General features: G+C 43.9%; 2 protein-coding genes across 5 annotated transcripts; both read right to left on the bottom strand.

Annotated features, from left to right (window-relative positions):
- Positions 1-28,449: 28,449 nt before the first annotated feature.
- On the bottom strand, positions 28,450-84,506 carry LOC135511867 (F-box only protein 11-like). 3 transcript variants are annotated; one of them, XM_064933368.1, is made up of 21 exons: positions 84,200-84,506; positions 66,810-66,940; positions 66,015-66,096; positions 65,579-65,723; positions 62,819-62,948; positions 62,390-62,473; positions 58,711-58,843; positions 54,159-54,265; positions 46,979-47,090; positions 45,148-45,254; positions 44,908-45,045; positions 40,468-40,685; positions 40,094-40,274; positions 39,744-39,866; positions 37,435-37,520; positions 36,813-36,889; positions 36,287-36,541; positions 32,740-32,847; positions 32,483-32,591; positions 30,536-30,634; positions 28,450-30,258 (listed from the first exon to the last, which is right to left on the bottom strand). In XM_064933368.1, exons 1-21 carry the CDS (start codon positions 84,285-84,287, stop codon positions 30,129-30,131), a joined length of 2,643 nt encoding a protein of 880 aa, XP_064789440.1. In that variant the 5' UTR covers positions 84,288-84,506; the 3' UTR covers positions 28,450-30,128. The 3 variants fall into 3 exon arrangements, 2 of the variants coding, with proteins under 2 accessions (XP_064789440.1, XP_064789441.1); XM_064933369.1 differs by having other exon boundaries at positions 65,579-65,720; positions 84,200-84,505; XR_010451329.1 differs by having other exon boundaries at positions 30,136-30,258; positions 32,541-32,591.
- A 7,316-nt stretch (positions 84,507-91,822) lies between these two features.
- LOC135511870 (forkhead box protein N2-like) lies at positions 91,823-133,328 on the bottom strand. Of its 2 annotated transcripts, none has more exons than XM_064933370.1 (5): positions 133,220-133,328; positions 104,581-105,161; positions 101,371-101,560; positions 99,344-99,415; positions 91,823-97,181 (listed from the first exon to the last, which is right to left on the bottom strand). In XM_064933370.1, the coding sequence occupies exons 2-5, from the start codon at positions 105,145-105,147 to the stop codon at positions 96,721-96,723; spliced, it is 1,290 nt and encodes a 429-aa protein (XP_064789442.1). In that variant the 5' UTR covers positions 105,148-105,161; positions 133,220-133,328; the 3' UTR covers positions 91,823-96,720. The 2 variants fall into 2 exon arrangements, with proteins under 2 accessions (XP_064789442.1, XP_064789443.1); XM_064933371.1 differs by lacking the exon at positions 133,220-133,328 and adding an exon at positions 131,807-133,172.
- Positions 133,329-144,179: the final 10,851 nt, after the last annotated feature.

Below are 144,179 nucleotides of genomic sequence, written 5' to 3'. Positions count from 1 at the left end.
GATCAGGAATTTTACCTCTGCGTATTGAAACAGGTAAGATCAGGGATTTTGCCTCTGCGTATTGAAACAGGTAAGATCAGGGATTTTGCCTCTGCGTATTGAAACAGGTAAGATCAGAGATATTGCCTCTGCGTATTGAAACAGGTAAGATCAGGGATATTGCCTCTGCGTATTGAAACAAGTAAGATCAGGAATTTTGCCTCTGCGTATTGAAACAGGTAAGATCAGGAATTTTACCTCTGCGTATTGAAACAGGTATGATCAGAGATATTGCCTCTGCGTATTGAAATTGGTAAGATCAGGGATATTGCCTCTGCGTATTGAAACAGGTAAGATCAGGGATTTTGCCTCTGCATATTGAAACAGGTAAGATCAGGGATATTGCCTCTGCGTATTGAAACAGGTAAGATCAGGAATTTTACCTCTGCGTATTGAAACAGGTAAGATCAGGAATTTTGCCTCTGCGTATTGAAACAGGTAAGATCAGGGATTTTGCCTCTGCGTATCGAAACAGGTAAGATCAGAGATATTGCCTCTGCGTATTGAAACAGGTAAGATCAGGGATTTTGCCTCTGCATATTGAAACAGGTAAAATCAGGGATATTGCCTCTGCGTATTGAAACAGGTAAGATCAGGAATTTTACCTCTGCGTATTGAAACAGGTAAGATCAGGGATTTTGCCTCTGCGTATTGAAACAGGTAAGATCAGGGATTTTGCCTCTGCGTATTGAAACAGGTAAGATCAGAGATATTGCCTCTGCATATTGAAACAGGTAAGATCAGGGATATTGCCTCTGCGTATTGAAACAAGTAAGATCAGGAATTTTGCCTCTGCGTATTGAAACAGGTAAGATCAGGAATTTTACCTCTGCGTATTGAAACAGGTAAGATCAGGGATTTTGCCTCTGCGTATTGAAACAGGTAAGATCAGGGATTTTGCCTCTGCGTATTGAAACAGGTAAGATCAGAGATATTGCCTCTGCATATTGAAACAGGTAAGATCAGGGATATTGCCTCTGCGTATTGAAACAAGTAAGATCAGGAATTTTGCCTCTGCGTATTGAAACAGGTAAGATCAGAGATATTGCCTCTGCGTATTGAAACAGGTAAGATCAGGGATTTTGCCTCTGCATATTGAAACAGGTAAGATCAGGGATATTGCCTCTGCGTATTGAAACAGGTAAGATCAGGAATTTTACCTCTGCGTATTGAAACAGGTAAGATCAGGGATTTTGTCTCTGCGTATTGAAACAGGTAAGATCAGAGATATTGCCTCTGCATATTGAAACAGGTAAGATCAGGGAGTTTGCCTCTGCGTATTGAAACAGGTAAGATCAGAGATATTGCCTCTGCGCATTGAAACAGGTAAGATCAGGGATTTTGCCTCTGCGTATTGAAACAGGTAAGATCAGGGATTTTGCCTCTGCGTATTGAAACAGGTAAGATCAGGGATTTTGCCTCTGCGTATTGAAACAGGTAAGATCAGGGATTTTGCCTCTGCGTATTGAAACAGGTAAGATCAGAGATATTGCCTCTGCGTATTGAAACAGGTAAGATCAGGGATATTGCCTCTGCGTATTGAAACAAGTAAGATCAGGAATTTTGCCTCTGCGTATTGAAACAGGTAAGATCAGGAATTTTACCTCTGCGTATTGAAACAGGTATGATCAGAGATATTGCCTCTGCGTATTGAAATTGGTAAGATCAGGGATATTGCCTCTGCGTATTGAAACAGGTAAGATCAGGGATTTTGCCTCTGCATATTGAAACAGGTAAGATCAGGGATATTGCCTCTGCGTATTGAAACAGGTAAGATCAGGAATTTTACCTCTGCGTATTGAAACAGGTAAGATCAGGAATTTTGCCTCTGCGTATTGAAACAGGTAAGATCAGGGATTTTGCCTCTGCGTATCGAAACAGGTAAGATCAGAGATATTGCCTCTGCGTATTGAAACAGGTAAGATCAGGGATTTTGCCTCTGCATATTGAAACAGGTAAAATCAGGGATATTGCCTCTGCGTATTGAAACAGGTAAGATCAGGAATTTTACCTCTGCGTATTGAAACAGGTAAGATCAGGGATTTTGCCTCTGCGTATTGAAACAGGTAAGATCAGGGATTTTGCCTCTGCGTATTGAAACAGGTAAGATCAGAGATATTGCCTCTGCATATTGAAACAGGTAAGATCAGGGATATTGCCTCTGCGTATTGAAACAAGTAAGATCAGGAATTTTGCCTCTGCGTATTGAAACAGGTAAGATCAGGAATTTTACCTCTGCGTATTGAAACAGGTAAGATCAGGGATTTTGCCTCTGCGTATTGAAACAGGTAAGATCAGGGATTTTGCCTCTGCGTATTGAAACAGGTAAGATCAGAGATATTGCCTCTGCATATTGAAACAGGTAAGATCAGGGATATTGCCTCTGCGTATTGAAACAGGTAAGATCAGGAATTTTGCCTCTGCGTATTGAAACAGGTAAGATCAGAGATATTGCCTCTGCGTATTGAAACAGGTAAGATCAGGGATTTTGCCTCTGCATATTGAAACAGGTAAGATCAGGGATATTGCCTCTGCGTATTGAAACAGGTAAGATCAGGAATTTTACCTCTGCGTATTGAAACAGGTAAGATCAGGGATTTTGCCTCTGCGTATTGAAACAGGTAAGATCAGAGATATTGCCTCTGCATATTGAAACAGGTAAGATCAGGGAGTTTGCCTCTGCGTATTGAAACAGGTAAGATCAGAGATATTGCCTCTGCGTATTGAAACAGGTAAGATCAGGGATTTTGCCTCTGCGTATTGAAACAGGTAAGATCAGGGATTTTGCCTCTGCGTATTGAAACAGGTAAGATCAGGGATTTTGCCTCTGCGTATTGAAACAGGTCAGTATTGTGGTGAAATGGAAGAGGAAATACTATTCCACTATTGTGACCTTGAAGTAATAGAGAATGAAACTCATTTTATCCTCATTTTATCCTCTATTGCCCATTCTACCACGATATACGCTCGCTCTTATTCCAGACAGCACACTAGATATACCCTGGCATTATGTGGCTGAGCGATGAGGAGAAACTGAAATGTTTTTTGTCCACTGTGCATATCCGTTTGCAGAATATTTAGATAAAGCCTGGAATAAAAGAAAAAGGGCTAGCTATAATTGAATTATACAAATATTTAGCTTCTATGTGGTAAATGGCACGTGTGTATATATAGATTGTGTATAGGCTTGTCTCCTTCATGAATCTTCTCTTTGTGCCAGACTGGGTTCAATGCCTTCTGTTTCTTTTATCTGTATTTATTTATCTGTATATGTATGTATGTGTATTTGTACAGTGTGTATGTATGTATGTATGTATGTATGTATGTATGTATGTATGTACAGTATCAGTCAAAAGTTTGGACACACCTACTCACCTGCTGCGCTCCAGCAGGTATATCTCACTGATCATCCCTAAAGCCAACACCTCATTTGGCCGCCTTTCGTTCCAGTTCTCTGCTGCCTGTGACTGGAACGAATTGCAAAAATCGCTGAAGTTGGAGACTTTTATCTCCCTCGCCAACTTCAAACATCTGCTATCTGAGCAGCTAACCGATCGCTGCAGCTGTACATAGTCTATCAGTAAATCAAATCTTATTTGTCACTTACACATGGTTAGCAGATGTTAATGCGAGTGGAGCGAAATGCTTGTGCTTCTAGTTCTGACAATGCAGTAATAACCAACAAGTAATCTAACTAACAATTCCAAAACTACTGTCTTATACACACAAGTGTAAGGGGCTATCAGTAAATAGCCCACCCAATTTACCTACATCATCCCCATACTGTTTTTATTTATTTACTTTTCTGCTCTTTTGCACACCAGTATCTCTACCTGTACATGACTATCTGATCATTTATCACTCCAGTGTTCATCTGCAAAATTGTAATTATTCGTCTACCTCCTCATGCCTGTTGCACACAATGGATATAGACTCTCTTTTTTTTCTACTGTGTTGTTGACTTGTTAATTGTTTACTCCATGTGTAACTCTGTGTTGTCTGTTCACAATGCTATGCTTTATCTTGGCCAGGTCGCAGTTGTAAATGAGAACTTGTTCTCAACTAGCCTACCTGGTTTAATAAAGGTAAAATTAAAATAAAAAAATTCAAGGGTTTTTCTTTATTTTTACTATTCTCTACGTTCTAGAATAATAGTGAAGACTTCAAAACTATGAAATAACACATGGAATCATGTAGTAACCAAAAAAGTATATATATATTTTAGATTCTTCAAAGTAGCCACTCTTTGCCGTAATGACAGCTTTGCACACTCTTGGCATTCTCTCAACCAGCTTTATGAGGAATGCTTTTCCAAACAGCCTTGAAGGAGTTCCCACATATGCTGAGCACTTGTTGGATGCTTTTCCTTCACTCTGCGGTCCAACTAATCCCAAACCATCTTAATTTAGTTGAGGTCGGGTGATTGTGGAGGCCAGGTAATCTGATGTAGCAATCCATTGCTCTCCTTCTTGGTCAAGTAACCCTTCCACAGCCTGGAGGTGTGTTTTGGGTCATTGGGATGGCAGGTAGCCTAGTGGTTAGAGCGTTGGACTGGTAAACGAAAGGTTGCAAGATTGAATCCCTGAGCAGACAAGGTAAAATCTGTAATTTTGTCCCTTAACAAGGCAGTTAACCCACTGTTCCTAGGCCATCATTGAAAATAAGAATTTGTTCTGAATTGACTTGCCTAGTTAAATAAATGTACTTTAAAAAAAAATTTTTTTTAAATTGTCCTGTTTAAAAAAAAATTATAGTCCCACTAAGCACAAGCCAGATGGGATGGTGTATTGCTGCAGAACGCTATGGTAGCCATGCTGGTTAAATCAAATCAAATCAAATTTTTATATATTTATATAGCCCTTCGTACATCAGCTGATATCTCAAAGTGCTGTACAGAAACCCAGCCTAAAACCCCAACAGCAAGCAATGCAGGTGTAGAAGCACGGTGGCTTGGAAAAACTCCTTAGAAAGGCCAAAACCTAGGAAGAAACCTAGAGAGGAACCAGGCAATGAGGGGTGGCCAGTCCTCTTCTGGCTGTGCCGGGTGGAGATTATAACAGAACATGGCCAAGATGTTCAAATGTTCATGAATGACCAGCATGGTCAAATAATAATAATCACAGGCAGAACAGTTGAAACTGGAGCAGCAGCACGGCCAGTTGGACTGGGGATAGCAACGAGTCATCATGCCAGGTAGTCCTGAGGCATGGTCCTAGGGAACAGGTACTCCGAGAGAGAGAAAGAAAGAGAGAATTAGAGAGAGCATTCTTAAATTCACACAGGACGCCGGATAAGACAGGAGAAGTACTCCAGATATAACAAACTGACCCTAGCCCCCCAACACATAAACTACTGCAGCATAAATACTGGAGGCTGAGACAGGAGGGGTCAGGAGACACTGTGGCCCCATCCGATGATACCCCCGGACAGGGCCAAACAGGAAGGATATAACCCCACCCACTTTGCCAAAGCACAGCCCCCACACCACAAGAGGGATATCGTCAACCACCAACTTACCATCCTGAGACAAGACCGAGTATAACCCACAAAGATCTCCGCCACGGCACAACCCAAGGGGGGACACCAACCAAGACAGGAAAATCACATCAGTGACTCAACCCACTCAAGTGACGCACCCCTCCTAGTGACAGCATGAAAGAGCACCAGTAAGCCAGTGACTCAGCCCCAGTAATAGAGTTCGAGGCAGAGAATCCCAGTGGAAAGAGGGGAACCGGCCAGGCAGAGACAGCAAAGGGCGGTTCGTTGCTCCAGAGCCTTTCTGTTCACCTTCACACTCCTGGGCCAGACTACACTCAATCATATGACCCACTGAAGAGATGAGTCTTCAGTAAAGACTTAAATGTTGAGGCCGAGTTTGCGCCTCTCACATGGGTAGGCAGACCATTCCATAAAAATGGAGCTCTATAGGAGAAAGCCCTGCCCCCAGCTGTTTGCTTAGAAATGCTATGGTCAATTGGGAGGCCTGCGTCTTGTGACCGTAGCGTGGTATGTACAGCAGGACCAAATCAGAGAGATAGGTATGAGCAAGCCCGTGTAATGCTTTGTAGGTTAGCAGTAAAACCTTGAAATCAGCCCTTGCCTTGACAGAAAGCCAGTGTAGGGAGGCTAGCACTGGAGTAATATGATAAAAAAATTTGGTTCTCGTCAGGATTCTAGCAGCCGTATTTAGCACTAACTGAAGTTTATTTAGTGCTTTATCCGGGTAGCCGGAAAGTAGAGCATTGCAGTAGTCTAACCTAGAAGTAACAAAAGCATGAATTATTTTGTCTGTATCATTTTTGGACAGAAAGTGTCAGATTTTTGCAATGTTACGTAGATCAAAAAAAATGTCCTTGAAACAGTCTTGATATGTTCGTCAAAAGAGAGATCAGGGTCCAGATTAACGCAGAGGTCCTTAACAGTTTAATTTGAGACGACTGTACAAACATTAAGATTAATTGTCAGATTCAACAAAAGATCTCTTTGTTTCTTGGGACCTAGAACAAGCATCTCTGTTTTGTCTGAGTTTAAAAGTAGAAAGTTTGCAGCCATCCACTTCCTTATGTCTGAAACACAGGCTTCTAGCAAGGGCAATTTTGGGGATTCACCATGTTTCATTGATATATACAGCTGTGTGTCATCCGCATAGCAGTGAAAGTTAACATTATGTTTTCGAATGACATCCCCAAGAGGTAAAATATATAGTGAAAACAATAGTGGTCCTAAAACGGAACCTTGAGGAACACCGAAATTTACAGTTGATTTGTCAGAGGACAAACCATTCACAGAGACAAACTGATATCTTTCCGACAGATAAACACTTCCCACACTGCCCCTACTCGGATGGTATCGCGCCGTCCCAACCTTCGCTCTCTCTCCCCCGCTACTCTTTCCTCTTCCATCCTTTCATCTCTTCCCTCTGCTCATACCTTCTCCAACCTTTCTCCTGACTCTGCCTCCTCAACCCTCCTCTCTTCCCTTTCTGCATCCTTTGACTCTCTATGTCCCCTATCCTCCAGGCCGGCTCGGTCCTCCCCTCCCGCTCCGTGGCTCGATGACTCATTGCGAGCTCACAGAACAGAGCTCCGGGCAGCCGAGCGGAAATGGAGGAAAACTCGCCTCCCTGCGGACCTGGCATCCTTTCACTCCCTCCTCTCTACATTTTCCTCCTCTGTCTCTGCTGCTAAAGCCACTTTCTACCACTCTAAATTCCAAGCATCTGCCTCTAACCCTAGGAAGCTCTTTGCCACCTTCTCCTCCCTCCTGAATCCTCCTCTCCCTCCCCCCTCCTCCCTCTCTGCAGATGACTTCGTCAACCATTTTGAAAAGAAGGTCGACGACATCCGATCCTCGTTTGCTAAGTCAAACGACACCGCTGGTTCTGCTCACACTGCCCTACCCTGTGCTCTGACCTCTTTCTCCCTCTCTCTCCAGATGAAATCTCGCTTCTTGTGACGGCCGGCCGCCCAACAACCTGCCCGCTCGACCCTATCCCCTCCTCTCTCCTCCAGACCATTTCCGGGGACCTTCTCCCTTACCTCACCTCGCTCATCAACTCATCCCTGACCGCTGGCTACGTCCCTTCCGTCTTCAAGAGAGCGAGAGTTGCACCCCTTCTGAAGAAACCTACACTCGATCCCTCCGATGTCAACAACTACAGACCAGTATCCCTTCTTTCTTTTCTCTCCAAAACTCTTGAACGTGCCGTCCTTGGCCAGCTCTCCCGCTATCTCTCTCAGAATGACCTTCTTGATCCAAATCAGTCAGGTTTCAAGACTAGTCATTCAACTGAGACTGCTCTTCTCTGCATCACGGAGGCGCTCCGCACTGCTAAAGCTAACTCTCTCTCCTCTGCTCTCATCCTTCTAGACCTATCGGCTGCCTTCGATACTGTGAACCATCAGATCCTCCTCTCCACCCTCTCCGAGTTGGGCATCTCCGGCGCGGCCCACGCTTGGATTGCGTCCTACCTGACAGGTCGCTCCTACCAGGTGGCGTGGCGAGAATCTGTCTCCTCGCCACGCGCTCTCACCACTGGTGTCCCCCAGGGCTCTGTTCTAGGCCCTCTCCTATTCTCGCTATACACCAAGTCACTTGGCTCTGTCATAACCTCACATGGTCTCTCCTATCATTGCTATGCAGACGACACACAATTAATCTTCTCCTTTCCCCCTTCTGATGACCAGGTGGCGAATCGCATCTCTGCATGTCTGGCAGACATATCAGTGTGGATGACGGATCACCACCTCAAGCTGAACCTCGGCAAGACGGAGCTGCTCTTCCTCCCGGGGAAGGACTGCCCGTTCCATGATCTCGCCATCACGGTTGACAACTCCATTGTGTCCTCCTCCCAGAGCGCTAAGAACCTTGGCGTGATCCTGGACAACACCCTGTCGTTCTCAACCAACATCATGGCGGTGGCCCGTTCCTGTAGGTTCATGCTCTACAACATCCGCAGAGTACGACCCTGCCTCACACAGGAAGCGGCGCAGGTCCTAATCCAGGCACTTGTCATCTCCCGTCTGGATTACTGCAACTCGCTGTTGGCTGGGCTCCCTGCCTGTGCCATTAAACCCCTACAACTCATCCAGAACGCCGCAGCCCGTCTGGTGTTCAACCTTCCCAAGTTCTCTCACGTCACCCCGCTCCTCCGCTCTCTCCACTGGCTTCCAGTTGAAGCTCGCATCCGCTACAAGACCATGGTGCTTGCCTACGGAGCTGTGAGGGGAACGGCACCGCAGTACCTCCAGGCTCTGATCAGGCCCTACACCCAAACAAGGGCACTGCGTTCATCCACCTCTGGCCTGCTCGCCTCCCTACCACTGAGGAAGTACAGTTCCCGCTCAGCCCAGTCAAAACTGTTCGCTGCTCTGGCCCCCAATGGTGGAACAAACTCCCTCACGACGCCAGGACAGCGGAGTCAATCACCACCTTCCGGAGACACCTGAAACCCCACCTCTTCAAGGAATACCTAGGATAGGATAAGTAATCCTTCTCACCCCCCCCTTAATGATTTAGATGCACTATTGTAAAGTGGCTGTTCCACTGGATGTCAGAAGGTGAATTCACCAATTTGTAAGTCGCTCTGGATAAGAGCGTCTGCTAAATGACTTAAATGTAATGTAAATGTATAAACCAGGCCAGAATTTGTACGTGTAGACCAATTGGGGTTTCCAATCTTTCCAAAAGATTGTGGTGATCGATGGTATCAAAAGCAGCACTAAGGTCTGGGAGCACCGGGATAGATGCAAAGCCTCGGTCTGATGCCATTAAAAGGTCATTTACCACCTTCACAAGTGCAGTCTCAGTGCTATGTTAAGTGTGCTTTGAATTCTAAACAAATCACTGACAGTTTCATCAGTGAAGCACACCTACACCATCACACCTCCTCCTCCGTGTGTAACAGGGTTGGTTATTTTTCCACTTGCCTCTAAAGAAATGTGTATTTAATGTTCAAGCATTCTTATTAGTTAGTTCAACTCTGATGACAATAAGGTGTGTTGCGATTGGCCCCGCTTGCAGATTGCGAACGTCAGGTCTTCTCAGTATGAAAATGTGATGCAAGGGGTAGGTCACGTTCTGAATACTGTTTTCTATTTTACAATGTGTACAAGTTTGCTGTACGTTACTGATTTATACATGTGTGGGTATATGGTACCTGTTAGGGATTGAGGGGCTTTCTGGGATGTGCTTTGGCATATGATTGCTGTAAATAAGTGTGTTAGCTAGCATACACCGATTTAATGGTCACATAAGCCACTGAGAACACAGTTGTCTTCATGCTACAGATTTTGCCATCGACAGCCATCAATACCGTTAAGCCCTGCACAACTAACGTGCTGTTTCCCATTTAACAATACCGTTAAGCCCTGCACAACTAACGTGCTGTTTCCCATTTAACAACACCGTTCAGCCCTGCACAACTAACGTGCTGTTTCCCATTTAACAATACCGTTAAGCCCGGCACAACTAACGTGCTGTTTCCTATTTAACAATACCGTTCAACCCTGCACAACTAACGTGCTGTTTCCTATTTAACAATACCGTTCAGCCCTGCACAACTAACGTGCTGTTTCCCATTTAACAACACCGTTAAGCCCTGCACAACTAACGTGCTGTTTCCTATTTAACAATATCGTTAAGCCCTGCACAACTAACGTGCTGTTTCCTATTTAACAATACCGTTCAGCCCTGCACAACTAACGTGCTGTTTCCTATTTAACAACACCGTTAAGCCCTGCACAACTAACCTGCTGTTTCCCATTTAACAACACCGTTAAGCCCTGCACAACTAACCTGCTGTTTCCCATTTAACAATACCGTTAAGCCCTGCACAACTAACGTGCTGTTTCCTATTTAACAACAGGTATTTACATGTGTTATATTTTATAAGGTAGAGAGATATATTGTATTCATGAGTCATTGTTCAATTGAGGTGATGAGGGTGACTCATTACAAAGTTGGCGTAGTTAGTTTCATGCAGATCTGGGTTACAATCACAGGAGGCTTATTAGGGAAGGATGGCTCATAATAATGTCTTGAACGGAGAGAATGGAATTGCAAACGCGTTTGATCTATTTTATACCATTCCACTCCAGTCATTACCATGAGAAGGTCCTCCCCAATTAAGGTGCTACTAACCTACTGTGATTCAAACAATATTTGAAATCTTTAAAATACTTTGATGATTTGGTTTAGCCTACTTGAAGAGACAGGTTGGTTGGTTTTGCTCTTTTAGGGCTTTTCTATTGGTTTCATTGCAACAGGCAAGCTCAATTAAGCACACCTAAAGTATTTCAAAGTATTTCAAATAGGTATTTGAACCCAGGTCTGGTTTTATGCACTGTACTCCAGGGACAAGGGAGCTGCTATCCATGCATTCAGGCTTTGGTTGGATCTAATTAGGTGTAATTATCAAAGAGAAATATACATTCAGAGCGCTATGAGCCCCTTCTGGCAGAAATGTTAATTGTGAGAATTAGTTTGGTTTGAAGTTGAGTCCCAAATCGCACCCAATTCTCAAATCAAATCAATCATATCAAATCTTATTAGTTGCATGTGCCGAATATGTTCATGTATATTCATGCTTGCTTACAAGCTCTTCCCAACGATGCAGAGATAAAAGATAATAATAAAAAAGAAAAGATAGTAAAATAAAATACACAAGAATGGAGCAATATATAGCAGGTTTTCATTAAGGATTTTTCTGTACTTTGCGCCGTTAATCTTTCCCTCAACCCGGACTCATCTCCCAGCCCTCACAGCATGATGCTGCCACCACCATCTTTCACCGTAGGGATGGTGCCAGGTTTCCTCCAGACATAATGCTTGGCATTTAGGCCAAAGAGTTCAATCCTGGTTTCATCAGACCAGAGAATCTTGATTATTATGGTCTACGAGTCATTTAGTTGCTTTCTGGCAAACTCCAAGTGGGCTGTCATGTGCCTTTTCCTAAGGAGTGGCTTCCATCTGGCCACACTACCACAAAGGCCTGGTTGATGGAGTGCCACAGAGATAATTGTCCTTCTGGAAGGTTCTCTCAACTCCACAGAGGAACTCCAGAGCTCTGTCAGAGTGACCTCCCTGACCAAGGCCCTTCTCCCACGATTGCTCAGTTTGGCCGGGCGGACAGCTCTCGGAAGAGTCTTGGTGGTTCCAAACTTCTTCCATTTAAGAATGATGGAGGCCACTGTGTTCTTGGAGATCTTCAATGCTGCAGAATGTTTTTGCCACCATTCCCCAAATCTGTTCCTCAACACAATCCTGTCTCGGAGAGCTATGGTCAATTCCTTTGACCTCATGGCTTTGTTTTTGCTATGACATGGACTGTTAATTGTGGGACATTATATAGACAGGTGTGTGCCTTTCCAAATCATGCCCAATCAATTTGTAGAAACATATTAAGAATAATCAATGGAAACAGGGTGCACCCAAGTTCATTTTTGAGTCTCATAGGAAAGGGTCTGAATACTTATGAAAATAAGCTATTTCTGCTTTTTTAAACCTGTTTTCATTTTGTCATTATGGGTTATTGTGTGTAGATTGATGAGGGAAACATTTTTTAAATTCATTTTATAATAATCAATCAATCAAATGTATTTATAAAGCCATTCTTACATCAGCTGATGTCACAAAGTGCTGTACAGAAACCAGCTTAAATCCCCAAACAGCAAGCAAAGCAGATGTAGAGGCACGGTGGCTAAGAAAAACTCCCTAGAAAGGCCAGAAACTTGGAAGAAACCTGGAGAGGAACCGGGCTATGAGGGGTGACCAGGTCTTCTTCTGCCTGTGCTGGGTGGAGAATATAAGAGAACATGGCCAAGATGTTCAAATGTTCATAGATGACCAGCATGGTCAAATAATAACAATCATAGTGGTTGTAAGAGGGTGCAACAAGTCAACACCTCAGGAGTAAATGTCAGTTGACTTTTCATAGCCGATCATTCAGAGTATCTCTACCGCGCCTGCTGTCTCTAGAGAGTTGAAAACAGCAGATCTGGGACAGGTAGCACGTCCGGTGAACAGGTAAATGTTCCATAGCCGCAGGCAGAACAGTTGAAACTGGAGCAGCAGCACGACCAGGTGGACTGGGGACAGCAAGGAGTCATCAGGTCAGGTAATCCTGAGGCATGGTCCTTGGGCTCAGGTCCTCCGAGAGAGAAAGAAAGAGAGAATTAGAGAGAGCATATGTGGGGTGGCCAGTCCTCTTCTGGCTGTACCGGGTGGAGATTATAACAGAACATGGCCAAGATGTTCAAATGTTCATAAATGACCAGCATGGTCGAATAATAATAAGGCAGAACAGTTGAAAAGAAGAAGTGTCGGCATTGAGTTATTGTCTCTGGCCCCCTCCCAGTTAGGGGGAGTGATGAGATCTACAGCAGAGTCTCACAACTCAATCGCTGGTTGAAAACTGTTTTCTGCCACTCCCAAAAGATAGAATTTGTAGATAATTGGCCCTCTTTCTGGGACTCACCCACAAACAGGACCAAGCCTGGCCTGCTGAGGAGTGACGAACTCCATCCTAGCTGGAGGGGTGCTCTCATCCTATCTACGAACATAGACAGGGCTCTATCTCCCCTAGCTCCACAATGAAATAGGGTGCAGGCCAGGCAGCAGGTTGTTAGCCAGCATGCCAGCTTAGTGGAGTCTGCCACTAGCACAGTCAGTGTAGTCAGCTCAGCTATCCCCATTGAGACCGTGTCTGTGCCTCGATCTAGGTTGGGAAAACTAAACATGGCGGTGTTGGCCTTAGCAATCTCACTAGGATAAAGACCTCCTCCATTCCTGTCATTATTGAAAGAGATCGTGATACCACACATCTCAAAATATGGCTACTTAATGCTAGATCCCTTACTTCAAAGGCAATTATAGTCAATGAACTAATCACTGATCATAATCTTGATGTGCTTGGCCTGACTGAAACATGGCTGAAGCCTGATGAATTTACTGTGTTAAATGAGGCCTCACCTTGTGGTTACACTAGTGACCATATTCCCCATGCATCCCACAAAGCCGGAGGTGTTGCTAACATTTACGATAGCAAATTTCAATTTACAAAAAAAAAGACGTCTTTTGAGCTTCGAGTCATGAAATCTATGCAGCCTACTAAATCACTTTTTATTGCTACTGATTACAGGCCTCCTGGGGCATATACAGCATTCCTCATTGATTTCTCTGAATTCCTATCGGACCTTGAAGTCATAGCAGATAATATTCAAATTTTTGATGACTTTAATATTCACATGGAAAAGTCCACAGACCCACTCCAAAAGGCTTTCGGAGCCATCATCGACTCATCATCGGTTTTGTCCAACATGTCTCTGGACCTTTTGTCCCATGGAATAAATGTTGTGGATCTTAATGTTTTCCTCATAATCCTGGACTATCAGACACCCATTTTATTATGTTTGCAATCGCAACAAATAATCTGCTCAGACACCAACCAAGGGGCATCAAAAGTCGTGCTATAAAGTCACAGACAACACAAAGATTCCTTGATGCCCTTCCAGACTCCCTCTGACTACCCAAGGACGTCAGAGGACAAAAATCAGTTAACCACCTAACTGAGGAACTCAATTTAACCTTGCGCTATAGCCTAGACGCAGTTGCACCCCTAAAAACTAAAAACATTTCTCATAAGAAACTAGCTCCCTGGTATACAGAAAATACCCGAGCTCTGAAGCAAGCTTCCAGAAAATTGGAACGGAAATGGCACCACACCAAACTGAAAGTCTTCCGAATAGCTTGGAAAGACAGTACCGTGCAGTATCAAAGAGCCCTCACTGCTGCTCAATCATCCTATTTTTCCAACTTAATTTAGGAAAATAAGAACAATCTGAAATTTATTTTTGATACTGTCGCAAAGCTAACTAAAAAGCAGCATTCCCCAAGTGAGGATGGCTTTCACTCAGGCAGTAATAAATTCATGAACTTCTTTGAAGAATATATCATGATTATTAGAAAGCAAATTACGGACTCCTCTTTAAATCTGTGTATTCCTTCAAAGCTCAGTTGTCCTGAGTCTGCACAACTCTGCCAGGACCTAGAATCAAGAGAGACACTAAAGTGTTTTAGTACTATATCCCTTGACACAATGATGAAAATAATCATGACCTCTAAACCTTCAAGCTGCATACTGGACCGTATTCCAACAAAACTACTGAAAGAGCTGTTTCCTGTGCTTGGCCCTCCTATGTTGAACATAATAAACGGATCTCTATTCACCGAATGTGTACCAAACTCACTAAAAGTGGCAGTGATAAAGGTTCTCTTGAAAAAAACAAACCTTGACCGAGAAAATATAAAAAACATATTGGCCTATATCGAATCTTCCATTCCTCTCAAAAATGTTAGAAAAGGCTGTTGTGCAGCAACTCACTGCCTTCCTGAAGACAAACAATGTATACGAAATGCTTCAGTCTGGTTTTAGACTCCATCATAGCACTGAGACTGCACTTGTGAAGGTGGAAAATGACCTTTTAACGGCATCAGACCGAGGCTCTGCATCTTTCCTCGTGCTCCCAGACCTTAGTGCTGCTTTTGATACCATCGATCACCACATTCTTTTGGAGAGATTGGAAACCAAAATTGGTCTACACGGACAAGTTCTGGCCTGGTTTAGATCTTATCTGTCGGAAAGATATCAGTTTGTCTCTGTGAATGGTTTGTCCTCTGACAAATCAACTGTAAATTTTGGTGTTCCTCAAGGTTCCGTTTTAGGACCACTATTGTTTTCACTATATATTTTACCTCTTGGGAATGTCATTCAAAAACATAATGTTATCTTTCACCGCTATGCGGATGACACACAGCTGTACATTTCAATAAAACATGGTGAAGCCCCAAAATTTCCCTCGCTAGAAGCCTGTGTTTCAGACATAAGGAAGTGGATGGCTGCAAACTTTCTACTTTTAAACTCGGACAAAACAGAGATGCTTGTTCTAGGTCCCAAGAAACAAAATAGATCTTTTGTTGAATCTGACAATTAATCTTAATGGTTGTACAGTCATCTCAAATAAAACTGTGAAGGAACTCGGCGTTACTCTGGACCCTGATCTCTCTTTGGACAAACATATCAAGACTGTTTCAAGGACAGCTTTTTTCCATCTACGTAACATTGCAAAAATCAGAAACTTTCTGTCCAAAAATGATGCAGAAAAATGAATCCATGCTTTTGTCACTTCTAGGTTAGACTACTGCAATGCTCTACTTTCCGGCTACCCGGATAAAGCACTAAATAAACTTAGTGCTAAATACGGCTGCAAGAATCCTGACGAGAACCAAAAAATGTGATCATATTACTCCAGTGCTAGCCTCTCTACACTGGCTTTCTGTCAAGGCAAGGGCTGAGGTCAAGGTTTTACCTCTAACCTACAAAGCATTACACGGGCTTGCTCCTACCTATCTCTCTGATTTGGTCCTGCTGTACATACCACGCTACGGTCACAAGACGCAGGCCTCACAATTGACCATAGCATTTCTAAGCAAACAGCTGGGGGCAGGGCTTTCTCCTATAGAGCTCCATTTTCATGGAATGGTCTGCCTACCCATGTGAGAGGCGCAAACTCGGCCTCAACCTTTAAGTCTTTACTGAAGACTCATTTCTTCAGTGGGTCATATGATTCAGTGTAGTCTGGCCCAGGAGTGTGAAGGTGAACGGAAAGGCTCTGGAGCAACGAACCGCCCTTGCTGTCTCTGCCTGGCCGGTTCCCCTCTATCCACTGGGATTCTCTGCCTCGAACTCTATTACTGGTGCTCTTTCATGCCGTCACGAGGAGGGGTGCGTCACTTGAGTGGGTTGAGTCACTGATGTGATTTTCCTGTATTGGTTGGTGCCCCCCCTTGGGTTCTGCCGAGGTGGAGATCTTTGTGGGCTATACTCGGTCTTGTCTCAGGATGGTAAGTTGGTGGTTGACGATATCCCTCTAGTGGTGTGGGGGCTGTGCTTTGGCAAAGTGGGTGGGGTTATATCCTTCCTGTTTGGCCCTGTCCGGGGGTATCATCGGATGGGGCCACAGTGTCTCCTGACCCCTCCTGTCTCAGCCTCCAGTATTTATGCTGCAGTAGTTTATGTGTTGGGGGGCTAGGGTCAGTTTGTTATATCTGGAGTACTTCTCCTGTCTTATCCGGTGTCCTGTGTGAATTCAAGTATGCCCTCTTTAATTCCCTCTTTCTTTCTCTCGGAGGACCTGTGCCCTAGGACCATGCCTCAGGACTACCTGGCATGATGACTCCTTGCTGTCCCCAGTCCACCTGGCCGTGCTGCTGCTCCAGTTTCAACTGTTCTGCCTGCAGCTATGGAATCCTGACCTGTTCACCGGAGGTGCTACCTGTCCCAGACCTATTATTTTACCCCAGACCTATTATTTGACCATGCTGGTCATTTATGAACATTTGAACATCTTGGCCATGTTCTGTTATAATCTCCACCCGGCACAGCCAGAAGAGGACTGGCCACCCCTCATTGCCTGGTTCCTCTCTTGGTTTCTTCCTAGGTTTTGGCCTTTCTAAGGAGTTTTTCCTAGCCAACGTGCTTCAACACCTGCATTGCTTGCTGTTTGGGGTTTTAGGCTGGGTTTCTGTACAGCACTTTGAGATATCAGCTGATTTACAAAGGGCAATATAAATACATTTGATTTGTCTACAATTTTTTTCGAGGTCTTGGCTGAATTCTTTTGATTTTCCTATGATGTCAAGCAAAGAGGCACTGAGTTTGAAGGGAGGTACACCTCCAATAGGCTAATTGACATAAATTGAGTCAATCAGAAGCTTTTAAAGCCATGACATCATTTTCTGGAATTTTCCAAACTGTTTAAAGACACAGTGAACTTAGTGTATGTAAACCTCTGACCCACTGGTATTGTGATACAGTGAATTATAAGTTAAATAATGTCTGCAAACAATTGTTGGAAAAATTACTTGTGTCATGCACAAAGTAACTGACTTGCCAAAACTACAGTTTGTTAACAATGAACTTGTCAAGTGGTTGAAAAACAAATTTTTATGACTCCAACCTAAAGTTTATGTAAACTTCCGACTTCAATTGTATCTTGCATTACTCATCTCATATGTATATAGTGTTAGTCCGTTCTGCTCTGACATTGATCTTCCGTGTGTTCATAGTCTTAATTCATTAATACTTAGATTTGTGTGTATATGTTGTGTAATTTGTTAGATATGATTTGTTCAGATTTTACTGCACTGTCGGCACCCGCAATAACATCTGCTAATCACGTGTATGTGACCAATAAAATGACATTTGAGCGCAGTTGCTTCACAAATGTACCCTGTCATAATACAGCCATAAATGGTGATGCATTTTCACAAGATGCAGGTGTAAAATGCAGTTTATTTCTGTATTTTGAGCTGAAAGTATTTCATCTTCGCAGCCAATATCGACACGGGATATCATGTTTTCTCGAGTCCAGAGAAAACAGCATCATATGGCCTACCTGCATGGCCGAACTACCGCATTAGTGGCACCGACCTCAGGGGCTGTTAGTAACCCGATCCTAAAGGTACAAACATAAAATACAACTGGTATAGGCCTATGTTGTGACCTGTTAAAATATGTATCAAGGTATTTTTCCCATTCAGGTTATTCAGTATCGTAAAGTACTTAAGTAAAAATACTTAAAAAGGTTTCCCAAACTCAGTCCTGCCTCCTCCCATGGTTCTTCCCATAGCACTATACAGCTGGTTAAAATAACCAACTCATCATCATGCTTTGATTATTTGAATCAGCTGTGTCGTGCTAGGGCTAAAAACAAAACGTGCACCCAGGTGGGGCCCCAGGAACTAGTTTCGAAAAGCCTGCTTTAAAGTACTACATAAGTAGTTTTGGGGGGGGGGGGGTGTTATCTGTACTTTACCATTTATATTTTTGACAACTTTTACTTTACTAAGAAAATCATGTACTTTTTACTCTGTACATTTTCCCTGGCCCTCAAAAGTAGTGATTACATTTTAAATGCTTAGCAGGACAGGTCATCCTTACTGCCTCTGATCTTGCTGACTCACAAAAAACTAAATTATGTCTGAGTGTTGGTGTGTGCCCCTGGCAATCCATACATTGAAAAAACAAGAAAATGCTGCCTTCTGATTTGCTTAATATAAGTAATTTAAAAAGATGTATACTTTTACATTGGGATACAAAAGTATATTTAAAACCAAATACTTTGACTTACTCAAGTAGTATTTTACTGGGTGACTTTCACCCAAGTTGGAGAACCATTGCGGTCGCTGACGGCCGTCTACTGGAGTGGTGCACAGAACATAATGCCCAGGGGGATTGAAATAGAGGACAGGCACTTTAAATAAGATTTTATTTATAGGGAGAAAGAAGAGGAGAGAGAACTTTCAGCAAGAGAAAGAGGAGAGGAGTGATGTTAGACGTCTATGTGAGTAAGATGTGAGATGTTTTACAAAACAGTGCTGATGTTGAAAAGTGCTGATGAAACATATTAGACATTTTGCTGTGTGGTTGGTTAGTTTACACTAGGGGTCTCCAACAGGTAGATCGGGAAAGGAGGGTCCCAACCTGGGGACCACGCAGCTGTCATACCACTCAGGAAGGAGATGGGTTCGATCTGGGGACCACGCAGCCGTCATACCTCTCAGGAAGGAGATGCGTACGATCTGGGGACCACACAGCTGTCATACCACTCAGGAAGGAGATGCGTTCAATCTGGGGGAGGAGTTTGAGGGTGCAGATTCTCCCGTGGGGGAGTTTGGGCAGGATGAGAGTAAAATTCTAGTGATAAATCTGGTTGTGACTGTGGTCATGTTAGAATGGTAATTACAAATATTGGGTAAACTCACAGTTTGTGAAATGGCATTAACAACTCGCAGGGTGAATTCCAAAGGTATCTATGACGATTGCACCGTACTTGCAGCGTTTCCCAAACTTGGTCTTCGGTCCCCAAGGGGTGGACATTTTGGTTTTGCCCCAACACTACACAGCTGATTCAAATGATCAAAGCTTGATGATTTGTTCATTATTTGAATCAGCTTTGTAGAGCTAGGGCAAAAACCAAAACATGCACCCCTTGGTGTCCCAAGAGTATTTACACATGTTCTCAGTCTCAACTACATAAGTAAAACACTACTGCTCTCTGCTGGTAATATTTGGCTATCACATAACATAGAAGGCCTGTATCATGATGAAATGTGACTCCAAACAGTGGCGGCTCTAGATCATTTCAACTGGTGGGCCAATTATCAAATTATTTTGACTTTAATTATTTTCATACCTACAGAGGTCCTAAAATTCCCAAACAAATAGCTAAATGATACATTTCATGAACATTTTAAAACCATTCCATATGTTATCTTAGTAGATATTGTGATCTAAGGGCTTAGACCTACAGGGGGTTTAAATCTAACCAAGTTGAATGTTTCCAGGCAGAAGAAAAGGCGGGGCTGCAGGAACCTGACCTACTGGGGAACGGGATGGAACAACTTCCAGATGGAAGTACTAGACAGCGTCTCAGAGGAACATTCCTGAGGAGTACACGGTAAGGGTGGCAACGCTAAGGTCAGCGGTTCGATTCCTGCTGCAACCAACACAAAAATAAAGGCTATGCAGTCAGTTGTAAGTTGCTTTGGATAAAAGCATCTGAATTTCAAGTTGTATTAGTCGTATGTCGGGGATACGCATGGAATACATCGTCCAACTAAATTATTACTTGCAGTTCCTTCGACAATGCAACAACAAAATATAAGAATTACAATAGTGAGTGTTCCACAATGTGGTTTTCAATCTGTTGTACATCTTGTTCAATATGGTGGAATGACAGTTAAATAACGTTTTTTGAACTCTCAGGTGAAGTCCACAAAGATGTGCTACTGGACGAGGGAGATGGAGCATCTGTTCTCAGAGCTCCAGAGTCTTGAGGGGAAGAGAGACACAGCTCTGAAGGACTGCATGAGAAGACTCTTCTTCAACTTTGATAAGAACTACAGGGACTGGCAGACTGGGGTGGAGTGCATGGCTGTGCTAGGTAAGCATGGTGAATTCAAATTACTTTCTTTATCCCATACAATTGTGGGGAGCTTGTGCAGTCAGCACTATTACCCAATAAGCAATAGTTATTCAAAACCCATCATCATATCAATTGGGCCGACCAACCAGTGCTCCCGCGCATTGGCTAACCAGGCTATCTGCATTGTGTCCTGCCACCCACAAACCCCTCTTTTACGCTACTGCTACTCTCTGTTCATCATATATGCATAGGCACTTTAACTATATCTACATGTACATACTACCTCAATCAGCCTAACTAACCGGTGTCTGTATGTAGCCTCGCTACTGTATATAGCACATCTTTTTACAGTTGTTTTATTTCTTTACTTACCTACTGTTCACCAAATACCTTTTCTGCACTATTGGTTAGAGCCTGTAAATAAGCATTTCACCCTAAGGTCTACACCTGTTGTATTCAGCGCACGTGACAAATAAACTTTGATTTGATATGAATTAATGAATTCCACAAACTGACATTGCACAAACTTCCCTATTGCACTCATAGTTGCATTGAGCTGAATTGTGTTAGATAAATATTGTTGTAGCCAGGTGCTGGTTGCCTTGAATACAGTTCCTGCACCTGTTATGTCAACTGTTCTGCGCCATACCCTGCCATCCACACACACACACACACACACACAGTTGAAGTCAGAAGTTTACTTACACTTAGGTTGGAGTCATTAAAACTTGTTTTTCAACCACTCCACAAATTTCTTGTAAACAAACTACAGTTTTGGCAAGTCGGTTAGGACATCTACTTTGTGCATGACAAGTAATTTTTCCAACAATTGCTTACAGACAGATCAATTCATTGTATCACAATTCCAGTGGGTCAGAAGTTCAAACACTAAGTTGACTGTGCCTTTAAACAGCTTGGAAAATTCCAGAAGCTTCTGTTAGGCTAATTGACATAATTTGAGTGGATGTATTTCAAGGTCTACCTTCAAACTTGGTGCCTCTTTGCTTGACATCATGGGAAAATCAAGAGAAATCAGCAAAGACCTCAGAAAAAAATTGTAGACCTCCACAAGTCTGGTTCATCCTTGGCCTTCATGGTTGAGTTGCTGCAAAGAAACCACTACTAAAAAGGACACCAATAAGAACAAGAGACCTGCTTGGGTCAAGAAACATGAGCAATGGAAACTAGACTGGTGGAAATCTGTCCTTTTAGTCTGATGAGTCCAAATGTAATGATTTTTGGTTCCAACCACTGTGAGACACAGTAGGTGAACTGATGATCTCCGGATGTGTGGTTCCCACCGTGAACCATGGAGTGATGGTGTAGGGGTGCCTTAACTTATTTACTACATAATGTTGCTGCTACCGTCTCTTATGACAAATAACTTCTGGACATCAGAACAGCGATGACTCACCACAAACTGGAAGAAGCTTTTTTCTTTAATGAGTCTGACGTGAATGTTATACTACTTTCCCGGGAACAAATCCGTCATTTGCGTGAAGACGGAGAAAAAGGGGTCTGCGTTCTGAGAATTCATAGGCGAGCGAGTAAACCCCCACTGCCATCTGTTCATTTGGCCAACATGCACCCATTGGAAAATGAAATCTATGACCTACGAGCAAGATTAAACTACCAACGGGACATTTTAACTGTAATATCTTATGTTTGTGTCGTGGCTGAACGGCGGGTTATGCACTGTATCGACAGGATAGAACAGCAGCCTCTGGTAAGACGAGGGGTGGCGGTCTTCATTTGGAAACAACAGCTGGTGCACGATATCTAAGGAAAACTAAAGGTGTTGCTCACCTGAGGTAGAGTACCTGAAGATAAACTCTAGGTAGATAGTGCTTTTCTGTATTTTTTGTAGCTGTCTACATACCACCACAGACCGATACTGGCACTAAGACTGCACTCAATGGGCTGTATACCGCCATAACAAACAGTTAAACGCTCATCCAGAGGCGGCGCTCCTAGTGGCCGTGGACTTCAATGCAGGGATACTCATTCATTTTACCTAATTTCGACCAGCATGTTAAGTGTGCAACCAGAGGGGGAAAAACTCTACTCCACACATAGACATGCATACAAAGCTCTCATTCACCTTCCATTTTACAAATCTGACCGTAATTCTATCCTCCTGATTCCTGCTTACAAGCAAAGATTTAACTCGGTCAATAAACAAGTGGTCAGATGAAGAAGATGCTAAGCTACAGGACTATTTTGCTAGCACAGACTGGAATATGTTCTGGGATTCTTCCGATGGCATTGAGGAGTATACCACATCAGTCACTGGCTTTATCAATGACGTCGTCCCCACAGTGGCCGTACGCACATACCCCAACCAGAAGCCATGGATTAGAGGCAACATCCGCATTGAGCTAAAGGATAGAGCTGCCGCTTTCAAGGAGCGGGACTCTAACCCGGCAGCTTAAGAAATCCAGCTATGCTCTCCAACGAACCATCAAACAGGCAAAGCGTCAATACAGGACTAAGATCAAATCGTGCTCCGATGCTCATTGGATGTGGCAGGGCTTGCAAACTACTACAGACAAAGGGAAGCACAGCCGAGAGCTGCCCAGTGACTCGAGCCTGCAAGACGAGCTAAATTACTTCTATGCTCGCATCGAGGCAAGTAACACTGAAACACGCATGAGAGCACCAGCTGTTCCAGATGACTGATCACGCTCTCCGCAGCCAACGTGAGTAAGACCTTTTAAACAGGTCAACATTCACAAGGCCAGACAGAAGGCCAAGGACTCCAGCCACCCTAGTCATAGACTGTTCTCTCTGCTACGGCATGGCAAGCAGTACAGGAGCGCCAAGTCTAGGTCCAAGAGGCTTCCAACAGCTTCCACCCCCAAGCCATAAGACTCCTGAACATCTAATCAAATGGCTACCCAGACTATTTACATTACTTTGATTTGGCCGGTGACACTGTCATTGATTTATTTAGAATTCTAGGGGAAAAAATAACCCAGCATGGCTTCCACAGAATTCTGCAGCAATATCCCATCTGGTTTGCGCTTTGTGGGACTATCATTTGTTTTTCAGCTGGACAATGACCTAACACACATCCAGGCTGTGTAAGGGCTATTTGACCAAGGAGAATGATGGAATGCTGCATCAGATCACCTGGCCTCCACAATCACCCGACCTCAACCCAATTGAGAAGGTTTGGCCCGCAAATTGAAGGAAAAGCAGTCAAGTGCTCAGCATATGTGGGAACTCCTTCAAGACTGTTGGAAAAGCATTCCAGGTGAAGCTGTTTGAGAATGCCCAAAGCTGTCAATGCAAAGGGTGGCTACTTCGAAGAATATAAAATATATTTTGATCACTACATGATTCCATAATGTAGAAAATAGTACAAATAAAGAAACCCTGGAATGAGTAAGTGGCAACTTTTGAGTGCTACTGTAAGTTAGCAAACCAAAGCATTTGACACATTTGAGACAGTTAACTTAATAGTTAATATAGCTGGCAAACAGTTGTGAAATCCATGATGTAACTAGGTCACCTGGCGCGTGCTGCACAACAGTGAGTGACTCACAAGGCATCTCGTTGTGTGCTTGTAAACAAATGTGACTGGCGACTACCGGTAAGCTTCATAATGTGTCAGGTGAAATGAACGCAATCTGCTTCATATCCTAACATATTACACAAGTTGACTGCAGGCATTTACTTAAAGTAGCTACAAATATTCCAAATAAATAGTTTCAATGGTATTGAGAAAAACATCCGTATACTGCCCAAGCCTACCAGTTTTATTTTACTAGTTCAACCGTTGAGCCTGTGTTTTTGTACTGATTTCTAGTTCTCCTGTCTACTTTGTCCTTACATCCAATTCACTCTGTACTTGTTCTGGCCTCCTGCAGTGTGGTCAGGTGGTGATTCTGGCCCAGTTGGGTTGCTATGTTCCTGCTGAGAGCCTGTTCTTCACTCCGGTGGATAGAAACCTCACCAGACTGGGTGCATCAGACCGTACCACGGCTGGTAAGGATTTACACCCCAATCCCCATCAAGTCAATGGGTGCGTCCCAATGCTCCTGAAGTGTGCACTCCTTCCCATGCATTTAAAAGTATTTGGTTGGTGTAAGCATGGGCTAGTGGGAGTTTCTACCATATTTCTTTCACCATTTCTTTGCTATTACATCAAAAGTGATAAGGTGAATACTTAGCGCCCAATTCAGACTCGAGATAAGTGGGCTTAAGTGAATAAAACGGAATTAAGTCAGTAATGTTTGCCTTCAGTAAACCTATTTCAAGTCTGAATCAGGTCCATAGGGGATAAGGGAATTGGGATACAGAAGTGTTTTCCCTTAACCCCCAAGAGTCGATGCTGCATGGATCTAATTAACATAATAAAATCTGTCAGTTTAAGCTAGAGACATGTTTTAGAACGGTGTTTGTCAGACCACAAGTTATCCCGAAAATCAGTCTTCTCACAATCGTCTGTAGCATCCAAAACAGTTTGGCCTACAAACTCTATGGAAAGATGACTCACAAACATGATGGTGTTCTCCGTTTTGCTCTACGACCCCCACAAGCGTCTTGGGACTCATCTGAAGTCTGTACAAAAGTTGGCAGCTCGGCTGTTTGTAGCATTCGTACAGTTTGGGCTTATATGGTCCCTCTGGAAAGGTGAGACTCACGAACACGTACATGTCGGCTGTTTTGCTCTAGCCTCACAATACTTGTCTGATGGTCCCCTGTACCAGTTGAAAAAAATGAATGGAAGTACGTTATACAGCCTTATTATAAAGTGGATTAAATGGCTTTTCCCCCCTCAATCTACACACCAAATCCCATAATGACAAAGCAAAACCTGGGTTTGACATTTGTACAAATTTATAAAGAATAAACTGAAGTCACATTTTACTTAAGTATTCGGACCCTTTAGTCAGTACTTTGTCAACACTCTAATCTCTGCCAAAGTTGCTTCGAGTCTTCTTGGGTATGATTACACAAGCTTGGGACACCAGTACTTGGAGTTTCTCCCATTCTTTTGTCAGGTGTGATGCGGAGTGTCGCTGCACAGAATTTCTCAGGTCTCTTAGGGTTTCAAAATTCTGGGAACTTTAAATAAATTCCCTGGTTTTCCAGAAGTCCCAGTTGGAGATTTCCAAGAATAAGCAGGAAATCCGGAATTCTCCAACCAGGATTTGTGGAAAAACAGGAAATTTATTGAAAATTTCCGAAATCATTAATGCTCTTGGCTGAATGGAAGCAAGCCCCCTCTGCAATGTTGTGTAGATTATTTTTTCTTCAATCAATTTGAATCCCACTTTGCAACAATGAAATCAAGGGGTCTGAATACTTTGAAGGCACTGTTAGCTGTATGTCTACAGTAGGCTGCTAATGATAAGTCAGTTCACCAATGACAAGGCATGGTGAATGGATGAGGTCATAGGCCTAATTTACTTGTTTCATATTCCATAGCCTATTGTATGCAGGGCTGCAGGTAGCCTAGTGATTAGAGCGTTGGGCTAGTAACCTAAAGGTTGCTGGATCGAATCCCCGAGCTAACAAGGTAATAATCTGTTCTGCTCCTGAAAAAAGCAGTTAACCCACTGTTCCCCAGTAGGCTGTCATTGTAAGATAAGATGACTACTACATTGCATCCAGGATTGAGTTATTCTGAATTTTCTCCCCAATCAAAATGAAGCCAGTTTATATTTTCACTTGACTATCAAATAAAGACACCAAATAATCATTACTCCTAAATTTAACATAGAAGCACCTCAATTTAATTTAGGATCCAACACCAGAATGCTGTGTTGGCTACATTGTTTGATATCATTTCTGGAAATGAGTCACATGTTTTTCAAAAATGCTCCAACTTCCTGGAGGGGGAAGTTGACTACATCAGCACCACCTTGTCAGAAAATACGGGCTGTATCACAGCCTGGTACGGCAACTGCTCCGCCCTCAACCGTAAGGCTCTCCAGAGGGTATTGAGGTCTGCACAATGCATCACCGGGGGCAAACTACCTGCCCTCCAGGACACCTACACCACCCGATGTTACAGGAAGGCCATAAAGATCATCAAGGACATCAACCACCCGAGCCACTGCCTGTTCACCCCGCTATCATCCAGAAGGCGGGGTCAGTACAGGTGCATCAAAGCTGGGACCGAGAGACTGAAAAACAGCTTCTATCTCAAGGCCATCAGACTGTTAAACAGCCACCACTAACATTGAGTGGCTGCTGCCAACACACTGACACTGACTCAACTCCAGCCACTTTAATAATGGGAATTGATGGGAAATGATGTAAATATATCACTAGCCACTTTAAACAATGCTACCTTATATAATGTTACTTACCCTACATTATTCATCTCATATGCATACGTATATACTGTACTCTATATCATCGACTGCATCCTTATGTAATACATGTATCACTAGCCACTTTAACTATGCCACTTTGTTTACATACTCATCTCATATGTATATACTGTACTCGATACCATCTACTGTATCTTGCCTATGCTGCTCTGTACCATCACTCATTCATATATCCTTATGTACATATTCTTTATCCCCTTACACTGTGTATGAGACAGTAGTTTAGGAATTGTTAGTTAGATTACTTGTTGGTTATTACTGCATTGTCGGAACTAGAAGCACAAGCATTTCGCTACACTCGCATTAACATCTGCTAACCATGTGTATGTGACAAATAAAATTTGATTTGAAGGGAGAGCCCTGGTAGTACATTTAAACTTGTTTCTAGTTAGCTACTGAAGAGCAGCCAATTATTACTAAGTATCCATAAGTCTATAGCCTTCCATTCCTGCAGAGGCAGTCTTCTGCAAACGTCAGGCAAATGCAACATGTTTAGCCAATGGTTTGAGCAGTGTCGCGATCGCATGCGCGCTGTCACGCTGAAGTGGTACTCAAAAATTATTCACGTTTAGCAGGTCTACGTTAGGTGTTCAACATAATGCTTGCAGAGCCGTCTCTTTTACTCCCGTTACGGCGGGTATATGCTTTAAAAAAGTCCAACTAGAATTTTACAAGCAACCGAAAAGCAAGCAACCAATGTAAATCGCTGCCACAGGTCAAGTCTACGACTGCACAATACATCCGAGGTGCCAAAAATGATTTTTTTAGTTGCTTGTAAAAAAAAAAATTGTAAGCACACACCAGACGTGATGACGATAGTTGCTCAGCTAAACTCCATATTTGATGTAACCAACGTACAGAGAAAGCCGAACATTAAGAACACATTCCTAATATTGAGTTACGCAACCCCCCCTCCTCCTGAACATGGGGATGCTGCCCCATGTTGTCTCCAAAGCTACTCACAGTTGTCAAGTTGGCTGGATGTCCTTTGGGTGGTGTACCATTCTTGATACACACAGGAAACTGTTGAGCATGAAACTCGGCAGCGTTGTGGTTGACACAATCCGTCTCGAGGCTTAAAAATCCTTGAACCTGTCTCCTCCACATCATCTACACTGATTGAAGTGGATTTAACAGGTGACATCAATAAATTAACATAGCTTTAATCTGGATTCACCTGGTCAGTCTGTCCTTAATGTTTTGTACACTTGAAGAAGCAAATATTAAGGTAGTCCCCCACACCTATCTGACTGCAGAGTAAATGCATTTTTCTAAAAAAAATTGTTCCACAGGAAGCTGTGTTTGTATGCTGAAGACCCCAAAGCAGCTGGCATACAGTTTGCCTTGCTCTCCAGATGATCAGCAACCTGTGAAAATGCACCCTTTTGTTGTTGGGGCCTGTTTAGGACATAACTTTACAAAGTTCTACACGATACATTTGTCAAAGTATTCATTCTATCTGCAACATTAAACCTTTCCCATCCCTGAACACACCCCTTTCCTGCTCTTTTCCACAAGTCACTAATGTATTATCATCTAATAAAGTTCATTTAAAAAAATGACCAGTTTTCTCTATCTAGGAAAGTAAACCCTTTTAATTCACTAGCATCTACATAATGGTTATTGAATACTCCACAATATATTAAGTCTGGGTGTTATGGTACATGCATACAATTCAAGCTGTTTGAGAGCCCACAGTCACCAATACACATAGATGGGGTGGAGGGGAACGTAATAAACCATTTACCGCTGTGTGGATACTTAGTCTCATTCAGTAGAGCTCTTGTGTTACAAAAAAAAAGCTCCAGCAATGTTTTAATCTCCTAGTCAGTCCCAGATCTGTTCGTGTGGCATTGACAACTCCTGTGGTCATTATGGGGAACGGCACAAACAGATCTGGGACCAGACTAGGAAAGCACTACAGTACACCCTGGACCTTGGAGCCTAAATGAAGACAGCTGTGATTTCACAAGACTGAGGGCTGGATTCAATCCATATTACAAAAGATCTGCGTTATAAAATGCCTTTAAATCAATGTTCCTGCTTTCGGAGACTGCATTCACAGTGAAACTTGCATGTGTCGGCTCAATCGAAATTACCCTAAATTTAGGTCAGATTTCCCACAATACGAATTGAATCCAGCGCTTATACTTTGACAATTATACTGAGGTTACCTGCAGTATGGTCCAAATAGGAAATATGTAGAGAAGCATTCATGGCTCCTTGAACTCCATATTGCAGACAAAAAGAAAAGGTGTCCAGGCTCGAAACAGCCACGATCAATTCTAAAAGTCTCACATTTGAAAGTCAACATTGCTGGGGGAAAATGTTTTTTTTTTTTGTTCTCTTTCACAGAAAGAACGTAGATACTGCGACATGAGTACACTTACAGCAAGTCTATGGTTGAATAACCAAAAAAAACTATTATATTTAATAAAATAAGACATTCAAGTACAGTAACATTTTTGCATGAAAATACAAAGCTACAGGGGAAAAAAACATTTAAAATCAAAAACTTTGTTTTCACCCAAAAAATTAAAAGCGGAAGTGCTAGGTCATTAATATTTAATTTGTTGTATCCATACCAACGCCACAGGGGTTTGCTGCCCGGAGACATAGGCAGTGTGTGGCGAGGAACTGGTTCCTTTTATGGCTCTGAGCGTTGCTGTGCCGTCCTGCCATCATTCATGGCTCTGTACAATAACTGCAGTCTGACTTGACCACTTCGCAAAGGCGGCGGGGGGCATGAAGATGGCTAGCGCCCATCCACCTCTCCCCGGCTCCGTTATAAAACTGCAATGCTTCCCATTAATTCTCCTTCAACCTGAGTCAATATCTCTGAGTCCGAAATGGCATCCTATTCCGTTCATAGGGCACTACATTCGACCAGGTCCTCTCCTCTCCGCCAATACATTGCTGGGAAGGAAAACAAGGGGGGAGCGGTGCATCCACAGCAGAACATTTTTCAGTATATAAATGTATGTCTCCTTTCAGCTTGTCTTTATCCACCACAACATCCATTTTTACATATTTTCATGTGTGAAACAATTGAAATATTTATAACAGTTTGTATTGTATTTTTCCTCCTTCCCATGCATTAGTGGACAAGTTAGCTGAACAAAGAGGAGTTTCTGTGTCGGTCCAAAATGGCACCCTATTCCCCACATAGTGGACCACTTTTGACCTGGCCAGCATAGGGTCCTAGTCAAAAGTAGTGCACTATATAGGGAATAGGTCCAGAGGTGGGAGGTCCAGCTCAGTTGTGTTGCAGCGTATTGGACTCTATAGGAGGGGCGGAGTCGTACAGTGTGTCCGTGTCATGCGTAGGCTCTCCGGCTAGCGTGCAGGGGTTTGACAAGGTTCCGGCTCCACAGTCACAGAAGAATCTACAGAGAAGGTACGGATTATAATATTGAAAATGACTGAAGTGGAAGACCGGGAGGAAATATCAACTGATCAAGTAGCCACTGAAATACTAGCACATCTCCAGTCAGCTCTTCAGATTTACTGTACATAAACAGATTTGAATGTGAACTATCATTTGGCACAGGAGGGAGAGGTTCTGCACACGATTGTGCAATATAAAACCAGATATAATTAAAAGTAACTTAAGAGTGAAATATCACTGTCATTAAAAAGGCATTAAACAGAACAGTAACGTACCTATCATGCCTAATGAACTCAACGTCGTGCCCCTGGTGGCACTTCTTGATGCAGTTCACACAGATGGCGTTGCGGTCTGTTGTGTTACAGGTGTGACACCTGACCACACGGAGGGACAGAACAAAGAAACAGGTGACGAGCCAAATGAGTTTCATCCATTAAAGTGGACAGATGGATCAATGAATCCACCATTGCTTAAAATAACTTCATCTTTTTGAGAAATACAGACTTAACATTTACAAAAGTAGCATTCTCAATAAATCAGAAAATCAAGAGTTGTATGTGGCTGTTTATCAAAGTTTGCCGACTAACTTCATAATCCTGCTTTCTGGAATACCCCACTGGATGACGCGCTCCATCTATATATCCAGATATGTGTAGAGATCTCTCCATCTATATATCCAGATATGTGTGGGGATCTCTCCATCTATATATCCAGATATGTGTGGGGATCTCTCTCTCTATATATCCAGATATGTGTGGGGATCTCTCCATCTATATATCCAGATATGTGTGGGGATCTCTCCATCTACATATCCAGATATGTGTGGGGATCTCTCTCTATATATCCAGATATGTGTGGGGATCTCTCCATCTACATATCCAGATATGTGTGGGGATCTCTCCATCTATATATCCAGATATGTGTGGGGATCTCTCCATCTATATATCCAGATGTGTGGGGATCTCTCCATCTACATATCCAGATATGTGTGGGGATCTCTCCATCTACATATCCAGATATGTGTGGGGATCTCTCCATCTACATATCCAGATATGTGTGGGGATCTCTCCATCTATATATCCAGATATGTGTGGGGATCTCTCCATCTATATATCCAGATATGTGTGGAGATCTCTCCATCTACATATCCAGATATGTGTGGGGATCTCTCCATCTATATATCCAGATATGTGTGGGGATCTCTCCATCTACATATCCAGATATGTGTGGAGATCTCTCCATCTACATATCCAGATATGTGTGGGGATCTCTCCATCTACATATCCAGATATGTGTGGGGATCTCTCCATCTATATATCCAGATATGTGTGGGGATCTCTCCATCTATATATCCAGATATGTGTGGGGATCTCTCCATCTACATATCCAGATATGTGTGGGGATCTCTCCATCTACATATCCAGATATGTGTGGGGATCTCTCCATCTATATATCCAGATATGTGTGGGGATCTCTCCATCTATATATCCAGATATGTGTAGGGATCTCTCCATCTATATATCCAGATATGTGTGGGGATCTCTCCATCTATATATCCAGATATGTGTGGGGATCTCTCCATCTATATATCCAGATATGTGTGGGGATCTCTCCATCTATATATCCAGATATGTGTGGGGATCTCTCCATCTATATATCCAGATATGTGTAGGGATCTCTCCATCTATATATCCAGATATGTGTGGGGATCTCTCCATCTATATATCCAGATATGTGTGGGGATCTCTCCATCTATATATCCAGATGTGTAGAGATCTCTCGCTCGCTCTATATATATATATATATATATATATATATCCAGATGTGTAAAGATATCTCTAACGCTCTCTCTCTATATATCCAGATATGTGTGGGGATCTCTCCATCTATATATCCAGATATGTGTGGGGATCTCTCCATCTATATATCCAGATGTGTGGAGATCTCTCCATCTATATATCCAGATGTGTGGAGATCTCTCCATCTATATATCCAGATGTGTGGAGATCTCTCCATCTATATATCCAGATGTGTGGAGATCTCTCCATCTATATATCCAGATGTGTGGAGATCTCTCCATCTATATATCCAGATGTGTGGAGATCTCTCGCTCGCTCTATATATATATATATCCAGATGTGTAAAGATATCTCTAACGCTCTCTCTCTATATATCCAGATATGTGTAGAGATATCTATACACACAGGGTAAGAAATTATTACCTGTAAAAATCGTGCATTGGATAGCTGGTGTAACTGGAAATCTTGTACAGGCACTGACCTCTGCTCACAGCTTTTTCAATGGCATCTTGATTGTTCATTATTTTGTTATCTGGGGGGGTTGGATCAGACCAGGTACAGATAAGAAAAAGTAATTTAGAGGCGATTTCAGAGAATTCAAAACCACCATTTTGCCAAAGAGACTGACCATAAGTAGTTCCTATAATGTTAGATTCTAGTAACAATACGTTCTCTTTTACCTTTCATTGTAACGTTGACACCCGATGCGAGAAACAACCCTCCAAAGCGGTTGTTGAAGATCTGATTGCCCTCCAGGGTTGCCGTGGCATGATTGGTGATCTCAATACCTGGTGGACATAGAAACAGAGACAGGTCAGGATCAGCATGGGGGAAGTGGAGATTCAGGACCCCCTAAGCACCTGTGGAGATCTGAGAGAATTTCATTAGTTTAATATAGTTACACTTCCACCCAAACAAACTATCAGACGACAAGGTGGAGACACACTATAGTGTCTTGAAAAAGTATTCAGACCCCTTGACCTTTTCCATGTTAGGTTAAAGACTTTTACAAAATAGTATATGTAAAAAAACAAAATCTACGCACAATACACCATAATGACGAAGCAAAAACAGGTTTCTAGAAAGACCATTTACTTTGTTGAAGCACCTTTGGCAGCAAATACAGCCTCGAGTCTTCTTGGGTATGATGCTACAAGCTTGGCACACCTGTATCTGGGAAGTTTCTCCCATTCTCTGAAGATCCTCTCAAGCTCTGTCAGGTTGGATGGGAAGTGTTGCTGCACAGTTATTTTCAGGTCTCCCCGGAGATGTTCGATCGGGGTAAGTCCGAGCCACTCCAGGACATTTAGAGACTTGACCTGAAGCCACTCCTGCGTTGTCTTGGCTGTGTGCTTGGGGTCGTGGTCCTGTTGGAAGGTGAACCTTCACCCCAGTATGAGGTCCTGAGCACTCTGGAGCAGGTTTTCATCAAGGACCTCTCTGTATATGCCTCGATCCTGACTAGACCCTGCAGCTGAGAAACACCCCCACAGCATGATGCTGCGACGACCATGCTTCACCGTAGGGATGGTGCCATGTTTCTTCCAGATGTGATGCTTGGCATTCAGACCAAAGAGTTCAATCTTGGTTTCATCAGCACAGCTAATCTTGTTTCTGAAGGTGCCTTCTGGCAAACTCTCCCATCTCCAGAGAGGAATTCTGGAGCTCTGTCAGAATGGCCATGGGGTTCTTGGTCACCTCCCTGACCAAAGCCCTTCTCCCCCGATTGCTCAGTTTGGCCGGGCATCCAGCTCTATAAAGAGTCTTGGTGGTTTCAAACTTCTTCCATTTAAGAATGGAGGCCACTGTGTTCTTGGGGACATTCCATTTTTTGGTACCTACAGACAATTCCTTCGACCTCATGGCTTGGTTTTTGCTCTGACATGCACCTTATATAGACAGGTGTGTCTTTTTGTCCCTGAAGAAGGCAGTTAATCCACTGTTCCCCGGTAGGCCGTAATTGTAAATAAGAATTTGTTCTTAACTGACTTAAAAGGTCAAATAATAAAATAAATGTAGTTCCAGTGAAAGAAAATCTTAATGCTACAACACACATTCTAGACGATTCCGCTTGCAACTTTGTGGTAACAGTTTGGGGAAGGCCCTTTCCTGCATGACAATGCACCCGTGCACAAAGCGAGGTTCATACAGAAATGGATTGTCGAGATCGGTGTGGTAGAACTTGACTAGTCTGCACAGAGTCCTGACTTCAACCCCCTTTGGGATGAATTTGAACGCCGACTGAGCCAGGCCTAATCATCAGTGCCCAACCTCACTAATATGGAAGCAAGTCCCAGCAGCAATGTCCCACCATCTAGTGGAAAGCCTTCCCAGAAGAGTGGAGGCTGTTATTGCAGCAAAGGGGGGGAGCAACTCGATATTAATGCCTATGATTTTGGACTGAGATGTTCGACGAGCAGATGCCCATTTATGTGTCCATTTGGGATTGGGTCCCACCTCTTCAATTAACCCAATGAGTCCCACCCACTGCAACGCTGGCGCAATTTGGAATTCTACCCCCATTTAAACATTGTGTTTGAGCTGTTTTGTGAGACAAGGGTTGACCCTGGGTCTTTTTACGTCTGTAGAGTCAATGGTTTGAGCTACAAGTTTATCTATGAAAAGCTGGGACTCTCACGAAAAACTCACGTGACATGTTTTGCTCTGTCGCTAACAAGCTACACAAGAACCGTTAAAAGGTAAGAGTTTCTTCTACATAGTGTCTATAATACTGTGATACGCTCACATAGTTGCTGTCACAAACTCCACACAATTGTTACTGACTAGTTGGATATTCATTTCCCAGGGAGGAAACAATTTCTGTATTACAGCATTCATACGAATTCATTTTGATCCAGATTTTGCTTGAGGACATTTATTTTCACAGTCTATTAAACTCATGAATGCAACTGTTTATGTGAAATTGTTTTGTGTTCAGCCCCGCCCTGAAAATAAAATGGTAAAAAAAGGCTAAATATAAGGGCTGGACATGCAGAAAAATTTAAGTCAGATAAACAAAAAGCCGATTTTAGCTGGAGTCTCAGGACTGATAGGGTTATTTCATTTTTGGATAAAAAGACGTGCCCGTTTTAAGCGCAATATTTTGTCACAAAAAGATGCTCGACTATGCATATAATTGATAGCTTTGGAAAGAAAACACTGACGTTTCCAGAACTGCAAAGATATTCTCTGTGCGTGCCCTAGAACGTGAGCTACAGGCAAAACCAAGATGAAACGGCATCCAGGAAACCAGCAGGATTTTTGAGGCTCCGTTTTCCATTGTCTCCTTATATGGCTGTGAATGCGAGAGGAATGAGCCTGCCCTTTCTGTCGTTTCCCCAAGGTGTCTGCAGCATTGTGACGTATTTGTAGGCATATCATTGGAAGATTGACCATAAGAGACTACATTTTCCAGGTGTCCGCCCGGTGTCCTCCGTCGAAATTGGTGCGTCTTTTTCAGCTGCTGGTATTTTTCCATGCGATTCTGAGGGGGAAGCAGGCTTCCACGAACTGCATATCAATGAAGAGATATGTGAAAAAACACCTTGAGGATTGATTCCAAACAACGTTTGCCATGTTTCGGTCGATATTATGGAGTTAATTTGGAAAAAGTTTGACGTTGTTGGTGACTGAATTTTCGGTTCGTTTCGGTAGCCAAATGTGATGTACAAAACGGAGCGATTTCTCCTACACAAAGATTCTTTCAGGAAAAACTGAACATTTGCTATGTAACAGAGTCTCCTCATTGAAAACATCCGAAGCTCTTCAAAGGTAAATGATTTTATTTATTTGGTTATCTGGTTTTTGTGAAAATGTTGCGTGCTAAATGCTACTCAAAATGCTAAGCTAGCTTTGCATACTCTTACACAAATTAGTGAATTGCTATGGTTCAAAAGCATATTTTGAAAATCTGAGATGACAGTGTTGTTAAGAAAAGGCTATGCTTGAGAGCAGGTGCATTATTTTCATTTTATTTGCGATTTTCAGAAATCGTTAACGTTGCGTTATGCTAATGAGCCTGAGGCTTTATTCACGATCCCGGATCCGGGATGGGGAGTATCAAGACATGGAGTCAAAGCTAAATACTGCCTGGTCATGCTTAATACACACACAGTCAAATACATTTTTTGCGGCATTTGTTATTGGACCAATCCAAGTAGTCCCTCCCCCTTTCAGTCTGCTTTCCTTCATATGGTTCCTAATGAACACAACACTTGCGTCGCCCACCTGCAGCGAAGCCGTCAAATATCCTGTTCTTCCTCAGGATGGGGTGGCTGTTGGTGCTGATGAGGACCCCTGCCTGGGCGTTCCTGAAGATATCGTTCTCCTCCAGTAAACCCCGTCCTCCGTTGAATATACAGATCCCTCCGTCTCGCCCGTCGTGGATCTTATTCCTCCTGAGGGTGGGGTTGCTGTCCGTCTTTATCCACACCCCCGCCATGGCGTTGTCAAAGATCTCATTGTCCTCGATGAAGCCCAAACCTGAAACAGAGTCAGCATATCAGCCAAGAGGTCCCCCTTTCATGTATCATGGTTATAGAGTTCATGAGGGAGCATCTGAGGGACACAGGAATGTGATGGAGCCACTCCACTCAGAACCTGTGAATCCAGGGTGTCTTAACTGTTCTGCATCATGAATTTCACGTGGAAAAGGTACACTTTCTGAAGAAAATATGTGCTCGCTTCACCCCTCTGCCGACAAAATCAAGCTGAGACTGAGAGGATGGATAGCGACTAACAGTTGGTTTCTCACCCGAGTTGTAAACCAGAATGCCTCCATTTTGACCTCCCCAGATCTTGTTCCGTCTGATTTTGGGATTGCTTCCAGTTCTGTTACAGTGGGAAACATTAACCAACAAAATCAATCAATGCATATAATTAAAATCAATAGTATGACAAAAAGTGCATAGCAATGTGATAAATCACCTGTTAAATGCCTTTATGAAAACAGAAACACGCACTACATTATTTACACAGGTTGTCAGTGGGTCCCACCACGTGGTTGTCAGTGGGTCCCACCGCGTGGTTGTCAGTGGGTCCCACCGCGTGGTTGTCAGTGGGTCCCACCGCGTGGTTGTCAGTGGGTCCCACCGCGTGGTTGTCAGTGGGTCCCACCGCGTGGTTGTCAGTGGGTCCCACCGCGTGGTTGTCAGTGGGTCCCACCGCGTGGTTGTCAGTGGGTCCCACCGCGTGGTTGTCAGTGGGTCCCACCGCGTGGTTGTCAGTGGGTCCCACCGCGTGGTTGTCAGTGGGTCCCACCGCGTGGTTGTCAGTGGGTCTCACCGCGTGGTTGTCAGTGGGTCTCACCGCGTGGTTGTCAGTGGGTCTCACCGCGTGGTTGTCTATTAATTTTGAGTTCCGGCCCTTTCACTGACCTGATTTGAACTCCAGAGTACATGTGGTTGTAGATATCATTGTCCTCCAACACTCCATGGCCGTTGTCGTAGAAGTAGACACCAACCTGTATGACCCACAAGACAAGAGGGGAGGTGGGAGTGTTTAGTTTGCATTCATCCATCCATCGTTGGAGATGAGTGGCCCATGGAGCCACTGAACTGACAGTGTGCCTCCCCCCCATCTCCCTCCAGACAAACAAAGGTGAATGCATACACACACATTGTGATATTGTTGTATGGTGGTATTGAACATGTTGTGGATATGTGGTGGTGTAGGGATGTTATTATGATGTACTGTTATCTTTAGCTCATTCAGTACAAACTTACCTCCTTCACTGCAGCCGAGGTGAGTAAAACATTTAAACGTGTTAACCCTCGCAAGGCTGCAGGCCCAGACGGCATCCCCAGCCGCGCCCTCAGAGCATGCGCAGACCAGCTGGCTGGTGTGTTTACGGACATATTCAATCAATCCCTATACCAGTCTGCTGTTCCCACATGCTTCAAGAGGGCCACCATTGTTCCTGTTCCCAAGAAAGCGAAGGTAACTGAGCTAAGGTAACGACTACCGCCCCGTAGCACTCACTTCCGTCATCATGAAGTGCTTTGAGAGACTAGTCAAGGACCATATCACCTCCACCCTACCTGACACCCTAGACCCACTCCAATTTGCTTACCGCTCAAATAGGTCCACAGACGATGCAATCTCAACCACACTGCACACTGCCCTAACCCATCTGGACAAGAGGAATACCTATGTGAGAATGCTGTTCATCGACTACAGCTCGGCATTCAACACCATAGTACCCTCCAAGCTCGTCATCAAACTCGAGACCCTGGGTCTCGACCCCGCCCTGTGCAACTGGGTACTGGACTTCCTGACGGGCCGCCCCCAGGTGGTGAGGGTAGGTAACAACATCTCCTCCCCGCTGATCCTCAACACTGGGGCCCCACAAGGGTGCGTTCTGAGCCCTCTCCTGTACTCCCTGTTCACCCACGACTGCGTGGCCACGCACGCCTCCAACTGAATCATCAAGTTTGCGGACGACACAACAGTGGAAGGCTTGATTACCAACAACGACGAGACGGCCTACAGGGAGGAGGTGAGGGCCCTCGGAGTGTGGTGTCAGGAAAATAACCTCACACTCAACGTCAACAAAACTAAAGAGATGATTGTGGACTTCAGGAAAGAGCAGAGGGAACACCCCCCTATCCACATCGATGGAACAGTAGTGGAGAGAGTAGCAAGTTACGTTCCTCGGCATACACATCACAGACAAACTGAATTGGTCCACTCACACAGACAGCATCGTGAAGAAGGCGCAGCAGCGCCTCTTCAACCTCAGGAGGCTGAAAAAATTTGGCTTGTCACCAAAAGCACTCACAAACTTCTACAGATGCACAATCGAGAGCATCCTGGCGGGCTGTATCACCGCCTGGTATGGCAACTGCTCCGCCCTCAACCGTAAGGCTCTCCAGAGGGTAGTGAGGTCTGCACAACGCATCACCGGGGGGCAAACTACCTGCCCTCCAGGACACCTACACCACCCGATGTTACAGGAAGGCCATAAAGATCATCAAGGACATCAACCACCCGAGCCACTGCCTGTTCACCCCGCTATCATCCAGAAGGCGAGGTCAGTACAGGTGCATCAAAGCTGGGACCGAGAGACTGAAAAACAGCTTCTATATCAAGGCCATCAGACTGTTAAACAGCCACCACTAACATTGAGTGGCTGCTGCCAACACACTGACACTGACTCAACCCCAGCCACTTTAATAATGGGAATTGATGGGAAATGATGTAAATTTATCACTAGCCACTTTAAACAATGCATACGTATATACTGTACTCTATATCATCGACTGCATCCTTATGTAATACATGTATCACTAGCCACTTTAACTATGCCACTTTGTTTACATACCCATCTCATATGTATATACTGTACTCGATACCATCTACTGTATCTTGCCTATGCTGCTCTGTACCATCACTCATTCATATATCCTTATGTACATATTCTTTATCCCCTTACACTGTGTATGAGACAGTAGTTTAGGAATTGTTAGTTAGATTACTTGTTGGTTATTACTGCATTGTCGGAACTAGAAGCACAAGCATTTCGCTACACTCGCATTAACATCTGCTAACCATGTGTATGTGACAAATAAATTTGATTTGATTTTGATTTAGTTCACTGTTTTATATGTAATGTGGATGCTTTGGTGTGTTTGGGCCCCAGGAAGAGGGATCCCTAATAAATGCAACTCTCCCTCTTTGTCCATACCTGTTTCCCACTGTGTATCCTGTTCCTCCTGAGGACAGGTGTGCTTCCTGTGGTCACCCAGACTCCTGCCAGCGTGTTGCTGTAGACCTCATTCTCCTCAATCACCCCCTGTCCCTTTTCATGCTACAGGGGAGACACACGTGAATTACATTACTAACATCCTTATCCTCTGTCAGTCTGCTGCCTACTGTATGAAGGTTTATTTAACACTAATATGGCAGGCTAATAGTTGTTAAATATGCTAAAGTGTTGCAGATAAACCACAGCTATGAGCTTCATAAGTACTAAACATGTGATTATGTGCTTTCTTTAAATACACATTTAAAAAGGTTCTAGAAAGTTCTACTTACCACATAGATGCCCCCGTGCTGTCCGTCGTGGATCTTGTTGTGTCGTACGATTGGGCAGCTGTTCGTCCTGATCTGGATCCCTGCCAAGGCGTTACCGTAGATATCATTCCCCTCAATGAGGCCTCGGCCGTCACCGAATATGTAAACGCCACCCTGGTTACCGTTGAAGATGGCGTTGCCCCTGTGATTGACACACCGTGGAAAAATGGCACCATTGACTATCCATTTACACATCAGCATCAATACAATGTAATATAGATTGCATAATGGACAAAGGGAGAGACGAGACAGCGAAAGAGAGCGAGCACGAAATAGCATTTTTTTTTGAAAAGAGAGAGAAAGAGAGAATGTATTTGACCCAAAACCCTACTGACCTTATTGTAGGATCGCTATTGGAGGTGACCCACACTCCAGCAAAGTTGTTTGCATAGATCTTGTTCTCGATGAACTGTCCTCGGCCCTTCTCGTGCACGTAGATCCCTCCCGTCTGTCCGTGGTGGATCTCACAGCGCACCACCGTGGGGTTGGCGTACGCCTTCACCTCAAAGCCAGCTATGCGGTTCCTGTGGATGTTGCAGCTCTCAAAGTAGCCCTGCAGGAGGAGACCGTCACGTCAGTAATAAATCAGAATACCATGGCTATTTCTCAATTCATCTTTTCTCGATTCATCAGATCATCACTCCTCCTTTTCAGAAGCATTGGATAAGAACTTCACAGGAAAGAAACCTTATACTTTCTCCAAAATACAGTTGAGAAGAGCAAGGTGTTAAAAAAACACTTATTTCCTATTTAGAAAATGACCTCAATCCGATGTCTTGTGTAACCAAAATTAGGAATAGATTTCCATGTTTTTAGTGGATTAAGGTTTATGTAACTAAAACCAGTGGTGAGTCTTCAAAACCTACAGTCGGATGAAACCGGGAGGCAACACTTCTCTTTAAGAACAAGAACGGCTACAGACTGAGTATTTACAGCAGAAATACACTATTTCGCCAGCTACGGTAGAAACCAAGGTTCTTCCTCAATTCATTCCTCAATACCTTGCATATACACCTCAAAACGCATTGAAGAAAGTCAGATGAGAGGGACCTTAGAGATTCTCCTACAATACGATAGAGAAGGAAGCGAGAGGATGCAAGGGATGGAGGAAGAATGAGAAAGGGCCTCTAGTCACAACTGTAGTCCAGATCAAAATGGAGCGTCATCTCTCAGGGGCAGCCAGACCAGACCAATATGGAGCATCATCTCTCATGGGCAGCCAGACCAATATGGAGTGTCATCTCTCAGGGGCAGCCAGGCCAGACCAATATGGAGTGTCATCTCTCAGGGGCACCCAGACCAGACCAATATTGAGCGTCATCTCTCAGGGGTAGCCAGACCAGACCAATATGGAGCTTCATCTCTCAGGGGCACCCAGACCAGACCAATATGGAGCGTCATCTCTCAGGGGCACCCAGACCAGACCAATATGGAGCGTCATCTCTCAGGGGCACCCAGACCAGACCAATATGGAGCGTCATCTCTCAGGGGTAGCCAGACCAAACCAATATGGAGCGTCATCTCTCAGGGGCACCCAGACCAGACCAATATGGAGCGTCATCTCTCAGGGGTAGCCAGACCAGACCAATATGGAGCATCATCTCAGGCGTAGCCAGACCAGACCAATATGGAGCGTCATCTCTCAGGGACAGCCAGACCAGACCAATATGGAGCATCATCTCAGGCGTAGCCAGACCAGACCAATATGGAGCGTCATCTCTCAGGGGAACCCAGACCAAACCAATATGGAGCGTCATCTCTCAGGGGCAGCCAGGCCAGACCAATATGGAGCGTCATCTCTCAGGGGTAGCCAGACCAGACCAATATGGAGCGTCATCTCTCAGGGGTAGCCAGACCAGACCAATATGGAGCGTCATCTCTCAGGGGTAGCCAGACCAGACCAATATGGAGCGTCATCTCTCAGGGGTAGCCAGACCAGACCAATATGGAGCGTCATCTCTCAGGGGTAGCCAGACCAGACCAATATGGAGCATCATCTCAGGCGTAGCCAGACCAGACCAATATGGAGCGTCATCTCTCAGGGACAGCCAGACCAGACCAATATGGAGCATCATCTCAGGCGTAGCCAGACCAGACCAATATGGAGCGTCATCTCTCAGGGGCAGCCAGACCAATATGGAGCGTCATCTCTCAGGAGCACCCAGACCAGACCAATATGGAGCGTCATCTCTCAGGGGTAGCCAGACCAGACCAATATGGAGCGTCATCTCTCAGGGGCAGCCAGGCCAGACCAATATGGAGCGTCATCTCTCAGGGGTAGCCAGACCAGACCAATATGGAGCGTCATCTCTCAGGGGTAGCCAGACCAGACCAATATGGAGCGTCATCTCTCAGGGGTAGCCAGACCAGACCAATATGGAGCGTCATCTCTCAGGGGTAGCCAGACCAGACCAATATGGAGCGTCATCTCTCAGGGGTAGCCAGACCAGACCAATATGGAGCGTCATCTCTCAGGGGCAGCCCGACCAGACCAATATGGAGCGTCATCTCTCAGGGGCACCCAGACCAGACCAATATGGAGCGTCATCTCTCAGGGGTAGCCAGACCAGACCAATATGGAGCTTCATCTCTCAGGGGTAGCCAGACCAGACCAATATGGAGCATAGGGTAGCACATTTTGGGGAATATTCAGTGGTGGAAACCTTCCGTGGGAATTGAAGGGAATATATGCAAATTAATATTAATACCATTTAAATGTAGATGTTTTTTGCATTGGATATATTTACCATATATGGAAACAGAAACAAGTAGACATAATTGCAAATGACTAAATCCTTCCAATAGAAATAAAAAAAACTAATTTAGTTACAAATTGAACTTTAGTTAAATGAGTTGGCACTTCACATGAGATGATTTTCACTGAACGATCTACAATGATCCATCACATCTGTAAAATGAAAGCTTTGGTTGTCTTCCTCTCAGGCATCCATGTCTTCTCCCTGGACCTCCTCAATGTCCACTTCTTGAACATCAGACTGAGGCCTCATCTTCACTGTCACTTTCCAAGCTTGTTGAGGGTGTTTCGTTGTTAGGCTCAAAAAGCCTCAAATTTGCCCAGATGTCCACCAATTTTTCAACCCTTGTATTGGTCAGCCTGTTCCATGCTTTTGTGTGTGTTCCCAAACAAGGACCAGTTGCGCTCTGAGGCGGCTGTTGGTGGGATTTGGAGGATGGAGGCAACAGGGGAAAAAAGTCCCTGATGAGATATGTTGGCACAACTGCCATATTGCATCTCCATCACAAAGCCCTTACTTGGAAGTGTACTTCCCCTGACTGCCAAGAACCTTGCCCTCATCCAGGCCAAGGTGGCGAGACACGGTAGTGATGACACCATAGGCCTCGTTGTTTTCTGCGCCAGGCAGGATGCTCTTGCCAGCATACTTGGGGTCCAACATGTACGGGCTTCAGGCAGAAGTCTTCACGCTTTTTGATGTATTTCAGAACTGTAGTTTCCTCCGCTTGGAGCAACAGTGAAATGGGCAGGGCAGTACGGATTTCTTCTCTTATATCTGCAATCAGAGTCTGAACATCAGACAGAATGGCATTGTCTCCCTCAATCCGTGCAATGGCTACTGCTATAGGTTTCAGGCTGCTTAATCTCTCCCAAAATACATCATCCAGGAGGATCCTCTTGATGGGGCTGTCCATATCGGCAGACTGTGATATGGCCATTTCTTGGAGAGACTCGATGCCATCCAGGAGACATGGATGGCATCGATGATGATGACAACACCACCCCATCGGGTGTTTCTGGGAAGCTTCAATGTGGTGCTCTTATTCTTCTCACTTTGCTTGGTGAGGTAGATTCCTGCAATAACTTGATGACCCTTCACATACCTAACCATTTCCTTGGCTCTCTTGTAGAGTGTATCCATTGTTTTCAGTGCCATGGTGTCCTTGAGGAACAGATTCAACGCATGAGCAGCACAGCCAATGGGTGTGATGTGAGGGTAGGACTCCTCCACTTTAGACCAAGCAGACTTCATGTTTGCAGCATTGTCTGTCACCAGTGAAAATACCTGAGCGCTGAGGGAACTTTATGCACTTGACCAGATGATTCCGCATCTTTGTTGCATTCTTCACATATGATTTGGCACAGCATTTGCAAATGTACACAGCTTTTCCTTCTACATTAGCTGCAGTGAAATGTCTCCACACATCAGATAGTGCCCGTGTTATTTTCCTGTAAAGATCAGAAACAATAGTTAAAAAATATATATAAAAAATACAATTCCATGTACAGATAAATAGTTAAGCAGTTAGGTTAACCAACTCCTTTGTAAGACAAATATTTTAAAATTAAACATGTATGGAAACAGGTGAATTAACACACCTCAGTTAGAAATGATTTAAACACACTTTGCTGTAGGCTACTATTTGCTAATTAACAAAAAAAATAATGTAGGTCATAAAATATATTCACCCCACCCAGTAGTGTAATCAAAACTTACAAGAAAGCATGTAGTCCTTGGCTCAGTGTAGTAGTGTGGGCTCAATAGCATCTCATTAGTGTGCAAGATCTTGAGAATCAGCTGTACATGTGATGGAAGAATGCACTGTGCATGCAGATGGTTACAATTTCATTGAATTGGGGATAGTTTAACCAAAATATGCCACAAGACCCAGAATTACCTTGTGTATCCCACAAAAAAAGGTTCGCTGCTATAAGCAAAATTCCCAAAATTCCCGACCCTTTGCAACCCTAATGGAGCATCATCTCAGTGGTAGCCAGACCAGAACAAGTGTCATCTCACCATGCCGTGGTCGAAGGTGAAGACGCCCACGTCTCTGCCGTGGTGGATGTGGTTCCGTCTGATGATAGGGTTGCCATGGTTTTTCACCCAGATCCCTGCCAGAGCGTTGTTGGAGATCTCATTGTCCTCGTAGATTCCCTGGGAACGAAGAATGAGTTGCAGAGTTTCACTGCACAGTCTTGGAAATGGGATCATTTGAGTAATCAAGTGCCAAATGGAAAAGTGGTGTGTGTTACCTACCTGTGCATGGTCAGTGATGTAAAGCCCCACGTTCTCACAGTCGCTGATGTTGCAGTGTTTGATGGTGGGACAAGCGCCCTGGCCGCTCACACAGACCGCTGAGCCCACTGAAACCAACAGGTGTAGAGCCAGCCAGGTGAGCATGGTAGAGCCCGGTGTATCCACTACACTTCTCAGACAGATACCCACCCACTGTCTCAATTCCATGTGTGGAAGACACTGTCAAAATATTGCCCTATGAGCTATGATCATTATAATACATTTAGGTGTCATGAAAATTAGATTGCACTTGGTAGGTCTGAGATGCTAAAACTGTGCTTAGTGAAAGGCAGGTAGGGGCTGAGATGCTAAAACTGTGCTTAGTGAAAGGCAGGTAGGGTCTGAGATGCTAAAACTATGCTTAGTGAAAGGCCGGTAGGGCTGAGATGCTAAAACTATGCTTAGTGAAAGGCCGGTAGGGCTGAGATGCTAAAACTATGCTTAGTGAAAGGCAGGTAGGGCTGAGATGCTAAAACTATGCTTAGTGAAGGGCCGGTAGGTCTGAGATGCTAAAACTATGCTTAGTGAAAGGCAGGTAGGTCTGAGATGCTAAAACTATGCTTAGTGAAAGGCAGGTAGGTCTGAGATGCTAAAACTATGCTTAGTGAAAGGCCGGTAGGTCTGAGATGCTAAAACTATGCTTAGTGAAAGGCAGGTAGGTCTGAGATGCTAAAACTATGCTTAGTGAAAGGCAGGTAGGTCTGAGATGCTAAAACTATGCTTAGTGAAAGGCAGGTAGGTCTGAGATGCTAAAACTATGCTTAGTGAAAGGCCGGTAGGGCTGAGATGCTAAAACTATGCTTAGTGAAAGGCCAGTAGGGCTGAGATGCTAAAACTATGCTTAGTGAAAGGCCGGTAGGGCTGAGATGCTAAAACTATGCTTAGTGAAAGGCAGGTAGGTCTGAGATGCTAAAACTGTGCTTAGTGAAAGGACGGTAGGGCTGAGATGCTAAAACTATGCTTAGTGAAAGGACGGTAGGTCTGAGATGCTAAAACTGTGCTTAGTGAAAGGACGGTAGGTCTGAGATGCTAAAACTGTGCTTAGTGAAAGGACGGTAGGTCTGAGATGCTAAAACTGTGCTTAGTGAAAGGACGGTAGGGCTGAGATGCTAAAACTGTGCTTAGTGAAAGGACGGTAGGTCTGAGATGCTAAAGGGCTGAGATGCTAAAACTATGCTTCGTGAAAGGACGGTAGGTCTGAGATGCTAAAACTATGCTTCGTGAAAGGACGGTAGGTCTGAGATGCTAAAACTATGCTTCGTGAAAGGCCGGTAGGGCTGAGATGCTAAAACTGTGCTTAGTGAAAGGACGGTAGGGCTGAGATGCTAAAACTATGCTTAGTGAAAGGACGGTAGGTCTGAGATGCTAAAACTATGCTTAGTGAAAGGACGGTAGGTCTGAGATGCTAAAACTATGCTTCGTGAAAGGACGGTAGGTCTGAGATGCTAAAACTATGCTTAGTGAAAGGACGGTAGGTCTGAGATGCTAAAACTATGCTTCGTGAAAGGCCGGTAGGGCTGAGATGCTAAAACTGTGCTTAGTGAAAGGACGGTAGGTCTGAGATGCTAAAACTATGCTTAGTGAAAGGCCGGTAGGTCTGAGATGCTAAAACTGTGCTTAGTGAAAGGCCGGTAGGGCTGAGATGCTAAAACTATGCTTAGTGAAAGGCCGGTAGGTCTGAGATGCTAAAACTATGCTTCGTGAAAGGACGGTAGGTCTGAGATGCTAAAACTATGCTTCGTGAAAGGCCGGTAGGTCTGTGGAGAGATGGAGACATTGTGTTGTAAGGTACCTGTGCAAGTGCTGCGTATGATACAGTGGTCAATGATGGGACTGCAGTTGACTGTAATCTCCAGACAGTGGTGGGCATTGTGGTGCTGGGCAGACTTATCATCGGGATTAAACTAAGAGAGGCAGACAAACATAAGGGAGTTAGTTTATTATATAGGACTAAGATAGGAGTCATTCATAACATATGACTAACATCCACAACTGATATCATGTCAACAGTTCCCTTCGTATGATGAGGACCACTGTACAGAGTCAATATGACAATATGATGAGGTCCACTGTACAGAGTCAATATGACAATATGATGAGGTCCACTGTACAGAGTCAATATGATGAGGACCACTGTACAGAGTCAATATGACAATATGATAAGGACCACAGTACAGAGACAATATGATGAGGACCACAGTACGGAGTCAATATGACAATGTGATGAGGACAACAGTACAGAGTCAATATGACGAGGACAACAGTACAGAGTCAATATGACAATATGACGAGGACCACTGTACAGAGTCAATATGACAATATGAGGACCACTGTACAGAGCCAATATGACAATATGATGAGGACCACAGTAGAGTCAATATGACAATGAGGCCCACTATACAGAGTCAATATGACAATATGATGAGACCCACTATACAGAGTCAATATGACAATATGATGTGACCCAATGTACAGAGTCAATATGACAACGTGATGAGGACCACTGTACAGAGCCAATATGAAGATGAGGCCCACTATACAGAGCCAATATGACGATGAGGCCCACTATACAGAGTCATTATGACAATATGATGAGACCTACTATACAGAGTAAATATGACAATATGATGAGACCCACTATACAGAGTCAATATGCCAGAGATGGCCGCCTCGCTTCGCGTTCCTAGGAAACTATGCAGTTTTTTGTTTTTTTTACGTGTTATTTCTTACATTAGTAACCCAGGTCATCTTAGGTTTCATTACATACAGTCGAGAAGAACTACTGTATATAAGATCAGCGTCAACTCACCATCAGTACGACCAAGAATATGTTTTTCGCGACGCGGATCCTGTGTTCTGCCTTACAAACAGGACAACGGAATGGATCGCATGCAGCGACCCAAAAAAACGACTCCGAAAAAAAGGGAAACGTGGCGGTCTTCTGGTCAGACTACGGAGACGGGCACATCGTGCCCCACTTCTTAGCATTCTTCTTGCCAATGTCCAGTCTCTTGACAACAAGGTTGATGAAATCCGAGCAAGGGTAGCATTCCAGAGGGACATCAGAGACTGTAACGTTCTGTGCTTCATGGAAACATGGCTCACTGGAGAGACACTATCCAAAGCGGTGCAGCCAACGGGTTTCTCCACGCATCGCGCCGACAGAAACAAACACCTTTCTGGTAAGAAGAGGGGTGGGGGTGTATGCCTTATGGCTAACGAGGCATGGTGCGATGAAAGAAGCATACAGGAACTCAAATCCTTCTGTTCACCTGATTTAGAATTCCTCACAATCAAATGTAGACCGCATTATCTACCAAGAGAATTCTCTTCGATTATAATCACAGCCGTATATATCCCACCCCAAGCAGACACATCGATGGCTCTGAACGAACTTTATTTAACTCTTTGCAAACTGGAAAACATTTATCCGGAGGCTGCATTCATTGTTGCTGGGGATTTTAACAAGACTAATCTGAAAACAAGACTCCCTAAATTTTATCAGCATATCGATTGCGCAACCAGGGGCGGAAAAACCTTGGATCACTGTTACTCTAACTTCCGCGACGCATATAAGGCCCTGCCCAGCCCCCCTTTCGGAAAAGCTGACCACGACTCCATTTTGCTGATACCTGCCTACAGACAAAAGCTAAAAAAAGAAGCTCCCACGCTGAGGTCTGTCCAACGCTGGTCCGACCAAGCTGACTCCACACTCCAAGACTGCTTCCATCACGTGGACTGGGACATGTTTCGTATTGCATCAGATAACAACATTGACGAATACGCTGATTCGGTGTGCGAGTTCATTAGAACGTGCGTTGAAGATGTCGTTCCCATAGCAACGATTAAAACATTCCCTAACCAGAAACCGTGGATTGATGGCAGCATTCGCGTGAAACTGAAAGCGCGAACCACTGCTTTCAATCAGGGCAAGGTGTCTGGTAACATGACTGAATACAAACAGTGCAGCTATTCCCTCCGTAAGGCTATCAAACAAACTAAGCGTCAGTACAGAGACAAAGTAGAATCCCAATTCAACGGCTCAGACACAAGAGGCATGTGGCAGGGTCTACAGTCAATCACGGATTACAGGAAGAAATCCAGCCCAGTCACGGACCAGGATGTCTTGCTCCCAGGCAGACTAAATAACTTTTTTGCCCGCTTTGAGGACAATACAGTGCCACTGACACTGCCTGCAACGGAAAAATGCGTTCTCTCCTTCACTGCAGCCGAGGTGAGTAAAACATTTAAACGTGTTAACCCTCGCAAGGCTGCAGGCCCAGACGACATCCCCAGCTGCGCCCTCAGAGCATGCACAGACCAGCTGGCTGGTGTGTTTACGGACATATTCAATCAATCCCTATACCAGTCTGCTGTTCCCACATGCTTCAAGTGGGCCACCATTGTTCCTGTTCCCAAGAAAGCTAAGGTAACTGAGCTAAACGACTACCGCCCCGTAGCACTCACTTCCGTCATCATGAAGTGCTTTGAGAGACTAGTCAAGGACCATATCACCTCGACCCTACCTGACACCCTAGACCCACTCCAATTTGCTTACCGCTCAAATAGGTCCACAGACGATGCAATCTCAACCACACTGCACACTGCCCTAACCCATCTGGACAAGAGGAATACCTATGTGAGAATGCTGTTCATCGACTACAGCTCGGCATTCAACACCATAGTACCCTCCAAGCTCGTCATCAAACTCGAGACCCTGGGTCTCGACCCCGCCCTGTGCAACTGGGTACTGGACTTCCTGACGGGTCGCCCCAGGTGGTGAGGGTAGGTAACAACATCTCCTCCCGCTGATCCTCAACACTGGGGCCCCACAAGGGTGCGTTCTGAGCCCTCTCCTGTACTCCCTGTTCACCCACAACTGCGTGGCCACGCACGCCTCCAACTCAATCATCAAGTTTGCGGACGACACAACAGTGGTAGGCTTGATTACCAACAACGACGAGACGGCCTACAGGGAGGAGGTGAGGGCCTTCGGAGTGTGGTATCAGGAAAATAACCTCACACTCAACGTCAACAAAACTAAGGAGATGATTGTGGACTTCAGGAAACAGCAGAGAGAACACCCCCCTATCCACATCGATGGAACAGTAGTGGAGAGAGTAGCAAGTTAAGTTCCTCGGCATACACATCACAGACAAACTGAATTGGTCCACTCACACAGACAGCATCGTGAAGAAGGCGCAGCAGCGCCTCTTCAACCTCAGGAGGCTGAAAAAATTCGGCTTGTCACCAAAAGCACTCACAAACTTCTACAGATGCACAATCGAGAGCATCCTGGCGGGCTGTATCACAGCCTGGTACGGCAACTGCTCCGCCCTCAACCGCAAGGCTCTCCAGAGGGTAGTGAGGTCTGCACAACGCATCACCGGGGGCAAACTACCTGCCCTCCAGGACACCTACACCACCCGATGTTACAGGAAGGCCATAAAGATCATCAAGGACATCAACCACCCGAGCCACTGCCTGTTCACCCCGCTATCATCCAGAAGGCGAGGTCAGTACAGGTACATCAAAGCTGGGACCGAGAGACTGAAAAACAGCTTCTATCTCAAGGCCATCAGACTGTTAAACAGCCACCACTAACATTGAGTGGCTGCTGCCAACACACTGACACTGACTCAACTCCAGCCACTTTAATAATGGGAATTGATGGGAAATGATGTAAATATATCACTAGCCACTTTAAACAATGCTACCTTATATAATGTTACTTACCCTACATTATTCATCTCATATGCATACGTATATACTGTACTCTATATCATCGACTGCATCCTTATGTAATACATGTATCACTAGCCACTTTAACTATGCCACTTTGTTTACATACTCATCTCATATGTATATATTGTACTCGATACCATCTACTGTATCTTGCCTATGCTGCTCTGTACCATCACTCATTCATATATCCTTATGTACATATTCTTTATCCCCTTACACTGTGTATAAGACAGTAGTTTAGGAATTGTTAGTTAGATTACTTGTTGGTTATTACTGCATTGTCGGAACTAGAAGCACAAGCATTTCGCTACACTCGCATTAACATCTGCTAACCATGTGTATGTGACAAATAAAATTTGATTTAATTTGATGATGAGGCCCACTATACAGAGTCAATATGACAACGTGATGAGGACCACTGTACAGAGCCAATATGAAGATGAGGCCCACTATACAGAGCCAATATGACAATGAGGCCCACCATACGGAGTGAATATGACTATGAGGCCCACCATACGGAGTGAATATGACGATGAGGCCCACCATACAGAGTGAATATGACAACATGATGAGGACCACTGTACAGAGCCAATATGACGATGAGGCCCATTGTACAGAGCCAATATGACGATGAAGCCCACTGTACAAAGTCAATATGACGATGAGGCCCACTGTACAAAGTCAATATGACGATGAGGCCCACTGTACAGAGTCAATATGACGATGAGGCCCACTGTCAATATGACGATGAGGCCCACTGTCCAGAGTCAATATGACGATGAGGCCCACTGTCCAGAGTCAATATGACGATGAGGCCCACTGTCAATATGACGATGAGGCCCACTGTCAATATGACGATGAGGCCCATTATACAGAGTCAATATGACCGCCCCCAGGTGGCAAGGATAGGTAACAACACATCCGCCACGCTGATCCTCAACACAGGGGCCCCTCAGGGGTGGGTGCTCAGTCCCCTCCTGTGCTCCCTATTCACTCATGACAACACGGCCAGGTACGACTCCAACACCATCATTATATTTGCCGATGACACAACAGTGGTAGGCCTGATCACCGACAACAACGAGACAGCCTATAGGAAGGTCAGAGACCTGGTAGTGTGGTGCCAAGACAGCAACCTCGCCCACAACGTGATCAAGACAAAGGAGATGATTGTGGACTACAGGAAAAAGAGGACCGAGCATGCCCCGATTCTCATCGATGGGGCTTCAGTGGAGAGCTTCAAGTTCCTTGATCTCCACACCACCAACAAACTATCATGGTCCAAGCACACCAAGACAGTCATGAAGAGCGCATGACAAAACCTATTCCCCCTCAGGAGACTGAAAAGATTTGGCCTGGGTCATCAGATCCTCAAAGGGTTTTACAGCTGCACCATCAAGAGCATCCTGACTGTTGCATCACTGCCTGGTATGGCAACTGCTTGGCCTCAGACCGCAAGGCAGTACAGAGGGTAGTGCGTATGGCCCAGTACGTCACTGGGGCCAAGCTTCCTGCCATCCAAGACCTCTATACCAGGTGGTGTCAAAGGAAGGCCCTAAAGATTGTCAGACTCCAGCCACCCCAGTCAGACTGTTCTCTCTGCTACCACATGGCAAGCGGTACCGGAGCTCCACGTCTCGGTCCAAGAGGCTTCTCAAAAGCTTCTACCCCAAGCCATAAGACTCCTGAACATCTAGTCAAATGGCTTCCTGGACTATTTGTATTGCACCCTCCCCCTCTCCACACCACTGCTACTCTCTGTTGTCATCTATGCTTAAGTCACTTTAATAACTGTACATACATGGACATACTACCTCAACTAACCGGTGCCCCCGCACATTGACTCTATCAATACCCCCTTGTAGAAAGTCTCGCTATTGTTATTTTACTGCTGCTCTTTAATTACTTGTTACTTTCATCTCTTATTCTTATCAGTATTGTTTTGAAACTGCATTATTGGTTAAGTGCTCGTAAGTAAGCATTTCACTGTAGTCTACACCCGTTGTATTCAGTGCATGTGACTAATACATTTGATTTGATTATGAGGACCACCGTACAGAGTCAATATGTCACAATATGATGAGGACCACCGTACAGAGTCAATAGGACGAGGATCACTGTACAGAGCCAATATGATGAGGACCACTGTACAGAGGCAGTAGAACGAGGACCACCGTACAGAGCCAATAAGACAACATGATGAGGACCACTGTACAGAGCCAATATGACAACATGATGAGGACCACTGTACAGAGCCAATATGACAACATGATGAGGACCACTGTACAGAGCCAATATGACAACATGATGAGGACCACTATATAGAGCCAATAGGAGGAGGACCACCGCACAGAGTCAATAGGACGAGGACCACCGTACCAAGCCAATATGACAATGTGTTGAGGACCACCGTTCAGAGTCAATATGATGAGGACCACTGTACAGAGTCAATATGATGAGAACCACTGTACAGAGTGAATATGACAATATGATGAGGACCACCGTACAGAGTCAATATGATGAGAACCACTGTACAGAGTGAATATGACAATATGATGAGGACCACTGTACAGAGCCAATATGACGATGAGGCCCATTATACAGAGTCAATATGACGATGAGGCCCACTATACAGAGTCAATATGACAACATGAGGACCACTGTACAGAGTGAATATGACATGAAGACCACCGTACAGAGCCAATATGACATGATGAAGACCACCGTACAGAGCCAATATGACAATACCATGGAGACCACAGTACAGAGCCAATATGACATGAGGACCACTGTACAGAGCCACTGACAATATCATGAGGACCACAGTACAGAGTCAATATGACAATATGATGAGGACCACTATACATAGCCAATATGACAATATGATAGGACCACAGTACAGAGTGAATATGACAATATGAGGACCACAGTACAGAGCCAATATGATGAGGTCCACTGTACAGAGTGAATGACAACATGATGAGGACCAATGTACAGAGTGAATATGACAACATGATGAGGACCACTGACGAGAGCCAATATGACAATATGAGGACCACAGTACAGAGGCAATATGACAATATGTTGAGGACCACTGTACAGGGTGAATATGACAACATGATGAGGACCACTATACAGAGTCAATATGATTTGGACCACTGTTGAGTCCAGGCATACACCAACAGTCAGCTAGGCCCATATTATCTAAGTCATGGATAAGACCTCACCTTGATGGTCATGTAGCCAACGTATGCATCCTCTGAGCCCTCCATGAAGACAAACGTTGAGTCTCTGGTGTTCTCAATGATCACTTTGTCTGCTACTTTACCAGATGCTGTTGAAAAAACACAGCATTGGGGTTTAATAGGGCAGGGCAAAAGACAACACTGGGCTACAGGTGTCCAGCAAAGATAGTCAATGAACCATGTTGCAAGGTCAAGTGGGTAGATAGTAGAGGTCGGCCGATGAGTCGGAATGGCCGATTTCAAGTTTTCATAACAAATTGGTATTTTTGGACACTTTTTTTTTTTTTTTTACACACCTTTATTGAACTAGGCAATTCAGTCATCGAATCACAGCCTCCTTTGCCAAACGTGTGATGATTTAACAAGCACATTCGCAAAAAAAGCACTGTCGTTGCACAAATGTACCTAACCATAAACATCAATGCCTTTCTTTAAAATCAATACGCAAGTATATATTTTTTAACCTGCATATTTAGTTAATATTGCCTGCTAGCATTAATTTCTTTTAACTAGGGAAACTGTGTCACTTCTCTTGCGTTCTGTGTAACGGAGTCAGGGTATATGCAGCAGTTTGGGCCACCTGGCTCGTTGCGAACTGTGTGAAGACCATTTATTCCTAACAAAAGACCAAAATTAATTTGCCAGAATTGTACATAAAATTATAACATTGAAGATTGTACAATGTAACAGCAATATGTAGACTTAGGGATGCCACCCGTTAGATAAAATACAGAACGGTTCCGTATTTCACTGAAAAAATAAACGTTTTGTTATCGAAATTATACACTGCTCAAAAAAATAAAGGGAACACTAAAATAACACATCCTAGATCTGAATGAATGAAATCTTCTTATTAAATACTTTTTTCTTTACATAGTTGAATGTGCTGACAACAAAATCACACAAAAATGATCAATGGAAATCAAATTGATCAAACCATGGAGGTCTGGATTTGGAGTCACACTCAAAATGAAAGTGGAAAACCACACAACAGGCTGAAACCCGTATCCGGGAGCGTAATCATAGCCTCAAAGGCATTAGCATAACGCAACGGACATAAATACCCCTATAAACTTTTCCTATTCATGAAAATCGCAAATGAAATGAAATAAATATATTCAAACACAAGCTTAGCCTTTTGTTAACACTGTCATCTCAGATTTTCAAAATATGCGTTACAGCCAACACTAGACAAGCATTTGTGTAAGTTTATCATGGCATAATGCTATGCTAGGCTCTGCTGGCAGCAGGCAACATTTTCACAAAAATAAGAAAAGCAACCAAATTAAATCATTTACCTTTGAAGAACTTCGGATGCTTTCACTCAGGAGACTCCCAGTCAGATAGCAAATGTTCCTTTTTTCCAAAAATATTATTTGTGTAGGCGAAAAAGCTCCCGTTTCTTGACCATGCTTGGCTGAGAAATCGACCGAAAAATGCTACAACGCCAAACTTTTTTCAAAATTAGCTACATAATATCGACAGAAACACGGCAAACGTTGTTTAGGATCCATCCTCAAGGTGTTAACAAATATATTCGATAATATATCCGTCGAGGCAGTTGGTTTCTCATAAGAAGCGATTGGAAAAATGGCTACCTCAGTATTTTACGCAAGGTTTTCTGCGGGAGACACCATGTGACCACATGCCGTCACAATGCTGTAGACACCTTGGGGAAAACGTGGAAAACGTAAGCTCATTCTTAGCTCATTCACAGCCATATAAGGAGTCATTGGCATGAGGCGGTTTCAAAAAATGCGGCACTTCCTGTTTGGATTTTTATCTGGGTTTCGCCTGTAACATCAGTTCTGTGGCACTCACAGACAATATCTTTGCAGTTTTGGAAACGGCAGAGTGTCTTCTTTCCAAAGCTGTCAATTATATGCATAGTCGAGCATCTTTTCGTGACAAAATCTCTTGTTTAAAACGGGAACGTTTTTCATCCAAAAACTAAAATAGCACCGCCTAAATCAAACTGGTTAAACAAGTCAAAATGAGGCTCAGTGTGTGGCCTCCACGTGCCTGTATGACCTCCATACAACGTCTGGGCATGCTCCTGATGAGGTGGCGGATGGTCTCCTGAGGGATCTCCTCCCAGACCTGGACTAAAGCATCTGCCAACTCCTGGACAGTCTGTGGTGCAACGTGGCGTTGGTGGATGGAGCGAGACATGATGTCCCAGATGTGCTCAATTGGATTCAGGTCTGGGGAACGGGCGGGGCAGTCCATAGCATCAATGCCTTCCTCTTGCAGGAACTGCTGACACACTCCAGCCACATGAGGTCTAGCAGCGTCTTGCATTAGGAGGAACCCAGGGCCAACCGCACTAGCATATGGTCTCACAAGGGGCCTGAGGATCTCACCTCGGTACCTAATGGCAGTCAGGCTACCTTTGGCGAGCACATGGAGGGCTGTGCGGACCCCCAAAGAAATGTCACCCCACACCATGACTGACCCACCGCCATACCGGTCATGCTGGAGGATGTTGCAGGCAGCAGAACGTTCTCCACAGCGTCTCCAGACTGTCAAGTCTGTCACATGCTCAGTGTGAACCTGCTTTCATCTGTGAAGAGCACAGGGCACCAGTGGCGAATTTGCCAATCTTGGTGTTCTCTGGCAAACGGTGTTGGGCTGTAAGCACAACCCCCACCTGTGGACGTCGGGCCCTCATAACACCCTCATGGAGTCTGTTTCTGACCGTTTGAGCAGACATGCACATTTGTGGCCTGCTGGAGGTCATTTTGCAGGGCTCTGGCAGTGCTCCTTCTGCTCCTCCTTGCACAAAGGCAGAGGTAGCGGTCCTGCTGCTGGGTTGTTGCCCTCCTACGGCCTCCTCCACGTCTCCTGATGTACTGGCATGTCTCCTGGTAGCGCCTCCAGGCTCTGGACACTACGGTGACAGACACAGCAAACCTTCTTGCCACAGCTCGCATTGATGTGCCATCCTGGATGAGCTGCACTACCTGAGCCACTTGTGTGGGTTGTAGACTCCGTCTCATGCTACCACTAGAGTGAAAGCACCGCCAGCATTCAAAAGTGACCAAAACATCAGCCAGGAAGCATAGGAACTGAGAAGTGGTCCCAATGGTGGAACAAACTCCCTCACGACGCCAGGACAGCGGAGTCAATCACCACCTTCCGGAGACACCTGAAACCCCACCTCTTTAAGGAATACCTAGGATAGGATAAAGTAATCCTTCTCACCCCCCCTTAAATGATTTAGATGCACTATTGTAAAGTGGCTGTTCCACTGGATGTCATAAGGTGAATTCACCAATTTGTAAGTCGCTCTGGATAAGAGCGTCTGCCAAATGACTTAAATGTAAATTTAAATGATGGTCACCACCTGCAGAACCACTCCTTTATTGGGGGTGTCTTGCTAATTGCCTATAATTTCCACAACAGCATGTGAAATTTATTGTCAATCAGTGTTGCTTCCTAAGTGGACAGTTGGTTTCACAGAAGTGTGATTGACCTGGAGTTACATTGTGTTGTTTAAGTGTTCCCTTTATTTTTGTTGAGCAGTGTAGTTTCCGGATTTGACCATATTAATGACCTAAGGCTCGTATTTCTGTGTGTTATTATGTTATAATTAAGTCTATGATTTGATATTTGTTAGAGCAGTCTGAGCGGTGTTAGGCAGCAGCAGGCTCGTACGCATTCATTCAAACAGCACTTTTGTGCGTTTGTCAGCAGCTCTTCGCTGTGCTTCAAGCATTGAGCTGTTTATGACTTCAAGTCTAACAACTCCCGAGATTAGGCTGGTGTAACCGAAGTGAAATGGCTAGCAAGTTAGCGGGGTGCGCGCTAATAGCGTTTCAAATCGGTGACGTCACTCGCTTGGAGACCTCGAAGTAGTTGTTCCCCAAAAGCTGCGGCTTTTGTGGAGCGATGGGTAACGATGCTCGAGGGTGGCTGTTGTCGATGTGTTCCTGGTTCGAGCACAGGTAGGGGCGAGGAAAGGGACGGAAGCTATACTGTTACACTGGCAATACTAAAGTGCCTATAAGAACATCCAATAGTCAAAGGTATATGAAATACAAATGGTAGAGAGAAATAGTCCTATAATTCCTATAATAACTAAAACCTAAAACTTATTACCTGGGAATATTGACGACTCATGTTAAAAGGAACCACCCGCTTTCACATGCTCTCATGTTCTGAGCAAGGAACTTAAACATTAGCTTTTTTACATGGCACATAATGCACTTTTACTTTCTTCTCCAACATTGTTTTTGCATTATTTAAACCAAATTGAACATGTCTCATTATTTGAGGCTAAATAGATTTTATTGATGTGTTATATTAAGTTAAAATAAGTGTTCATACAGTATTGTTGAAATTGTCATTATTACAAATAAAAAAATATGCAACTTAATAAGCATTTTTTTTTTTTTTTTTATAGAAATCAGCCGATTAATCGGGTATCGGCTTTTTTTTGGTCTTCCAATAATCATAATCGGTCGACCTGTAGTAGATAGACGGAGAACAGACGGTGTACGGTACAGAAAACAATGAACAGATTAATACGTACCAGCTCCTATCATTGTGATGGGCGATTCGATGTAAATCCACTCATCAGTGTAGACCCCAGAGTGTACGAATATGAGGCCGTCAAAGTGGGCCTCCTGAACACCTCCCAGGGCATCCTCGATGGTGTCATAGTACTGAGGAAGAGGCACCATAGAGAAGTGTGTTACAGCGAAGTCACAGTGAACTCATGATGACCAAACACCCAATAACAACCCACAGATTAAAAAGCATAGTCCTGAACTAAAAGGTTAGGCCTATATAAATACAAATAATAAATTACATTTCTATAGCGCTTTTCATAGAATCTCGAAGTGCTTCAAGAGCAAAAATCAAACAAGCAATATATCATGACAGGTCAACCAGTAGAGGCCAGGTCTTTGGAAGATGCATCTTCTGAAGATGGAGACGGTTTGAGTTTGAGTTTATTTTTATTTTTACAGGGACAGTGCACATTAAATCAACGTTTCAGTAAAAGTGCCGGTTTTAGCCAGCCGGCTAATTTTCAACCGCAGTCCCTGGGCAGGTTATTAAAAACAATTACAATATATACAATAGCAACATAGAACAAGCAAGACATAGCAACATAGGACTAGCAAGACGTAGCATACAGACAGAGCAACATAGAGCAAAAAGCAGCAAGACAAAATTCATAAAAGCAACAAAGTGTTTCCACACCTCACAAGCTACAGACAACAGACAACATGGAAAGCGGCAACACACAGCTAGGGACCATGTTCACAAATCTGATTGACCTTTAGCCATGTCTTCAAGCATTTTGTGAAAGTGTGATATGTGGTGCAGTTATGTGTGTCTGATGGCAGTGTATTCCAGACATGGGAAGCTCTCACAGAGAATGCAGATTTACTAAAGGTGCTTTTCCTTAGGGGAACTATACAGTCACCTCTCATGGCAGACCTTGTGGATCTGCTGCCATATGTCTGGGTTTTCTGTTTAACAAAAATATTGAGTGGAGGGGGAGCCAGGCCATTAAGGATCTTAAATACAAGACATGCGTCGGTGTATTGCACAAGATTTTCTAAGGATGTGACAATGATGATGGCTATTGGGCCTCCTATCAAGCACTTTGAGAGCCTGTTTGTAGACAGACTGAATAGGTTTTAATGTTGTACATCAAGCTTGGGCCCAACTAGTCAAGCAGTATGTTAAGTGGGGGAGTATCATAGAGTTGAAGTACAGTTTTGCTACCTCTGTAGTCAAACAATTTCATATAAATCGGAAATTAGCTAGGTTGAATTTAGTTATTTGAATTACCTTTTTCACATGCTTTTTAAAAGAGAGGTTGGAATCAAGTATGATGCCAACGTACTTAACATCGGATACCACCTGGAGCTTCTCCCCTGACACACAGACATCTGGCTCAGTAGCATCTGTTGCCCTCTTCGTGAAGTACATGCAAACAGTTTTTTTCACATTGAGATGCAAACACGAGTCACTGAGCCACTTTGTAACCTGGACCATTACAGTAGTGAGTTCTTGTGCAGCTTGTTGTTTGCTCTTTGCATGCACATATATCACTGTATCATCTGCATACATTTGAACTTCAGACCCAGTACAGACAGAAGGCAGATCATTAATGTACAGGCTGAACAGGAGGGGCCCCAGTATTGACCCTTGGGGCACGCCCACATCATAGCTACGATAGGGCGACAGCTCATTGCTCACTCTGACACACTGAGTTCTGCCTTCAAGGTATGATTTCATCCATCTCAAGGCATCAGGGGAAAAGTTGAACTTTGACAATTTTGTGATGAGAATCTCATGGTTAACAGTATCAAAAGCCTTCCTTAGGTCCAGAAACACAGCCCCAAAAGCACCCCCTTTGTCCATCTTGGACTTCACATTTTCCAGAAGAAAGCAGTTGGCCGTTTCTGTGGAGTGTTTCGCTCTGAAGCCAAACTGCATGGAGTGTAATGTGAAGGGGCTGTTGTTGAGGTGGGCAATCAGTTGTTCTGCTACACACTTTTCAACAACCTTTGACACCACAGGTAGTATACTAATGGGCCTGTAGTTACTCACGACAGCAGGGTCGCCTGATTTAAAGATGGTCATTATTATGGCCGACTTCCATACCCTTGGAAACACACCGAGACCAATAGATGTGTTGGTGACCTTAGTAATGGGGCCAATGAGTGACTCTTTGTAGTTTTTAAGAAAGGTAGAGTCCATCCCAAACACATCTTTGGCTTTAGAGTTCTTTAGTGAGCTAATCACCTTGTTCACCTTTGACTCAGAAACCTCCCTTATGATGAAGACAGGTTGAGTGTCATTCACTAGCACTGAGCCCAAGAAACCGGTGGAGGGGTTCTGTGTCAGTGCCCTGACAGAGTCAATAAAGTAGGAATTGAAGGCTATTGCTATTTCGACTGCATCCTGTGTTAGATTGTTATTCACCATGATTTCTAGTCTTTTTGCAGTGTTACTATGGTCTTTCCCTGTTAACTTTTTTTTTTTTAGATTCTCCCATATCAATTTAGAATTTCCCTTTGCTTCACCAATTATGTTAATAAAAAAGTTTGCCTTGGCCTGTCTGATTTCTTTCATCACCTTATTTCTCAACATGGTAAACCTACGTCTGTCATGCTCTAATTTAGATTTCGGGCTATTTTTAGAGCATAATCTCGTTCTTTCATCAATTTCCAGATTTCTCCATTTAGCCAAGGAAGAGTGCTCTTTTGGCCAGGTTTGGATTTGATTTTCTTTAGGAAGCCATTTATTGTAGTCTGGACAATAAACTATCAGCTTCCACGTCTGTATAGGACAAGAGATCATTCCAGTTTATTCCCTTAATTGCTTTTTCAAAATAGTTTAATTCACCCTTAGGTATTCTGAGTTGATCTGGCTTTCTAACAGTAGAGAGGTTAAACCTGCTCTTAGACAGCTTTCTGGCTATAAGTGTCAGATTATGATCAGACAGCCCAGTAACCATATTGAATGATTTAGTCACTCTCTCTGGTTTATTACTGAACACCAAATCAATCTGTGTTTTAGAGCAACAAGTCACCCTGGTTGGCCCTTTAACTAGCTGTGTAAGGTCAAAGGTATTAGTGATCCGTTTGAGGGTTTTCCTACAACACTTGTCTTCATAGTTAATGTTAAAATCTCCCATTAAGATGACCTCTTTCCCAAAATCACATTCCATAAGCATGGTATTAAACTGATCAAAAAACACACTTTTGGTGGAAGGTGGCCTATACATTCCAATGAGGGTAAAAGACATTTGGGGAGAAAGTGTAACTTTCAGGCCGATACATTCTAGTTCATTATCACATGACCACTCAATTTGTTTACATCGGATATGTTCTTTAATGGTCAGTTAATGTCTTGAGTGGAGAATGCTGGTCAGAGGATGGTGATGGAGTCTGCTGCTGATCTTTTAGAGGGTTAGTCTGGGAACCAACCTGACTTATAGCCACTGGACTTCTCCCCCTTCACTCTGTGTATCACCACTTGGGTGACGCCTCAGCAGCTCTGGTTGCCAGAAAGCTCACCATACAAAGAGTTCAGAATAGTATCCAGTCGTCCTCTCAACAAGCACTCCCATTACTTTAAAAGCTTAGGCAATGGAGATTCTTCATTCAGTGTACATTTTAGTCCCGGACTAGGCTTAAATCGGTGTCAAGGAAACTGGCCCTTAAACTCTCTCAAACAAACACACTTACAAGCATGTTCTCTCTTCCTTTGTATCTGGCAGGATTACTGTAGAAATGTTCTGCGAAGCCTGGCTTCACATGTGCTCCTTTATACTGCAAACAAAAACAAAAAAACATCAATGAATCTGGCCATTATTATAGCACAGTAATACTAATGGTGGGATTGCTTCTGGAATCACAGCAATCAAGTTATGTCACTCCACTGGAACTTCACTTGCCAAGTTAAATAAAGGTTCAATAATAAAATAAATAAACAAATAGAATTACTGGGACTCCACAGTGTTCTTGCATTCATATGTCTGTACAAGCTGTTGACTGTTTTAGCAGCAGTAGGAGTATCTATATGGTTGAGTGACAGTGAGGGTTTACATAGGTCAGAGGTGAGTGAGTAACAGTAAGGGCAGTGTGGGAAAAGAGGTCATGGGGTCGTTGTCCTACCAGCTGCTGAAAGCTCTCCTTCCACGGGTTGGGCTGCTCGTACTCGTCTGGGTTAATCTGGAAGAATTTCCCCGCCTCAGGATGCATCATGGGACGCGTGTACTCAAACACCTCCATGTACAGCCTCTTCCTGTGAAGCAAAGCAAGGCACAGCCAGACAGGACACCATAAGACAGGGAACTTCAAGCGATAACATACTGGGGGGCGCAGGAGGGGAAAGACAGTGTGTGTTCCAGATTGGATCCATTACATTTGGTTGAAGATGCCCAAATTAGGACAACCGAACAATTCCATGCGGAAACTTTTGAAAATAAACAGAGTCGTGTGTTTAGTGCTAACTAGCATTGCGGGTCCCATTTTTTACAATTCTTCCTAATTTATTTAAAGCATTACGGGACATTAGAATCCTCCTCTTAACCTTTTATCTTCAACCTAGCTTGGCACCTATGGGTACACTCGGAATAGCCTGCCAACCAACCAACCAACCAACCAACCAACCAACCAACCAACCAAGCAGACAGCTAACAGTCCAACCAAGAGGCCGGCCAGCCAGCCAACCAACCAACCAACCAACCAACCAACCAAAAGGCCAGCCAGCCAACCAACCAAAAGGCCGGCCAGCCAGCCAACCAAACAAAAGGCCGGCCAGCCAGCCAGCCAGCCAGCCAACCAAAAGGCCGGCCAGCCAGCCAGCCAGCCAACCAACCAACCAAAAGGCCGGCCAGCCAGCCAACCAACCAAAAGGCCAGCCAGCCAAGCGCCCAGCCAGCCAACTAGCCAGTCAGCCAAAAGGCCAGCCAGCCAACCAACTAGCCAGCCAACCAACTAGCCAGCCAGCCAGGTAACTAGCCAGCCAGCCAACCAACTAGCCAGCCAGCCAGCCAACTAGCCAGCCAGCCAGCCAGCCAGCCAACTAGCCAGCCAGCCAGCCAACCAACTAGCCAGCCAGCCAGCCAACTAGCCAGCCAGCCAGCCAACCAACCAACTAGCCAGCCAGCCAGCCAACCAACCAACTAGCCAGCCAACAAACTAGCCAGCCAGCCAACCAACTAGCCAGCCAGGTAACTAGCCAGCCAGCCAACCAACTAGCCAGCCAACCAACCAGCCAGCCAACCAACCAACCAGCCAGCCAACCAACTAGCCAACCAACTAGCCAGCCAACTAGCCAGCCAGCCAGCCAGCCAACCAACTAGCCAGCCAGCCAACCAACTAGCCAACCAGCCAACCAACCAACCAGCCAACCAACTAGCCAGCCAGCCAACCAAATAGCCAGCCAGCAAACCAACCAGACAGTCAGCAAACCAACCAACCAGACAGCCAGCAAACCAACCAGACAGCCATTCAATGAGCCATGCAACCAACCGAGCAGACAGCCAACCAGCCGAGCAGACAGCCAACCAGCCGAGCAGACAGCCAACCAGCTGAGCAGACAGCCAGCCAGCCGAGCAGACAGCCAACCAACCAACCAACCAAGCAGACAGACAGACAGCCAACCAGCCGGGCAGACAGCCAACCAGCCGGGCAGACAGCCAACCAGCCGGGCAGACAGCCAACCAGCCGGGCAGACAGCCAACCAGCCGAGCAGACAGCCAACCAACCAACCGGCCAGACAGCCAACCAACCGGCCAGACAGACAGCCAATCAATCAACCAGCCAACCGACCACAGCAAACCGACCGAGCAGCCAACCGGCCAAGCAGACAGCAAACCAACCAGCCGAGCAGACAGCCAACCAACCAGCCGAGCAGACAGCCAACCAGCCGAGCAGACAGCCAACCAGCCGAGCAGACAGCCAACCAGCCAGCCAACCAACCAGCAACCAGCCGAGCAGACAGCCGACACACCAGCCGAGCAGACAGCCAACCAGCCAGCCAATCAATCGAGCAGACAGCCAACCAGCCAGCCGAGCAGACAGCCAGCCAACCAGCCGAGCAGACAGCCAACCATCCAGCCAAGCAGACAGCCAGACAAGCAACCAACCAGAAAAGCAACCAACTAGACAGCCAGCCAAGCAACCAACCAAGCAGAGAGCCAGCCAAGCAACCATCCAAGTAGAGCCAGCCAAGCAACCAACCGGCAAAGCAGACAACCAACCAAGGAGACAGCCAACCAGACAAGCAGACAGCCAACCAACCAACCAGCCGAGCAGACAGCCAACCAACCAACCAGCCGAGCAGACAGACAGCCAACCAGCCGAGCAGACAGCCAACCAACCAGCCAAGCAACCAACTAACCAGACAGCCAGCCAAGCAACCATCCAAGCAGAGAGCCAGCCAAGCAACCATCCAAGCAGAAAGCCAACCAAGGAGACAGCCAACCAGCCAAGCAGACAGCCAACCAACCAGCCAAGCAGACAGCCAGCCAACCCACCAACAAGCCAAGCAGGCAGCCAGCCAGCCAGCCAACCGGCCAAGCAGACAACCAACCAAGGAGACAGCCAACCCAGTCAAGGCAGACGGCCAACCAACCCAGTCAAGGCAGACGGCCAACCAACCCAGTCAAGGCAGACGGCCAACCAACCCAGTCAAGGCAGACGGCCAACCAACCCAGTCAAGGCAGACGGCCAACCAACCCAGTCAAGGCAGACGGCCAACCAACCCAGTCAAGGCAGACGGCCAACCAACCCAGTCAAGGCAGACGGCCAACCAACCCAGTCAAGGCAGACGGCCAACCAACCCAGTCAAGGCAGACGGCCAACCAACCCAGTCAAGGCAGACGGCCAACCAACCCAGTCAAAGCAGACAGCCAACCAGCCACTCACCAGAGGATGGGGTCATTGGCCAGTTCGCTGAAGCGTTTGCAGACACATGCTGCGCGACACAGGTCCTGCTCCAGCAGGTAGGAGAAGATCTTCAGAACCACCTCGTCTGGCAGCTTCTCCTGGAGGTAGTGCTCTGCGGGAGCTGCTAGTGATGAACACAACCAGAGGGAAACTTTATTAATGGAGGAGGTATTCTCACATCCAAAATAATAACAGGAGATGGACAGAAACAAGGTCCAATACAGAGAGTAGGGGCATTTTCAACCTCCAATTCTCATAACTTGTTATTCACCAAAACATTTGTCCTTGGTTTTACTGTAGTGTGTACGTCATTGTTGTCTTTTACAGACATTTGGAAGATTATCCTGGGATGGGCTGAAAGAGATTCTAATAAATACAAATTAAACAAAAACATAATGTTAAAGTATTATTTTACCTGTTAAATCTTGAGACTTTCCTGACACTCTGGCACGCTTTGCCCGATGGCCAAAGTCTTCTGTGGCTGAAGTGGAAGCACCCTGCGTATAGAAAGAAAAATAGATTGTTATAAGCCTTGACAGCTGACACGTATTGATGGAACAGACCATGGTCAGCTGCTTAAAAACAACCGTATTAATATTTCAGCATTGTTTTTAATAAATCAAGTTCTTCAATTAATCACCACCGCTAGCGAAATAATTATCAATTATGCAAAGAGGAAAGATGAATTCTCAAATTCAGCCCATGGGTAAAAGGGAGCCTCATGCTTAAGAAGACACCATTGTGGGTGGAATGCTGATATTGCTCACTAGTCTAGGTCAGAGTACAGCTTTTTGCGATATTTATTTATAACCAGCAGCACTCAGTCCAGGTAAGGTGAGCTGATCCATTTTCAGCAGGCAAACAAATAGATATGTAATGAGTAGAGCTGATATGATACATTATTCTATATGTCAGAGACGCATCATGTTTATTCTACATAACATATTTCTATCTGAACATTCCACAATGCTGTGGCTAGTTGAAGGTGCAGCAGAAGCCCCTTTTACCCAGGATCCTACCCGAGGACACAGAATGACCCACCACCTCTCGGTGACTCAGTAGTCACTTAAATATTGTTTGCCGTCTTTCCACATACATCACACATAGGGTCTGTCCAAAACGGCACCCTATACTGTATAGTGCACTACTGGTCAAACGTTCTTCACTATATAGGGAGCCATTTGGAACACATCCTATGCTTATGACTCACGTCCATGTTAGTCTTTGCTGGACACGCTGCTGTTCTCTTGGGTAGTAGAGACTTTCTTCGAAGTTGGTAAGGACTATTCTGAGCTCCTGGACCAGATTCTTCTGCAACCATATCTGCAGGGACGTCCTCATCTGGAGAGGAAGAGAGGATAGTCAAAACAAACCTATCTGCAGGGACATCCTCATCTGGAGAGGAAGAGAGGATAGTCAAAACAACCCTATCTGCAGGGACATCCTCATCTGGAGAGGAAGAGAGGATAGTCAAAACAATCCTATCTGCAGGGACATCCTCATCTGGAGAGGAAGAGAGGAGAGTCAAAACAACCCTATCTGCAGGGACATCCTCATCTGGAGAGGAAGAGAGGAGAGTCAGAACAACCCTATCTGCAGGGACATCCTCATCTGGAGATGAAGAGAGGATAGTCAAAACAACCCTATCTGCAGGGACATCCTCATCTGGAGAGGAAGAGAGTCAAAACAACCATATCTCAGTTTTCGATATTGTGACCAAAACATTGCTTTTGCAACCGTTTGACTTGGCAGTGCAACACACATTTAAAAAAAAATACAAAGGCAGGGGAATGCCCTGTAGGACATAGGTCTACCGCTGTGTAACCGTTAGCGATGCCAATGACAGCCTAACCTCTTCGGGTAGATGGAAATGCAACTAAAAGTTAGCCTCTGCCTGGCAGGTATTTATATCAATCCAGTGGCCATTTGTGTTGAAGTGTGATACAGACATAGGTGGTAAATTGAATAACAATCACCTACTCCTATCTATACAGAAGTAAATAAAATCATTCGAAATAGGCTGGCACCAGAAAGCATGCTTTGGCCACAGATGATCATTAGCTTCTTTTAAAAGAAAAAGCTATAAATGTTTTTTTAGTTTTTTTAACATCGCATAGAATGCAGTCGGAAGGACACACAATTTGGGTAGCACGCATGGCAAATACCAAAGATGATTGTTGAGTTGCGACCATCAATGAAAAGTAGAGACCCAGCCAGGCATTTCGCAATATGACATCATAGTTTGGAAAGCAAATGGCTATTACTGTAAAGAGAAGACAATGAAAAGACTAATCTGTATTTTATAGTTAGCAAAATTCTCTTCTTAATTGATTGAACAGCATAAACCCCGCTAACGCAACTCTGGACCTCGAAGCCAATTCCATTGCATGTTTTCATTGCTCCCCTCTAATCAGGCACCAATTTAAGCCTGGAAAATCAGGTGTGCGCAAATCATTTTACGGTAGAAAAGAAAACCAGCAGGCTCCAGACCTCGTAAGGTAAATTGAGTACCCTTGATATAGCCCATCTTATTGGCTCATATCCCCAGTGTGTGCACATATTCACTATCACTGTTGGGTCAGTGGCACTTGAAAGTTCGCTTTTGGACAATCATTTCCTCCTCCAGGTTAGATGGATGTCATATTGTAGGCAATTTGTGGCTCACCTTCTCGTAGGCCTATTCTATGGATCAGACAACGTTTTTATTGATCTGTTTGTCAGTGTCAGCAGAGTAGTCTACCCTGTAAAAAAGACCCTGCTACTGTCTCCAGTAAAATAAAGTAATAGAATTGCGTGAAATGTGTTTATAAAAAGGCCAAGAAGTGTATCTTATATAACTTATCGGGGGCCGGAGCGGTGTCACTTTTCGCCATCCCTAGCAAACACAGCTGACTAAACTAATTGCTATCTAAACTGAAGACCACTATTAGTTGGTCATTGGAGTCAGGTGTGTTAGCTGGAGCAAAAATGTGACACCAATCAGGCCACCGAGGACTGGAGTTGCCCATCCCAGGCCTTTAGCCTAGCCTTACTCAATGCCACAATGCACTCAGCCATGCAGTCTTTTTTGCGAACAGTGATTGGGTTATTTTATTAGTCTAAATTATGAAGATCCGGAATAGTAGGCCATCTTATATAAGTCTGCAAATGCAATGATGCATGGGGTGCATTATCATAAAAGGTACATTTTTATGGTGAAAATTAGCTTCCCCAACTGTGAAATTCACACCACCTATGGCTACAGAAACACAGCTACCCAAACAGTCTGGCACCACCTCAATTAACCTGTTACATCTATGGGGGCGCTATTTCATTATTGGATAAAAAAAACGTGCCCATTTTAAGCACAATATTTTGTCACAAAAAGATGCTTGACTATGCATATAATTGACAGCTTTGGAAAGAGGACACTGACATTTCCAAAACTGCAAAGATATTGTCTGTGAGTGCCCCAGAACTGATGCTACAGGCGAAACCAAGATGAAACTTCAACCAGGAAATGAGCAGGATTTTTGAGGCTCTGTTTTTTATTGTCTCCTTATACGGCTGTAAATGCGCAAGGAATGAGCCTGCCCGATCTATCGTTTCCCCAAGGTGTCTGCAGCATTGTGACGTATTTGTAGGCATATCATTGGAAGATTGACCATAAGAGACTACATTTGCCAAGTGTCCGCCCAGTGTCCTCGGTCGAAATTGGTGCGTCATCTTCAACTGCACGTCTTTTTCCAAGCGATTCACCGGAGAAAGTAGACTACCACGAACGATATATCAATGAAGAGATATGTGAAAAACACCTTTAGGATTGATTCTAAACAGCGTTTGCCGTGTTTCAGTCGATATTATGGAGTTAATTTGGAAAACAGTTCGCCGTTTTGATGACTGAATTTTCGGGTTTTTTTGGTACCCAAACGTGATGTACAAAACGGAGCGATTTCTCCTACACAAAGAATCTTTCAGGAAAAACTGAACATTTGCTATGTAACTGAGAGTCTCCTCATTGAAAACATCCGAAGTTCTTCAAAGGTAAATTATTTTATTTGAATGATTTTCTTGTTTTTGTAAAAATGTTGCTGGCTGAATTCTAGGCTTATAGCTATGCTAGCTATCAATACTCTTACACAAACACTTGTTTAGCTATGGTTGAAAAGCATATTTTGAAAATCTGAGATGACAGTGTTGTTAACAAAAGTCTAAGCTTGAGAGCAAATATATTTATTTCATTTCATTTGCGATTTTCATGAATAGTTAACGTTGCGTTATGCTAATGAGCTTGAGGCTATAAATAGGATCCCGGATCCGGGATTGCTCGACGCAAGAAGTTAAAGAGTAACTAAACACCAGTGGAGGCTCCTCAGAGGAGAAAGGGGAGGACCATCCTCCTCAGTGAATTACATAAAAATAAAATCCTTGAACCTCTCTAGGGTATGTGGGACGGTAGCGTCCCACCTCGTCAACCGCCAGTGAAACTGCAGGACACCAAATTCAAAACAACAGAAATCCCATAATTAAAATTCCTCAAACATACATGTATTTTACACCATTTTAAATCCAGCCACAGTGTCCGATTTCAAAAAGGCTTTACGACGAAAGCAAACCAAACGATTATGTTAGGTGAGTGCCTATTCACAGTATTACAGCCATTTTTCCAGCCAAAAAGAGGAGTCACAAAAAGCAGAAATATAGATGAAATTAATCACTAACCTTTGATGATCTTCATCAGACGACACTCATAGGACTTCATGTTACACAATACATCTATGTTTTGTTCGGTAAAGTTCATATTTATATCCAAAATTCTGAGTTTACATTGGCGCATTGTGGTCAGAAATGCATGGTCTCAAACAAACATCCGGTGAAAGTGCAGAGAGCCACATAAAATTACAGAAATACTCATCATAAACATTGATAAACTATACAAGTGTTTTCATGGAAACATAGATAAACTTCTCCTTAATGCAACCACTGTGTCAGATTTCAAAAACGCTTTACGGCGAAAGCACAGTTTGTGATTATGTTAGCTAGCCACAGAAACGCATACAGCCATTTTCCAACCAAGAAGTGTCACAAAAGTCAGAAATAGCATTAAAATTAATCACATACCTTTGATGATCTTCTACTGGTGGCACTCCCAGGTCTCCATGTTAGACAATAAAAGTTTATTTTGTTCGATAATGTCCCTCTTTATGAGCAAAAAACTCCTTTTTGTTTGAGCGTTTTGTCCAGTAATCCGAATGCAGAAGGCACGTGCACTAAGTTTAAAAAAGTACAATAAAAGTTAGTAGAAACATGCCAAACGATGTTTAAAATCAATCCTTCGGTTGTTTTTGTCATAACTAATAACTAATAATCAATAATATTTCAACCGGACAAAAGCTTCATAAATAGGAAAGGAGAAACAAGAAAGGCGCGTTCACGATCAGGGTGCATGGCTGATGAATGGACATTTCCACTGGTCACTGATTGAAAGTGGTGTATCCCCCTCATTTTTCAGAGTAAATGCCTGAAACAATGCCTAAAGACTGGTCACGTGTAGAAGAAGGCACAGAGCTCATGGGTCCTAAGTCTTTGTATGGTGGTTAGGCTTTCAATGGAAAAACAGCCTTTCAAAATAATAGTACTTCCTGGTTTGATTTTCCTCAGGTATTCGCCTGCCATATCAGTTCTGTTATACTCACAGACATTATTTTAACAGTTTTGGAATCTACTAATTATATGCATATCCTATATTCTGGGACTGAGTAGCAGACAGTTTAATTTGGGCATGCTTTTCATTGAAAATTCCAAATGCTGCCCCCTACCCTAGTGAAGTTAACATTTGTTTTAAAGTTATCCTTATTAGATAAAACTATACTAAGGACAGTCACATATCATCAAATAATTTATTAAAAGACACACTGTTTTGCAATGAAGGTCTATAGTAATCTCACCAGGACTCTGTAGGGTAGCACCATGGTGTAGCCGTAGGACAGGTACCTTCTCTCCTCCTCTGGGTACACTGACTTCAATACAAAACCTAGGAGGCTCATGGTTCTCACCCCCTTCCATAGACATAAACACTAATTATGACAACTTCCAGAGGACGTCCTCCAACCTATCAGAGCTCTTGCAGCACGAACTGACATTGGCCACCTAATCAAAGGAACAGATAATGAATCTAGTAAAGAAAGCAGAAGCTACAGCTAGCACTGCAGTGTTTAAAATGTGGTGAGCAATTGACTCAAAGAGAGAGAAAGACAATAGTTGAACAGTTCTGAACAAATTCATTTCTTCCAAAATTAAAGGAGAGCTATATTTGGTTGTATTATTATATATTTTTTAAACTTTCACTTTGCTAGCAAATGCAGCTACCTAGATTAGCCTACTCAAACACCTGGCTCAAACCGAGTGGGATGCTATGTTAGCTAGCTGACTATCCAACACTGGACCTCTTCCAAGTCAGTTGTTTTTATTCATTTATTGCCACCGGGGCCAGCCAGTGTAACTGCTAAACTGCTTGCTGATTATACACTGTACTGCATGATTGTAGCGTTAGTCCTAGTACTTCTAGTTGACTGACGTGACAACGATATGTTATATATTCTGTATGTAGCTGTTAACGGTTATGTTATATATGCTGTATGTAGCAGTTAACGGTCTTGATACAATATGAAGGTTTGGGTTGGAAAAGTTTTGCGCCTTGCCACAGACAACTGATGTGTTGTGCACTGAGGTCCACAAGCGATGGGAAAAGGTTAGGAGAGCGAGTTGATGAATGCGAGAAGGAATTGTATACACACAATGAGCAGAGTGATTTGTGCTGTTTTTATGTGGCTGATATGAAAGTGAACTTTGCGTGTGCTCAGGGATGTATTCATTCCCCCGATTCTGTTGGAAAATGTTTCTTAAACGGAAGCAAACAGAATGGGGATAAACATACCTGAATTTTTCCAATAGAAACTGTTGGACTAACAATTACACCCTAGATCAGCTAGATGCAAGCAAGATTGTGCAAAGCAGGTATTGAATGTGTCACTGTCAACTACTAAAATTTCTCGACCATGGCACCCTGTATAGTTTCATTCATAGGCTAGATTGTAGCAATCTAAAGATGGGTACAGGGAAATGTGTGTATCAAGTAGTAGGCCTAAACCCAGCGATGTTTTATTGAGCTGGGTGAAGGGAATATGAATGACAGTCAAGCAATATGCTGTGATAGAAATAAGGCCATCCTCATGAAGCATTTTTATCATCGTCCCTCATCTAAAAACGCCACTGACTGCCACACACACTTAAAAAAAAGCCATAACAATGACATGATGATAGTAAACCATTCACAGTCAATTCAATAAACATTTTCCTGTGACAATGTGTGAAGTAGCCTTGTTTATAAAAGAGAACAGGTAAATAAGAGGACAATGCTAGAATAAAATCGAGGCTAGTCCTGAGAACTCTGTGTAGGCTATGACTAGTAGAAATGCCAGACTACGGCTGCAATGCAGCGAGCCACATTTCCTTTGCACAGCTCCAAAATCTTTAACAAAGAGGAGTTCAATAAGACGGCCTGCTTCTCAGATCTCTATGACTGACAGCAGAGTATTTGGCCACATTCCATTCATCCATACATGAAGCAGTGAGTAATTTGACTTCCCTGCGCCTGATGGCACTTGAGTTCCCATTCACAGCTTCATTAAATAGTACCTGCAAAACACCAGTCTCAACGTCAACAGTGAAGAGGAGACTCTGGGATGCTGGCCTTCTAGGCAGAATTCCTCTGTCCAGTGTTTGTGTTCTTTTGCCCATCTTAATCTTTTCTTTTCATTGGCCAGTCTGAGATATGGCTTTTTCTTTGCAACTCTGCCTAGAAGGCCAGCATCCCAGAGTCACCTCTTCACTTCAAAAGGGTTTTCTAACAATCAATTAGCCGTTTAAAATGATAAACGTGGATTAGCTATCACAACGTGCAATTGGAACATTGGAGTGATGGTTGTTGATAATGGGCATCTGTACGCCTATGTAGATATTCCATTATTATTATTATTATTATTTTTTTAAATGTACATACAAAAATACAAAATATGCATGTGCATGCATCTGAATAAAATGGACATTTTACCATCTGGCTTCATTCACACAGACCAGTGATCACAATGCTAGCAGCCTACCTATTTATGCTAGCTAACAAAAGTAACCAATAGAAAATATCACTTGCATGGTTTATTACTTGCGATGGTGGCTTTCATAAATCTGTCTGGGTGAAACCATTGACAACCATGAACCTCCCCTTCGAGTTCTCATAGGACATGTCCTGCCAACTGAACGTGACCCAGTCTATTGAGTATCAACAATTGTGCTGAACAGAGCAGGTGATAGAACCCAGGGGACCAGGATAGCATGACCAGAGACACATGGATGGTGATGTGTGCTGATCATAGAATTACTAGAAGGGGGGAAAAAGCCTTCTCACGAATTGGAAAGATTTATAGTAAGTGGAAAGAAGCATTGTTCTTGTTTGGAACAATCTGTTGACTGCATTTGACCTAATGGAAAAGCATGGAAACCTCTTGTGAATATAACAGTGAGGAAGAACCACTGCTCGAGTGACAGGGGGCGGGGCTTGGTGGGTCTGGGAAGCAAACTACACAAATTACACATGGCTGAGAGGCCTTTCAGAATATTGCATGCCACAGACTAAATATACTTAGATCAGTTACAAAGATCTCCCTAGAGGGTAGCAACAACAAAACCATCCTCTATTTTGGCTGGTTAACAATCTGAGTGGCTGATAGATTTTTTTCATCTGCCTGCCACCATGGTTGAATATAACAATACGTTAATTTAGGCCCTGTTCATGACTATTGAACTCTGAGAAGGGATCAGATTCCAGGCTTGACGAACAGGAGCAGGCCGATCAGCAATAAAGAGTTGAGTTGTTTGGGGGCGTAGGCTAATGGCAACGGGGGGAAAAAATCAAGAACAGCAATGATTCCAGACCAGTCCTTCCCACTACTAAACTTCTAATCCGTGACCTTCACTAGGTCCAAAGACCATTACATCATCAAAACCACATCATAGTTTCAGAGGCAGCAGGTCAGAATTTCACCGGAAAAAGCCACGTCTTTTGCCTGGAAGACATGGTACAAACGATTCACAACATGACAATGATAATAGCCTGAACAGTCAGTTGTACAAACAAGATACGGCAAATCAGCTGGCTTAGCGAACTAGGCTACCCCTCAGGGCATCAGGGTCAGAACGTGTATGTGTCACACAGACAGACCCTGTGAAACCTTCCCTGTCAGTTTGTATCAAGCCTAACCATAGACACACATAGGCTACATCACATGATAGGCCTATCAAGAGGCATATATATATATATATATATATATATATATATATATGGCTCTGCGCCAATATACACTGTGGCAAGTTTATTAGGTAAACCCGTTCAAGAAAATGGCTTGCTCCTACAGACAGTCATGAGGCTGTGGTTTGCTACATAAAGCAGGCAGACAGGAATTGAGGCATTCAGTTACTGTGTAGATTGAAAGTAAGAATGGGCAAAACGAGTGACCTAAACGACTGAGCGTGGTATTATCCTCGGTGCCAGGCACCAGTAACTCAGAAACGGCCTCCTGGGCTTTCCACGCATGACAGTGTCTAGGCTTTACCGAGAATGGTGCGACAAACAAACAAACATCCAGTCAGCAGCGCGGTGGGGCAAAACAGCTTGTTGATGAGAGATATCAAAGGAGAATGGCAAGGATCGTGCAAGCTAACAGGTGGGCCTCAAACTGGCGAATAACGGAGTGCAGAACGGCATCTCGGAGCACAACTCATTAGTCCTCGTCACGGATGAGCTATTACAGCCGACAACCACCCTGGCTCCACTCCAATCAGATAAAAACAAGAAGCAGCAGCTCCAGTGGGCACGCGATCACACCACTGGACAATTGAGTGGAAAAACAGCACCTGGTCCGACTTAGCGTAAGTAGCATGAGGCCATAGTCCCATCCTACTTGGTGTCAATGGTGTAATGGTGTGGGGCAAGTTTCTGGCACGTTAGGTCCCTTGATACCATTGGAGCAATGTTTCAATGCCCCAGCGAATTCAGGCTGTTCGTGTAGACAAAGGAGGCCCCCGACCCATTACTAGAGGGGTGTACCTGAAACTGAGTATGCCTACATACACACACATATACAGTGCCTTGCGAAAGTATTCGGCCCCCTTGAACTTTGCGACCTTTTGCCACATTTCAGGCTTCAAACATAAAGATATAAAACTGTATTTTTTTGTGAAGAATCAACAACAAGTGGGACACAATCATGAAGTGGAATGACATTTATTGGATATTTCAAACTTTTTTAACAAATCAAAAACTGAAAAATTGGGCGTGCAAAATTATTCAGCCCCTTTACTTTCAGTGCAGCAAACTCTCTCCAGAAGTTCAGTGAGGATCTCTGAATGATCCAATGTTGACCTAAATGACTAATGATGATAAATACAATCCACCTGTGTGTAATCAAGTCTCCGTATAAATGCACCTGCACTGTGATAGTCTTAGAGGTCCGTTAAAAGCGCAGAGAGCATCATGAAGAACAAGGAACACACAAGGCAGGTCCGAGATACTGTTGTGAAGAAGTTTAAAGCCGGATTTGGATACAAAAAGATTTCCCAAGATTTAAACATCCCAAGGAGCACTGTGCAAGCGATAATATTGAAATGGAAGGAGTGTCAGACCACTGCAAATCTACCAAGACCTGGCCGTCCCTCTAAACTTTCAGCTCATACAAGGAGAAGACTGATCAGAGATGCAGCCAAGAGGCCCATGATCACTCTGGATGAACTGCAGAGATCTACAGCTGAGGTGGGAGACTCCATAGGACAGAGGACAACAATCAGTCGTATATTGCACAAATCTGGCCTTTATGGAAGAGTGGCAAGAAGAAAGCCATTTCTTAAAGATATCCATAAAAAGTGTTGTTTAAAGTTTGCCACAAGCCACCTGGGAGACACACCAAACATGTGGAAGAAGGTGCTCTGGTCAGATGAAACAAAAATTGAACTTTTTGGCAACAATGCAAAACGTTATGTTTGGCGTAAAAGCAACACAGCTCATCACCCATCCCCACTGTCAAACATGGTGGTGGCAGCATCATGGTTTGGGCCTGCTTTTCTTCAGCAGGGACAGGGAAGATGGTTAAAATTGATAGGAAGATGGATGGAGCCAAATACAGGACCATTCTGGAAGAAAACCTGATGGAGTCTGCAAAAGACCTGAGACTGGGACGGAGATTTGTCTTCCAACAAGACAATGATCCAAAACATAAAGCAAAATTTACAATGGAATGGTTCAAAAATAAACATATCCAGGTGTTAGAATGGCCAAGTCAAAGTCCAGACCTGAATCCAATTGAGAATCTGTGGAAAGAACTGAAAACTGCTGTTCACAAATGCTCTCCATCCAACCTCACTGAGCTTGAGCTGTTTTGCAAGGAGGAATGGGGAAAAAATGTGAGTCTCTCGATGTGCAAAACTGATAGAGACATACCCCAAGCGACTTACAGCTGTAATCGCAGCAAAAGGTGGCGCTACAAAGTATTAACTTAAGGGGGCTGAATAATTTTGCACGCGCAATTTTTCAGTTTTTGATTTGTTAAAAAAGTTTGAAATATCCAATAAATGTCATTCCACTTCATGATTGTGTCCCACTTGTTGTTGATTCTTCACAAAAAAATAGTTTTATATCTTTATGTTTGAAGCCTGAAATGTGGCAAAAGGTCGCAAAGTTCAAGGGGGCCGAATACTTTCACAAGGCACTATATATGTATATCATCATTGAGACAGTCTGCTGTTTCCTGAGGGAATGAATCCTATGACAAAAGTTGGGAGAGATACAACAGATTAAAGTTCAGCCTTCTAGCAATGTTGCACAGAGCCTTCTAGTGTCTATCATAGTGCAAAGCGTATAGGCGTATGCACAGCAGTGTTCTACAGGGTCGCGTTAACGCACAATTCTTTGTTTTCTCAAAGAAGAAAGATAAACTGCTTAAGATCTAAAATGCTTATTATTGTAATTTCTAGTCGGCATCAGAATAATTTTGTGCTTCAGTTGCAATTCTCCACTTGAATGAGAATTCACGAACTGGCATTCTATCAGCATAGTGTAGCATACTTTTGTCCGGTAAAATGCAAGATTAACTTCAATAAAAACATTAGGAAATGTAGCTGGCTACATTCTATGATTAACATTAGAAATATGATGGCCATGCATCACTTGCAAAAAATACCTTGCTTTTTCATTGTAAGCTCATTTACTTGTGTGGCTGCTAGTCAAATAATGTTGCACTTCTGTTGTCATCTGATGAAAATTAAGTTATTTTCTGCCAAATCTGTTGCACTAATGCATTTTCTGTTGAGGAAAGCTATAGTTGCACGCAGGGCCTAAAATTGACACCCGCCACCTGCGGGTAGATTTTGGCAATTGGCGGATAAGATGTCTATTTCACCAGCTCTTTGGCGGGTGGTCAGGATGCCACAGAGTGAGCACTTCACTTGTATTCATTAATAAAAATAGTCAAGTATATTGGAGCATTTATTTTACAAAGTATTTCTGCCATCTTAGCTGGTAAATGAATCGTGCAAAGTCAAAGAACTATGAATTCTATCCCACTTCGAGCGGCAACACTGCCTGGTTCAGGACTGTGCACAAGTGAAGAGCGGCGTTAAAGATTTGTTTTTAGAAGCGCTCTGCACAGGCATAAAAGTTGGTCTAATTTACATAGTTTTGTTCATGAGCTAGGTTGTTTTTCAACGATTGAGTTTCAACTGCTAGGAAAGAGAAGACAACGCAGCTATTAGACAATCTCACAGGCACAAGACTTGAGTTGCATTACCATGGTAACCTATCCCTACAGTGAAGCATGACAGTGGCCGCATCATGTTGTGGGGATGTGTTTCAGCAGCAGGGACTGGGAGACTAGTCAGGATCGAGGGAAAGATTAACAGAGCAAAGTTGAGAGATCCTTGGTCAAACCCTGCTCCAGAGCGCTCACGCACTCCTACTGGGACAAAGGTTCACCTTCCAACAGGACGACGCAGGAGTGGCTTGGGGACAAGTCTCTGAATGTCCTCGAGTGGCCAAGCCAGACCCTAAACTTGAACCCCATCGAACATCTCTGGAGAGGCCTGACAATAGCTGTGCAGCGATGCTCCCCATCCAAACTGAGAGCTTGAGAGGATCTGCAGAGAAGAACGGGAAAATCTCCCCAAATACGGGTGTTCCGAGCTTGTGGCATCATACCCACGAAGACTCAAGGCTGTAATCGCTGCCAAAGGTGCTTCAACAAAGTACTGAGTAAAGGGTCTGAATACTGATGAAAATGCACTGTATATGGATGACATAAAGCCAGGCACATTTAACAGTTAGGCTATTGATTTATAGACCTAATTAAGTTGGGGTTTGCTCGATCCTCAATTTTCTTATACAACTAGGCTAAGCCCTAGTCGCACAGGACTAGTAATACTAGAGAATGTTGGTTATGTAATTATTACCCCATAATTCCGTTATTCCAGAGGATGACTCGGACGTGATTCGTTTTTTTTCCAAACTTCCCCCTGTAATTCCTTCTTTTTTTGTAAATTGAGCCCAGGCGATAACTGGGCTACATTGATAATTAGAGCAAGGTTCCCAAGTTTCTGAACCGTACCAAACCATCTTTGGTATAGTGTCAGCAACATTTTTGAACTGAGGAAGTATGATCATAATCACCCTCACCAGCAGAATACCAGCCTGCATACCACTGCTGACTTGCTTCTGAAGCTAAGCAGGGTTGGTCCTGGTCAGTTCCTGGATGGGGAGACCAGATGCTGCTGAAGTGGTGTTGGAGGGCCAGTAGGAGGCACTCTTTCTGGTCTAAGAAAAAATATCCCAAATGCCCCAGGGCAGTGATTGGAGACACTGCCCTGTGTAGGGTGCCGTCTTTCGGATGGGACCTTAAAAGGGTGTCCTGACTCTGAGGTCATTAAAGATCCCATGGCACTTATCGTAAGAGTAGGGGTGTTAACCCCGGTGTCATGGCTAAATTCTCAATCTAGCCCTCAAACCATTACGGTCACCTAATAATCCCCAGTTTACAATTGGCTCATTCATCCCTCTCCTCTCCCCTGTAACTATTCCCCAGGTTGTTGCTGCAAATGAGAACATGTTCACAGTCAACTTACCTGGTAAAATAACAGATTGATTAAAAAAGAATCATTAGGATATTTTAGACATCTGCAGTAGACGTACCAAATGCCCCCCAGCCTTCAGATGTAGCTAAACAGTGCACTTAAAATTAGTTTTAAGGCTGTGGATGAGAATGTGAACTTTCCATTTCAAAATATTTAGGCAGTTGTATGCTGCTTTGTGATCCATTTACAGCAAGGGTTACATTAAATATGTGCAATATTTTTTACTGATGCATTTGCCAATATTCCATAAATACACACAAAACATAAAGCATTCACTGTGAAAGTTGATACATGTAGGCCTTCATATATAGGCTATGTATCCAATCAGTTAGTTTTCTTGCTCAAACCACGAGCAACACCTGTCAAACTCAGACATTTATCTCAAAATACAGGGATGTTGATTCGCATGGGACTGGTATTATCAGAGGACCTTGGAGTTTGCCAAAAAACATTTGATTATTCTGGCTGGATTTGGGGCGGCAGGGTAGCCTAGTGGTTAGCGTTGGATTAGTAACCGAAAGGTTGCAAGTTCGAATCCCCGAGCTGACAAGGTACAAATCTGTCGTTCTGCCCCTGAACAGGCAGTTAACCCACTGTTCCTAGGCCGTCATTGAAAATAAGAATTTGTTCTTAACTGACTTGCCTAGTAAAATGTAAAAAAAATTGTAACTCTTCTGCAAAGTACATATGATTTATATGGCAGATTCGGACGAGACAAAAATTATAGTTGTGGTGTCTTGTGCCAGTAAAACTAATCCCGGCAGAATAGGGTTTAAAAGACTTTTTCCTCCGCCGCAATGTTCTCAATCCCAATATGCTGGTTACTTTTGCTATTATGCACATAGCAACATTGGAAAAGGTGCCAATTCTACACCGCACTGAAGATTACGTTTCAGGACCATGGACAGCGAATGCGGAGGAAAGCGCATGTTATAAAGTTATTTATTTATTAGCGTATCATCATCATCATTATATAATATAACTATATAAAATGTCAGTATCACATGTATTAGAGTGATGGACTGTGCCATCCCTGTGGCCTCCGCAATGGTTTAGACCACTGAGTAAGGCGCGAATCAGATGGGTGTCTTGTGCACCATGACAAAATTGCAACTGCTCAACTAAAGAAATGTCGGTCGACTAACAGCCTATCGACCAAACAATCGACCAGTCGACTAAATGGGGTCAGCCCTACAAAGGACACGTAGTGTGTCGGGTTGTGCTCCACCTTCATTATAGCATCATCAATGTATCATTACTGGGGAACAAACCAAGACTAGAGATGGGATCCTGGGGGTGGTGGGGAGGAGACAGAATAAAGACCTCGATAGGAAGAAACTGGGTTCACTTACTAAAAAGACAGCCAGGGTCAAGCTGCATTGTTCCTGTCATGGTTCCTGTGCCCCACTAGTTAATCATCCAACAGATCAATGGAAATTGGCAACAGGGGCACATTTATGATTTTGTCAACATCAGCAAAATTACATTTAAGGTTTTTAGGGTACAAAAGTAAAGGAAGATCTAATATAATACCAGATACATGGATTGTAAATAGTTTAAGAGGTGGTAGTAACAAAAACAAAACAGTGTTTCAGGCCGATGAATGCAAATGTCTATATGTAGGCCTGTAATCTGTAAATGTAGCCTCGGGCTAATCTCTATTCCAGTGTATGCGTTCCACATCTGAAGTAGACCGAGCCCAGTTCACAAATGCCAGTCGCAAACATTCTTATTCAACTTCATATGTTTCCCTAAGACTGCATTTAGACAGCAGCCAAATTCAGATCTTTATTTCACTAATTGTGTTTTCAGTTTTGAAAAAGATCTGATGTGAAAAGATCTGAGGTGAGTTTAACAAGGCTTCTGTTTGCAGTCAACATTTTGCCAGAGTAACAATTTCAGTTGAACGATTTGAATACACATTCCAAAACGTTAGTGAAACATCAAACTACTTTTTGTAAGGATTACTGACTTTTTAGCGACAATATTCAAACTGAAAATAATTTGGCAATTCCTACTAAATTGAATTCCTACAATTGAAAGTCTACATGGCCACTTGATTATTTTTAGCGGCAGTTTAGACCCAAAGCAGACACTTCCATTCGCCACATACTACCTTCTCAGACTGTTCGCAAACGTTTTCAGACTGTCGCGGCGAAAACAAAACAAATGGAATATGTACGCTACTGTTAGTCAAACTTCAATAACTATTTCCCTTGTTGAACGGGTCTCTGATGTGATTGGTCAAAAGACCAATTAGTGGGAAAATATTAGAATCGTCAGCCTGTCTAAACGCAGCATAACTAATTAGGAACAAATATTTTCTAACAATTGGAGGTATATTTCTACCAATCAGAGCAGCTTTTTAGCTAATAATTGCAATAACATATCTGTAGACTGTGGTTACTGCTATTGAGGCTACTAGCGCTGTCTTTGCTCCACACTCCAGCACAATAAGTGGCGGTAATACATCAACGAAGGATGCCAACAGCCCCCCCAACAACAACAAAATAACCACAGAAGAAGGCTGCTATAGGTAGTGTCCTTTGTCCCCGCCGACATGTACTGCTTTCCGGTATTTCTGTTAACAGTACGGTAAGTAGCTAACTAGCAGGGAAACGGGTACACTGTCCTTCGCCTCCCGAGCACTGCTTTCCCGCAGCTCTTAACTTTATGGCGCGCAAAGTAGCTAGCAAGTGTAGCCAACCAACTACCCTTACCGTAACATTAAATTAACTGGGAAAGCAGTGCTCGGCAGGCGTTGGCGAAGGACACTGTGTCGGTGTCCTGGCTAGCAGTCGTTAATGGCAGTGTACGCAGCATGTAGTTAAAGTGGTAGTGGGTGTGTTATGGAGTAATGGATGCAGACTAATTCATAATTGCCCAAAATATCAGAATTGGGCTGCCTGTGTAAACGCAGCCAATATAGCCTAGCTAGCAAAAGTTACATGCACCTCTGCAATTCAAAGAGGCCTCAGATCACCATTTGAACAGCTGCCTTGACTATGTTGAAGCAGCCTCAGCTAACGTTACTACTAGTGCTGGCTGTCACTTATCCAAGAAGTTAGTTAGCTAGTCACGTTCATTTATAGTTATTACAATAACGTAGCTGGCAAATTGACTGTAGTAAACCTAGTTTTATCAAGCCAACTGAATCACCTAACGTTAGCACTCACAAAAAGCTCTGCTGACGTGATGGTCGGTCCCTTCAGGTGAAATTTCCCTGCATTTAGAAAGTCATCTTTGTCTAAACATCAGTTGGCAAAGTACCGGTAGTGAGCCTATTTTTAGATTATCGCACATGGAACATAACCATTGTTTACCTTTGAAACGTAATCTTTCGAAAGATTGCCTGGTTACCACATTGCTAACCCACTGTGCGCTTCGGGACACAACGTCAATGGGTGTCCGACCGTCAGATGTCCATCCCAACACAGCCAGACATTGATGGTGATTTACGGTGGTGAGACGCCGCACAGACAAAATGGATAAACTGGCTCGCAAATTTAGATGCGTCAAGCTAATTTAGCTAACTGTCTAATTTAGCTTATGCGAGAGTAACGTTTACAACTAAAACGTGATTTATTCAGCTACTATGTAGTTAATAGAACTATCCATGCTGAATATAATAACCAATATTATTCTCTACAATTTGTGACGTGACTAGATAGCCACCTAAACAACTACCTAACTGCTTTAGCTAATGTTAATATTAGCTAGCCAACAAACAACTCGTCTCCAGACCAAACGCAACTTTGGTTAAGTTAATAACAAGTGAAGGCGTAATTAGAAGAAAGTCAAATGTGCCGCCAATGTGCTAATTTAACAACAATTGTAAGTAAATGTGCACTTTGATACTTTCCGAAGAGCTATTCAAACAAAGGCGTAGTTCCTGGCTAGTTGTCTACAGATAACGTCATCATGGGTTGCCAATTTGCTTGTTACGTTAGCGTACTAGCCAGCTGGCTAACTTTACATGCTAATAAACACTAGCGAGACCACCAAGAAATATAGAAAAAAAACTACCTCATGACAAACTCGTGGGCTAACCATTATTAGACGTGTATTATTATAGTCGTTGGTGCGTTTGAGCAATCTAGTTAGCTGGCATTCTTCTACGACCTGTAGTCTAGTCAAGATCAGCAAGGATTCGCTTAGGTCTAGGAACAAAACAAGCCAAACAAAGCGCGGCCTAAGAGATTGTCGACAGAACAAGAAGCCTCGGCGTTTCCTACAGTCTCCACCAAAAGGGAAAGACGTTTTCAACCCTTTTTTGAAAGCCACAGCTATATTCAAACGTTTAATTTGAGTCAACAAGTAACCGAACCAACGTATTTCTGAAATTGTTTAAAATGCGCCCAGTTAGCTTAGAGGTGACGTTACATGCATTACCTCTTTCCTGGTTGTTCCTTTCCGGCTGTACCGGGCGCGGCCTCGACACTCGCCTGGGTCTTCTGCTGGTTGCTCTGACGGAGTTCATTTGCGGTGTTTAGAATAAAATAAATCAAACCCTTCTCTATAGTTGGAACGACGTCTAAGCACGCAATCTAAAATGTTTTTTTCTTAAACATTGCGCAATAAGTCACCCCTTTCCTGCAGCTCGAGAAAAATATATATTTTTGCGTTGCCCCTGCAACCCTTGCTCAGCTCCGTATTCACTGTTGCAGGAGGAGCCATTAGCACACAGCGACCGTCCGACAACAAGAACATCACATGGGAAGACTATCCACCAATAGCACATCGAAGTTGGCCGTTTTTTTCTGCCACTGCAAATAGGAATGTGTGTCTGTAATGTCTGAAATTGACTGACTGAGACTGAAACAAGAAAGGCTATTATGGACTCACTTCACCTTCTGAACTATTGCTATTATTAGCCTACTGTAGCCTAATCATCACGATTACCTGTGTGTTAGTACTGGTCTGGAACCAAACCCTGCACACCCCGTGGGTCTCCTGTACAGACCAGTCTACTGAATCATAAAAGCCTGTGTCCTGTGCAGGGGGGCTAGTAGCCCACAATAGGACTGAAGAACAAAGGCCTATATGGTTAATGAAGCCCAAGCCATGGTCTATAGGATTATATATGATTAATGAATACCAAGCTATGGTCAATATGGTTAATGAATCCCAAGCCATGGTCTATAGGATTATATATGATTAATGAATCCCAAGCCATGGTCTATAGGCCTATATTTGGTTAATGAAGCCCAAGCCATGGGCTATAGGTCTATATTTATTTATTTATTTTTACCTTTATTTAACCAGGTAGGCCAGTTGAGAAAAAGTTCTCATTTACAACTGCGACCTGGCCAAGATAAAGCAAAGCATTGCGACAAAAAACAACACAGTTACACGTGGGATAAACAAATGTACAGTCAATAACAATAGAAAAAATCTATATAGAGTGTGCGCAAATGGAGTAAGGAGGTAAGGCAATAAATAGGCCATAGTAGTGAAGTAATTACAATTTAGCAAATTAACACTGAAGTGATAGATGTGCAAGTAGAAATACTGGTGTGCAAAAAAAGTAAATAAAAACTATTTGGGGATGAGGTAGGTAGTTGGATGGGCTATTTACAGATAGGCTGTGTACAGCTGCAGCGATTGGTGAGCTGCTCAGATAGCTAATGCTTAAAGTTAGTGGTGGGTGTTATGGTGACAGGTGGGTGTTATGGTGACCAGTGAGCTGAGATAAGGCGGAGCTTTACCTAACAAAGACTTATAGATGACCTGGAGCCAGTGGGTCTGGTGACGAGATCATACAGGTCGCAGCGGTGGGTGGTATATGAGGCTTTGCTGACAAAAACGTATGGCACTATGATAGACTGCATCCAGTTTGCTGAGTAGAGTGTTGGAGGCTATTTTGTAAATGACATCGCCGAAGTCGAGGATCGCTAGGATAGTCAGTTTTACGAGGATATGTTTGGCAGTGTGAGTGAAGGAGGCTTTGTTGCAAAATAGGAAGCCGATTCTAGATTTAATTTTGAATTGGAGATGCTTAATGAGTCTGGAAGGAGAGTTTACAGTCTAGCCAAACACCTAGGTATTTGTAGTTGTCCACATATTCTAAGTCAGAACTGTCCAGAGTAGTGATGCTCGTCGGGAGGGCGGGTGTGGACAGCGATCGGTTGAAAAGCATGCACTTAGTTTTACTTGCATTTAAGAGTAGTTGGAGGCCACGGAAGGAGAGTTGTATGGCATTGAAGCTCGTCTGGAGGTTAGATAACAGTGTCCAAAGAAGGGCCAGATGTATACAGAATGGTGTCGTCTGCGCAGAGGTGGATCAAGGAATCACCCGCAGCAAGAGCGACATCATTGATATATACAGAGAAAAGAGTCAGTCCGAGAATTGAACCCTGTGGTGCCCCCATAGAGACTGCCAGAGGTCCAGACAACAGGCCCTCCGATTTGACACACTGAACTCTATCTGGAAAGTAGTTAGTGAACCAGGTGAGGCAGTGATTAGAGAAACGAAGGCTGTTGAGTCTGCCAATAAGAATACAGTGATTGACAGAGTCGAACGCTTTGGCCAGGTCGATGAAGACGGCTGCACAGTACTGTCTTTTATCGATGGCGGCTAGGATATCATTTAGCACCTTGAGTGTGGCTGAGGTGCACCCGTGACCAGCTCAGAAACCGGATTGCACATCGGCGAAGGTACGGTGGGATTCGAAATGGTCAGTGATTTGTTTATTAACTTGGCTTTCGAAGACTTTGGAAAGGCAGGGCAGGATGGATATAGGTCTGTAACAGTTTGGGTCTAGAGTGTCACCCCCTTTGAAGAGGGAGATGACCACGGAAGATTTCCAATCTTTAGGAATCTCGGACGATACGAAAGAGAGGTTGAACAGACTAGTAACAGGGGTCGCAACAAGGGCAGAAGATAATTTTAGAATGAGAGGGTCCAGATTGTCAAGCCCAGCTGATTTGTACGGGTCCAAGTTTTGCAGCTCTTTCAGGACATCTGCTATCTGGATCTGGCTATATGTGTAACGGATGTGAAACGCTAGCTTAGTTAGCCGGTGGTGCTCGCTAAATAGTGTTTCAATCTGTGACGTCACTTGCTCTGAGACCTTGAAGTAGTGGTTCCCCTTGCTCTGCAAGGGCCGCGGCTTTTGTGGAGCGATGGGTAACGATGCTTCGAGGGTGACTGTTGTTGATGTGTGCAGAGGGTCCCTGGTTTGCGCCCGGGTATGGGCGAAGGGAAGGTCTAAAGTAATACTGTTACATATGGTTATGGGCTATAGGCCTACAGTGGCGCAAAAAAATATTTAGTCAGCCACCAATTGTTTAAGTTCTCCCACTTAAAAAGATGAGAGGCCTGTAATTTTCATCATAGGTACACTTCAACTATGACAGACAAAATGAGAAAAAGAAATCCTGAAAATCACATTGAAGGATTTTAAATCCATTTATTTGCCAGGGCGGTGTGTTTGGGATCATTGTCATGCTGAAAGACCCAGCCACGTTTCATCTTCAATGCCCTTGCTGATGGAAGGAGGTTTTCACTCAAAATCTCACGATACATGGCCCCTTTCATTCTTTCCTTTACACGGATCAGTTGTCCTGGTCCCTTTGCAGAAAAACAGCCCCAAAGCATGATGTTTCCACCCCCATGCTTCACAGTAGGTATGGTGTTCTTTGGATGCAACTCAGCATTCTTTTTCCTCCAAACACGACAATATATATATATACGGGACATGACAAGACGTCTGAACTGCTATGCCATCCCTGGATCAATTAAGTTAATCAATTAATTTATACTGATAACACGTTCAAACAGGTGTCATTAATACAGGTAATGAGTGGAGGACAGAGGAGCCTCTTAAAGAAGAAGTTACAGGTCTGTGAGAGCCAGAAATCCTGCTTGTTTGTAGGTGACCAAATACTTATTTTCTTATTTGCAAATAAATTCATAAAAAATCCTACAATGTGATTTTCTGTAGAAAAAAAAATATCATTTTGTCTGTCATAGTTGAAGTGTACCTATGATGAAAATTACAGGCCTCTCATCTTTTTAAGTGGGAGAACTTGCACAATTGGTGGCTGACTAAATACTTTTTTACCCCACTGTATATGTATGGTTAATGCCTATAGGGACAAGGTCAGTGACTTGGCAGTGGTGCCAGGATAACTATGACAAAGGAGATTATTGTGGACTACAGAAAAAGGAGGACCGAGCACGCCCCCGCTCACATAGGCAGGGCTGTAGTGGAGCAGGTTGAGCGCTTCCAGTTCCTTGGTGTCCACATCACCAACAAACTATAATGGTCCAAACACACCAAAACAGTTGTGAAGAGGACACGACAACGCCTATTGCCCCTCAGGAGACTCAATAGATTTGGTATGGGTCCTCAGATCCTCAAAGAGTTCTACAGCTGCACCATCGAGAACATCACCCCCTGGTATGGCTCCTGCTTGGACTCGACCGCAAGGCAATACAGAGGGTAGTGCTTATGGCTTAGTGCATCACTGGGGCCAAGCTTCCTGCCATCCAGGACCTCTATACCAGGCAGTGTCAGAGGAAGGCCCAAAAGATTACCAAGGACTCCAGCCACCCTAGTCATAGACTGTTCTCTCTGTTACCGCACGGAAAGTGGTACCGGAGTGCCAAGTCTAGGTCAAAAAGGCTTAACAGCTTCTACCCCCAAGCCAAAAGACTCTTGAACAGTTAATCAAATGGCTACCCGGACTATTTGCATTGTTCCCACCCACCCCATTTTTACACTGCTACTACACTCTGTTTATTATGTATGCATAGTCACTTTACCTCTACCTACATGTACATATTACCTCAATTATCTTGACTAACCGGTGCCCCCGCACATTGACTCTGTACCGGAACCCCCTGTATATAGCCTCGCTTCTGTTATTTTATTGTTGCTCCTTAATTATTAGTTATATTTATTTCATTTTTTTTTCTTAACTGCATTGTTGCTTAAGGGCTTGTAAGTAAGCATTTCACTGTAAGGTCTACACCTGTTGAATTCGGGGCATGCAACAAAGATTTGGATTTGATTTGAAGCCCAAGCCATGCGCTATAGGCCTACTCCATTTCAAAGTAGATCATGGTAATTTGTCAATTCATCTGATATTGGGGAAATATATTTGGTCAATGTGGTTTCTTTGTGTGGTCTGAAGTAGAAGATGGCATAGGTTTATTATTAGTCTTCCTGACATATCAGACACAACCGACTGCCTGCTGTAGGATAGACAGGATGACCCTTTCCCCCGACACACATGATTGTGTTCAGGGTTTGGATTTACAGGGGAGCTTGAGGGGGCATCAACAGGCCCCCCATGAGAATTGAAATATCAATACGGCCCCCCTCAAAGATATTGACATCTGGCACCCATAAGACACGTTGGGCACCCCAAGAGTCACTGATTCGAACCATGAGTTGATCTGCTAATGCCAGTCAAATAATCCTACAGACAGCAGTACTCCTGTACATGGCCTTTATCACAGTTCCGCTGTCTATGTAAATCGGTGTAATAAAAACATACTTCTTTACCAATCACAAGTACAAACTTATCAGCAGAGGTCCCCTCCTTTGTGTTCAGCTGTCATGATGCTTAGTTCCTGACTGACATCTGTATAGAGCCCATGTTGTGAGGTTGGTGGCAAACTGATTGTGTATTCACTCAAAAGACACTCTTTGTGTCACAAATGACAACCTATTCCCTATTTAGTGTACTACTTTTGAACAGGGCCCAAAGGTCATTTGGGACACAGTCACTTGGCAATTATCAGGCAAAAATACTGCCAGTCAGATAGCCCTGTTATGTTGAGGCAAAAATACTGACAGTCAGATGGTGAGGTTCAATACCTTCATGTATGGATCATTGATCTGTGAAATTGCTGAGCAAAGCTCATTCATGATTCATGTCAGTGAAATAGAGCAAAGAAGCTTTCATGTATGGGACCTTGGATGGCATCATGGGTAATAGACTACCTCCTCTCAGTCAAATGTCTATCTATGTTCACCCACAGTTGGACCTATACTCTACTCTGAGGCACCAGGCTCTGCTTTCCTTGAGTCCAGTTGGTGGAAGGATCATTGTGAAGGACTAGTAATGTCATGTAGGAAAGGACACCATCTGTTGGGAGTTGGCCTAATGGTGACGTAAACCTCAAACCGGAGATGGAAGAGAAAGCGAGACTTCTCACAAGCAAATCTTTTTATGGTTGAGGGTGGGGGGGATAAGTATACCAGAGCCAGCTGATTTCGGCAGTTTCCCACTGAAAACATCCTATCTGTGTATGTGGGAGTTCCATCTCTTGAGTGAGCATGCCAGAGATTATGGAGGAACCGTGAGCTCACGTGGGAAAGCATGCTCACGCAAGAGAGGGAACACACACTTGACCATTTTGTCCAATAGTCAGGGGCACAACTTTCACTGGGGACGGGAGGGACATGCCCCCGACACAGTTTTGTCATTGGATGTGATACAAAACAAGGCAACGGTAGTCTCTGAGCGTTGGGTAGCCTGTTTGGAGTGTATCCAAATGGATAAAATGATTATTATGCCCCCCCTCACTTCTAAAACCAAGTTGCTCCCCTGCCAATAGTAAATTGCTTTTATGAGACAGCTTCATTATCCACCATATTTGCCTCAAACCAAGGATTGCCCAGGCATGGGGTAAATTGCATTTGAATTCAGAAACTGAAACCAATTCCTCTGATCCCAATTGTTTATGAATGAGAATTTGAAATTCAGTTTACTTCTTATATTGAAATGGAATTGACCCCAACCCTGATGCACTAGTATAGTTGCTGAAAGGAAGAAAAACTAGCTTGGTGTCTCATCATATCAGATGTCATCTCTAATGAAGAGGGACAGATCAGATGGATGCAAATCTTCTACTGATTCATTGTTTGTAACTGTTCCCCTGTCTGTCAGCTCCTTATTTGACAGCATCACCATCAACAGCACTGTCAACAAAATACAGAAGCAGTGAGATTCCCTCTCTGCTCAATCACCCTTAACATCAAATGCACATCACACTATCAACCACCAGTCAGTGTGTATCGCTGCTCTGTGTTTCTTACATCAGCTTAGCTCTGTGCTGTAGTGTAGAACCATGAATGGCTACTGTAAGAGATGGCATCCTGTCATTCCTTGCATGTTTCCTGGGGTTGTGTGTGATCTCTCACACACACTAGAAAGCCAATCAATACACATCCTTAGAACACAATGTGTCAGTATTGCAATACAATTTTACCAACTCAGCCTTAAGGCTTAATACATTTTTACACGAGAGCCTAATGCTGGATAAGATAGCATTTTTGTTATCTAGTTGCTAATAAAACAGATTGATCTTAGAAGTAAACTCATTGATGTAATAGTGGTTCACCACTAGAGGATGCTGTATTATCTAGGACTATAATGGCATATCAGGTAAGACTTCCTCTTGGATGTAGAATATGCTTTATTATTTTAGAATTGTCAAGAATTTCATGCACAAGTTTTTGGGGGGCTTAAATTGGCAGTCATGAGCAGTGCACTGCCTGATGTAACTATCACAAGAAAGGGCTGAGTTCCTTATTGTAGAAATTCATTATTTGGACAATTTTCACAGTTAGCACTGAGTGGTCAAATGGGGTAAAGCTTTGAAGTAAGTTACAGACTAAGATGTTTGTCCCTTGGGACAATGGGCCCTATAATTATTTGCATTACAAGTCACTTCTGACCTCCCTTTCATTTAAGGTTAGTCATTACCTGCTCTAAACAGCAGGTGGGGATGTTAATCAACATTTTATTAATAAAGCATGAACTTATAGGATTTCATAACCAAGGACTTTGTCCCACTTTTGGTTGTTCAAATGTATAGGTTTTTGAATACATAATTTTCCCAAATGCACCCATGTCAATGTCATTAGGGATTTTTGGTCAGTAGTAATGCAGCAATTAGATTGATCTTGATACAGTATATCCTTTTGAGAGATTTGTCTTTATCATTTGACCATTTCATCGAAGTAGTAAACATTAACAATTGAAAAACAAACAGGCCCAAAAATAAAACAAGATTTTATTTATTTTGTAATACTATAATTGCAAATTGCATATCTTTGGTGAAAATAAACTTTAAACATTTTATTAAGAGGTTAGCATACAAAAACCAAAAGGTCTGTCTAACAGACATGGCAGATGACTGAAGGATACTGGGTCGGCAGCTTTAGTTAGTTCAATGCGACAAACCGCTTTATCATAATCAATAAACTGCAACAAAAAATAAACGCATAATCAATACAACACATTTTCAAACAATGAAGCATCCTATGTATGTAGCTTTGAGTTTAGCATAATCTGTCACCATGTCAAGTGAACATTATTGGTGACGATACAGACCCCTAGGGTGCCTCATCGTGTTTATTAGTCTAAGATGCTTAGGAGTATTTCTGTCTGTAATAAAGCCCTTTTTGTGGAGAAACTCATTCGGATTGGCTGGGTCGGGCGCCCAGGCTCACCCATGGCTGTACCCTTGTGAAATCCATAGATTAGTGCCTAACTGATTTCCTTATAAACAAACTCAGTAAAAATGCTTGTTGCATTATTTTTGTTCAGTATAAAAATAAAAACTTACTGAGAGACTCAGGATCATCTTCATGTTGAGTCTGATAAGAGCTTTCTTCTAGCAACAGCATGAACAAGTTACTGGAAGTTGTCCTCAACTATCTAAGTTTAAACAGAAGTCCATGGGGGTACCAAGACTTACACCAGGGCAACCCTCAATGTGGGTTTTTAGTTTCAGTAAGTGTAGGCGACATCTATGGTGGCAGGATCCTAACATGGAGAGGGGGTGCCAACTAATATCTATGGTGTGACTACTTAGGGCAGTCAGAATATTATCTAAACATAAACAGTACAGATTCAGATAAACTTCCAACACCTTTATGATGATTAAATCAACTTTCCCTATCAAGATAAGGAATGCCATCTGAAATGTCGACCGTTGCTTCTCTGTACATCATCACAGTTGGCACAAAAAAAATGGTTCAGAATCCATGTTAATCAATAGTCTTTTATCCAACAACAAAACATTGGAAAACTTGGCAGTCATGGTTAAATTGAAAAACACCCGCTCGAAAGACGATATATATATATTGGCCATATACAGTACTTTCTCAGAAACACTATCACTATAACAGTGAAAATAGTGGTCTATGGCAGTAAAATATCATTTAGAAAATAAAACTAAGTAAGTCTCAAAAGGATTTTCCAGAAGGGAGAGAGGAAGTAACATTTCCACTCACTTCAAATTACCTTTATTTGATAGAAGCTCCTTTCAATAGTCCATTATAAATGAATTATACATTTAATGGACACCATTCATTTGTTCTTTGTTTATTCACAGCCAGTTAAGACCAGTGTAGTCTATGTCCATCTTATTTAGGAGAACTGCAGTTTAGTTCTAAGAACAAAATCCCCTTTCAAAGAATTCAGCGATTCCCATTCCACAACAACCAAAATAAACTGAATATCAGACTAGGTCAGTTCTCCTACATTTCCTGTTGGCAGGCTTCTAAAAAACAGGGGCAACAACATTACTGTCAGTCACAAATGCTGTGAGAAGAGGAAGATGGTTGCAATGGCCTTGGTAGTTCCACTTCTGTGACACAAATTCATGTTTGGCACTGCATACAATCTATACTTACTAATGTGACTTAATTTAACATTTCCTGTGATACAACCCAAGTGGAAACCTAACTTGCACTTAAGTTGGCTCATGACAGAGGACAGTACACTGTACTGCAGTGCACCAACTAAAAGCTATTCTAATCATATGGGCATATTGGCATTTTACTTACGAATGCAAGTTAAAACATGCAAGCCCCAAAGAGCATCAGTCTGGCCTCATCACTACACAAGTTCTGTTTCCGCATCCTGTACTTTCCATCACTGAACTCGATGTAATCAACTGGCCCTAAACACATTACTGTATAGTGTAGAGAAGAGTGGTGCACTTCCTGATTTTGCCCTCCGTGTTTCCTTAATGGGGAACGAGACGAAGCAAAGCCTCTTTCTGTCACCACAGTCTAAACTCTGCCACAGGGTCAGCCAACACCATTCAGGAGGGGCAGTAGTACAATAAGTCTCACAACATTGTCCATCTAACCTCACAACAACATAACATTTTTGTTTTAACTTCCCTTTGGCCTGAATACTAACGTTCGAGTAGGTGTGACTAGTATTACATGATTGAAAACTGAGCAGCACATCTGCCAGTGAGTGCCCTCATGCCAAGCGCATTGTCTTGGTATCACTATGGTTACAACATTTGCTTAGTTTCAGCCAGATTAGTCTACACTACACCTTGCATAGGATAAGATAGGATAGAACAAGACATAATAGGACAAGACAAGATAGAATATATTAAATGTAATTTCTCAGTTTACACACTAAACACAATGTATGACAGAATTAGAGGGGTCAGCAGAGGAAGAGCGATGAAGAGGAGTAGGTTCTAATGAAATGAAGATGCAATTCTGTTTCTCTCAGTAGGATTAGAGGACTCTTCCTGATCTAGATGTAATTCTGTTTCTCTCAGAGTAGGACTAGAGTGGACTCTTCCTGATCTAGAAGACATGATGTTTCTCTCAGAGTAGGACTAGAGTGGACTCTTCCTGATCTAGAAGACATGATGTTTCTCTCAGAGTAGGACTAGAGTGGACTCTTCCTGATCTAGAAGACATGATGTTTCTCTCAGAGTAGGACTAGAGTGGACTCTTCCTGATCTAGCAGTCATGATGTTTCTCTCAGAGTAGGACTAGAGTGGACTCTTCCTGATCTAGCAGTCATGATGTTTCTCTCAGAGTAGGACTAGAGTGGACTCTTCCTGATCTAGCAGTCATGATGTTTCTCTCAGAGTAGGACTAGAGAGGACTCTTCCTGATCTAGAAGTCATGATGTTTCTCTCAGAGTAGGATTAGAGGACTCTTCCTGATCTAGAAGTCATGATGTTTCTCTCAGAGTAGGACTAGAGTGGACTCTTCCTGATCTAGCAGTCATGATGTTTCTCTCAGAGTAGGACTGGAGTGGACTCTTCCTGATCTAGAAGTCATGATGTTTCTCTCAGAGTAGGACTAGAGTGGACTCTTCCTGATCTAGAAGTCATGATGTTTCTCTCAGAGTAGGACTGGAGTGGACTCTTCCTGATCTAGAAGTCATGATGTTTCTCTCAGAGTAGGATTAGAGGACTCTTCCTGATCTAGAAGGCATGATGTTTCTCTCAGAGTAGGACTAGAGTGGACTCTTCCTGATCTAGAAGTCATGATGTTTCTCTCAGAGTAGGACTGGAGTGGACTCTTCCTGATCTAGCAGTCATGATGTTTCTCTGAGTAGGACTAGAGTGGACTCTTCCTGATCTAGAAGTCATGATGTTTCTCTCAGAGTAGGACTGGAGTGGACTCTTCCTGATCTAGAAGTCATGATGTTTCTCTGAGTAGGACTAGAGTGGACTCTTCCTGATCTAGAAGTCATGATGTTTCTCTCAGAGTAGGACTAGAGTGGACTCTTCCTGATCTAGAAGTCATGATGTTTCTCTCAGAGTAGGACTAGAGTGGACTCTTCCTGATCTAGAAGTCATGATGTTTCTCTCAGAGTAGGACTGGAGTGGACTCTTCCTGATCTAGAAGTCATGATGTTTCTCTCAGAGTAGGACTGGAGTGGACTCTTCCTGATCTAGAAGTCATGATGTTTCTCTGAGTAGGACTAGAGTGGACTCTTCCTGATCTAGAAGTCATGATGTTTCTCTCAGAGTAGGACTGGAGTGGACTCTTCCTGATCTAGAAGTCATGATGTTTCTCTCAGAGTAGGACTAGAGTGGACTCTTCCTGATCTAGAAGTCATGATGTTTCTCTCAGAGTAGGACTGGAGTGGACTCTTCCTGATCTAGAAGTCATGATGTTTCTCTCAGAGTAGGACTGGAGTGGACTCTTCCTGATCTAGAAGTCATGATGTTTCTCTCAGAGTAGGACTGGAGTGGACTCTTCCTGATCTAGAAGTCATGATGTTTCTCTCAGAGTAGGACTAGAGTGGACTCTTCCTGATCTAGAAGTCATGATGTTTCTCTCAGAGTAGGATTAGAGGACTCTTCCTGATCTAGCAGTCAGACACCTTTATTTGATTTCCCTGCCCACCATGGCAGCAGAGTTCCAACAGTCCCTCGGTTACGTTTCCATTCCCTGCTATTAAACCCTGACATGGACCCAGTCCAGCGTTCCACTCCGTGGAAGGATGTTTACGATCAGCCGTACTACTTTCATCTGTTGTTTTTAAACAGCAGTACCATCAACCCAGGACAAATACAAAAAGTGGTTTAAGTTATTGCATCTCTCTTTGGAAGGTTTTCCAGACCAAGGATGTCACCTATCAAAACAGTGGTATCTTCAGCATGGAGAAACTGACTTCAACATGAGGAGAGGTTAGTTTGTTAGAGACATGCACTCGTTCTCTTAGAAATAGGTTCACTTGGAAGAGGATACAAGTTGAGGAAGCATGCAACGCTTGCTTTGAGTTAAAAAGTTTCAGCTTTTCCCATCTTATCCCTCAAAACATTATTTGAGTGGTAAGGATCTGCAGCGAAGCCATCAGAAACAACAAGCAGTTTTGTGATGGTTCTTCTCAGTAGTCCTCAAACACCCCCGTTTTACCCTGACCCACCCACCTGACACAGGTGGGTCAAAAGTCTCAATATGGCTTTGTTCTCCTGTGTCAATGATACTATTGCCATTTGATGTGTTGGATAGTGAGGGATATCCTAATCATGTGTCAAACCAAAAACAGGCTTCAAATCAGCAACCAGAAAAGGTGGCACAACTAAGACCAATCAGGACACATGATCAGATCAGGGGTCAGGGGTTACAGGGGCAGGAGTCTGAGGGCAAGGGCAGGAAAGTATGACAACCTCATTTCCTGTTCAGTTTTTTGCTCTTGGCACTCCGTTTGTTAAGGTCCATGGAGGTACGGATCCCAGCCAGGTGGAGCAGAGACCCGGCCGCCTCCTTCAGCTCCTCATCCAGCTCTGGGTTGGCTGTCAGCTCCCTACGGGCCCTCTTACCCGCCGGGTGCTTCACCGAAGAGGAGGAGGAGCGGCGAGGAGCAGGCCGGGGGCGGCCGCCTCTCTCGTCCCGGTCCCCGAGGTCGGAGTCGTCCTCGTCACTATGGAAACCCTCACTGCCAGCGCGGCATGTACGGGGCCTGTGGTGGGCATGGCCAGGGGAGGGGCCTCCATCGTCGAGGGAGGAGGAGGAGGAGCGGGAGGAGCAGCGCTGCAGGGCCATACTGCTGTAGTTGTGGTCCTGGTTAGGATCGCTGCTCACCAGGACCAAGTCTGGCCGGGACAGGTCCAAGGGACTCTCTGGATCACCTGGGAGGGAAAGAAGAGGATAGCGAGATTGAGGGAGGAGGAGAACATCCTGACACTAAAGAAGGAGCGTTTCAGGGTGCAAGAGGGCAGTAGGAGTGGGTTGTGTGATAAAGACAAGTGTTTTTAATCAAATAAGCGGCGGGCTAGGCAGTGTCTCTGTTCAGCAGACAACAGTAATTAACATCCATAACAATTGATGGCAACAGCAGTGGCAGAAGTGTCTAGTCGAATGAACACTATGAGAAGACATGGGAGAAAATACAACAAATCAAATCACATTTTATTGGTCACATACACATGGTTAGCAGATGTTAATGAGAGTGTAGCGAAATGCTTTTCCTTCTAGTTCCAACAGTGCAGTAATATCTAACAAGCAATCTAACAAATTCACAATAACTACCTTATACACATACATGTAAAGGGATGAATATGTACATATAAATATATGGATGAGTGATGGCCGAACGGCATAGTCAAGATGCAGTAGATGGTATAGAATACAGTATATACATATGAGTAATGTAGGATATGTAGACATTATTAAAGTGGCGTTATTTAAAGTGACTAGTGATACCTTTATTAAATCCATTTATTGAAGTGGCCAGAGATTTGCGTCTGTATGTTAGTGATGGCTGTTTAACAGTCTGATGGTCTTGAGATAGAAGCTGTCTCTCGGTCCCCGCTTTGATGCACCTTTGATGCCCTCGCCTTCTGAATGATAGCGGGGTGAACAGGCAGTGGCTCGGGTGGTTATTGTCCTTGATCTTTTTTTGCCTTCCTGTGACATCAGGTATTGTAGGTGTCATGGAGGGCAGGTAAGTTTGCCTCGGTGATGCATTGTGCAGACCGCACCACCCTCTGGTGAGCCTTGCGGTTTGGGGGCGGCGCAGTTGCCATACCAGGCCGTGATACAGCCCGGCAGGATGCTCTTGATTGTGCGTCTGTAAAAGTTTGAGTGTTAGGTGACAAGCCAAATTTCTTCAAACTCCGGAGGTTGAAGAGGCACTGTTGCGCCTTCTTCACCACACTGTCTGTGTGGGTGGACCATTTCAGTTTACATAGAGTCCAGTGAAGTTCTTTCAGGGCCGTCGATGTGTCTGCTTAGGGGGAATATACATGGCTGTGACAATAATCAAAGAGAATTCTCTTGGTAGATAATGCGGTCGGCATTTGATTGTAAGGAATTCTAGGTCAGGTGAACAAAAGTACTTGAGTTCCTGTACGTTGTTATGATTACGCCACGCACCCCGGCCCTTCTTCTTACCAGAGAGATGTTTGTTTCTGTCGGCGTGATGCGTGAGGAAACCGGGTGGCTGTACCGACTCTGACAACACATCCCGAGTGAGCCATGTTTCCGTGAAACAGAGAATGTTACAATCTCTATCTCTCTGGAAGGCAATTCGTGCCCTAATTTTGTCCACCTTGTTGCCTGGACATTGGCGAGTAATATGCTCGGAAGCAGTGGATGGTGTGCTCACACTCTAATTCTCCCTGTTATTCACAGGAAGATCATTTTACATGCAACCTTCTCTGGCTTAGAATGACATTATGTGAGTGGGACTTCAAATGTGCTGTTGAGTGCATATATGAATCAATGGAGAGGGGATAACAGTCAGTTAACCCACTGTTCCTAGGGCCGTCATTGAAAATAAGAATTTGTTCTTAACTGACTTGCCTAGTTAAATAAAAAGGTAAATATGTGTTACAAGGGTGGATAGATGCTGGGTGAGGGATGCAAAAGCAATAAAGAAAGATGAGTGTGAAAACAGGTGGGTGACAGAGATAGAATGTGCCTTCACAGCAGTAAGATTTGTGACCTGTTACCACAATAAAAAGGGCAACCAGTGAAGAACAAACACCATTGTAAATTCAACCCATATTTATGCTTATTTTCCCTTTTGTCCTATTTGCACATCATTACAACACGGTGTTGTAACGATGTGCAAATAGGACAATGGACATAATGAAATTTGAAATGTCTTCATTCTTTTGGAACTTCTGTGAGTAATGTTTACTGTTAATAAACAAAAGTGAAAAAAACAAACATGATCTACTTCACTTGCTTTGACAATGTTAACCATGCCAATAAAGCCCTTAAATTGAGAAAGAGAGAGCAGTTAGAAGGTGTAGAGAGAGAAGTGGTGTGGGGTGGAGTCTCTTACATGGATTGGCATGGTGATGGCCAGGGGCGGCGTTTAAGAGCATCATGGCAGTGGCAGCATCTATGTCAGACTCTGCAAGAGGAGAGAACATGCATGGTGGTCAGTGAAATAGCCAGTGTGTGTGTGTGGCCAGTTGGAGATTTCCTAGCTCTCGCCGTACCACACTTCAGGTTCTCTAAATGATTTCTAGTCACCAAGAGGATTGGATAATTATCAGCAGGGCCTCTGTAGTCAAGGTTACCAAACAAGAGGGTAGGGGGGAGAAAGGAGAGGATTCAGATCAGAATAATCTACATTGAGGCCTCTGGTTTGAAATAAAACAAATGACAAATAACCCTTCAGACCCCAATAGAATTCTAGAATGCTGCTGTAGATTACTGAGTTCAAGATAAAGCAACGTAAAACACCAAATAATGCATGCGGAGCAGAATTAGGCCGATACCTGCTAATTATCAAAATTCTACAACTACTCTCTCTAGGTGGTTGTAGAAGTCTCTTTTCTGGATTTTGATAATTAGCAGGTATCGGCCTAATTCTGCTCTGCATGCATTATTTGGTGTTTTACGTTGTACACAGAGGATACTTTTGCAGAATTCTGCATGCAGAGTCTCAATTTAGTGTTTGTCCCGTTTTGTGAATTCTTGGTTGGTGAGCGGACCCCAGACCTCAACCATAAAGGTCAATGGGTTCTATAACTGATTCAAGTATTTTTAGCCAGATCCTATGTTGAATTTTATGTTCCTTTTGATGGCAGAATGCCCTTCTTGCCTCGTCTCTCAGATTGTTCATCTCTTTCTCTAATGTTAGCTGATTAGTTTCCAAATTAATTGCATCAGGAAAACAGGACAAAACAAGCAACTTGTTAGCTGGCTATGTAAACGTATATCCAACTCAAAGGAGCTCCACTGCGCTGGCATCCACTACTCTAACACGACCGCTAAGCTGTCAAATAATAGAAAAATTAGGCAATGTCAACCTAACAAACCATAACCTAAACACAATAGATAAACCAAAATTACTCTAGCCTTCATTTCAGCTGGTTGTCTGTATGGCTAGCTCGTGAAAATGACAGCTGAGGTTGATGCTTTGTGAGCGCTGCCAAAATGTAACACTAAACAACTTTTCTTGTCTGACAGACTAACCAGTTAGAGAAAGCAGCTTGGGCTGTTTCCATATGAATCACATCAAAACAACCAACTAGTTAGCAGAATATATACAGCGAAACCCTGCAACTATCCATGAGACAGAGAGCAATCATTCGAGCTTCACCACTGATGTGCTCACCTGTACCAACCAAGTTACAATGATATGACAGGACTTTCACAGCACCAAACATTGACCGCAACAAACATATCTGTTGTTGACTTATTTCACTCACCTTGTCAAGCCACACAAATACAACAGGTTGTTAGCAATACATTTTGCGATATTCACACAGATAATATTGTTAGAAAAAAAAAGACTTCACGGCCGCTATAGTAACCTAAAGGCCTTCGCTGGTCGCTATGGATTCTAATTATTAAAGATGAGAGGATGGTTATGTTGAATGTCTTGTCGGCCAAAGTTGCATGACGAAAATGTGCAGAGGCAACAACCATGTGAATTTGAAATGACATGCAGCGAGACAGCTGAAACTGGATCTAATTTAATATGAATCATATTTCTAGAGAATCTGAGGTGTGATCATCAGCAGAGATTATGTGTAACTGTTTATTTTTGTCGCACTGCTTCGCTTTATCTTGGCCAGGGCGCAGTTGGAAATGAGAACTTGTTCTCAACAGGCCTAACTGTTTTTTTTGAAGAGATGTTGTGTAAAGGTTCGCTGGTTTTCGCTGTTTTTTTTGAAGAGTTGTTGTGTAAAGGTTCGCTGGTTTTCGCTACCTGTTTTTTTTTAAAGAGTTGTTGAGTAAAGGTTTGCTGGTTTTCGCTGCAGCTACTCCTTGTCCACTGTCACACTGGTGCCTCACAAGAACAACAGATGAGTGCTAAAAGTGTTCTTGCAAGTTAAGTTGGGGGGTAGGACTCACCTTTGAGAGAGCAGCCCTGCACGAAGAGATGTCTATGGGGTGAGGTGGCAGGCGGTGAGGAGGCAGGCAGTGGGGAGGCAGGCGGTGTGCAGAAGGCATGTGCTGCAGGGAAGTGCTGCTTCTTGAGTGCCTGGATCAGGTTGGGCCTGTACTCTGGGTCCACACACCACAGAGAACCCTTACCATTCAGCTGAAATAAACATCACACACTACATTACAAAATACAATAAGACTGACCTGGGTGGTGTTCATTTGGAGAACACTGTAGCTAAAAGTTTCAACTGAGCATTTCTTAGTGGATACATTCATATAGTATCTCATTGTAGTACCACAAAACTCTGGCAAAGCTTTCATGACTAAGCTTAACACTAATAATAAATACCATTTTGCAGATGCTTTTATTCAAAGCGACTTAGTCATGCATGCATACATTTTATGTATGGGTGGCCCGGGAATAAAAACCCACAATCCTGACGTTGCTAGTGCCATGCTCTATAAACTAAGCCATACAGGACCTCTTGATAGGCAGCAGCAGACAGCTGTTTTGCCTGCATGGCTTACTCTCACTGTAGTCTCACCAGGGCTTTAGTTTCTCTAGCTGCCATAATGACTCATAATGCAGTCACTTGAGCATGTGATTACCAATCCAGGCCCTGCTGGGTGAACTGCATGATGGGAGGAAAACTGTCGATAAACATTCCATGCCGTCCATAAATGGCTTATTACAGGGTTGGACTGAGTTTAGCTTTTTATGCGCACTGGGAAAGTCCTTTTCATACGACTTGCATTTGTAGAACCTCCCTACTGTAGCCAAGACATTGTTATATATCCTATATGCAGGTGCATTAACTACCACTGAGACAACACACATCTCCATGATGTAAAACAATATGTTCACATATGCACATCTGTTTGTGTGTGTGTGTGTGAGAGAAAGTGTGTAAACGGTTCTCTCATCTATATCTGGTGTTCTTTTTCAGCCCAGATGGAGGAGGAAGAGAGGAGAAGGAAGTGAGAGGAGTAGGGAGGGAGGAGGGATGTAACCTTGACTCAGATTACCAGCCGGCACACAGGCAGGAAGGAGGAAATGTCACCATGGCAACGCAAACCACCAGGTAGTGTATCATCTCAAACCAGTGCTGATCGCTCAGTTCAGCAGACAGGTGTGCTCACACTGAGCACCTTCATATTGAGCCCAGAGAGCCTGCCTGCACTGTTGGTGCACCGCGCCACAGTACTGTTGGTGCTGTTGATTGCAGCTCTCTGTGAAACACAGAGCTGCAAATACAGTGAGCACATTATCAATGTTACACTACTGCCTCTGCCACTACAGAATATCAGTATAGCGCTCCAATGATTCTTCATGACACTTTCACACAGCCAAGAATCTCAGAGGTTGGATACTATCAGCTAATTTGAACAATATTTTAATATTTATTTGTATTTTTTTGTCATTTAGCAGATCCTCTTATCCAGAGTGACTTACAGTACTGGCCCCACGTGGGAATCGCACCCACAACCCTGGTGTTGCCAGCGCCATGCTCAGCCATGCTCAACTGAACCACAAGGGACAACTTTAAACCCACTGAATGACGTCCATCGTCTCAATCTCAGCATTAGAGATTGGCATTTTACGTTTTTTTGACAGTTCGAATACCTCACATGATTTATTTTAGTACACAAATTTAATAAGGTATATACAGTACTTTGCAAAAGTATTCACCCCCCTTGGCATTTTTCACATTTTGTTGCATTACAACCTGTAATTGAAATGGATTTTTATGTAATGGACATACACAAAATAGTCCAAATTGGTGAAGTGAAATAAAAAAAAATAAAGAAATTAAAATGGAAAAGTGGTGGGTGCATATGTTTTCACCCCCTTTGCTATGAATCCCCTAAATAAGATCTGGTGCAACCAATTACCTTCTGAAGTCACATAATTAGTTAAATATTGTCCACCTGTGTGCAATCTAATTGTCACATGATCTCAGTATATATACACATTTGGTTTGAAAGACCCCAGAGTTGGAGACTTATCTCCCTCACCAACTTCAAACATCTGCTGCTATCTGAGCAGCTCACCGATCGCTGCAGCAGTACATAGTCTATCGGTAAATAGCCCACCCATTTTTACCTACCTCATCCCCATACTGTTTTTATTTATTTACTTCTCTGCTCTTTTGCACACCAATATCTCTACCTGCACATGACCATTTTATCATTTATCACTCCAGTGTTAATCTGCAAAATTCTAATTATTCGCCGACCTCCTCATGCCTTTTGCACACAATGTATATAGACTCTTTTTTTCTACTGTGTTATTGACTTGTTAATTGTTTACTCCATGTGTAACTCTGTGTTGCCTGTTCACACTGCTATGCTTTATCTTGGCCAGGTCGCAGTTGTAAATGAGAACTTGTTCTCAACTAACCTACTTGGTTAAATAAATGTGAATAAAAAAAATAAATTTAAGAGTCTGCAACACCAAGGAAGCGGCACCATGAAGACCAAGGAGCTCTCCAAACAGCATTTATATTTAACCTTTATTTAACTAGGCAAGTCAGTTAAGAACAAATTCTTATTTACAATGACGGCCTACCCCGGCCAAACCAGGACGACGCTGGGACAATTGTGCGCTGCCCTATGGGAATCCCAATCACGGCCGATTGTGATACAGCCTGGAATCTAACCAGGGCCTGTAGTGACGCCTCTTGTACTGAGATGCAGTGCCTTAGACCACTGCACCACTCAGGATCCCCAGTAGAATAGTCAGGGGGGAAAAAAAAATATTCGACAATATGTGGCATTGTGTGTAGATTGAGGGCAAAAGAAACGATTTAATCTATGGCTGTAATGTAACAAAATGTGTAAAAAGTCTGAATAATTGCCGAATGCACTATACAAATACAACACTAACAAATTAATGGTCATTTTCAAGACAACAAAAAAACATTTTGATGTTTTATTTGCCCATTCTGGCTGTCACAAAGCACATTTCACCAAATGGTATTACAGTATTTGAATTTTAATCTCTGGTTAAAGATCAAGCATTGACATCCGTTCGAGTACTGGATTACTAACGGCCACCCCTAGTCAGATGAGAACTGGTTATCCTTTGCAGGAATCGAACCCACAGCCTAGGCACTGCCAACTCTTTGCAGGGTAAACAAAGTGTGTGTGTGTACGTGCATCTCAAAGTTCCCTTACCTTTCCCAGGCTCCTCTCCACCTTACGGAAACACTTGTTGAGTGACAGGTTGTGTCTGACGCTGTTCTTCCAGCCGGTGGGGGCCGAAGAGAAGTATGGGAAGTGCTGTACGATCCAACCATAGATGTCCTTCACTGGCAGGCTCTTACTGGGGCTCTGCTCTATGGCCATGTAGATCAACAGAGAGAATGAGAAGGGAGGCTTGGACTTCAACGAGTCCCTCTGTGACAAGGAGGAAGAGGAGGGGTTCTGAGGGGCTCCGGTGTTGCCCTCAATGTCAAAGAGGGGGCTGGCACTGTGTTGGGCCCCGGCCTCGCCGCCCCCTAGCGTAAAGTTCTGGAGCAGGTTCTCATGGAGCCAGTTGAGGTTGGTGAGCTCCTCATCCTCAGAGCCCCCGGAACCAATGGAACCCCAGTCCAGACTGGTGGCCAATGGGCTGGCTGCACCACACTCTGCCTCTGGGAGAGTCCCCGCCCCCCCGCACAAACCCCTAAGTCCCACCCTTTCCCCCTGCATCCCTGGCGTTTCCGCTTTCTTATCCGGCGACATCCCGATGATTGGACCCATTAAACCAGGGAGGTCTGGAGAAAGAAGAGAAGAAAGGTTTAGAGTTGGTTCCAAAATAACTGACAGAGGGGCTACACAGAGAAAGGGGTTGCATAGGCTAGAACAGTTGGATACTAGTAGCTAGATAAAAACGGTTGGTAGCATTGAACTATCCTTCACACAGCGGCACAATCACAGCAGAGAGCAGCTTTCCCAACACGACTGGAAACATGAAATACATGGATGTAACAATTTGAAATTATGTGCTCTACCAAGCACTAAATGTGTTTTACTAAGGTTGCCCCGAGGGCAGGCAGGGCTACCCTCCCCTCCTTCTTCCCTCTGCCCCCTCTCCTTCACATGCAGGCTGACGTGTAGACTACCCTCCCCTCCTCTCTCACTCTCCAGCCAAGAGCCTTTGATGAGGACCTCTGAAGAGTGAGACAACTCCAATCTCTCCAGCCTGCTCTCCTCTCCGCCCACCTCGTCTGACCAGACGCACCTGCTTGTTAGATGCCAATGAGCATTAAACCATCCCTGTCACGATGAGAGAGAGCTGACAGAGAAAGGATCCTTCCCTCTTACACTGCCTTAAGTAGACAGCTCTCAAATACAGAGCTGCCTGCACTGCAATCATCTAGGAGTCAGGACTACCACTTATCTTGGCACAACCCAACTGATACTGCTTGACTGGAGATTAGAAATACAATATAAACATCATTTAGAATCAAGGTAGGAGACAGCAATAATACTATCTAAAGGGACTTCCAAGATAAGGAATAGAAAAGACTGACATTCTGTAGAAATGGGTTTTAAGTCGTGTTTTAAAAGTTGAAAATGATGGAGTGGCTTTCAGATGGTCAGGGAGAGCATTCCATAGGTGAGGGGCAAGGGAGCAGAAGGCTCAGTCCCCCAGGGAGACGTGTCTTGGGGACTTGATGCAGTAGGGATTGGCTAGAGCAGTGATAGGAATTAGGTCCCCGATGTAGGTGGGACTCAATCCATTCAAGCCTTTAAACACTAGGAGGAATTTAAAGTAAATCCTTTAGTTAACCGGTAGCCAGTGGAGTTCTGCAGGGGTGGGGGTGGTGTGGGCTGACTTGCTGGTTAGGACTCTGGCAGCACAATTCTGGAGAAGTTGCAGCCCCTTCAGTGATTTTGACTGGAAGGCCCACGAACAGGGCGTTGACGTAATCTTGCAGTTGTTCAGCTGGAGTAAGTTCTCTTTCATCCATGACCTGATGTCATCTAGGCAGCTGCCAAGTTTTGCTTGGGCTGAGAGATGGCATCCAGTTTGGTGTTGATATATTAAGGGTGATACTGGGTGGGAGAACGGTAGACGGGGGTCCTTATTTTTTTTAACCTTTTAAAATGCATTTCTACACAGTTTGACACTACTTACTATGCCTCTCGAGGGGTATATATGGAGGGGGTGTATGCCCCCCTCCATATTAAAATATTTATTTTTGGGGGACGGGGAAAGATTTCATTGGGGGAAAACAGTGAACTTCCTGCATATACAGTGGCAAGAAGAAATATGTGAACCCTTTGGAAATACTGGGATTTCTGCATAAATTGGTCATAAAATTTTTGGTCACAACAAGACAAACACAGTCTGCTTAAAACTAATAACACACAAACAATATGTTTTCATGTCTTTATTTAACACATTGTGTAAACATTCACAGTCCAGGGTGGAAAAAGTATGTGAACCCTTGAATTTAATAACTGGTTTGCCCTCCTTTTGGCAACAATAATAACCCAATGTTTTCTGTAGTTGTGTATCAGACCTGCACAACGGTCAGGAGTAATTTTGGGCCATTCCCCTTTACAAAACTGTTTCAGTTCAGCAATATTCTTGTGAATTGCTCTCCTGAGGTCATGCCACGGCATCTCAAAACAGGTTGAGGTTCGGACTCCTGACTGGGCCACTCCAGAAGGCATATTCTGAAAGCCATTCTGTTGTTGATTTACTTCTGTGTTTTGGGTTGTTGTCCTGTTGCATCACCCAACTTCTGTTGAGCTTCAAATGGCGGACAGATAGCCTTACATTCTCCTGCAAAATGTCTTGATTAATTTGGGAACTCATTTTTCCGTCGATGATAGCAAGCTGTCCAGGCCCTGAGGCAGCAAAGCAGCCCCAAACCATGATGCTCCCTCCACCATACTTTACAGTTGGGATGAGGTTGAGATGTTGGTGTGCTGTGCCTTTTTTTCACCACACGATGTTGTGTTCCTTCCAAACAACTCAACCTTAGGCAAAAAATTCTGTGGACAGATTAAACTATGAACACCATTCTTGTTTAGTGTTTCACGTGTCGTAGACTCGTCAACAGAGATGTTAGCATGTTCCAGAGATTTCTGTAAGTCTTTAGCTGACACTCTAGGATTCTTCTTAACCTCATTGAGCATTCTGCACTGTGCTCTTGCAGTCATCTTTGCAGGACAGCCACTCCTTGGGAGAGTAGCAACAGTGCTGAACTTTCTCCATTTATAGACAATTTGTCTTACCGTGGACTGATGAACATCAAGGCTTTTAGGGATCATTTTGTTACCCTTTTCAGCCCTATGCAAGTCAACAATTCTTAATTTGAGGTCTTCTGAGATCTTGTTTGTTCGAGACATGGTTCACATCAGGCAATGCTTCTTGTGCAAGGCAGCTCTAACCAACATCTCCAAACTCATTTCATTGGTTGGACTCCAAGTTAGCTGACTCCTGACTCCAATTAGCTTTTGGAGAAGTCAGTAGCCTTGTGGGTTCACATACTTTCTCAACTTACCCTGTGAATGTTTATGTATTCAATAAAGACAAGAAAAACACATTAATTTGTCTTATTAGTATAAGCACACTGCAGGGTAGCCTAGTGGTTAGAGCGTTGGACTAGTAACCGGAAGGTTGCAAGTTCAAACCCCCGAGCTGACAAGGTACTTCACTTTTTACACATTTTCTTACGTTACAGCCTTATTCTAAAATGGATGTATTAGTTATTTTCCCCTCAATCTACACACAATACCCCATAATGACAAAAAAAAAAAACGTTTAAATATCAAATTTACATAAGTACTGACCAAAGACGGGTCTGAGGAGCAATTTGGTGATGCAACTAGCTGCATGTAAGCTGGCAGGGTTTTCTTAAGGGCTCGACGCGATTAGCCATTTCGGCTGGGACCACGGATTGTCCCGGGTTTGTGGTTGTCTCGATCCCTGCTGTTTGTCATTTTCAATCTTCCCGGTTACCTGCCATGTCTGGAACTGCGAGGAGCTACCATGACAAAGACCAAAGCCGGCGAGAGTACCGTTGAGGACAGTGGTGTTTCTATAACAGGTGAAGAATGTTTTAAAACAAACTAAAATAGTTCTACAAGCAGTTGTTACAACAAGAAAATAGCATCAAGTGTTTTGTCCAAATACTGGTGGATTCAACTAATAAAAGAATGGACAACCTGACCAGAGTGGTCCAGGACCTGAATAACAGTTAGCTGAACTCCCAGGATCAGCTCCATGAGATGAAACAGGAGAATCGCAAGATGACAGCAATCTGTAAGTAAGTCAGTGAAAGATGACATCAATTAAGTGTGGGAATCCATGATCACAATGACAGATAAATCAACTTGATGGACAATCAAGGCGGAACATGGACGGAATTTCAGAATCTCCACGAGACCTGGACAGAGTCTGAGGACAAAGTGAGGGAAATTATTTCTGAGAAATTGAAGATGGACCACAGGAAGATTGAGGTGGAGCGCACCCACAGGACTGGAAAACCCAGGTGACAGGCCAAGGCCCATAGTTGTCAAGTTCCAGAGGTTCAAGGACAAGGTAGCTGGTCTGGAAAGAGCCAAGAACTTGAGAGGAATGTATATCTTCCTCAATGAGGACTATCCTGAAGTTGTGTGAGAGAAGAGGAAAGAACTTCTACACAGCCATGAAAGTTGGCAGAGAGCGCGTGGGGGCATTACTTACATCCGCTGTGACGGGCTCATCGTCCAACCTCCCAGAAGCCTATAAGGGATGAGCGAGCCAAGCCTATTGGTTAGCAGCTTCACACTCACCTATTGATTGTTTGCTCTTTTCAGTATTATGTCTTTCTGATGAGTTCCCAGGAAAGGGCTGAAACAGCCCATATTAATACGTAGTTTTAGAAATCAGGTTAATGCAACTTGCTAACATCAGATAACCTTCATATATTAGCCATTTCTGAGACTCAGATAATTCATTTGATGATACAGCAGTAGCAAAACAAGGCTCTCTCTTCTATAGAAGAGACAGAAATGCTTATGGGGAGGTGTTGCTGTATAAATTCAGAGCCATATCCCTGTAATGCTTAGAGAAGATCTTATGTCAAGTGTTATTGAAGTGTTGTGGTTGCAGGTTCACTTCGCACATCTAAAGCCTTTTCTTTTGGGGTGTAGCTATAGGCCACCAAGTGCTAACAGTCAGTATCTAGATGATGTGTGAAATGATTTGAAATTGTATGTGATGTAAACAGAGGTCTACTTTCTTGGGGACCTGAATATTGACTGGTTTTCATCAAGTTGTCCGCTCAAGAGGAAGCTTCTTACTGTAAACAGTGCCTGTAATCTGGTTCAAATGATTTAATCAATGTACCAGGGTGTTTACAAACACGACAGGAACAAGATCACCACATGCATTGATCACATTTTTACTAATACTGAAGAACTTTGTTCTCAAGCTGTATCCTTACCCATTGAATGCAGTGATTACATTATAAGTGGCTATATCCAGGAAAGCCAGCAAACGCTGGGCCTAAAATAGTGTATAAGAAATCATACAAAAGATGTTGCTTTGAGTCTTATGTGGATGATATTTGTTGGTCTGGGGTAATTAATGAGGAGCATCCAGACGCTGCACTTGATGCATTTATGAAATTGCTTCTTCAAATTATTGATTAAACATGCAATCTGACTGTTAAGGATCTGTGGATTAACGAGGAATTGAACAACTATGGTTGAAAGACATGGGGCAAAAGGAGTGGCTAATAAGTCTGGCTGCACATTTGACTGGTTGACTTGCTGAAAATTGAGAAATTATGTGACTAAACTCAACAACAAAAATAAACCATTATGAAGCTACGGTCAATAGTGGGGGGGGGGGACTTTAGAGCACATTGAATAAAAGTATGGGCAGAAAGACATTCAACTCCATCTTTCATCGAATCAGATGGCTTATTCATCACAAACCATTTGATGTTCATTATTTTAATGATTACTTCATTAGCAAAGTGGGCAAACTTAAACAGAAAATTCCAACAATGAACAGTGAGCCATCGTATTCATGCACAACAAAAAACTAATAATGAAAGAAAAGCATTGCAACTGAATTTTGTAAAGTTTGTGTGAGAGGTGGAAAATAGTTATCGATCAATAATGACAAACCTCCGGGCACTGACAACTTCGATGAAAAGCTAATTAGGATGGTAGCTGACTCTGTAGTCACTGCTATCTGTCATATGTTTAAATCTGTGCTTCGTGGAGTCTTCATCCTCAGGCCTGGAGGGAGGCCAAAGTCATTCCGCTTCCCAAGTGTGGCAAAGCGACCTTTACTTGTCCTAACAGCAGACCTATCAGCTTGCTGCCAGCTCCTAGCAAACGGTGGTAAAAAATACTGTTTGACCAAATATGCTATTTCTCTGTAAACAAATTAACAACAGACCTTCGGCATGCTTATAGAGAAGGGCACTCAACATGTACCGCACTGACACAAATGACTGACTAAAATAAATTGATAATAAGAATATTGTGGGAGCTGTACCGTTAGATTTCCGTGCAGCCTTTAATATTATTGACCATAACCTGTTGTTGAAATAAATGTGGGTGTTATGGCTTTTCTACCTCTGCCATGTTGTGGATTCAGAGCTATATATCTAATAGAGAAGAAAAGAAATGCCCGAGTTCTAATGTGGGGTGCGGTACGGTGGGGTGTACCGTACCGCAGGACAGTTCTAGGCTCTCTACTCGTTTCTATTTTTACCAATGAACTTCCACTGGCATTAAACAAACCATGTATGCTGATGATTCAACCATATACGCATCATCAACCACAGCTAATGAAGTCACTGAAACCCTTAAAAGATTTGCAGTCAGTTGGAATGGGAGTCCAGTTATAAAACAGGTCCTGAAAATCTCAAACTTAAGAGCATTGTATTTGGTACAAATAATTCCCCAAGTTCTAGACCTCCCTCTTGAATCGGCTTCATGTTGCGAAATATGAAGCCGATTCTAGATTTCATTTTGGATTGGAGATGCTTAATGTGGGTCTGGAAGGGGAGTTTACAGTCTAACCAGACACCTAGGTATTTGTAGTTGTCCACATATTTTAAGTCAGAACCATCCAGAGTAGTGATGCCAAACATACCCTCGTAAAACTGACCATCCTACCGATCCTCAACTTTGGCGATGTCATTTACAAAATACCCTCCAACACTCTACTCAGCAAATTGGATGCAGTCTATCACAGTGTCATCCATTTTGTCACCAAAGCCCCATATACTACCCACCACTGCGACCTGTACGCTCTCGTTGGCTGGTCCTCGCTTCATACTCGTCACCAAACCCACTGGCTCCAGGTCATCTACAAGTCTTTGCTAGGTAAAGCCCCGCCTTATCTCAGTTCACTGGTCACCCTAGCAGCACCCACCCGCAGCATGCGCTCCAGCAGGTATATTTCACTGGTCCCCCCCAAAGCCAGTTCCTCCTTTGGCTGCCTTTCCTCCAAGTTCTCTGCTGCCAATGACTGGAACAAACTGCAAAAATCACTGGAGTCTTATATTTCCCTCACTAACTTCAAACGCCAGCTGTCAGAGCACCTGTACACCTGTACATAACCCATCTGTAAATAGCCCATCCACCTTTCATCTTCTGCACTTCTATCACTCCAGTGTTTAATTGCTATATCATAATTACCTCGCCACAATGACCTATTTTATTCCCTTATCTCACCTCATTTGCTCACATTGTATAGACTTATTTTTCTACTGTATTATTGACTGTGATTATATGTTTGTTTTACTCCATGTGTAACTGTGTCCTTGTATGTGTCGAACTGCTTTGCTTTATCTTGGCCAGGTCGCAGTTGCGACCCAGCCTACCTGGTTAAATAAAAGGTGAAATACATTTTTTTTGTGTGTGTTTACAATGAATGAACCACAAAACAGCAAAACATTATTTTGTATCGCAACACAATACATTGACTCACACAGTAGCCTAAAGGAGAACACACAGGAAATAGTCTCACAGCACATGGAATTTACTTCCTCCTCTGGAATGTTTGTACACATTCAGTAGCTACTTCATAAGACTAGCGGAAAATATAGTACAATCAAGCAAGACCACAGAAGGCAGCCAGCAAGAGACATCCCCCCCTCTCCTCCTCCCTGCTCACAACAAACTTTAGTCTTTGTCCCATGTCACCATGACAACCCTGCTGCGGTCACTTCAATTAAGGGCACAAATCCTCCCAATGAGAGAAAGTGGGAAAATAAGTAATCCATCTACGCTGGGCTGTGTCTGTCAACTGTAGCCAACAACCAATCAGCATTCAGCTTGAGGAAACCCTACAGTGACCAGGTAGTGTCTGTGGGGAACCACCAAACTTCCCGGTATAGGCTGGGGTGGTGCTGGAGTGATGCTGAGGCTGGGGTGGGTTGTGACTAGACTGGTGCTGGGCTCGGGTGGTCTGGGTTATGTCTGGGCTGAGCCTGATGCTTGGGGTGGGGGTTGAGGGACACAGAGGGATAGAGGATGGCTGGGCCCATCCTTTCACCGTCGTTGAAGAGGAATTGGGTCAAGCTCTGCTCTGGACAGAAAAATCAGGAGAAAGGGGGGAGTGAGAGGAAGGGCATAGAGTGGGAGAGAGAGAGCAAGCTTTGGGGACCTGGTGATGAGATGGAGGGAGCAGAAAAGAGGGCAGGGATGTGATGTGCACCAGTATACCCCTCAGCCCGAGACATTCATCTCACATCTCAGAGAGAGAGGATCAGTCTAGGTCTGGAGTTGGGTATTCACTTTCAGGGTTTACAGGGGGGGGTTCAGCAACAGGCAACCTCCTGTAGAGACTTTTTTTCAAAGGAAGAGGAAAACATTTGTACATAGCCTAACAGCAAGTGTCCTTGCAAAGAGAGTGTAGTAGAAAGTAAAGGGTTGAGAGAGCTAGCCAGCCAGCCAGCCAGAGAGCAAGCGAGCCAGCCAGAGAACGAGACAGCCAGCCAGCGAGCCATCCAGCCAGAGCGCGCGCCAGCAAGCCAGCCAGAGCGAGACAGAGAGCGAGCGAGCTCCAGAGAGAGAGCGAGCGAGCTCCAGAGAGAGAGCGAGCGAGCTCCAGAGAGAGAGAGAGAGAGAGAGCGCGAGAGCGAGCTCCAGAGAGAGAGCGCGAGCTCCAGAGAGCTCCAGAGCGAGCTCCAGAGAGAGAGCGAGCTCCAGAGCGAGCTCCAGAGAGAGAGCGAGCTCCAGAGCGAGCTCCAGAGAGAGAGCGAGCTCCAGAGCGAGCTCCAGAGAGAGAGCGAGCTCCAGAGCGAGCTCCAGAGAGAGAGCGAGCTCCAGAGAGAGAGCGAGCTCCAGAGAGAGAGCGAGCTCCAGAGAGAGCTCCAGAGAGAGAGCGAGCTCCAGAGAGAGAGCGAGCTCCAGAGAGAGAGCGAGCTCCAGAGAGAGAGCGAGCTCCAGAGAGAGAGCGAGCTCCAGAGAGAGAGCGAGCTCCAGAGAGAGCGAGCTCCAGAGAGAGCGAGCTCCAGAGAGAGCGAGCTCCAGAGCGAGAGCGAGCTCCAGAGCGAGAGCGAGCTCCAGAGCGAGAGCGAGCTCCAGAGCGAGCTCCAGAGCGAGCGCGAGCTCCAGAGCGAGCTCCAGAGCGAGCGCGAGCTCCAGAGCGAGCTCCAGAGAGAGAGAGCTCCAGAGAGAGAGCGAGCTCCAGAGCGAGCTCCAGAGAGCGAGCGAGCTCCAGAGAGCGAGAGAGCGAGCTAGCTCCAGAGAGAGAGCGAGCTCCAGAGAGCGAGAGAGCGAGCTAGCTCCAGAGAGAGAGCGAGCGAGCTCCAGTGAGAGAGCGAGCGAGCTCCAGTGAGAGAGCGAGCGAGCTCCAGTGAGAGAGCGAGCGAGCTCCAGAAAGAGAGCGAGCGAGCTCAAGAGAGAGAGCGAGCGAGCTCAAGAGAGAGAGAGAGCGAGCTCCAGAGAGAGAGCGAGCGAGCTCCAGAGAGAGAGCGAGCGAGCTCCAGAGAGAGAGCGAGCGAGCTCCAGAGAGAGAGCGAGCGAGCTCCAGAGAGAGAGCGAGCGAGCTCCAGAGAGAGAGCGAGCGAGCTCCAGAGAGAGAGCGAGCGAGCTCCAGAGAGAGAGCGAGCGAGCTCCAGAGAGCGCGAGAGAGAGATAGAAGTGTTTCCTCTATATTATATATATTCATTGCCACCACTCCGGGAAGAAAAGAATCCATCATATGTATTTATTCTTTTGGGGATGGTCAAATATTCAGTGTAAACTTAAAGGACTCAAATCTGAAAAGTATATAGCTCTATCTTTAAATCAGTTATTTGACAACTAACAATCAACAAAAATACACTGAACTTAAATCTGACCGCATGATGTTTCACTTCTAATGCAGTTCTTCTAGCTGGCTGATGAAGCATATCTGCTGCTGCTACTCAACAATTAGAACCACTCTGTTGTATGATGTGGAGGTCTGGGACAACAAACAGGCCGGGTGGTGATTAACCTCAATTAGTAGCACAAAGACCCTCCTCCCCCTCTCTGCTGCACCACCACCGGTCCAGGGCCCACGCCCCCAACATCCTTCAGGTAAAACCCCACCAGCCACATTTAAATATCAACAGTCTGTGTTTTTTAATGTGCATGGTGTTCTAGTGGGTATGTACATACTGAACAAAAATATAAAATGCAACAGGCAACCATTTCAAAGATTTCACTGAGTTAGTTCAATTGAAATAAATCCATTTGGCCCTAATCTATGGAATTCACATGAGGTTGTGGCGGTGGATGAATGGCACGACAATGGGCCTCCGCATCTCATCACAGTATCTCTGTGCATTCAAATTTCCATCAATAAAATGTAATTGTGTTCGTTGTCCTTAGCTTATGCCTGCCCATACCATAACCAAACCGCCACCATGGGGCATTGTTCACAACATGAACATCAGCAAACCGCAGTTATATTTTTGGTCTGTTTATTTGTGTATAGTGCATTCAGAAAGTATTAGACCTCTTGACTTTCACATTACAACCTAGTTATAAAATTGACTAAACACATTTTTTACTGATCAATCTTCACACAATAACTCAAAATGACAAAGTGAAAACAGGTTTTTAGAAATACCTTATTTACATTAAGTATTCAGACCCTTTCCTATGAGACACAAAATTGAGTTCAGATGCATCCTGTTTCTATTAATCATCCTTGAGATGTTTTTCAACTTGATGAGCCCACCTGTGGTAAACTCAACTGATTGGACATGATTTGGAAAGGCACACACCTGTCTATATATGGTTCCACAGTTGACAGTGCATGTCAGTGCAAAAACCAAGCCATGAGGTGGAAGGAATTGTCCGTAGAGCTCAGCGACAGGATTGTGTCGAGGCACAGATCTGAGGAAGGGTACCAAAACATTTCTGCAGCATTGAAGGTCACCAAGAACACAGTAGCCTCCATCATTCTTAAATGGACGAAGTTTGGAACCCCAAGGCTCTTCCTAGAGCTGGTCAGCCAGCCAAACTGAGCAATCAGGGAGAAGGGCCTTGGTCAGGGAGGTGGCCAAGAACCAGATGGTCACTCCGACCGAGCCCCTCTGTGGAGATTGTTGTCCTTCTGGAAGATTCTCCCATCTCTGCAGCACTCCACCAATCAGGCCTTTATGGTAGAGTGGCCAGAAGGAAGCCACCACTCAGTAAAAAAGGCACAGGACAGCCCACTTGGAGTTAGCCAACATAAAAATCAGATTCTCTGGTCTGATGAAACCAAGATTCTCTTTGGCCTGAATTCCAAGTGTCACATCTGGAGGAAACCTGTCACCACACCTACGGTGAAGCATGGTGGTGGCGGCAGCATCATGTTGTGGGGATGTTTGTCAGCGGCAGGAATTGGGAGACCAGTCAGGATCGAAAGATGAACGAAGCAAAGCACAGAGAGATTCTTGATGAAAACCTGCTCAGAGTGCTCAGGACCTCAAACTGAGGCAAAGGTTAACCTTTCAACAGGACAACAACCGAAAGCACACAGCCAAGACAACGCAGGAGTGGCTCTGGGACAAGTCTCTGAATGTTCTTGAGTGGCCCAGCCAGAGCCCAGATTTGAACCCGATTGAACATCTCTGGAGAGACCTGAAAATAGCTGTGCAGAGACTGTCCCCATCCAACCTGACAGAGCTTGAGAAGATCTACAGAGAATGGAAGAAACTCCAAATACAGGTGTGCCAAGACCTGAGTCTGTAGTTGCTGCCAAATGTGCTTCAAAGTAACGAGTAAAATGTTTGAAGACTTATGTAAATGTGATTCAGATTTCTATTTATTTCTAAATTTACAAAAACCTGTTTTTGCTTTATCATTATGGGGTAGTGTGTGTAGATTGATGGCGGGGGGGGGGGGATTTTATCCATTTTAGAATAAGGCTTTAACCTAAATTGTGGAAAAAGTGAAGGGGTCAGAATACTTTCTGAATGCAGTGTGTGTGTTATTTATGCTAGATAAAACAGACCAAAACACCAGCTGAAGGGATCCCATCCCAAGATCACAAAGGAAGTGCTCTTAGCTGATTATCACATTCCCGCTGCGTAATTATCATCGCTGTTATGAGTATCATCATTATTCTTGCTCTTATCAAAAGGCATCAAAGCGGGATGCGGCAAGGCAAGCGAGGGGTCCGCTAGCTGGTTAATGAGCCACGTGTGAGTGAGTGAGAGCTAATGAGAGATATTAGCTTGTTGACTTCTCAGTGCTAAGCAAATTTCTACCAAAGCTGGCCCGGATGCTAGCCTATCGGTTCACCTGCAAGTTAAAACTACCACCCTCTCCATCGGGCCAGCCCCTCCATTATAAATGTGGTAACAGACAGACAAAAGACAGGTGCAGAGGCATATTAGGCTAATTTCCCTTGGAAACTTTATCCTACTAATGCACTGATTTAAAAAGACAAAAGAACATACAGCGACATTAGGTTTGTGGTGACTTAATGACTCTTTAGATATGTACAGAAAAATGTGATGGCCTTAGTGGGTACAGTCGAAGCAGTGGTTTTCTTAGCTTTGGTGCCTTTAAACACCACCCAGGTTATGGAGAGATTTCCTCGGTGACAACAGAAGAGGAGACTGGCTTCTGCTCCATCTCCCGATCTGCAGTGGTTGCCGTGGCAGCAGGGCCTAGCTGTAAAGGGCAGTGATTGTGCTGTACTCTATGGCGGAGCGAGGCATGAGGAGAAAGGCTAATGTGGAGAAATCAATACACGCTCCGCTCAAAGTGCTGAGGCCAGCATTCTCCTCAAACCTCCCTCACAAAGACGACGATACACTGACAGAGAGAGACATCAGCCCAGCTGTCAGAAAAAAATAAAAATATTTGAGAATGCAGTAAAAGCACGAGAGCCTCCCTTAAAACAATTTAAATGACCCCCACACTACAATTCAAATGTTGCATTGAAATCTAAACATGCCATTTTGAGTTGATAGAAGTGGATAAAGGCACAGAGACACACTGTACCAAAGCGATTGACTCAAACCACTAACACCTCTGTAATAGATACTGTGTGTCACAATACTGAAGCACACATTATGACAAAGGGTTGGTTAGATTTCAGCTGATACTTGTTAGAGTGGGGGTTACATTACAACCTGGTCTGTCATTCAAACAAGTAGTAAGAGAGAGTAGTGTGTGTCTTACTCTGTTGGTCAAACTGGTTTGTGTGTCTCTAGTCTGTCGGAGTCCAGTAGACCGGCAGGTCCACTGATGAGAGGTCAGAGATGCTACAGTATTCCTCATCGAGGTTGAATATTTTCTGACACTGAGAAATGGATGGGGTCGAATGTGTGCTAGAGGTGAAAGCAAACAGAGTTGAGTTGAAACAAAGATGTTAGATTCAGCCTCGCTTTCTCCTCATACAAAGGAGCGGTTGTTTTTGCTCTGGCGACATTTCACAAGCCCAACAGTATTCTAAACAGAGAACTGAGCAAGGGGGAAACGCCTCAGGCCTGGTGAGGAAGTTCATTTACAGAGACAGACCAACTCACACAGAGCAACTCACAGAGAGACACCTCTATGGGACTGTGGACTTGACTAGTGACAGGAGTGGAGGTTAGGTGGAGTTCCCTACTTCAGGGAGAATAGCCCTTTCTAAAGCTCTATGCGTGTGCGTCTACAGAATGTACCCATTACCACAGCATGCACTGTCAGGCAAACAGTACCCACATGGCAAGCATATGGGGAAAATACAAATAGAGTTGAGGATGAGAACAAAATGACAGAACAAGGATGAGAACCAGAGAGAATGCCAAGTGTGCCAAGCGGTCATCAAGGCAAAGGGTGGCAACTATGAAGAATCTAAATATATTTCGATTTAACACTTTTTTGGTTACTACATGATTCCATGTGTTATTTCATCATTTTGATGTCATTATTATTACACAATGTAGAATATAAGTAAAAAATAAAGAAAAACCCTGGAATGAGTACGACTGGTACTGAGATATATATCTATATATATACACACACACACACACACACACACACACAGCTCCAAAAAATAAAGGGAACACTTAAACAACACAATGTAACTCCAAGTCAATCACACTTCTGTGAAATCAAACTACCCACTTAGGAAGCAACACTGACAATAAATTGCACATGCTGTTGTGCAAATGGAATAGACAACAGGTGGAAATTATAGGCAATTAGCAAGACACCCCCAATAAAGGAGTGGTTCTGCAGGTGGGGACCACAGACCACTTCTAGTTCCTATGCTTCCTGGCTGATGTTTTGGTCACTTTTGAATGCTGGCAGTGCTTTCACTCTAGTGGTAGCATGAGACTAAGTCTACAACCCACACAAGTGGCTCAGGTAGTGCAGCTCATCCAGGATGGAACATCAATGCGAGCTGTGGCAGGAAGGGTTGCCGTGTCTGTCAGCGTAGTGTCCAGAGCCTGGAGGCGCTACCAGGAGACAAGCCAGTACATCAGGAGACGTGGAGGTGGCCGTAGGAGGGCAACAACCCAGCAGCAGGACCGCTACCTCCGCCTTTGTGCAAGGAGGAGCAGGAGGAGCACTGCCAGAGCCCTGCAAAATGACCTCCAGCAGGCCACAAATGTGCATGTGTCTGCTCAAACGGTCAGAAACAGACTCCATGAGGGTGGTATGAGGGCCCGACGTCCACAGGTGGGGGTTGTGCTTACAGCCCAACACCCTGCAGGACGTTTTTCATTTGCCAGAGAACACCAAGATTAGCAAATTCGCCACTGGTGCCCTGTGCTCTCCACAGATTAAAGCAGGTTCACACTGAGCACACGTGACAGGCGTGACAGTCTGGAGACGCCATGGAGAACGTTCTGCTGCTTGCAACATCCTCCAGCATGACCGGTTTGTCGGTGGGTCAGTCATGGTGTGGAGTGGCATTTCTTTGGGGGGCCGCACAGTCCTCCATGTGCTCGCCAGAGGTAGCCTGACTGCCATTAGGTACCGAGATGAGATCCTCAGACCCCTTCTGAGACCATATGCTGGTGCGGTTGGCCCTGGGTTCCTCCTAATGCAAGACAATGCTAGACCTCATGTTGCTGGAGTGTGTCAGCAGTTCCACAAGAGGAAGGCATTGATGCTATGGACTGGCCCGCCCATTCCCAAACCTGAATCCAATTGAGCATATCTGGGACATCATGTCTCGCTCCATCCACCAACACCACCACGTTGCACCACAGACTGTCCAGGAGTTGGCGGATGCTTTAGTCCAGGTCTGGGAGGAGATCCCTCAGGAGACCATCCGTCACGTCATCTGGAGCATGCCCAGGCGTTGTAGGGAGGTCATACAGGCACGTGGAGGCCACACACACTACTGAGCCTCATTTTGACTTGTTTTAAGGACATTACATCAAAGTTGGATCAGCCTGTAGTGTCCACTTTAATTTTGAGTGTGACTTCAAATCCAGACCTCCATGGGTTGATAAATTTGATTTCCATTGATAATTTGTGTGATTTTGTTGTCAGCACATTCAACTATGTAAAGAAAAAAAGTATTTAATAAGAATATTTCATTCATTCAGATCTAGGGTGTTATTTTAGTGTTCCCTTTATTTTTTTGAGCAATGTATATATAGCGCGAGTCCGATAGGGAAAGTATTTGGTGAGGACAAACACGGTGCTTTAGCTCACATACTTGTGGAGAGTGAGATGGATAGCCTAACCTAGGCCTCCCCAGTGGTGCAGCGGTCTAAGGTACTGCATTTACAGACCCGGGTTTGATCCCGGGATGTATCACAACAGGCCATGATCGGGAGTCCCATTGGTCGGCGCACAATTGGCCCAGCGCCGTCCGGGTTAAGGGAGGGTTTACTTGACTCATCGCGCTTTAGCGACTCCTTGTGGCGGGCCAGGCACTTGCAGGCTGACATCGGTCAGGGTTTCCTCCGACGCATTGGTGCAGCTGGCCTCCGGGTTAAGTGGGTGTTAAGAAGTGCGGTTTGGAGGGTCACGTTTCGGAGGATGCACAACTCGACCTTCGCCTCCCGAGCCAGTTAGGGAGTTGCAGTGATGAGACAAGATCGAAATTGGGGAGAAAAGGGGGGGGGGGGGGTCAAATAAAAAATATAAATGAATAAAGTCAGCTAAACTAAAGGGTTGCAGTGGAATGTGGATCTCCATTTGTCTACTGATTGTTCAGAGCACTGTTGATGTCTGACTGCTGTCATTTTCATGTGGTTCTACATGTAAAAATCACATCCAGCATGGCACGTGTTGTTGTCCATCCTCACCACCTGGGGACGGCCCGTCAGGAAGTCCAGGATCCAGTTGCAGAGGGAGGTGTTTAGTCCCAGGGTCCTGAGCTTAGTGATGAGCTAGGAGGAAAGGGATCGTCGACGCGTTGGAAACAGTGGGTTAACTGCCTTGCTCAGGGGCAGACAGATTTTTTACCTTATCAGCTCGGAAGGCACTATACTGTTGAACGCTGAGCTGTAGTCTGAACAGCATTCTCACGTAGGTGTTCCTTTTGTCCAGGTGGTAGAGGGCAGTGTTGAGTGCAATAGAGATTGTGTCATCGGTGGATCTGTTGGGGCAGTATGCAAGTTGGAGTGGATCCAGGGGGTCTGGGATGATGCTGTTGATGTGAGCCATGACCAGCCTTTCAAAGCAATTCATGGCTACAGATGAGTGTTTTACGGGGCAATAGTCATTTAGACAGGTTACCTTGGCGTTCTTGGGCACAGGGACTATGGAGGTCTGCTTGAAACATGTACATATTACAGACTGGGTCAGGGAGAGGTTGAAAATGTCAGTGAAGACACTTGCCAGCTCTGGCCTTCCAAAGTACAACTCAGACTATCAGTGTTCAGCGATGGCTCTCTCTTAAGGGTCATGTGATTTAGAGTTCAGTCAGTCAGTGTGCAAACATTGCCCCAGCTAACACAGAGCTACGTGGCAGAACACTCACAAGCTGCAGAATCATGTATTAAAAGGGTAGTACTACGCAACTTTCGGAACAAATTAAAATGCATGTGCTCATTCCAGAAGATGTGGGTGAAACGTGTGGAGTATTTCAGCAACGCTTGTTAATACTAGTCTATTCAAATCAATGACGTAACAGAATAATTATTTCATAATCTAGAAACCCTTCCGTCTCAGCTTTTTTCTTGACATAGATTGTAATAACTTGACACCAATGTAATAATTTGACACCAATGTGAGTTGTGCATTCTTTGAACATAGGCCTACACCATTATAAACTCGGTTAAGCTATGAAAGAAACTGGATTTTTGGTGCAGGTACAGCCAACTAGCACAAAAAATATTATGATATTGTCAATATCATACAGTACAATATCACGGTATGTAACTGTATCAATTTTTCCTCCACCACTAGTAAAGTCACACTAGTCTTAAGTAGACATGATCAGAGAAGCTTTCAGAAGGTACACAACGTCTGGTCTGTGGCTCTGAGCAGTGTGTGTGTGTGTGTGTGTGTGTGTGTGTGTGTGTGTGTGTGTGTGTGTGTGTGTGTGTGTCAGGAGATGAAATATGTGAGCAGCTGCAGTCATTAAAAGCAGTAACCTCCAAACAAAGGCCAGATCATATCAGCAGACAGACAAGAGCCTTGATGGGTTGATAGAGGAGGCAGCGGCAACAGACAAATTGGCTGCTTCAGTGGCATAAACCAGAAACCACCAGATATGGCCAGAGAGGAGCAGGAGAAGAGGAGAGCTTACTAACCCAAAGGGGAGAACTCTCAGAGAAGACAAGAAGGAGATATGGTCCTGACATAAATCAGGAAGACTAAAATAAAGAACCAAGACAGCACACCGCTGTTGTTGTTTTTCTGCTCTTCTCTCACTTCCTGTAAAGCTGCAATATGTAACTTTTTGGGCTAACTGGCTAAATTCACATAGAAATGTGAGTTAGACCGTAGATCTGTCTCTCTCATTGAAAGCAAGTCTAAGAAGCGTTAGATCTGTTCTATACTTCCCGTTCTTAGTTTTGTTTGTGTCATACTTTCAGTTTTGTACACCAGCTTCAAAAAGCTTAAAATACAATATTTTTGGTTATTTAAAAGACACTTCACAGCAGATTAGATACAAGGGACAATGATTCTCTATACTTCTTTTGTCACAAACTGAAATTTGGCGAACTATTATAATTTTGCGACCAGGAAATAGCGGTGCGATTTCTACATACTGCACCTTTAAATCACACAGCCTGAGTTGAATAGTTTCACTTTTTCATGCAACACTGAGGTGGTGTCTACACTTGACACTTACATGGGACTTCTGCTATCCTAATACAAAGATCACATTGAAAATACGGGTCCAGACGCACAAGTCGCTTTATGGTCCGATTGTGTTCAGATCTGGCTGACACATCAGGGGGTAGTCAGGGATGCATCGTGTGCGGATTTCTCCTCAGGTCTGAACGCAATCAGGCTACCAAAAGCACATACAGTGGGTGAAATCATCAGCACTTTTCCCACAATTCTCCAGAGGCATAATAATGTTGGAGGATATTCATTCCCAGCGTGTGTGCTGGCCTCATAAATGCTAGCAAGCTAACTAATACTTAGAGTTAAGCTAACCCATTTGCAATCCCTTTAACATTGCCTGCTTGTTTGCGGACTGGCCAATTCCATTTGAATACAGCCCGGGAAAAGGTCACCTGGACACACTGTGGACACATTTACATGCAAATCAAACTCTAAGATCAGAATACTAAAGCTACATGAACGGTTAAGTCTAGACGGCCTGAGAAACAGTAAACAGAGTGGTGAACATCTTGCTACTGTGTCTGTCCATGAAAACCAGTCATCTGTGCCTTCATGTGATTGAGTGTGTCTTAGTAATCTTTCTTCCACTGAAGACTAATTGATGTGTATAAACAGTTTAATTCAGAAGTTTACATATACCTTAACCAAATACATTTAAACTCAGTTTCACAATTCCTGACATTTAATCCTAGTAAAAAGCTCCACAATGAAATAGGGTGGGGGCTGTACTTTGACAAAGTGGGTGGGGTTATATCCTTCCTGTTTGGCCCTGTCCGGGGGTGTCCTCGGATGGGGCCACAGTGTCTCCTGACCCCTCCTGTCTCAGCCTCCAGTATTTATGCTGCAGTAGTTTGTGTCGGGGGGCTAGGGTCAGTTTGTTATATCTGGAGTACTTCTCCGGTGTGAATTTAAGTATGTATTCTCTCCCTCCCTCTCCCTCCCTCTCCCTCTCTCTCTCTCCCTCTCTCTCCCTCTCTCTCTCTCCAAGGGCCATGCCTCAGGACTACCTGGCATGACTCCTCCTTGCTGTCCCCAGTCCACCTGGCCGTGCTTCTGCTCCAGTTTCAACTGTTCTGCCTTATTATTATTATTGGACCATGCTGGTCATTTATGAACATTTGAACATCTTGGCCATGTTCTGTTATAATCTCTACCCGGCACAGCCAGAAGAGGACTGGCCACCCCACATAGCCTGGTTCCTCTCCAGGTTTCTTCCTAGGTTTTGGCCTTTCATGGGAGTTTTTCCTAGCCACCGTGCTTCTACACCTGCATTGTTTGCTGTTTTAGGCTGGGTTTCTGTACAGCACTTTGAGATATCAACTGATGTACAAAGGGCTATATAAATAAATTTGATTAGCACTTTTCGCACCAAAGTACGTTCGTCTCTAGGAGACAGAACGGGTCGCCTTCCTGAGCAGTATGACGGCTGCGTGGTCCCAATGTGTTTATACTTGCGTACTATTGTTTGTACAGATGAACATGGTACCTTCAGGTGTTTGGAAATTATTTCCAAGGATGAACCAGACTTGTGGAGGTGCACAATCTCTTTTCTGGGGTCTGGCCTGATTTCTTTTGAATTTCCCATGATGTCAAAGGTAGGCCTTGAAATACATCCACAGGTACACCTCCAATTGACTCAAACTATGTCAATTGGCTTTAGAAGCTTCTGATAGGATATCTTTAGTGTATGTAAACTTCTGACTAAAGGTTGACTGATTAATCGGAATGGTCGATTAATTAGGGCCTATTTCAAGTTTTCATAACAATCGGTAATCAGCATTTTTGGACAACGATTGTGGCCGATTACATTGCACTCCACGAGGAGACTGAGTGGCAGGCTGACTACCTGTTACGCGAGTGCAGCAAGAAGCCAAGGTAAGTTGCTAGCTACCATTAAACTTACCTTATAAAAAACAATCAATCTTAAAATAATCACTAGTTAACCCTTTAGCCAGGGAGTCATGCTGAGACTATCAATAAACAATTACTCTACGTCCTATATGCACATCAATTACTCTACGTCTACAGTTGAAGTCGGAAGTTTGCATACAATTAGGATGGAGTCATTAAAACTAATTTTTTAACCACTCCACAAATTTCTGGTTAACTAAAAAACTATTTTTGACAAGTCGGTTAGGACATCTACTTTGTGCATTCCAACAATTGTCTACAGACAGACTATTTTACCTATAATTCACTGCATCACAATTCCAGTGGGTCAGAAGTAGAGGTTGACCGATTATGATTTTTCAACGCAGATACCAGTTATTGGAGGACCAAAAAAAGCTGATACCGATTAAATCGGACAAAATTATTATTTTTATTAATAAATTTGTAATGACAATTACCACAATACCATTTGTATTTCATATACCTTTGACTATTGGGTGTTCTTATAGGCACTATATAGTATTGCCAGTGTAAGAGTATAGCTTCCGTCCCTCTCCTCGCCCCTACCTGGGCTCAAACCAGGAGCACATTGACAACAGCCACCCTCGAAGCATCGTTACCCATTGCTCCACAAAAGTCACGGCCCTTGCAGAGCAAGGGGAACAACTACTTCAAGGTCTCAGAGCGAGTGTCGTCACCGATTTGAAACGCTATTAGCACGCACCCCGCTAACTGGCTAGCCATTTCACACTGGTTACACCAGCCTAATCTCGGGAGTTGATAGGCTTGAAGGGGCGGCAGGGTAGCCTAGTGGTTAGAGAGTTGGACTAGTAACCAGAAGGTTGCAAGTTCAAACCCCCGAGCTGACAAGGCACAAATCTGTCGTTCTGCCCCTGAACAGGCAGTAAACCCACTGTTCCTAGGCTGTCATTGAAATAAAAATTTGTTCTTAACTGACTTGCCTAGTTAAATAAAGGTAAAAAAAAAAAATTGAATGAAAGCTTACGAGCCTGCTGCTGCCTACCACCGCTCAGTTAGACTTCTGTATCAAATCATAGACTTAATTATAACATAAGACACAGAAAAACAAGCCCTAGGTCATTGATATGGTCAAATCCGGGAACTATCATTTCAAAAACGAAAGGTTAATTCTTTCAGTGAAATACGGAACCGTTCCGTATTTTATCAAACGGGTGGCATCCCTAAGTCTAAATATTGCTGTTACATTGCACAACCTTCAATGTTAAAGTAGCGACCCACCTGGCCAACATCCGGTGAAATTGCAGAGCGCAAATTTCAAATTACACAAATATAAATATTTAACATTCATGAAAATACACGTATTATACATCAAACTAAAGCTTAACTTCTTGTTAATCCAGCCGCTGTGTCAGATTCAAAAAGGCTTTACCGGTGAAAGCACGCCATGTGATTATCTGAGGACAGCACAAAAAAACCAGGCAGGTGTGACACAAAAGTCAGAAACAGCAATATAATAAATGCCCTACCTTTGATGATCTTCTTCTGTTGGCCCCCCAAAAGGTCTCAGTTACATCACAAATTGTCCTTTTGTTCGATAATGTCCTTCTTTATACCCATAAAAAAAACTCAGTTTAGCTGGCGCGGTTCATTCAATAGTCCACCGGTTTCCCTCCTTCAAAATGAATCCCAAACGTTACCAATAAACTTATCCAAACAAGTCAAACAATGTTTATAATCAAACCTCAGGTACCCTGATACGTAAATTAATTATAAAATTTAAGACGGATAATAGTATGTTATTTATCTCCAGGAAATGAACAAAGAATGCACTTTCACCCTGGAAACACTACAGCCAAAATGGGAGCCACTTAGAAAAACTACGACCTCTTGCTCCATTTTCCCAAAAACCAGCCTGAAACTCTTTCTAAAGACTGTTGACATCTAGTGGAAGCCCTAGGAACTACAATCTGGGAGGACCTCTCATAATAAACATGAAAGCCATTGGAAACGGTGGAAGGCTGAAATTATATATTTTTTGGATGGTTTGTCCTCAGGGTTTTGCCTGCCATGTCAGTTCTGTGTTTTCTATCCAAATCTACCAATTTTATGCATATCCCAGCTTCTGGGCCTGAGTAACTCTGGGCACGCTTTTTATCTGGACGTGAAAATTCTGCCCTCTACCCAAGAGAGGTTAAAAGAAATTAACTTTAGCAGGAAATATTAACTAAATATGCAGGTTCAAAAATATATACTTGTGTATTGATTTTAAAGAAAGGCATTGATGTTTATGGCAAGGTACACATTGGTGCAACGGCAGTGCTTTTTTCGCGAAGGTGCTTGTTAAATCTTCACACGTTTGGAGAAGTAGGCTGTGATTCGCGATGAGAAATTAACCGCATCGACTATAAGCAACGCAGGAGAAGCTAGATAACTACACGTGGTTGATGATATTACTAGTTTAATTACAAAAATAAACCAACCAACCACGCATAGAGAACACAATGTTTGAAGGTCATTGTTAAATCACAGACCTTTTCAAGACTGGCTGTTGATCAGACTGGTACTTTAGTTAACTACATGAACGGCACAAAACTCACCCGTTTTTGTTCCTACAGGCAGTGGGTTTTCTAATTCTAACACCTTCTCAAACCCCAAACGCTACTCCAGAATGTTCAGATAGGCCCAGTCGCTACACACATCGTCAGACCACCAGTTATCTTCACACCTTGAGTGTTAATTGGGTGTAAAGGGTGTTGAGTGCAACACCTTACCACACTGGAGTCAATAGAATAATAGGAGTGACAGAGGTTAGTTAACTATTTCGGTCTCCATAACAGACTTCCAGACATGTCAACTTATTTAAGGACTGCTGCTAATCCTAATGGCCTCCATTAAACAGCCCCAGCTAAAACACAATCCTCTATACAGACCACTACTATAGTTCTGAAGCGGTATAGGCTAACCTTTCATCATTCTGGGTCGAAGTCCATCACACTGTGATAACATGGCATTGTTGTTAACGTAATAGGGAATGCTTTTGTATTCACAGACTGGTAGGCCTTAAAGTAACAGACATACAAGCCTTATAAGTCCTTAACACTAATGCATGTGAAGAACATGCAATCTAACAGTATTTACTTCTTGGAAAGCGGAATAACTGGCATATTACCTTGTGAAACATGTTTATGATAGAACTATCGCCTATAGACAAGGCATGATGAATGTATTAAGAGTAACAAAGCACCTATAGCCTCCTACATGTCTCAGAACCATTAGTGTTCCATTCCCCAGTCTCCAGAGTGAGATGGATAATGTCAGTCTGGTACACTTCAACATGTCCCAGAGGACAAGGACAGAATATTCACCAAAATTGAAGCACCGGGCTCTTTCTATTGCACTTCTTGATTAAAATGGCATGTCTTCTTTCACTGTGGATAATGGTTAGTGTGTTGTTGTCAACATAGTGCTGAGTGCAAATAAAAGGGTGGGTGGGTGGGGGGTTTGATTCTAGAATCTAATGCCGGCGATTGAAATAACCTTATTATGTTGAGCAGCCAAGATGATCAAGAACACATACACCCCTACACGCACACACACTTGTGACAATCTTTCCACCACGTGCCTGTGCTGAGAGATAGCCATTACATAGCAGGGTTAGCAGCAGCATTACTAGGGTTATGGGCAGGGCATATTTATAGTCATGAATGCCATGAAAGAGAACGTCTCAAACTACTTCAGGCAGCTAAGATACTTACCCGTCTGGCTGCAGACCTTGTCTAGAAGTATGTATACTTGTGCACATTATGGTACATACATTTTTTCCACTTGCAAACACACAGGGTCGAAACATTTTTAACAGCATATGGTTCAAAGAAAACCAATCACGTACAGTGTGCTCACACACAAACACACGATGGGCCTGAATTCCTGGCAGTAAACTAATGACAGGTTGATCACTTCTGTTTCCCTACTTTTGTCTCAGGCCTGTTTATCTGTGGCACATTTGTCAGCAAACAGCATCTGTTTGACAAAACAGGAACACTGCCCCTCCCCACCCTAATCTCACACTTGCCTGCGTAACAAGACAACTACAGTAGGCAACACGTTTCAATCCAAATCATCATCCTGTTTTGTAAGAGAAAGGGGGAGACATGATCACACAGACACGAGAGGGGATACTATTATTGTATGTTATCACACCAACTGCCAAACCTATGGAGAACAAAAAATGTTGAATTGGCCACCAACAGTCAGACAATCTTGTGATAATCCATTACCTCATGGATTTAGTGTAGCAGTCATTCTCAGAAAACAGGCAGCTAACCCACTGTTCCTAGGCAGTCATTGAAAAAAAGAATTTGTTCTTAACTGACTTGCCTAGTTAAATAAAGGTAAAAATAAAATAAATAATCTCAAGAATCAACTTTCACAAAATGCCCTCTGGAATCTCTGAGATTAGGATATGTACTTATCTATTTCATAAATATTATGTTTTGCGGTCAGATATTACGCATTATAAAAACATTCCTAATTTCATTACCATAAATCCCAAAAGGTTACAAATTAATATTGAAACGTTTTTTTTAAACAACGCTACCCTAATGAAAAGGCCTGGGTCAAACATAATGCCGAAAACAAAAACATTTCAAATGAAGCTATCAACAATAATACAATTTAAAAAATCTGACTTTTCCACAATTTAAGCCGTTTGATAATGAGAAGGCCAAGGGGGTGTTTGAGAATATAACTTCATTCTGAAGGCATATAAGCAAATAAATTAACTTAACTTGTGCTCATCTAAGGACTACTCATCTAGATGATGGGTAAATAAAACGTTATTTAAAAACTGACGAGTTTTTACAGGAACTTGAAAAAGTGTTACGTAATGAGACATGTCCATACTACAACTTTGGGGTGAAAATGTACCATTTAAAATATGGCACTTGCCCAAAAATCTGACACCTTAGTCCTCGGAATGATGGTTGATTTTTGCTGTTAAATCATAGTTTTATAACTCAATTTGCTACAGACATTTTAAAACTGGTTTCATCAACCGTTGAGGTCAAGCACAAGGCAGTGTCCCCCTCACAAATTCAGAGTCCCCCTCACAAATTCAGAGTCCCCCTGTCGAAATAAAGTAAACACTTCAGGAAATGAGGGATACAAAGTGTATTGGAAGCAGGTGCTTCCACACAGGTGTGGTTCCTGGGTTAATTAAGCAAGTAACATCCCACCATGCTTAGGTTCATGTATAAAAATGCCCATTTGGCCATTATTCTGGCTACCATCGTAGACGAGATCTCAGTGACTTTGAAATAGTGGTCTCAAAGGAGCATAGGGGTTTAAAGTGTGTGTGTAAGTGTCTCAATCACCAGATCTCAACTCAATTGAACACTTAAGGTTGTTTCTAGAGTGGCGACTGAGACAGCGTTTTCCACCACCATCAACAAAACATCCACAATAAATTCCATTATTGGAAGAATGGTGTCACAGCCCTCCAACAGAGTCCCAGATACTTCTAGAATCTATGCCAGGGATCGGCAACATGGACAGGGTTGTGGGCCACAAAATGTGAACTCATAAGGAGCTGCGGTGGCTCGCAGATCAGCTACGCACAACCATTCTCACACATGAGAGCCAGCCCTAGCCTTTTGGGGGCCATCAGTAACATTTTCTTGGGGGCCCTAAGCAACATTTTGTGGATATGCTATGTATATACTAAAAAAAAAATCTATAATTTACCAATCTACTTTTTTTAGCTGACACGGCTAATTGAGTGACTGATAAGAAAATAAATAAATACTGATGGATAACCAAATATAGAACTGTCACTCCCAGAATTCCTGGTTGGAGGATTACAGAATTGGTTTTAAGTTCCCGGAACTTTGCAACCCACAGCCCCAGTGTATGTATGTATGTATGTATGTGTGTGTATATATATATTTTTTTGGGGGGGGGGGTTGCCCAGTGGCTAGAGCGTTGGACTAGTAACCGAAAGGTTGCAAGTTCGAATCCCCGAGCTGACAAGGTACAAATCTGTCGTTCTGCCCCTGAACAGACAGTTAACCCCATTGTTCTTAACTGACCTGCCTAGTAAAATAAAGGGAAAATAAAAAATAAAATAAAATCCCAAGGCGCATTGAAGATATGACGGATGCTTGTGGTGGCCCAATGCCCTATTAATTGGAATAATCCAAAACCACTCATTCCTATAATTTTACCATGTTATATAACACTAATATGTGAGAATAATATTTTTTGTGAACAAATCATTAATTTTATAGTTTTAATAAGGTTGGTAGCAACATGTGAAAATTGTTGTGGAAATCTGTTGCAGCTCAAGTCAACTACAAAACCCACAATACAATGGGTGTAAAAATCAGGTAAACAAATTCAGGAGTCTACAATTTCACCATGTTCAACCTGCAGATCAATGTGCCTCGAGTGTTGAGTCTGACATTCACAATGGTACCATGCAATGCACCCTAGACTGAAGAGGTGGCACCTCTTAAATTACACATATCTTGAGGTAGGAATATCGCAAAAATAGAATCAATGGCTCATTTGAGAGAAGACGACCTCCTGCGTTATGACATTAGCCAGTATTTACATCCGACATGCATGATATGTTTTGCTAGAAGTCACATTCTGATTAACTTCCAGTGTAATGAAAGCGGCTTTATCGCAATGCTAAGTCATACCGACTGAATTTCTGCCTGCTTTAATGGAAATAGCTCAGATACACATGAAATGACACCAGGAATCGATAGAACATTGCTTAGAGATGCACAAAAACAACAGTCCAAACCTTTCCTTTAAGACACCACGTTGGTGTTCCCTTTATTTTGGCAGTTACCTGTAGCTACTCCAAAGGCAATTTGACACTAAACCCATTGAATGTCCAGGGATGTGCAGATATGTTCCAATATATGACGAGGGTCTTCTTCAGAGTTTCTGTGGTGACTTCTTCCATCATCGGTGAGCTGTGTAGCTGTCCCATAATGCATTGTCAAAGACCACGCTCCATTTCAACTGACAAAATTGCAACGTGGGACAATCTGCATGTGAGTGATTGGAGATTTGACTCAAAGTCCATCCAGATATATATTGCATTGAGTGCAGGCCAACTCATGGGACATTAGAGGAGGTTGAGCGGAAGAAATTAAAGGTTAGCGACCAATCTTTCGCTTGATCAGCTCTTCGATATCCCCTGGACCACGTGTCACGGGAAATCTCACTCAATTAGGAATCAATAACAGAGAAATAATTCACTCATCATTTTCACACAAAAAAAGAAGTTATCAAAGCGACTATCGCCGTTTGATAGACCGACAACACCGCAAATGGGCTACAGAGTCAAACATGGTAACACCCCCTGCTACTGTCGCCCCACATAATTGACCTACATTTTCTCCTCTAATGAAAAATCGTTCTTGCATTAACAAATCAAGGACTAAGGTTTAAAATACTATTTCAGATGACTTTAAAAATCTCCATGCTGCAAATTACACAGATGGCATGACCTCATTTAATACATGAAATAAGTTCAGGCAGTTATCGATGTGGTGTCTGACAAATGGTTTAACTTGCAGGCAGACTCGTGTCATGACTCATGGCAATCTAACGTCGAATGAAACGGGGAGTAAACATAACACATTCAAGAAACGACAACGATACGTGTTCATCGAATGACTGCATGCGAAAACTTGCCATTTGATATGACCCTTAAAACTGTTAGGAAAGTAGCGAAGCTACTTCCACCGTCGCTACACATTGTTGCAATTGATATATACGCCTGTAAATGTGTTTAATGCATGCTCAAATCGGAATAAAAACATTGGACGGTCAATTGTATCTTGTTGGCTACTGCTCGGTCACAAAAGAAGTTTGCTACAGTTAGCTCGATAGCTAATGCCACATGGAAGACAAGACGCCAAAACAACTTCTTAGCACAAGGCTCTAGTATAGTATATATTGTGGAGTTGAGAAACTCAAGTAAAACAATATTAAAACACATACTAAATAATTGAAACGTTTCCATATAACATTGTTTATGTAGCTTACCATAACGCAAAGCAAGAGTTCGGATAACAAATGGGGGAAGTAACGTTACATGTTTGTCCGCTATAGAACTGCCATGCTGGCTGCTCGAGCTATCAGTTACTGCTCTCATTTACTTCGCGCTGCCTTTCACCGGCCATGGAAAACACAACGCATTCCGTGATATCACACCATGCAATGAAATAAGCATATATTTTCAACTACTTACAATCATACACGCGGTTCCTGTAAAATAGCAGTATGGCTGGAATCGTGTGTTCAGGTGTCTGTCTCAGTTTCTCACAGTGTCGGAGATCACATCCGCAGCTGCTTCCTCATACACGCAACGCGCAGATCACGCCGCACAGCAACGCTACCAAACCCCTCTCCGTCGCCAAGGCAACAAACCCACTTCAGCCAATCATAACCCCTCCCTTCCATACCCTCTGGCATCTGGCCGCAGCTCGGAAGAACAGCGTTGATTTGTGCGCGCGGTCGCCGCTACACAATTTGTATTTATTTTTTATTCACAGGAGTTCATTGTGTAGCCTAACTATAATATGGCGTATTGTACAATTAGATTGAACAAGCGCACAGTACCATTGTTTTATGTCTCCAAATAATACAGTTAATTCCAACTGTTAGAATAAACTGCACAGCATTTGGTAGTGAAAGTGGGGATTAAAGGGAAAGAAAAGGCATCTGCTTCACTTTGGCGGGGGAGTCCAGCCAGAGGCCTCATGCCCATAGGGGAAACAGGGGCATGTGCCCCTTCAGAATTTTCCTTTTTTTAAATGTTTTTTTCTGTAATATGACTTGACACCTTGCAATTTTATGAAGTTAGCTCAGATAGGTTCCCAACATCATAACTAGCTACCAAGAAGCCTTTTCAGGCTGTCATTGAAGTTAGAGTAGTTAACTTGTCTAACTATCTTAGCTGACATGCCTGTTGGCCAGGTTTGTAGACTTCAGAAAAGCAAGCAATAACTAAATGTACTGAATAAGACTCACATTCCTTTTAATCTTTTACCCAAATTTGAGCAGAGAAACATATTTTGTTTCTTTGAAAAAAGAAGCAGGAAGAACGGACAGTTGAAGAGGTATGCTTAGATAGGCAGATAAATATACTTGTTTTATTTTTACATAGAATTAAGTATAATGATCTAGGTTGCAGGAAAAAGGTGTTTTAAAAAATGCAAAAATCGCCCATTTATGGTCTGAAGACCGAGCCCCCTCTGGACAACCCCCCAGCCATCCTCATGTAATGTGCCCCCTCAGGTTTTTGGGATGCATGGTGCCCCTACGCTTGACATATTTGCACAGTATTACACAGTCATGTAGACCCACAGTATAATGGCAAGGGATGCATTATATGTATTCTTGAGTAGAGCCTATTGATCATTTGAGAGCCTATGGGCCACAGTGCAACTCTATGGGCTCTCAAAGCATCACAGTTTACACCAAACGGTAACTCTCACATCAGAGTATGATAGCTGACTCACTTTAGACCTCCTCCCCCCGCTCCTCTGTCCTCCTTCGCTGTCCTCGTCCTCCTGCTCCGCTGTCCTCGTCCTCCCGCTCCTCTGTCCTCCTCTGTCCTCCTCCCGCTCCTGTCCTCCTACTCTGTCCTCCTCCTCCCACTCCTCTGTCCTCCTCCTCCCAGCCTCTGTCCTCCTTCTCTGTCCTCCTCCTGCACCTGCTCCTCTGTCCTCCTCCTCCCACTCCTCTGTCCTCCTTCTCTGTCCTCCTCCTCCTGCTCCTCTGTCCTCCTCCTCCCACTCCTCTGTCCTCCTCCTGTTCCTCTGTCCTCCTCCTCCCGCTCCTCTGTCCTCCTTCTCTGTCCTCCTCCTGTTCCTCTGTCCTCCTCCCGCTCCTCTGTCCTCCTCCTCCCACTCCCGCTCCTCTGTCCTCCCGCTCCTCTGTCCTCCTGCTCCTCTGTCCTCCTCCACTATCTTTCACTCCTCTGTCCCCCTTCTCTGTCCTCCTTCTCCCACTCCTCTGGCCTCCTTCTCTTCTGTCCTCCCGCTCCTCTGTTCTCCTCCTCTGTCCTCCCCCTCCCCTCCTTCTCTGTCCACCTCGTTCCTGTTTTTTTAGAACCTCCCTCAGAGATATAACTTTGAAAAGCTACCAAAGTAATCTAATTTACTGCTGTAGCCTACAACCCCTTTTTTCTGCCAAAGGTTATTCTTTCAAAATGTTGGGTTCAAGTGACATAATTTCTCTATTACCTTGTAATTAATTACCGACCCTTTTGTTCACTTTGAAATGTCATAGTCTTCCTACACCATTCTTCTGTTTGGAATGTTGTAGTACCAAATTTACAATGCTTTTGCATCTTCCTTCTAGTGGAAACAGAAACACACCATGTTCTGCTTCATGTCCTTCAGTTAGTTCAACTGGACAAACAGGATCTTCTGTGAATGTGTGGTGTGCTACAGCCAAGCGGGAGTCAATGAAACCAGCAATTTAGGGTTAAACAGAAACCAGCCATTAGAGGGTTAAACAGAAACCAGCATTTAGACTGGGGTTAAACAGAAACAAGCCATTAGAGGGTTAAACAGAAACCAGCCATTAGAGGGTTAAACAGAAACCAGCCATTAAAGGGTTAAACAGAAACCAGCCATTAGAGGGTCGAACAGAAACCAGCCATTAGACCGATAAACAGAAACCAGCCATTAGAGGGTTAAACAGGACAAAGTCATTAGAGGGTTAAACAGGAACAAGCCATTAGAGGGTTAAACAGGACAAAGTCATTAGAGGGTTAAACAGGAATAAGCCATTAGAGGGTTAAACAGGACAAAGTCATTAGAGGGTTAAACAGGAACAAGCCATTTAAGGGTTATACAGGACAAAGTCATTAGAGGGTTAAACAGGAATAAGCCATTAGAGGGTTAAACAGGACAAAGTCATTAGAGGGTTAAACAGGAATAAGCCATTAGAGGGTTAAACAGGAACAAGTCATTAGAGGGTTTAACAGGAACAAGCCATTAGAGGCTTAAAAAGAAACCAGCCATAAGAGGGTTAAACAGCCATTAGATGGTTAATCAGGAACAAGCCATTAGAGAGTTAAACAGAAACCAATAATTCGACTGGGGTTAAACAGAAACCAGCAATTAGACTGGGGTTAAACAGAAACCAGCCATTAGAGGGTTAAACATAAACCCGCCATTAGAGGGTTAAACAGAAACCAGTCATTAGAGGGTGAAACAGAAACCAGTTATTAGAGGGTTAAAGAGAAACCAGCCATTAGAGGGTTAAACATAAAGGATATAACCAATTTACTTTTCATGTTTTGTTGTTGTTTTTCTGGGTAATTGAGGCTTGAAAGAAAAAAAGAAAAATCTGTTGTGGTCCTCTCTTAAATCTTTGATTAGAAGTCACAGTTTGGAGTTTTCCTCATTCACTGGTTTTCTTTCTGAAGCTGCTGTTTCTGTTTTTTTCCCCTGCACAATTCACCATGGCAACTGTTAGTGACTGGGTCACATGGCCTATCTCGTGCTTGGAGAATAGGAAAGGATGGACAGATGATGCAGGCATCTGTCTGTCGGTTTCTGGTTTATTGGTTAAAAGTCATTTGTTGGAGTGGAATCAACCATCCCAAAAATTGCCCCATTGAATACAAAAACCCTACAAACACTTTAAGGCACGTGTGTCAAACACATTCCACGGCAGGTCGAGTGTCTGTGGGTTTTCGCTCTACCCTTGTACTTTATTGATGAATTAAGGTCACTAATTAGTAAGCAACTCCCCTCACCTGATTGTCTCGGTCTTAATTGAAAGAAAAAAACAAAAACCCACAGACACTCGGCCCTCCATGGAATGAGTTTGACACCCCTGCTTTAATTTGACCTTCAGTATGTGTTTTTGTAAACCACATTCATTCAATCTATAGAGAATGACCAAGACCCATTCTACCCATTCTACTCCACCATCGTAGCTCTGGTGGTCATAATTCCCACCATCGTAGTTCTGACGGTCATAATTCCCACCAATGTAGCTCTGATGAATCATAATTCCCACCAAAGAAGCTCAAATGGTCATAATTCCCACCAATGTAGCTCTGATGGTTATAATTCCCACCAACGTAGCTCGGATGGTTATAATTCTCACCAACGTAGCTCTGACAGTCATAATTCCCACCAACGTAGCTCTGATAAATCATAATTCCCGCCAACCAATCTCTGATGGTCATAATTTCCACCATCATAGCTCTGATGAATCATAATTCCCACCAACGTAGCTCTGATGAATCATAATTCCCACCATCGTAGCTCTGATGGTCATAATTCCCAACAACGTAGCTCTGATTGTTATAATTCCCACCAAGGTAGCTCTGATGGTTATAATTCCCACCAACGTAGTTCTGATGGTCATAATTCCCACCAACGTAGTTCTGATGAATCATAATTATCACCAAGGTAGCTCTGATGAATCATAATTCCCACCATCGTAGCTCTGATGGTCATAATTCCCAACAACGTAGCTCTGATGGTCATAACTCCCACCAACATAGCTCTGATGGTCATAATTCACACCAAAGTAGCTCTGATAAATCATAATTCCCACCAACCTATCTCTGATGGTCATAATTCACACCAACGTTGCTCTGATGAATCATAACTCCCACCAACCTATCTCTGATGAATCATAATTCCCACCAACGTAGTTCTGATCAATCATATTTCCCACCAACGTAGCTCTGACGGTCATAATTAATAATAATAATAATAATGGTAGCTCTAATTCCCACCAACGTAGCTCTGACGTTCATAATTCCCACCAAGGTAGCTCTGATGTTCATATTTCCCACCAACGTAGCTCTGATGGTCGTAATTCACACCAACGTAGCTCCGATGAATCATAATTCCCACCAAGGTAGCTCTGATGTTCATATTTCCCACCAACGTAGCTCTGATGGTCATAATTCACACCAACATAGATCTGATGAATCATAATTCACACCAACGTAGCTCCGATGAATCATAATTCTTACCAATGTAGATCTGATGGTTATAATTCCCACCAATGCAGCTCTGATGGTCATAATTCCCACCAATGTAGCTCTTGTAACAGTATAACCTTAGACCGTCCCCTCGCCCAAACCTGGGCGCGAACCAGGGACCCTCTGCACACATCAACAACAGTCACCCTCGAAGCATCGTTACCCATCGCTCCACAAAAGCCACGGCCCTTGCAGAGCAAGGGGAACCACTACTTCAAGGTCTCAGAGCAAGTGACTTCACCAATTGAAACGCTATTTAGCGCGCACCGCTAACAAAGCTAGCTGTTTCACATCCGTTACACTCTGATGGTCATTATTCCCACCAACGTAGCTCTGATGGTCATAATTTCCATTCATTATTCATACTCTACATGGTTTATTTATTGTCCCTGAATGTTTATAATCCCTGAATGTTGATGTGAGTGAATGCACATGGTGTTTGTATGCTCTAACACAGACCTACCCGAGATAAAGAGGAACAATATACATTATATTGAGAATGATATTTATGGTATCTTCCCTTGCCAGTCTCCCTACTAGATAGATTTGCCATACCATTTGAGAGCATATGAGAGGGAGAGCGTTATGATTTACGACCAACGTCAAAATAAAATCCTTGACTTCATCCTCCTCATTCACTTACTCTACTGTCTGTACGTTACCTTCGCTCAGGTTGACGTGACGTTATTTCAATGAAGGCTAAGAGTTATCCATACAGCCAGAAGCAGAGGTCAGCCTATAGCCAACTCACTCTGCTCCATCTTTATTCTACTCTCTTTCCTGTATCACTCCTTCCTCTCCTACCCTCCCTTTATCACTCCTTCCCCTCCTTCACTCCATGTATCACTCCTTCCCCTCCTTCCCTCCATGTATCACTCCTTCCTCTCCTTCCCTCCCTGTATCACTCCTTCCACTCCTTCCCTCCATGTATCACTCCTTCCCCTCCTTCCCTCCATGGTATCACTCCTTCCCTTCATGTATCACTCCTTCCCCTCCTTCCATCCATGTATTATCCTTCCCCTCCTTCCCTCCATGTATCATTCCTTCCCTCCTTCCCTCCATGTATCAATCCTTCATCTCCTTCCCTTGTATCACTCCTAACACCCTCCTTCCCTCCATGTATCATTCCTTCCCCTCCATGTATACTCCTTCCCCTCCTTCCCTCCATGTATCAGTCCTTCCCTCCTTCTATCCATTTCACTACCTTTCTCCTTCCCTCCATGTATCACTCCTTCCCCTCCTTCACTCCATGTATCACTCCTTCCCCTCCTTCCCTCCATGTATCACTCCTTCCTCTCCTTCCCTCCCTGTATCACTCCTTCCACTCCTTCCCTCCATGTATCACTCCTTCCCCTCCTTCCCTCCATGTATCACTCCTTCCCCTCCATGTATCACTCCTTCCCCTCCTTCCATCCATGTATCACTCCTTCCCCTCCTTCCCTCCATGTATCATTCCTTCCCCTCCTTCCCTCCATGTATCACTCCTTCCTCTCCTTCCCTCCCTGTATCACTCCTTCCCCTCCTTCCCTCCATGTATCATTCCTTCCCCTCCATGTATCACTCCTTCCCCTCCTTCCCTCCATGTATCACTCCTTCCCCTCCTTCTATCCATGTATCACTCCTTCCTCTCCTTCCCTCCATGTATCAAACCTTCCCCTCCTTCCCTCGCTGTATCATTCCTTCCTCTCCTTCCCTCCCTGTATCACTCCTCCCCCTCCTTCCCTCCCTGTATCACTTCTTCCCCTCCTTTCCTCCCTGTATCACTCCTTCCCCTTCTTCCCTCCATGTATCACTCCTTCCCCTCCTTCCCTCCATGTATCACTCCTTCCCCTCCTTTCCTCCCTGTATCACTCCTTCTTCTCCTTCCGTCCCTGTATCACTCGTTCGCCTCCTTCCCTCCCTGTATCACTCCTTCCCCTCCTTCCCTCCCTGTATCACTCCTTCTTCTCATTCCCTCCCTGTATCACTCCTTCTTCTCCTTCCCTCCCTGTATCACTCGTTCGCCTCCTTCCCTCCCTGTTTCACTCCTTCCCCTCCTTCCCTCCCTATATCATTCCTTCCCCTCCTTCCCTCCAAGTATCACTCCTTCTCCTCCTTCCCTCCATGTATCACTCCTTCCTCTCCTTCCCTCCCTGTATCACTCCTTCCTCTCCTGCCCACCCTGTATCACTCCTTCCCCCCCTTCCCTCCCTGTATCACACCATCCTCTCCTTCCCTCCCTGTATCACTCCTCCCCCTCCGTCCCTCCCTGTATCACTCCTTCCCCTCCTTTCCTCCCTGTTTCACTCCTTCCTATCCTTCCCTCCATGTATCACTCCTTCCTATCCTTCCCTCCATGTATCATTCCTTCCCCTCCTTCCCTCCATGTATCACTCCTTCCCCTCTTTCCCTCCATGTATCACTCCTTCCTCTCCTGCCCACCCTGTATCACTCCTTCCCCTCCTTCCCTCCCTGTATCACTCCTTCCCCTCCTTCCCTCCATGTATCATTCCTTCCCCTCCATGTATCACTCCTTCCCCTCCTTCCCTCCATGTATCACTCCTTCCCCTCCTTCTATCCATGTATCACTCCTTCCTCTCCTTCCCTCCATGTATCAAACCTTCCCCTCTTTCCCTCGCTGTATCATTCCTTCCCCTCCTTCCCTCCCTGTATCACTCCTCCCCCTCCTTCCCTCCCTGTATCACTTCTTCCCTCCTTTCCTCCATGTATCACTCCTTCCTCTCCTGCCCACCCTGTATCACTCCTTCCCCTCCTTCCCTCCCTGTATCACTCCTTCCTCTCCTGCCCACCCTGTATCACTCCTTCCCCTCCTTCCCTCCCTATATCACTCCTTCCTCTCCTTCCCTCCTGTATCCTCCTTCCTCTCCTGCCCTCCTGTATCACTCCTTCCCTACTTCCCTCCCTGTATCACTCCTTCCTCTCCTGCCCACCCTGTATCACTCCTTCTTCCCCTGCCCACCCTGTATCACTCCTTCCCCTCCTTCCCTCCCTGTATCACTCCTTCCTCTCCTGCCCACCCTGTATCACTCCTTCTTCCCCTGCCCACCCTGTATCACTCCTTCCCCTCCTTCCCTCCCTGTATCACTCCTTCCTCTCCTGCCCACCCTGTATCACTCCTTCCTCTACTTCCCTCCCTGTATCACTCCTTCCTCTCCTTCCCTCCCTGTATCACTCCTTCCTCTCCTGCCCACCCTGTATCACTCCTTCTTCCCCTGCCCACCCTGTATCACTCCTTCCCCTCCTTCCCTCCCTGTATCACTCCTTCCCCTCCTTCCCTCCATGTATCACTCCTTCCCCTCCTTCCCTCCATGTATCACTCCTTCCCCTCCTTCCCTCCATGTATCACTCCTTCCGCTCCTTCCCTCCTTGTATCACTCCTTCCCCTCCTTCCCTCCATGTATCACTCCTTCCCCTCCTTCCCTCCATGTATCACTACTTCCCCTCCTTCCCTCCATGTATCACTCCTTCCCCTCCTTCCCTCCATGTATCACTCCTTCCCTTCCTTCCCTCCCTGTATCACTCCTTCCCCTCCTTCCCTCCATGTATCACTCCTTCCCCTCCTTCCCTCCATGTATCACTCCTTCCCCTCCTTCCCTCCATGTATCACTCCTTCCCCTCCATCCCTCCATGTATCATTCCTTCCCCTCCTTCCCTCCATGTAACACTCCTTCCCCTCCTTCCCTCCATGTATCACTCCTTCCCTCCATGTGTCACTCCTTCTCCTCCTTTTCTAGCTGGATGATGAATTTACAAAGGCAGCAAAAGGGAGAGGAAAACAAGATATAGCAATCACCAGGGCAACAGAGCTGATTGAGAATGCCTTGAAAAGACATGGCCATTAGTCTTTGTGTCTGCTAATCTGATTTTAAAGCTGTTACTACAATCTACAGCATTATGCCCCAGCGACCACTGACATCGGTGGGTCCAGGGCGGAGGGCACGGCACATACAATATCACTGACAGGGATGGGTCCAGAGACCTGATTCAGGGCGAAGGTCATGGCACAGACCAGAATAAATCAAATCAAATTTTATTAGTCACATGCGCAGAATACAACAGTGAAATGCTTAATTACGAGCCCCTAACCAACAATGCAGTTTAAAAATATATATGGATAAGAATAAGAAATAAAAGTAACAAGTAATTAAAGAGCAGCCATAAAATAACAATAGCGAGACTATATACAGGGGGGTACTGGTACAGAGTCGATGTGTGAGACACCGATTAGTTAAGGTAATATATACATGAATGTAGAGTTATTAAAGTGACTATGATAACAACAGAGAGTAGCAGTGGTGGAAAAGAGGGGGAGGAGGGCCAATGCAAATAGTCTGGGTAGACATTTGATTAGGTGTTCAGATGTCTTATGGCTTGGGAGTAGAAGCTGTTTAGAAGCCTCTTTGACCTAGACTTGGCTCTCCGGTACCGCTTGCCGTAAGGTAGCAGAGAGAACAGTCTGTGACTAGGGTGGCTGGAGTCTGACAATTTTAAGGACCTTCCTCTGACACCGCCTGGTACAGATGTCCTGGATGGCAGGAAGCTTGGCCAGAGTGATGTACTGGGCCCTTTGCACTACCCTCTGTAGTGCCTTGCGGGGGCCGAGCAGTTGCCATACCAGGCAGTGATGCAACCATGCTCTCGACGTTGCAGCTGTAGAACCTTTTGAGAATCTGAGGACCCATGCCAAATAATTTCAGTCTCCTGAGGGGGAATAGGTTTTGTTGTGCCCTCTCCACGGCTGTATTGGTGTGCTTGGACCAAGAAATTTGAAGCTCTCAACCTGCTCCACTACAGCCCCGTCGATGAGAATGGGGGCGTGCTCGGTTCTCTTTTTCCTGTAGTCCACAATCATTTCCTTTGTCTTGATCACGTTGAGGGAGAGGTTGTTGTCCTGGCACCACACGGCCAGGTCTCTGACTTCCTCCCTATAGGTTGTCTCGTCGTTGTCGGTGATCAGCCCTCCACTGTGGTGTCACTGACAAACTTAATGATGATGTTGGAGTCGTGCATGGCCATGCAGTCATGAGGGAACAGGGAACAGGGAGTAACTGAGCACACACCCCTGAGGGGCCCCTGTGTCGAGGATCAGCGTGGGGGATGTGTTGTTACCTACCCTTACCACCTGGGAGTGGCCTGTCAGGAAGTCCAGGATCCAGTTGCAGAGGGAGGTGTTTAGTCCCAGGGTCCTTAGCTTATTGATCAGCTTTGAGGGCACTATGGTGTTGAACGCTGAGCTGTCATCAATTACAGTTTTTCTCAATTGCTAAAACAGTAAAACCCATTGGCTGAACAAAGTTCTCAGTTGCCTGGACTCATTTATCTAATTACGCCGTCTGTTGTCAATACCTTAAACCATTTCACATGGTAAAACACAGTCTGTTGTCAATACCTTAAACCATTTCACATGGTAAAACACAGTCTGTTGTCAATACCTTAAACCATTTCACATGGTAAAACACAGTCTGTTGTCAATACCTTAAACCATTTCATATGGTAAAACACAGCCTGTTGTCAATACCTTAAACCATTTCACATGGTAAAACACAGTCTGTTGTCAATACCTTAAACCATTTCACATGGTAAAACACAGTCTGTTGTCAATACCTTAAACCATTTCACATGGTAAAACAGTCTGTTGTCAATACCTTCTACCATTTCACATGGTAAAACACAGTCTGTTGTCAATACCTTCTACCATTTCACATGGTAAAACACAATTTGCAGATCTCATTTAGACTTTTCAGCAAAACTCTAAACACATTCTCAGTCTCAAAACACATTCTGCACTCTAATGCACATGTCATCCATACTGGTAACAAGTGGCAACAATCAAATACAAATAGAGAAGACATGTCATTGATTGAACACAACCACTCAAAATTGATTTAACCTGTTTCAAAATGATGCGACACTACCAATATTAGCCAGTTCAGAGAGCAAACAGGTTGTTGAAGGTGGGAAGGAGAAAGTTTGAGAATGGATACTGTAGTACAGTACATTCATCCATACTGTACAATGGATGAATTGTATGGCCCTGAACATTGTGCTTTCCATTTATTAACAGTACTGACTGCTCAATAGATTTTGACTGGTTGCAGGTTCATATCAACAAATAACAAGAATTATAGTATTACAGAGACAAAGGACAAGTTTGTGAGATGCAGGGTACAGTACTGTAAACATAGGG

Source organism: Oncorhynchus masou, chromosome 24, assembly GCF_036934945.1.
Source record: "Oncorhynchus masou masou isolate Uvic2021 chromosome 24, UVic_Omas_1.1, whole genome shotgun sequence".
Lineage (NCBI taxonomy): Eukaryota > Metazoa > Chordata > Actinopteri > Salmoniformes > Salmonidae > Oncorhynchus > Oncorhynchus masou.
This window is presented reverse-complemented; position numbering and strand designations above follow the sequence as displayed.

Coding starts and splice junctions, on each gene's coding strand:
- LOC135511867 (XM_064933368.1), bottom strand. CDS start 84,287: ATGAACTCCGTCAGAGCAACCAGCAGAAGACCCAGGCGAGTGTCGAGG. Junction 37,521..39,743: donor GGATACACAGTGGGAAACAG/GTATGGACAAAG, acceptor TGGGTCATACAG/GTTGGTGTCTACTTCTACGA. Junction 30,635..32,482: donor CCAATGCACGATTTTTACAG/GTAATAATTTCT, acceptor CCGTGTGGTCAG/GTGTCACACCTGTAACACAA.
- LOC135511870 (XM_064933370.1), bottom strand. CDS start 105,147: ATGGGTCCAATCATCGGGATGTCGCCGGATAAGAAAGCGGAAACGCCA. Junction 101,561..104,580: donor TGGAGAGGAGCCTGGGAAAG/GTAAGGGAACTT, acceptor TGTTTATTTCAG/CTGAATGGTAAGGGTTCTCT. Junction 99,416..101,370: donor GCAGGGCTGCTCTCTCAAAG/GTGAGTCCTACC, acceptor CTCCTCTTGCAG/AGTCTGACATAGATGCTGCC.